Below are 117,224 nucleotides of genomic sequence, written 5' to 3'. Positions count from 1 at the left end.
AAAAAATTATTTGCTTTTGTATTTTTTTTTAGCTTTTTATTGCTTAAACTCTTTCTTTACTCTGTTTTTTAAATTTAAAATCAATAAATATGAAGATGCAAGGTATAACAGTTTTGGTTATACCTATCATTTCAGTGAATGTGATTGTAATGCTTTTTTAAATTTATTGTTGTGTTTTTGGCGGAGAAAATAACTTCGTTAAGTCATGAAAAATTCTTCGAATTAGTCATGAATTTGGAAATCTAAAATGTAGTAGATACCCTGTTTGTAATTTCCAACTTTTTCTTAACTTTGTTTTATAAGAGCTAATCAACTAAAAATTTACATTCTCGATAACAAGTGAGATCAGGTGTTGACAATGCTACTTGCATTCCATTTTTTCAAAATAATTTTAAAATAAATATTATTGTATAAGGTAAGTAAAAAATTTGTTACTTCCCACCCCATGAAGTAATATTTCAACATTAGAAAAAAATTTATAAATTGATGCTCACATAATAGCATACCTGCCTACTGTTACGCTTTTCAAAGAGGTATTTTTCTAGTAGTAGGGTAAAGCCAATGAAATTATGATTGTATGTTGGTGTTTTGTAAAGGATTAGCTAACAATTAAAAACATTATCAGACCTAGCAAGGCTATTTATGCATACGTTTAAATTATTCAAATGTAATAGTAGTGAAAATAATTTTAAACCATGTTTATTTTATGAAGAATAAAATGTGATTCTACAAAATTTGCCACCACATTAAGTGTAAAAATGAAATTTTCCGGGAAATTCGGAAGAGTTGGCAAGTATGTAATAGCCAGGGTTAAAAAACAAAAATATGTTATTATTAATCATGCGTTTAATTTTAAATCCCAGAATTGTTCCCAGTTTCCCAGAAATCCCAGTTTTATAGATTATTTTATTTTGAATATTGTTCCAAAACCGAAAGTCAATTACACTATTTTCAATACTGCTATTGAACATCAGTCTTTATAATAATAGCTAGAGCATTTTCATCTACATCGTTTGATAGGCTTAACAGATAGGATAAGGAGAAAATGTTAGTATACATAAGTTTTTATAATTCTTTAGAAGAAAATTTGTTTGAAATTAATGGAGTGTGGAAAACATCAAACATTTAGGAAGGAATCGTGGTTTTATTTAACAAATTCCAAGTTTATTTAATATATTCATGAACAAAACGTTTGCTTTTCATTATTTCGTTTTTTTATGTATTTTGTACTTGAAGGACTGGAAAAGGTCTTGCGATTTTTAAAGATATCACCCAACTTTATAGAAATGTTTGACTGTTTCGTTTTTAAATATCCTTGTAGGTCTACTTAACAACTGTCATTCCTTAAACACAGAAACAAGAAGTTATTCCAAACTACCTGTCAAATTGTGGAAAGTCCTTTAATTTTGAAAACGGGGTCGTGTTTTTGTGAAAATGTACAAAAACCTGTGGTCTAAATAGGCTTTTTGTAATAATGCTACTCATATTTTTTTAAATCTAAAATTACCGTAGAAAACATTCTTTTTGAGAGGGCCTTGTTTTTATGAAAATAGAGCCTCAATGGCTTCTCCTTTTGAGCCTCCCCTGGATTGCTCAGGGGATAGAGCGTTCGTCTCCCAATGAGGTATCCAAGTTTGAATCCCAGCTGTGTGCAGGAATTCTACTACACTGCTAGCACTGACCACAGTTATAATGTAAAATATACCCTGTGGTAGACGGATCATAGATTGAAATTCCCTTGGTGTAGGGTTAACCGTGGATGGTTTTCCTCTCCTTGCCTGGTTACTTCCATCAAAAAGTCCTCCAGGGAAACAAGTTTGGTCCAATGCTTGATCCAGGTGTTCCCTTGTCTTTCGGGGTAGGTTCAAAATTACAAGGCTATCAATTGATAGTCGTAAACTCAGAATTGGGTCGACTGTTCAACGCCATTTATAAAATTAAATATGTGAAAATAAGGGTCCCGCAGTGGACTGATCGTTAAGACACGGTTCCCAGCAGATCACCGAAGTCAAGCATCACTGGCTGCGGTCAGTGTGCGGGTGGGTGACCACTTGGATCAGCCTGCGTAGGGACCGAGGGTGTGCGGTATTGGTCCTCGTTAAACTGTTCTACCGTTAAGTGCTCGACTTCGCGTGCAGGTCGTCGGGCTACCGAAGCGGGGGTGCCATCCCCTCCGCAGAGGATCAGAATTGTGATGGCATGACTTCGGATCATCCTCAGGGATGTTTCCCAGACCGTCGCCAATAGCCCATTGTGCAGCTCTAGTGCGGCGTAAATGAACAACAACAAATAAGGATCAGTTTTAATTGGAAAAAAGACGAGAAAAAATTACTGTCTTTCAATAAGTTTTAGTTTTAAAAATATTTATTAAGGACATCATAGACACTCTTTTTTTTTTTTTTAATTTTACAAAGGAAAGATTATTATTTTGGGAAGAGTTCATTTTTAAAACATTATGACTGGTCCTTTAAATTAATCTATACATTTATATTATGCCGCTCATTGAAAAGAGAGTGCTACGCTACGTCGTAGTCCTGATGATAATTTGTGTCACCTAATGCCGTGTGAATTCCTGACAGCGGGAAACATAAGTAAGTAAAACTTAATTTTATCATTTAGTGTTTTTATATTATAACCGTCGTTGAGCAGCCTACCCAATTGAACCCAATCCAGAAGACAAGGTAACTTATGGATCAAGTCTTTGGAGAAATTTTCCTTCGTGGAGGACTTCTGTGGTGGAACTAACCCGCATTTGGGTTACAAGGAGAAAAAATCTAACACGCTTCGCCTCACGGCAAAGGAAAACCACGAAAACCTTCCACTGTTGATTTGACGGCGAAGGGACTGTAATCCGTGAGCAGTTCTCCACTGGGAATATTTAACGTCAGCACTGTGGTCGGTGCTAGCCGGATGCAGATTCGTATCGACCAGCCATCTCTGGATTCGAACCCGTTTCACCTCATTGGAAGGCGTACGCTCTACCCCCTGAGCCATCAGGACTCTATTTAATGTTTAAAAGAGATTGATCAGGACAGTTTTTCCTTTATTTTCATGTTTTTTTTTTCCTTGGAAGGTTTATTAAAAATACTAAAAGGCACTGCTCAAAATTGCTTCTCATTCATCATTGTTTTCTTTTTTCTTAAAATTCATTATTTTCCACAGAAATATGGGATATTTTGTTTTCCAAGTATACATAATTGTAAGTTTATGTAAGAACATTTTGTTCAAATGTTAATCATAACGAAATGAACGATTACATAGATTCGAAAAATAAGCATCTGAATTTGGAAGGAAAAAAAAAAAAAGTTTTACCTGAAGAATACACATTGTGTGACTCAATAATATGAAATAAGTGAGAAATAATTATACCCGTTGGCAAGACTTATAACAATTCAAATAGAGAACAGTTTTAAACACTTTTTATTAAGTTTTATGTTTTTTAAAATTTCAATATAAATGTTAAGATTTATATTTGGCAACATTTAGCGTGCCTGACTGCGGAACCGCTGGTCGCAGGTTCGAATCCTGCTCAGGGCATGAATGTTTCTTTCTCTCTCTCTGTGTTCTATGTCCTTTCTCCTTTTTGCGTGAATGTGACGCGCCCTATAAACGGGTTGTGATTGTATGACGTGGGCACAAGTGGCCACTGGGTAACAAGAAGAGAGTAGCAGTTCTGGCATTCCTGTGGCCAATCGAACAACCCCCAAGTGCCCGCCATTAAAAAATATATATATATATATTTGGCAACATAAATCTCCCTCTCTATCTATGTTTTCTTTTCTTTTTTTTTGCTACTTTTAATTGACATCTACTCTAGAATGAGCTACTAAAATAAAGATTTCGTGCAGGAAAAGTAAATTTTCTTTAACAATGGATTAATAGTCAGTATTTAAAACAAAAAGGCTGAAATAAAATCACGAAAAAGCACTTAGACTTGCAATCAGAATTTCGAAACAAAATTGGCTTTACGTGTACAAATAAATAAAATAGCTTTTTCAGCTAGTCAAATGTCCGTAGTTTGATTTCAGCTGGCTGCAAATCGACTTAGCATGTTATTTTTTGTATCAAATTTAACTGTTCTTGAGCTTACTGTCGAATCTTAATTTTTTTTTATTTCCTTGAACCCTCTTTTTTTTTTATTCGAGTTTCTAAGTCTTACACATTTTGTGCTGCAAAACAATATGTAACGTAAAGTAAAAAAAAAAATTTGATAAAAAAAACTCATAAAATTGCAATAACTTTCGAACGAATTTAAATTTTAAAAACTAAACTCTGTATTGAGATCATAAGCAAACATGGCCCCTTTCATCGAGTTTCAACTCGGAAGTTACATTGTTGCGGTCTGTAGAATCTGTTAGTTCTTTTTCCCTACAAGTTGATACAGTAATATTCAGATATACACCTGATACAGTAATATTCAGGGTTATTTCGAATTGAACGCGGATTCCTATTTGAAATAATATAAATCTCCAATTTATATTTTTCAGTAAGTTTTTTTTTAATCCCAAGTCTAATTTAATTCTGCGTAATTAAGTCTGCTGGTGCGCTATTTCTTTCTCCGCGATAGTTTTACGCATTCCAGTAGACGCGTCATAACTCTTTTGGGTTCCCCCAGTGATGTTTGGTATATTTGACTCACTAATATTGCACGTAAGCGAAATATCAACAAGTAATATATTTCTTTTGTTGTTGTTGGCCTATGCTATTAAAGCAGAGGGGTGCGATCTATGACCAAGAATTCGACTTCTGCCACACTCATACATCACGCCCGTTTATTGGGTGTACCCATTCATTCATCCACAGATCGTAATTTTGACCTGAATCAGAGAACGATCAATCTCCAATTCAATACCCCCAGAGGTATTGATTTGTTATGGGAACATGGAGGACTATGAGACTCGACAGATTTAACGTGCATCAGTCACCATTTACTACACGGTGAGTCTTCGGCCGGCGGGATTCGGACATGGGCCCAGCGCCCTACCGACCAGGCTATCCCGGCCCATATATTTCTTTTATATTTATTAAGAGAAAACCTTAAAAACTATTTTTTAGGGGATTTTTTTTTTAATATGTGGGCACCACTCATCCGAAATTCGGATAAAATAGAAATTTTTTACGTAAGGTTGTAAACCTGTCTATCCAGATAAACATTTTTCTTTTTTCATGTTCAGACTTTAAATAGGGGGGGGGGACGAACGTCAAAAAGGTATTGCAAATTCCTAGAGTTCTAGAAAAATTATATTTATAAATCAACAATATATACCGAAAAAATTTTAAAGTTGAGAAAAATCAGGTTTACTTCATAGATTGGAGTAAAAAATCCCATTTTTAATTATTTTTAACCTTTTATTTATTTTTTTATTATTGATTTTCTCTTTAGAGCTACCTAAGTTTTCAAATTTATTGGAAGAGAATTTCTTAGACTGTATGGGCTGCAAATCATCGGTTTCAAGTTTAAATGAAAACAATTAAAATGAGATCTTACCCAAAATGCAGAATTAAAATTATGATATAAATATTTGACCCTTTCGTTGCGAGAGCCATATTTGGCCGGTAATAACGGTTACGTACATACACGCATATACTATAGATATATAGGTGTGTGTGTGCGTGTAAAATATTGAAATGTTTAAAAAAAAAAAAAAAACATTTCAGAATGAAAATATTATTGATGTGGACTTGGAATCCAGTAAAATTGAACTTTTTCTTCAGAAAAATTAATGCCCAAGATTTCTTTCCATAAAAAGCTTTATGTTATTTAAATGGTATCTGAAAATTATTATATTCTTTTCTGTACGCTTCTCCCTTTTTTGAAGGAAATGGGGGTAATTTGAGAAGGATAAATGAATTGCATATAGAAAAGTAAGTGAGGCATTGTTTCCGATGCATTTTTTCACTCTGAATTTAAAACTGATCCCGAGACGATGGAATTTCTAGTGAGTACCTGTTCATGCATCTGACATTGGTATGTAAACAAGTGACCTATTTTTTCATACTAAATTGAGTGAGACTATACACAACACAAGAGAACAAAAAGTTCACAAATTGCACGGATTATTATGTATAAAAAGCATTTCTTTCGATATGTGCTTATGTTCACAATTTTATATTGCTATCCAGGAGCTATCTGAGCATCATGTAAGTGTTCTTTTGTTATGTAATTTTTCAAGCTGAATTGAAAGAAAGAATCGATATTGTTAAAGTCTTTAAGGGTTTTGTGTATAAAAAGTGACACATTTGTGCTTGCTTTTATTTACTCATTGTATATTGCGATAAAGAAATATGAGGTATTGTTTCCTGTATGTTTTCCCCCCACTTAATCGATTGAGACCACACACGATTCGAAAAAGCTGATACAGTCAAACCTGGTTAACGTCAAATCGAAGGGAGACAGAAAATTTGTTCACGTTAAAAGTAATTCACGTCATCAGTTCATAAATTTTTTGATGAAAATCGTACAATGCGCGCACATTTTCTATTATCTATATAGTTGTGTTAAATTTCTATTATATATATGTAAATTAATATAAAGTTCATTTCAATAAATGTTTTTTGTTTTGCGCTTTAAATTAATCGCTTCTGTACATCTCATAATAAATACAACCTATTTCTTTTTTCAAAAAAAAAAAAAAAAAAAAAAATTATGAAGGAAGAAAAAACAATTTGTTCTGAAGAATTTCAAAACAGTGTATTTACTTGCGGCTCTCTGTCTTTTTTCTTCTGTAGAAGCAAATAAAAAAATTAGTGAAAAGTAACGAAATGATAGAGGAAGGAAAAAAAAACAGATTTATTGCACAAATCAGAGAATTTTACTAACAAAATAGTCTGCAATAGCTCACTGATTTGGTTTCTTATTCGCACATTCATTCCAAAAGTATTCAAACTTGTCAGCTGTATCCAAAACTGATTTGAATTTTTATTTTGTATTTCAAAATAATGAACAGTTTTAATTGCTTCGTAAGCTTCCATTAATGGAAAGTAAACCAAAGTATTCGCTAGTAAAATTTAAGAAAAATTTTAGCTTCTCACGTGGTCACTTGTAGAAATTCAATATCGATTTCTTAGAACAAATTGTGAAGGTGTTGGAGAAATGACTACCCGTATTAAATTAAGCTTCAATATGGATGGTCATTTCTCAAATAAATATGCTTCGTTACATTCACACCCATGGGACATCCCATGACGTGAAAGGAAACTCTATTTGTATTTAGAGGACTTGTGTTGTTTCTTGTAATGCCTCACCCCCTCAACAGATTCAATAAATACAACTCCTTCATTTGACTGCTGTAATGTTGCAATTATCAACATTAAAACAAGGCATTCAAAAAACCTACTCTTATAGATATAGTATTGTGAATGATCAGTTTTCTTACCCGTCAGAGGGGAAATAAATTGTCCCAACGGTAATGAAATTCTAGCTTACCTTAAGAGATATTTCATGTTAGAAGTACATTAAAGTATTATGTCTAATGTCTGTATACAATTGACGGGGAATCGAATATTAGTTCACGTTAAAAGAAATTCATGTTAAGCGTGTTCACGTTATAACAAGGTTCAACTGTATTTCAAAAGTTAATTTTTTTCTTCTTTTAATAGAAAGCATTTGCTCATACTGTTGAAGCCAAATGTCCACAAATCATATCAAAATAATAATTATAATAATAAAAATCAAGATCACGTTTGTGTAGCATTCTTCATCAATGTCCTTTTTGTTTTTAAAAATGCGGTCGAGTGACTCCTTTTTCAGGGTATAAACCCAATTAAAAAGAACTGGTAATCAGAGTTTTTTTTTCCCTTCTGCTTCTCAAGAGCTGCTTGGGAGTTTTCTTTACTTGAAATACCTATTGCTCACAATTTCGGTTATTTGCAAAACTATTTTACAATAAAAATAAATAAATGAAAAAATGAGCAAGATATGCACAAAGGATAAGAAAGGATAAGATGGTAAGGATAAGAAAAAAAATTGGTTGAGAAACTGTTTAAAAAATACGTAGTACTAATTTGATCCCACTTTACAACCCCAAAAGGTTTCCAAAAAATTAATGTTTTAGTACAAAAGGATAAGAAGTATTAGCAAACATCAGGTCGACGGCTTATGGCGAAGGTGAAAAATTTTTAGAGTTATATAAAATCTTTAAAGAGCTTGATGACGTGAAATACGTAAAAATCTAGAAAAATAATAAAGGTTGGGCATCTGGTTACAATGCTGGAAGATCGAAACAACCTGAAACTATTTCTAGCCAAACCTATTGGAACTAAACTAAGAGGCAGATCTTGCTTCAGTGAGATGGATCGATTGTCTCGAAAAAGATATGAACATTTCGAAAACCAAAAATTGGTAGGAAGTTGTTTAACGGAAAGACGCCTACGCCTGGACTTGGAAAAGACTCTTCGAGAAGCTCAGGGCCCACCCAGGCCTGGCATTCCATAGAGAAAGATATAACATGACCATATAGCATGAAATTAGCGAAAAATAATTTTCGGGAGCTCTTTTGAATCAGGGCTCAGTGTTAACATTTGTGTAAATGTAGAAAGAATTTTAAAATTCTACCTCTTATTATTCTTAGCTTGATGTGTTTCAAACTGATCAATTAGCAATTAAATTCGAGAATTTTCATTTTACTAGGTTTGAATTCTGACAAAAGAAACAAATATCCATCCACAAATATCTTTAGATTTTCCCACTGTGCATAGCATGGTTGAAAGTAAAGTGGAAAGTTTTCACCTAAAAGAACCTAGAATATACTCGTTAGGAGAAATGAAATAATGGAATCTGTTATCTTGGTGAAAAACAGAAATTCTTCGTAAAAATTCTCCAACAGATTTTTTTAAAAAATAATTTGGAATGGTAAAGTGGTGAGTTTTGGAGCTCTCTTTTAGAAATTTTACTTCCAGCTTTTTAGTTTTCTAAGGACACTGTTCACCTTAGGATTGAGTTAAATGAAGAGCACTTGGAGAACACAGTTGATAGTTCTCAATGAAAAGTTTTAACAACTTCAAACCAGACACACATGCTTGATATAATTATTTATATTTTAATCTAAGAAAAGTACGTTAAATGGAGCATATTCTCGCCTAATACGGTTGCCATACCTCCGATTGCTCCTTAGGAAATATGAGAAATGATTGGTTGTGGTATTTTGTCGCACAGACAGCTTGACCACCCCGTTTTATTTAGAAAATTTAAATTTGACAAATGCTTTTTTCCTATAAATATTTTTCATTTTTTTTTCTAGGAAAGTTGGCACTACTTCCTCCAGCACGCGAAATGATTCCCTTCTGCGCATGATTGTATCATTTCCATTTTCTCCATTTTAGGGGTAGGTTGTTCAAAATTAATTAGCTGTTACAACGCATAACTAAATTCCTATTAATAATTTTGTGTATAAAAATTGAAATTTTGGAATTTATACTTCAAAAATTTAACCATTTCTATTTCGACTAATTTTTGATTTCTTTGTTTTTGTAATTTCAGGGATCTTACTGCGACAGAGCAGTTGACGCCATATCTGCTACTGTTATTTTATCGATAAATTTGCGTAGATTCACAGTTTTATATGACGTCTTCATTTTGTTTGATCGGTAAGTTATAATTATTTCGAACTGTTTTCTTTTTAAACTCAAATGGTCAATATATGACTGTAGCTTGTTATAGAGAAGCCTGAAGGGAAAAAATGCCCTAAATAGCCTTGATATTTTTCCCACCGTCCGTTTGATAAGTTCTCGTTCTAGCCTGATCGTGACACGTGGACATGAGCGATGAATTTTTATATCGTAGCAATTTTTTGAGTTTTAAAATTTTCCAATTTTATTTTTATAAATAGAAACTGTTTAAAAGAATCCTCCTCATTGGTATTTTAATCAATACACTTTGTTGACGTGACCTTTTTGTAAAGCATATGTTCTATTCTTATCTCCCTTTTTCAAGCATTTCCTCTTCAAGTACTCGGAAATGAGGAAATATATTCAATATGTAATAATTTTAAATATTGTTTGAACAATTTATTATCGTTTTTAATAATTAATTTAACTGGATTTCTTAGCTATTAAGTTAGTGTTAGATGCAAATATTTATTTTAAGAAACTAGGACATATTAAATGCCACCTATTTAAAGTTATAAATATAAATACAAATGAAATTAAACATTTACAATTTGATTGAATTAAAAATTTTAATAATAAAATGAGGGGTAATAAATATATAATTAATATTAAATAATAAAGTCAATTAAAGGAAAAACTTATAACTTGAGATTTTTAACCCAGATTAATTATCCTTCAAATTATTATTCTTAAATTAATTACTCTTAAATTTTATAATATAGTGGTCGTTAATTTTGTTGCTTAATTTAGGTCGCATTCAATCTTATCTGATGTATTAAAATAAGTTCATCTTATTGAGGATATTTACTATTGATTATATGTTTACATTTAGTCATATGTTTCAACTTCATATTGTTTGTGCATTTGCATTTTACTCTTGATTATATTGAAGATTGTTAATTAATAAAAAAAGAGATTTTTTAAGAATATTCTTTTAGCAGTTAATGATTTATTTTCTTTACTATTTGAATTTTGTAGACTATGTGTTATGTTTAATGAATAAATTTCTTATTCTTTTGTTTAAATTATTAGTGAAAATTACTTAATTAGATTATTCAAGTTTTTTTAAGAATTAAAGTTTCTGATAATCTTAACTGCAAGTAGAGTGTCTGTTTTGACTAAGAGCATCTTAAAATGTCTTATCTTGTAGGTTTCAGTTGTAATTTAGTGCCTTTAATAACTGATATTGGAAAAAAGTTTAGGACTCCAACGTATGCGTTTAACTTTTCCAACACTTTTATTTAAACAATCTTGTGTTTAACTTTGAAAATTTTGTAGGTTTCAGACAATTTATAAAGGCTCAAAGATTCATCTATAAATATTTATTTTAGTCTCTTTTTGAGGGAAATCACAGATAGTTATCTTAGTTTCTTCTTGAGGGAAATCACAGATAGTTATCTTAGTCTCTTTTTGAGGGAAATCACAGATAATTATTTATCTTAGTCTCTTTTAGAGATTTAAATCCAACCTAGTACTCATCAAAATCCAAGTCCTTCAAAGAAAATGGAGTTTTTAAATTTTTTGAACGTAAGAACTAGTCTGTATTAGTACAGATTTGTAGTAAATTTACAACATTATTAAAGCTAAATTTTTTTAGCCTAAAATTTTTTTTTTTCTGTCAGTCTTGGTCAAATTTGACAGGCTGCCATAATCACATCTTAATATTTTGTTTATTAAAATGAGAATTTGTTTACAAGATTCTTTAATATCTACATCTTAGCTCTCAAAATTTAAGTCATGATCTCTTAAAACAATCACAGATCAAACATTGTCTTAGAAACTTTTTATTAAATGATGCAATCTATCTTGGTATTAAAATTAGGTTTTAATAGGTTGGTAATAAATACTATTATTTTTACTAAATTAAAATTATGAAATGATAAAATTTATAATATTTGATCATGTTTTGAAATTTTTTTTTCTAATTCTGCAACTTGAGGTGGAATAAACCTATTTCTTCGTGGCTGGTTTTTTCCACAATTAACTGTTGCCTTCACATTTGAAATGCTGTACTTCAGTTTTTAGCTGTAATTAGTTTAATAGTTATGATATATAAGTTAGAAAAAGTCTTTAAGAATAGCTGGGCTGATTGTGCTCCGGAAGTTTCCGGAGATCGAAGGTCCAGACGTTTAAAAAAATCATTGATCACAGAAGTTTCCGGAAATCAAATTTTCAAAGGTCGAACTTTAAAAAGCAGTTTATTTTATTTGTTTGTAAGGGAGAGCCGGAGAGATACTTTAAACTTTCATGATTAACATTCATTTTTTATCAGTAAATAGTTATTATAATCATAAACTCGAGAAAGAGACATATTTGTAAATTTTAATTATTTCTCCTGGTCCTCATAGGTATGTGTAATTTTAAATATATTTTAAGTCAACTGAGAAATATTGAGAAAAAGGAAAAAAGATTTTTTCAATTTAAACTTTTTTTTTATTTTTTATTTTAACTCAAGAAATTTTCCGAAATTTTGACTAAGGCTCACAATCACCCCTGGAATAGGTCTATTTCATATCTCGTTTTATGCATAAAATATGCTTACACAATCAAATAAATAGGTAAATGAATAGTAATACCACACAACTGAATGTTGTAATGCAGTATGTTTTTATTAAAAATAAAATTATAAAGTTAAAAAGTTATAAATATATAGTATTGAAACCAGTCTACAAGCATTAAAAATCAAAGAGGTCTATTTTAGCCAATGAACTAGAAATAAAGGTGATAGGTTTAAGAAGGAAAAAAATGTACACTTGTTTTTCATATCAGTTGACAGGTGTGAATACAGTCAGTAGATATGGTTACTTGAAACTGTTGATCTTGTCAAATCTCAAGATTAAATACGAGTCGATCAATAAAGTTATTGCCACAAAAAGTCTTACTAGATTTTTTTTTAGGAAAAAATTCTTACTGGATTTTTTTTAGGAAAAAATTCTTATTAGATTTTTTTAGTAAAAAGTCTTACTAGATTTTTTTTTAGGAAAAAGTCTAGAATATGCATATTAATTAAGATCTATTAAATTTAAACTTTATGGAAATGTGTATATTTTTATTGAATACCATCCAGAATCCATCCAGAAATATCCATCCAGATATTTAAGTTATTTTAGTTATTTTTTTAACATTCTTATCTAATATTCAAATAAAATTAAACTGTTAATTATTTAAGCAGAAGTAATTAAACTGTTGGTTAATATTAAATTTTGTAACTTATAAATGATAATTAATTCATACAATCATTTTTAAGTTTCATAATAATTAAACTTGCTGTATTTCTTACTTTAAAAGTATTCTTAATGAAAAAAAAAAAATATAAGAAAATTTCATGATATAACTTAGTAGGCAAAATTTAATTTCTTGTAACTGAACATATATACTTAAAAAATATCTAAATGGTTAATATAAGTTTTAAGCAGACTAACTAGTATGTCATAAAGGATATTTCAAAAAATTTATATATTTCTTTTTTTTCTTCAGCTAAAAAGTGCTAATATATCTTAAACTTAAAATGTATAGCTTAAATAATTTGAAATAAGTTTTATGATATATAAACTTTCTGCAAATTAAAAATCTGAATTTTAAAGCTTTTTGTAAGCAATTAATTGATGATTTTCTTGTAATTAGTTTCAACCCTTTTGTCAAAACCTAATTTTGAGGGAATTCGCTCAAAAATTTATATTTTTTGAAAATGTAATAGTTTTTATGAAAATTATTATATGTAATAGTAATATATCTGCAGTATGTTGAGTGTTTATAGTTTGAATAAATAATGGTTTAAAAATTTTTCATTAGATTAAGATTTATATACATATTTTTTAATTTGCTAAATGTAAGTGCTTATATTATTTCAAATTTTGAATTTCTATTTCTGACTTACAAAATTATGAATGATGTATCAGAACTTTATGCATAGTCAAAATGTCGCTAGTAAAATCTCCGTTATTTTATTTCTCCAATGTTGACTGGTATGTATATCTAAAATCTAAGACTGTTTTTGCTTAATTATAATAAGTGATATAAATTTTTCTGTGGTGGATGGTAACAAATTTGACGTGGATTGTGTTAATTTATATTATGCACATCTGTTAATGATAACTAGGCTAAATTTGCCGCCTAGCCCTATTAAGGATTGAAAGTTATGAGGTAGATTTAACAATATAACTTTAGAACTTGTTGTTTTACCATTAAGCACAAAACATCATTTTTTAAATTGATGACTTAAGTACTCAAGTACTTAACTGCATATTTTTATTTTTACTTTTTCTATAATTTTCAGAACACTTAGGTCGTGGAAATCCAGCTCACTATCAAGAAGACATTCTTGTGTCATCTAGTTTGACGAATATAGGATTACAAAGGTTTATGCATTGCCGAAAGCAGTGGGACATCAATTGGCAAGCTGTAAGGTAATTAAATTTTTTTTTGATGGATTACTATATAAGCAAGAATTTTAAGTTTGGTAATTGCAATTGTAATTTCGTTTCCAAAAAATATGTATAGACATTCAATGAAGTAATTAGTTACCTACAACAATGGGTATTAAGTTTTTAAAACTTTTAGTTTATTTCTGAGATAATGTAGATTATTAAAAAAAAAATTAGAGCTGATGTGAATTATCAGACTCTTTACAAAATGCAATAAGATAAAGAAAAATCAAATCTTAGCCTTGGTCTTTTTTGATTTGGTGCCAAAATAATATATCCAAAAAAAGCTGAATTAAAAAATTAGATACCATACCCACAAGTCTTTAATAATTTCAATTGAAAGAATAAATATCTAGATGGTTATTGGATCCGGTTTAAATTAACTTAATATTTTATAAGTTTAAAGAGCTAAAAGTAGTTTGAAGTTTTTTATATTTAGATGCATTTGTAATTATTCAGATTTTGAAAAGTGTTGGCTTCAAATTTTAAGTTTGTATGTGTGGGTGTTTTTAAATAGTGGTGCTTGTGTATTAGAAATTGGTGTGTTTTTCTATTTGCCTCATTGTAGTTATTCCATTTAACCAGATTTTGAATTTTTTTGATTTTGAATTTTTTATTTGGCAAATAAAAAAATTGTTCTAATACAAAGGTACCCATCACGGATAAATATTTTATTTTAATGAATTTTATCCATTTTTGGCTCTTGTAGGGGAAATTTAATACTCCTGCCTAACAGTAAGTAAATTTATTAGTCTTCATAGATTTTAATTTTTTTGCCACATGAATTAATGTATCAATCATATTAATCCTTGTTGTATTTATTTTTCTTGTTTAACTTATTTCTTTTGTTTCAAGTCTTTCGAAAGTCTAATGAAGTGTTATAAATTTATAGGGGTCTGTCTAGGTTTTTCTGAGAGGTACCTATTTTGTGAAAATTTAGACATAATTTGTGAAAATTAAAACTTATATTAAAAAATCAACACAAAAATATGGATTTATCATTTCTTAATAGATACAAAAATAAAATTTTAAGAAAAAGTATTTTGTGAAACTACCGTTTTTCCTAAAGTTAAATTTGTAAAGGTATTGCTAAACGGCAGTAAATTTGTCCTGGACAGACCCCTGATTTAGTATGAAGTCTAAAGTTGTGTTTTAATTTATAGGCCAATTTCATTAAGTAATGAATGATGTAAATGCATAAATTTCAATTCAAAGAAAAAACTACTTTCGTTACTATTTTGTAACTCCCAAGGCGACAATTCTTTCTTCCGTACATATCGCTGGTTCAAAACTAAAACGACACATCTTGCAAACGTGTAATGCCTGCAGATGTGTCGTTTTAGTTTTAAAGCAGCGATATGATCTTAGCTACATTCGTTGAACATTGTCAGTACAGCGACAATTGTCATCATACTGACGTGAGCCCCATTAATAAACACTTACTCATTTATATAGCGTGGATACTATTTCTTCAAAACACTTAAAATTATACCAATCTTTAATCATTGCTTTAGCAGATGCACAGCAATAAAAATTTAACTCCAGTCATTAAATCCTTTCACATTCAACAAATTCACTTAACACAGCAAAGTCAACATTCTAGGGCTCTTTTCAGAACACAGTATGTCTCTAATTAAAAATTAGTCACACAGCAGACATACTAAGATTCTGTTCATCACATCTAAATAAATTTTAAAATTCTTAATTTATCGTGAAATTGCAGCCAGATTAAAAAACATCTAAGCAAATAGTTAACCTTAAAATATCTGAGTGGATTCCAGACTAGGTAATCACATTTAGAATTTGAAAGGTCTTTCCTTAGCTCCTCTCGCTCTATCGTAGCTTTATAATCCATAGACCATATTTTGATTGCGCAACAGGACACTGAAAAAATTAGACAATAAAACAATGGTCACTTTACTGCTAACTATAAAAATTAAGGTCAGTGACTCTGGCTGTAATACTCTTTGAGTTTACCTGACATGAATATTCCATTTTGTTTGTATTGTAAAGTAAAAAAGTGCCTTAATGGAAATAAGAATACAATAATTGAAAACTAAATTGTATTCCTAAATAAATCAGTGGTGAATGATTGTGATACATATGTTAGTCATTATATGAATTGTTATAATTTTTTTAAAATTATTTTGGTAAATATAATTATTTACAAAATTGTTAAATTTTTAAAAAGTGATTGCTGTAATTGTTTTTTGATACTCATAGACTTCAAATTTTTAGAAGTTGCACTTTCAATTATATCTGAAGTATCAGTTTTATGTAATATTACTCCTTAAATTGTTTTTATATTTTAAATTTAATGCTCATTGTTAATTTGCTTTTATTATTGAAGATCTTTAACCTCATTAAAATTCAAACTTTTTTGAGTTAAATATTATGTTAAAATAGATTGCTTTAAAACTTTTAACTATACTAACCCTTAATTTACCAAATTATTGAAATATAATAAAAAATGTGTAGAGCTTTATGTCCCGTTAAATGTCTTATACTTTGATTAATATTCAATATTTTCTAAATTTTCATAAAATGTTTAATTTAGGGATTAACCATATTATAAAATTTTAATTCAAGTTAAACATTTAATACTTTGATAATCAGTTGAAAATGTTAATAAATTAATGAAAAAAAATATCAAAGAATTGTTTGCAAAATTGAAATAAAAAGCTGAAAATTAAGGAGCCATAAAATTGTATTCTCGAGGAAATATCAACTAAATAGTTCCATGGGTAACATTCAACTTTAATAATGTTTTGATAACTAGTAATGATAAACTAAAAAATATTACAGGGGCCAACAAGTGGAATATTTTGTTTTGTTTCAGTGCTTTAAATATTAACTTTTTTTAAATTTTCTCTTGGAAGTGTATCTAGTGAAATAATAAAATAATTTTTGTTGTCCAGCATGTTAGAGAATGTTTTTCTGAATGTGTGGGTCATGTTTTAGGGTGCTTTGTAACCATCAAAAATTACGGCCATTCAGATCGTGACTTTCCATCTCCTCAGCCTCATCTCCCAGCAATCTGTTCTTGACAGCAAGCAGGGAATCTGGCAGGCCAGTTTCTTGCACTTCTTTCTCTACCCACATTCTAAAAAAGCTTTTTGATCCCTCCACTAATTAATTTCAGTTTTAATCATGAGTAACATCAACGTCAATCGTAGTCTTTCTGACCAATTTTACCGCTATAAGATGCCAAAGCTCCTTGCCAAGGTAATTATGTTTTTTCTCTCATTATTTATAATTTATTATTGCAACTTTTAAGTAATATGTAATTTATTATATACTTTTATATGAAAGACTGAAGAGGATGACGATGGTGATAAGCCAATTTTCTTAAGCGAAGTTCTTTAATCAAAATTGTTCTTTAGTTTTGTTTTCAAAATTTTATTATTTAAATTACTTGTTGGCAGCAGGATATACAGAAACATCTTATTTCCTGTTTGGAAAAAATCCTGTCCTGAACAATGTGGCTTGTCATATTGTCTTGTCATTGAAATTGATTGAAAATGTGGCTTGTCATATTGTCCCAAGACTTTCATGTGTGTACTCAAAAGCTGTTTATTGCAGAAGCATATTCACTTTACATGAGTTAAAACTTTCCTTTAAGTTAACTATATAAATATTCAATCAAAAATTCCTCATTTAAATAATTATTATTACCCGTAATTTTTTTCGAGCCATGAGTCAGTAAGAATCATGATTTTGTCAGAATCATTGCATAATACTCTAAATATGAAATAGTATTATATTAATACATGATAGTGTCAGCTCAGGAATTTAAATAAAATTAAATTTAGATAGTAGAATTTATATAATTTTATTGAATATATCCTAAATCAAATTTAATTCAAACAACAACTAAAATTATTTTTGAAAAAATTCATGATATTATCTTGCATTATCAGATCGGAAAAATTAAATATATTTTAAAACTGGCAATTAAACATCGGTTGAAACATTAGCCATGTAAAAATGCTTCCAGATTAAATAAACTCATACCTGCTGTTTTTTAACAAAAACTCCTGTATTTTACGACTATCTCCTGTTTACCCGTATCAGTGTTTTCACTACAGCGCGAGAAAGCGAGAATCTCGCATATTTTTTTCTGTTCTCGCATTTAAAAATGATTACCGCGAGAAATTCGCGCATTCTATAAATTAATTTCAAAATTCGCGAATTTCTCGCATTTTGGAAAAGGCTTCGAATTACGCCATTTAGAATAAAACCCGTTTCACTTTTTTTCCTTGATCTTTCATTATTTTCAACGTCTGCCTCGTTATCTAGCTTCCCTATTTACCAGTATTGTCCAGAACCTTTTCCAACAACAGAACACAACCCCTTTCAGAACACATTTCTCTGCAACCACTTGTTTACCGTAAGGTTTCTTCATGTATGACCTTCAAATTTTTAATGCACTAATGTAAGATGGAAAAATACCTTGTAAAGGCAAAATCTTCTATAATGATACAGCTAAAATATTCAATGCTTTAAAAAATAAAAGACGTTAAAAATGGGCCATAATTAAAAAAATGATTTTTTTTTCCAAGAGTTTTTGTGTTTTTTTCAGTTTTTAGAAATCTCACTTAACTTTTTGAAATCTCACCCTGTTTCTGAGAAAGGGTGAGAAATTCTCACCCATTTTTTTTCTATGATGAAAACACTGCCGTATGTTCTCAAATTTCTCCATTTAGGTAAATAATGAAAAAAAAATTTCGTTTTAAAATAATTGTAAGACTTCTATTTTAGTGATGAGTTTATAATCTTATCCTTTGCTTTAATATTTTTGTAGTTCTTGTTTTAGATTTTTATTTATTAATTTTGAATATTTGATATAGGTGGAAGGAAAGGGCAATGGCATTAAGACTGTAGTGGTAAATATGGTTGAAGTAGCTAAGGCCTTGAATAGACCTCCAACATGTAAGTTCTCATTTCTGTAGTTAATAAATTTAATTTCTTAGTATAAGTACTTGACTGACTTTATTAACTATTTAACTTTTTTCAACTCACTGTTAGCTCCATGCTTAATTAGGTATATATTTTTTTTTTTCTGAAAGTTTTCATTCTGTAACTCTTGAAACAGCAAAAGAAAAAAACCTAATTTGTTGCTTTCTAAAAATTTAGAATTCTAGATTGCTTAAGATTAATTTGTTACAAAATCAGTTTTGTTAAAAAAGCAAAACAATTATTTTGTTTTAATAATATTTTAACAAGATAAAATGCATTGTTATTTATGAGGTATTATTTGACATCAAATCGACACATGTGTAGAATTTTTGTTGACTGCTTAGCCTTTGGAACTTAGTGATTTTTTCCTGTATAAAAACACTTATTTTTATTTTATTTTAGACCCAACCAAATATTTTGGATGTGAACTTGGTGCTCAAACACAGTTTGACTTGAAAAATGAGCGTTATATTGTTAATGGTTCTCACGAAGCTGCAAAGCTACAGGATCTCTTGGATGGGTTTATCAAGAAATTTGTTTTGTGTCCTTCTTGCGATAATCCGGAAACTGTTTTGGTAAGTAACTTCGATAATTTTCTTATAAACTGCTGTCTTGTTATAAATTTTAATGAACTAAAAGAGCGATTATTTTGTTAGGTTGTGTAGCATTTTTAAAAAGTGCCTAAATGTGCTTATTTTTGATTTAAATTTTTTAAAAGCCCTTAAAGATGCTTTTTTTTATTCGGGATTTGTAGAAAGTGCCTAATTTTCTATCTTTTAAAAAGAGATTTTTTCTTTGCCGTATCAATTGTCTTTTCCGTATCAATTGTCTTTTCCGTATTACAAAAACTTTCCCAATTTTCTCTGCAATATTTATCAGAAACTAGTTATTTTATCATGATTATGTAAAGTTTTAGAAAATGTTTTTGAATTTTATTGATTTTAATTACAAATTAAGATTTTTTAACGATATAAAAATTTTTTATTACTGCAAAAATCCTTATTTTTTGGATAATGATTACGAATATTTTTTGTATGCTTAAAAAATAAATATACTTATTTTTTTAAAAATATCTGACTATGCACCCTGTTTTGTTTTTAAATAGTCTCTTAAGTTGGATATCACACACACACACATAAAGTTTTCTGTATGCAACCTTGGATATAATTGAGCACATGAAAAACATAAAATTAAATTTGAAACTTATATTTTGTATCTTTTTTTTTTTTTTTTGATCTGAACCTAAACTATTTGCTTTGTTTATGAATTAATAATATAAGATATTGCTAGTTTTTTTAAGTTTCATTTATTCATATATATTTAAGTTCATTCTTTTACCATCAATCTTATCTTGTGAATATGTAAATGCTTAAGATTTATGTTGTCTGTTTAATTAATGCCTCCTTTTTTTAAATGTAGAATGTCCTCCCGAAGAAAGGTGTGATAAACACAAAATGCATTGCTTGTGGTTATAGTGGACAACTTGACTCAACTCACAAGTTAACTACATTTATTCTTAAGAATCCACCTGGACAAGTGAGTACATTTTCTTATAATTTTATGTATCCTACACAAATTGTGTGCTTATATTATTTATTTTAATTTTTAAAATTCATTCCTGAAGACATTGAGATGATCCACGAAGACCCTGATCTGACTAATTTAACATTTTCTTTGTATGTGAGAAATTAATTTAATGGGATATTTAATCTTTAGATAGAAAGTTTTAATGTGTTTAATTATGGATTAAGTTTTTTAATTTTAATTATTAAGGATAGTAAATCTTGTTTTCTCTAGTTGTATTAAGATCTTTAATCTTGTGGACTTGCTTTATGTAAATCTATGAATTCTATCTGGAATTACTTGCATTATGTTTTTATTTATTTTTTTCCTCAGGAAAATTATCCCACTTTACCTAAAATATAAATCCAATTTTAAAGATAGTGGTTAAGCAGTTTTCAAATTAGTAGCAAATTGAAGCAAATTCATTGGGAATAAATCATAAAATAGTTGAAAACAAGAATTTTTTTTTTTCAGTGTGCATAGTTACATGCATTTTAAAATTTAATGGAATTTTATATTTTTCAAGAAAATATTCTTAACTTTAAATTAAGTGCCTAACAATCATTGATTGAATTAGTGGCTACAGGACCTTGCAAATGGCAAAATGTTCTCTTAATCATAACAGAAAAACACCAGCTACACTTCTAAGTTATGTGAAATAGCTAGAGGGGGAAAAGAGAAAATTCCAAGCAAAAATTTCATTTAATTGCATGAAATATCGCAGTCCCCTCTTAATTTAAAAGGTTTTACTTCAAATTTACTTCTTACATATTTTTAATATAGGAAGAAATATTTTTTACAATGTCAGTTTATAACTTGAAAACATTACTTTTATGGGTTTGGTTTAAAATTTAGAATTCTATTTTCTTGTTTAAAAATTGCAGTGATTGATTTGTATTTGCTTGAAAGGGTAAAAAACACTTAATAATTGGATCTCTGAAATTATTCTGACCCTGAAGTGCTCTTTTTTTTTTTTTCAAAAAAAAAAAAAAAAGGAAAAAAAATGTTACAACTATTGGATGTGTTTCAGGATCCAACTAAAACCACTGGTTCAACCAAGAAAGGCAAAAGAAAAAGTAAGGATGAGAAAACTCCCAAAAAGCAACAGAATGGTGATGATAGTGGTTCCCATAGTCCAAATCATGATTCAGACATGGAGAATGGATCACCAGAAAAGGTATACTACTTGGCACCTTTTGTTTTAAAATCAGTTATACTTGGTACAATGTTAAATCCGTTCCAGCATAGCTAGGTTTTTATAAGAAACTCTTTTATATTTTTGTATATAGCAATATTTTTGTGATTCAAAAAAATTTCTACTAAATTTCAGTTCGAATAATCCCCTCTAAAAAGTCCTTTTCGCTATATTTTGGCCCACTGGTCTTATCTGAAGAAAATTGACATAGCTTTTTTTCTTGTCAAAACAGAATCCGGAGAATTCGACTAGTAAGGAGAATCTGTAAGAGTAACAACAAAATTTTTATGCATAAGTTTTTTTAAAAAAATATTACGTCAGTCACTCACTATGCTTTAAAAACTATAGAGAAATGTATTATTTAGGAGTAATGGAAATGAAGGAAATAAAAATATGAGCACCGAAGCCGACGTCTTCAGGGGGTACCGGCCCCGGTAGCCAAAGAACAAAGCCATTTCTAATTGAGGGAGAAGCAAATGCCTAAATTAACTCCCACAGTACCCCGATGGTTTTGTATTGAAGTCCAGGAAAAAACAGGAAATACAAATAACAAATTTAGAAAAGAAACTCAAGCAAAATCATCAGAAAAATAAAAACTGTTTTTATTTTTTAATAATTCCGTACCTGGGCTTTTTTTTGCCATTAAAATAAACTTCAATATTCTAGAGGCGTAAAGTTCTTTTTTTTTCTTCTTCCATTTTATTTTCTGAAACCATTAAAATTTTAGTATTAATGGCTTTAATGAGTTTTTTGTACCTTATTTAGTAAAAAAATAATCTGGATCCGCTAACGTAGCGTTTTTCCAATATCTCTTGCTTTAAGACTAGTAGGGAATGAATAATTGAATTGGTTTTTCACTTAAAATATGTTTTAAGATAGTGGTTCAATGCTAATAAGGGGACATTTCAGTGACAGTTATTGGAAATTATGGAATAATTGGACATTGTAAATAAATATTGGAATAATTAGAAATCTTTCCTTTGAAGCTTTCATAATAGTTTGTATAATATGTGAGATTTTTATCTCAAAAATGTTTAAAGCCTATATTTCTAATTTACCAATATGATCGTGAATTCAGTAGTAGCAAATTGTTCTATTATATTAGCTAAACCTTTGTATACATATCTATGGTTTTGGTGGTGTTGTGAAAGTTAGGAATAGATTCTACTAAGGAAATTTGTTATGGAAATTGAATTCTGATTATCATGAAGATAATAAATAAAACTTTCATTTTATAGGATGACGATGATGATTGGTGTGACGGCACTGATGCTGAATCTGTAGCTAGGCGCATGGAGAGTTTAACAACCGGAGCTAAAACTCTAATGCTCAACGATGATTTAGAAAAATCCCCCCAAGAAAGACTAGATTTATTCTACGAATTTGTTAAGGTACAATTGATATACCATTTTATATATATTATAAAGTTAAAAATATAGAGATCCTTTTCGTTTTTATCCTTTTTGTTTTTATTGTGCTATATATGTACAGTACAGAACCCGTTATCCGGAAATCAGAAAACCGGAAAACCAAAAAACCGGAACGAAATTCGATACATTTTTGAGCCATTTTTTAAAAAAAAAATTTTTTTCCTCATAAGATTTTAGGATTTTTTTTTCTTTTTTGAAAGATGTTTACCTTACCATCATTTTGGAAATAATTATTAGTGTATTCCTTCATCGTTTATTCTTCTTTTTAAGATTATTTTCAAAAAAACATTTTTTTTGTTGGGTTTAACAATAAACAAACGGCTTTTTGTAGCGATTCAGAAAACCGGAAAAATCAGTTATCCGGAATAGCAATGGTCCCGATCGTTCCGGATAATCGGTTCCCTACTGTATATATATATGAAAGTACGCACGTCCCTATAAATCTGGGCTGTTTCATTCTCTGTATTTTAAACACTTCTTACTGTCTTTAAATAGTAATTGTGAAACATTTTTATAATTGCTGTTATTAAGCTTAGTAGTAATAACAGCATTCAATAACATATTCATTAAATTGTGGCCTTTTGAGAATTTATAAATTCTGTACATTTTAAAATTTCATGTTCAACTTGGAAAGAATCTTTAGTTAAGTGGTTTAAGAATTTAATTAAGTGTGGTGCTTTTAACTATTACATTGTGAAACCTCAGAAAATGAACTAAAAATGGTGCAGGTCCATTCATAACTTTTTAGGTAGAGATATGGTTTAGCACTAATGCCACTAATTTATGTGATGAAGCATTCTAATGAATTATGCAGCAACATTTCCCATATTTTTCTAAATCTCTGATATTCATCCTCAATAATGATTTTAATTCTTTAAGTAAAAAAATAAATAAAATCTTTTGAGAGGTTAAAATTTAATTTCCTTTGTGTTTTTTTTAGAAACATAAAGAAACTGGAACCATTGAAAACCTGCAAAAAGAATTGGTTGGTGAGGCTGAGAGACTTGATATTAAAGATAAGGCTGTGTTAGTCTTGTGTGAATTGTTGCTTGGGGAGCACATCATTCAAGAAGTTAAAACTCACAGACTTTTGTTTTTAAGAGTAAGTTTTTATTTTTAGTGTTATTTTGGTTGTTATTAAGAGTTAATTTGCTTGGGTGAGTGCTAAATGTTTTTTTCTTTCTTTAGTTTACCCATGGGAGTCAAAAAGCCCAAAAATATTTGATGGGTGGATTGGAACAAGTAATCAATTTGCATAAAGATAACTTAATTGTCAAGGTTCCACACATTTTGAAAGCATTTTATGATACTGACATTTTGGAGGAAGAAGTGTTAATAGATTGGTCGCAGAAGGTAAAAATTGTCTACTTTGTATTTCAGCTCTAAACACAGCATAGTATTCTTTTTGTTACCTAATTTAAGTGAAAAAATTTTGTTAATCGATACAAAAGTCTTACATTTCATTAGCAAGTAGTAAATATAATTATACAGATTCTTTTTTGGCCAATAAACTCTTCAGCATTTTGTATGGTAACATTTATCATAGGGCTCATGTTAACTAAAAGAAACTTTATTTGGATTATAGCATCAATTTTGAGCTTAAATAGACCAATTTAGTATTTTATTCAATTGTCATCTTCTTTAATATCTCCTTTTTATGTAACCAAAACCACTGGATTCCTCATATCAGAAAGGGCATAACTTTGAATTTATATAATAAATAGTTTATGTGGATAAAATTTTTTCTCTCAGCAACAATGTTAAGTGACTGTGTTAAAGTTATTTTTTATTCTTGTAGGTGTCCAAAAAATATGTAAATAAGGATGTAGCTCAAGAAATTCATGATAAGGCAAAACCTTTTATTAAATGGCTTCAAGAGGCTGAGGAAGAGGAGTCTGGAGACAGTGATGAGGATGATGATGAAGAAGCAGTTGAGGTACTTAATTTTCTTTTAAAATTTTGAAGTAGATAAACTTTAGATCTGTTTGTTTATACTTCTCTTAATGAACTTAGTTCTCTTCAGTAAAACAAAAGATTCTTGGAAATTATTAATGGAATGATTATACATGTTAAGATTAAGTCTTTCGTCTACACCAAGGTCAGGGGTCTGTCTAGGTTTTTCTGAGAGGTACCTATTTTGTAAAAATTTAGACATAATTTGTGAAAAATTAAAAAATATATATAAAAATCCAACACAAAAATATGGCAAGAATATAGATTTATCATTTCTTAAGGAATACAAAAAAATTTTAAGAAAAAGTATTTTGTGAAACTACCCTTTTTTCCTGAAGTTGAATTTGTGAAGGTACCGCTAAACGGTAGTAAATTCGGTCTGGACAGACCCCTGACCTTATAAATTGTCCTTACTTGGAAGAAGCCTTTTCTTTATAAGATAAAAAGCTGTAATTGTAACCACAAGTAGTTTTTTTGTATTTGCTAGGCTAATTTTAAAAAAATATATTGTAAAACAAAAAAGTAGAATGACTGAGCATTCTGGTGTCGAATATCTGGTTGAAGGAAATCTGTCATTCGAATGCGGTGACTTAAGTTTTTAAAATTATGCTGACAGTATTTTACAATTAAAAATTATTGTAAGCAATTAAAAAAATATTTATTTAAAATTAGACTGAATACTCCATAGCTTATAACTGTTTTCCCTGTCATTTTTTTTTTAAAAAATTTAGTTTTTAATTTTCTTAGTTCAATTATTTATAAAATAATTGGCATAAATTTTCAAAATTTTAAATTTCTTTGTCTTTTTATTTTTTAATGTTACTAATTAGAGATCATTAAGATGTAGTACAATTACTTTTCAAATTACAGTACAGATTATCCGTGCACGGATTATCTGTGCTCATTCCGGAGTCACATGAAAAATATAAAGAGAAACATTTTCAAGATTAAAAAGATCTTATTCATGAAGTTGTAACACTACCAAATTTTTGGAAGCAATATTTATTATTGGATTGAAGTATATGGAATATCAGCAGCTTGGTCTTTGGTAAAATCGTCTACTTTATCTCGATCTTGGAGAAAGATCATGTCGCTTGATGAACAATCTTCTTCAGATGTTCAAGAAAAATACGATTTCAGTATTCTCTAACAAGCAAAAGAAATCTGAGGTTTCAAAATTCTTGGCGAAGAAAATTTTGTAGATTTTTTTTCAAAGTGATGCATGTGAACTTGACTTCCAGTATTTGACAGATGAAGACATCATTATGTTGTTAAATAAAATAATGATGATAGTAACTGATGCAGAAGATATAGTAAATGAGGGAAATACAATTCCTCATTCTGCTGCTCTGTGGAAATTTTATTAGATTATATGGGAGGATTTGATTACGGTGACATTACTGCGGTTCGTAAAACATGTGTATCAATATATGACGAAGACGCATTACACATTTTTTTAAAAGGAAAATTCCTAGTTTGATGTTATACAGCATGCAAATGTCAGTAATTTTTATATTTTTTGTACTGATATTGATTTTTTCTTTAAAGGAGTTTTCGGACTATCCATGCTTTTTGATTGTCAGTGCGACCTGTACCGGTGATAAACCCGGATAATCGGGAGTGCACTGTATTCACGAAATATAAAGAACAACATTGTACTGATCTGATAATTTGTTATTTCTATAAATATTAATATAGGAATAAAAATATAAGTGATTAATAAATTTAATTATCAATTGTTATTGAAGTTTTTTGGGATTTGTACTTAAGAAAATTGTAAGTAAAAAAAAAAAAAAAACTATTTTCATTAGTACTATTTGTGATCTGGCAAGAGAATACAAACCATCTCTTTTTGAAAAATTTCCTTATATACTCATTTTCTGCTGTGTAATTTATTGACAATATTGGAATTGAGTTTTAATTAACCTGAAATGAATACCAAGGCAGAGGTTTTCTTAATTGGAATGATATATTTATATTCTTTTTCCAAACAGGTTGTTTATTCTGATCGTCACATCAGCACATCAATAAGTGTGGAAAAAGAGGCACCTAAACCTGTAAAGAAAGAAGTCTCTGCCGCTGATAATGAGGATGATGATTTGGATATAGATGCCATATAATCTTTTTTTTTTTTTTTTTTTTGCTAATTCTATGTCTAGCACATATACATTGATATTTGTGATATTCTTTTCTTTGTTTTAATTGTATCATACCTTGTTACCCAATGCATCCCGATGAGGAATATGCTTTTTCAGACTTTCTGCGTTTTAAAAATTGTTTTTGTCTAGCTTTTTTGGAACTACATATTTGTAATTTGATTTTCTTCCATGAGAAAATCTAGGGGTATCACAAAACATCTTTACCCCTTTTTGTTTTAGGATGAAATATTTAGTCATTTTTTTTTTCATTGTATTTTGTAATGGTGTAAAAAAGGAGCTTAAATAAATCAGCAACAAATGTATATTGACTTGTTAATTTTTCTTTTTACTGTACTCTATATGCATATCTTATAAAAACTAACTTTAATATTAATAAATTATAACTTGGTTTTGAAACTTGTAACACAAGATACTTATGAAAAGTATTTTTATTCTTTATATGATATAAATTGTGAAAACAATTCAGGGTTGATATATTACCTGCTGCAGGGACAAATTGTCTTATCAAAAGCGAAAAATAGTAACATTTATAAATAATATACTTCCCTAATTTTTACATAAGTGATTTCAGATCTTAATTTTTTTTCTTCAAAATTTTTAGTGATCTTCCGGTTAAAAAAAAAATTTAGATCGCAGCATTTTATAAGTATGATGTGAGAAGATGGTCATAAGACTTATAGGAAGAAAATTAGTTTCAAAACTTTAAATTCATTATATTTTAAGTTATATAATAACTTTAAATACTTCCTTGTTATTTAAAAACTGAAATATGCTAAGAGTTCTTTCCTGCTGTAGAATGAAGTCTGCATTCAAGTTATTAGGTTTTTGTAGAATTTAAAGATAATTGTCATTTATCCCTGTGTAAATTTCTGGTATGTTTGATTTATAAAGTAACCACTGACAAAGAAAAATGAAAATAAAGTGCAGAATTACGCATTTTTTGGGTGGGGTGACTATTTTTTGTGAGGCTTTGCAGATTAAGGATAGAGTGTGATTAGTATGACAACCACTGCTAACGTTGTATTAAATGTGACACAGATTATCTGGAATCTTAATTTTTTATCTTATGGAAATATTCTTAAATGGTTAACTTTTTATAAATTTTTTCTGACTGTCATTTTAAAAGAAAAATTTCTATAAAAACCTTTGTGCTGAGAAAAGGCAAAATTAATTGTATTTAACTTAATAGTTTCTGAAAGGGTAAATTTATAGAGTTATAATGCTTATCACACAACAACAAAAAGTCACAATCAACTGAGTTGGTAATCTTTCGATTTTTTAAATTTTTGTCCGCATTCAGTGTTCAGAATTGAATTGTAAAACATCAATAGAAAAATAGATAATAAAAGTGTGGATAGCATTCGAAATCTTGTATGCGCAGGAAAGGGTAATTTAATTGAGCCAGTGCAAGCAGTCATGTTCTGCAGAAAAAAGTGCTACCTCTACTTTCAGGGAGTTCTAGCAGCATATAATTTAACACGTTGACTGCCATGTTACCCATATTTGGGTGACAGCAAAGTTTCTGATCAGGCTGCGTCACCAATATTGGGGTGATGCTGATTTGACTACTTGTGAAGGATATCTGTATATATATAAAAAGATATTTCACAAGAAGCAACAAAACTATTGAATTGTTATGAAAGTAATACAAAAATGATTTATTAAGAAAATGATTGCGAGTCTCGTGAAAGCTTACTTGTTCACGGCTATTTGACTCTCATAGAAATAACTTTTTCTTTTCGAAATTTTAACTAATTAAAGAATTTAAATTATGCTCCTCTTTACTCTGCGAAGATTCAAACTGATCTTGTAAAGTGGCGAGATGAGAAACATGCGAAGCAACAAATTACAGGGATGAGATTCTTCCGCAGATTTCCGCTTTTTCTCAGATTTTTCCATTTTTCCCGCTAATTTCCGCCGAAATTTTTTTTTTTTTTTTTGCACAAGTTAAAATATTTTATGAGGAATTTAATTTTCCGCGGAGCGAAATTATTGAAGTCCTCATTCCTCTCTTAAGTTTCTCTAAAAATCATTTCCTTGGGATAAAACTGGTTGACCTTTATACAGGGATGAGATTTTTTTCGGTTTTTTCTCTCGAATTTCAGCCTTTTTAACAAAAACTCAGATTCTCTAAAAGTTTCGTTTTTTTTATTTATTTATTTATAAATATCCCGTTTTTTTAAAAAAAATTCAGTCGTTGAAGTCAAATTATTATATTTATTTACGATTTTCAAAGAAAGACAGAAAATTCAAACTACGTCCTAGCTGCTAATCCTTCCGCATGTTTACTTATATTAGCTATTTTCTCCGATTTCACGCATAGAAAATAAGATTTTCCGTATTTTTTATCCGTCGGCCGGATAGCTCGTATTTTCGTAATTTAGACGTCGCTGCTTCTTGTATTCTGGAGAGAAAGCAAACAAAAAAAGCGAAAAAAAAAATAGAGGTGGATTTGTGCTGAAAATATTTATTTGCTCATTCAATTAATCTTGTAAATTTTTATTTATTGTGTAAACAAAAAACAATTCAAACAATCCTTTTAGAAATCCCAAGTCCCGACTCTGCAAATATCTCGATTTTTATTCACGCGATTTTAATATCAATCATCGATTTTCGTATTTACCTGATATAAAAGTTGCGCATTGCAATTCTTATTTACGCTTTTTAAATACCGTACATTATGACTCGTATTTACGAGATTTAAAAAATCTAATATCGTGTTTTGTATTTTTACATTTTTAAAATCGCGATTTTATTATCAAACATCGATTTTCGTATTTACCTGATTTAAAAGTTGAACGTTGCAATTCTTATTCAGGCCATTTAAATATTGAACATTGCGATTCTTATTTACGAGATTTAAAAAACCTATTTCGCGATTTGTATTTACGAGCTTTTAAAACCCTTTTTAGCTACCCGAGCTTAAAATCTAATGCCGTGATTTGTTTTTGCGGTTGTAATATCGCGCGATTTTAAAATTATGCATCTTGATCAAAAAATTGCGCATCATGATTTGCATTTTTTAAATTCGATGTAGAGTTTTATATGCACGTGATTTAAAAGCCTCATATCGGGATTTATAATCCCATGGATTACAAGTTATATATATATATATATATATATATATATATAAATATTCTTGGATTTCCTCTTTTTTACTTTCTGACTACTCTCATCCCTGAAATTAACAGACATGATACCATGGAAACAAACTAAGCTAGATATTCTAGGACCGCCAGAGCAGAGACTCGCATTATTAAAATATCAGTGGGAGTACTTAGAATACGCTTCGTATAACGGTACTTGCGGCCTGAAGATTTCCCAATAATATTTATAGCATAAGTAAATAATTGATATATTAGCAATTTCGAGTTTTTATCTATTGCAATCTTCGTCAACGTAATAGACAATTCGATAGATACTAAAGCCAAGGCTGAAATGTGTGATAACGTCCAAATGCTCGCCATCAAACCCAAAACAACACCCATTTTGCAAATGGGTAATAAATTCCGATTGTATTTCGCACTAAGTGAAAAATTATCTTCCACTAAAAATAATTCCTTATTACCATAAAAGTTTTTGTTATAAATATGGTGAATACAAATAATTTGCTTATCCAAGATAAAGGTGAATAATGAAATGTTAATGTCATCTGAAAGGATACAAGGACGAATCGGTAGAAATCTGGAAGTATAAGTTTCTGTTGTCGTAGGCTATTGAGGCAAAGTTTTCGATTGTTCTCGGTTTCCAGTGGCGCCATCTATGGCCACGAATTCGACTTCTGCAACACCCATTTATAGGGCAAACCCATTCGTTCATCCACAGATCGTAATTTTGACCTGTACCAGAAAACGATCCATCTCCAATTCAGTACCCCCAGAGGTATAATTCGTTGTGGGAACATGGAGGACTTTGTGACCCGACAGACTTAACGTGCACGAGGAGTCTTCGGTCGTCTGGCTTCGAACTCCCGCTCTCACGGAGTTGAGTTCAACGCTCTGCCAACCAGACCCATAAAAGTTTCTATCCACAATAAATACCTACTTAAGCGCTATATTTTCCATTGCAATTATGAAAGAAGCGATATGTATATTAATGTGTATATTGAGTAATTCTTTATGTAAGTTACCACATTATCTTGCACGCTCATATATAAAAACTTGTGACTATTAATTCTCTTGACTCGTGTAGTTTCATTCGACTCGGCGTGAAAAATTATTTCCTCACTTGTCTAGAAAGCAATGCCAGATGCATAAATTGGTACAAGTACAAAATAGTACTTTTTTTGTGCATAAAACCCTTTTAACTTCCAAACTATTTGACCGATCGTCTCGTGATTTTTCAGCCATTGTTTATAATTAATTTTGGGTATCAATTTTTCCGTAGGAACTTTTTTTGTTGTTGTTGCTATAATTACCACACTATACGTAGCGTTTCCAGGATTTCCCAGCCAAGTGGTCGAAGTGCCTCGATTTTGCTGGGCATGATATTTAACTAATGCACCATCTGTTTTTTTTTTCTTAAATAATATGTGAACCATGTCCGAGCTGTGACAGTATTTGTGTCATCCATTTTCTGCATGACTTAAATATCTTAGTGGTTTTAAACCTATCTGAAGTTTTTTTTTTAATATAGTAGTGGTTTTCAATTCACCTTAGATATCATAATTCCATTAAAAGTTTACTTGCAGGCCACTTTAAAATCTAAACATCAGTAACATTTACAACTATAAAAACATTTTAGACTTTGGATTCATATCAAAATAAATTAAGCACGTCTAGGTTTTGAAATTTTACAATAAGCATGTTTTCAGTGTTTAAATCCTTTTTTCTTCCCACAAACTAAATATTCCAGCAAAATTTCATAACTTGAGAAATAAAAATTTTTGATATCATTTTTTAACAATGATATAAACCATTTTTTCATTTAAAAAAGTGCAACTTGAAACTTTTGCACAGACCACTAATGGTTCCTCTACCCTCGCCATCTTGAATTTAAGGTTTAATTTTTCCTTTTCTTGTGTTTGACGAACTTTCGATGATATAACATTATTCGACCACAAAATATCGTCTGAAAAAAAAAAAAAAAAGGAAAAATAAAGAGGTCGTTTAACCGCTTGAGTGCTGAAGAGTTTTCTTATATATATATGGTAATAGCGCGGAATAATATGCGTACAACACTACTAACCAACTACTAACAACCAACAACAGCGTCGCCGCACTCAAACGGTTAATTAGATGAGGAGAAATAGCGCCTAATAATTTTTAGAACCTCTAGGGAATTTTTCTCTCAACTAAAAGCAATAAAAATATACGATTTGTGGTTACTAGTGATCATTTAAAATTATGCATTTGTCAATTTTCAGGTTTTTTAAAATATGTATAGATGTTTATTACAGTTTACGCTAATGAAAACCGACTTAGGATGATCGATGCTTAAAAAATTATAACGTTAATTGCACAAAAAAAAATATTTATCAAAAATCTAAATAAATAAACGCAAAGGTATGCTGTTTTTAACTACTTTTCAAAAACTTCTGATTGCAGAACAGTATAGGTATAATTTTGCCAGAAAAAATTTAGAGAATCGAAATTACTGCACACTTTATGTATTTTCCCCTCTCGTCTCCACTCCTACGTCAGAGGAGTCTCGTAACCGAAATCAACTACCAAGAGGGTCGGGTGGGGGAGAAAAATTTAAATATTATTTTATCCCTCTTAATTAAATTTACTGTGCTCAACAGTATATTTCGATTCATGTAATATACAAGGCCGCCACCCAATCAGAATTTGAGATATAAAGAGAGCGGTATTTTAAATTCTCGTTTAATTTTCTCTGACAGCCGTGATGGTTCAGGGGCTCGAATTCCGTATCCGGCTAGCACCGACTAATGCTGACGTAAAATATCATCAGTGAAAGATGGATTATGGGTTAGAGCTCCCTTGCCATCAGGCTAACTGTGGGAGGTTTTCCTCTCCATGTAACGCAAATGCGAGTTAGTTCCATCAAAAAGTCCTCCACGAAGACAAGTTTCCCCAATAGTTGTATCCAGAAGTTTCCTTGTCTTCTGGATTGGGTTCAAAATTACAAGGCTACAGAGTTAAACATTAGTAGTCGCAAACCTCAAAAATTGGGTCGGCTATTCGACGACGGTTATACAATAAAATAAAAATTTTCTCTGACAAAATAGACAATACAATTCTGCATTCAGAAGTTTTTTAAAAGCATTTAAAATGTATGCAGTTATCTGTTTTCAGATTTTTAATAAATATCAATTTTTTTTGTGCTATTAGCTTTATAGGAATTTTTTTAGCATTATCTTAATCGGTTTCAATCAATTTAAACTATAATAAAATTAAATTTTGAAAAATCCAAAAGCTGACACATGTGAAGTTTTAAATTACTTTCTCAAAACCACAAATCGCATAATTTTATTGCTTTAAAATTTTGAGGAAAAATTCATAGAAGTATTATAGATTATCAGGCGCTATTTATCCTGATCTAATATTGCGAACTCTTTATTTTTCAACTCTTTAAAAGGTATTGTGCTGTTGAATAATACTAGATCATCTACGATTTGTGAAGTACAAATATCCAAATCAAAAATTTTACATAAAATCCAAGATGCCGAGGACTCTTAAGAACCACAGTATTAAAGGGTTTAATTTTTTTCTTCTTCAAATTTATCCACGTCATTTTATGTGAATAAGATTTATTTTAGATAAATACTTCTTTCTAAATACAATAACAAATTTATAAAAATAGGACATTTGTTGTTTAAACAATAGAAACATTTTTAGTTATATAAAAACTAAATAACAATGCATAACTAAAGATAAAAACTCTAAAAATATATATAAAAAAGATTTTTTGTTAATATACTATTTACTTTTCATATAAAACATGACTAAAAATATAACCAACTATAACTAAAAGTTATCAATAACAACCACCATAAAATAAATAAACTGAACATTATATTTTACTTTATAAATAAATGGTTTGAGAAAAATTAAAAAAAATCATGGAAGCACTAAACTAATAAAAAGCAATTTTATTATTAATATTGTAAATTCCAAATTTGGAACTAAAAGTTAACATTATACATTTAACTTCAAATATTGGTTTCGAAAGTCATAGAATTCTGATGTGGAAGCATCTGCTGCCATTAGATATACCTTTTTTATATTTTATTTTCATACTAATACCTAGGATTGTTGACTGACTGTAAGATATATTTAAAATTGCAACGTAAATAATAAGGTTTAATATTGCTTCTTTAAATCTTTTAATTGGTAATGTTTGCAACTTCTGTCAACAAAAATTACGAAATTTTCCTAAAATATGCAGAAGTCAAATTTGTTATATTAGCTTCATTGAATTGCATTTTTGACAAACTATTTATAGTGAAATCAAATGTTAACTAATTTATTCTAATTTTTTTTTCTTTTAAAGAAATACTTTGAGTTATGAATATTTTGTGATTATTGGAAATTGAGAAATGCTGAGAAGCAATCATTAAGAATTGTATTTGAAAGGTTTCTCAAAAGTGAAGAAAGAAGTTCATATCAATTAGAATTTTTAGCATGTTAGCAATCTTTTTTAATTAACGAAGATCTACATCAGTGGCTGATGTTGTTCTTTATGAATATTCATCATAAGTTCTAAATTGTAGCATTAAAAGATGAAATGTTTTTCTAAATATTTGACACGAATGTAGATAGTTTGTCAATCCGTGCTGAGTAGTTAAATCATCAATGGGATTGTACTTATTATGGCAATATTTTTACTCAGTTAAGTACTTTTTTTTAGCGTAGAACTTCCATTTAACACATGTATAAATATCAAATACAAAATATATATTATTCAAATATACACACAATAGTTAAGACACATTCCAGACATTTCTTAATAATTTCATATTTAGGGATGGAACAGCAGCATGACTCTTTCGGAGCAAACAAAACTGACTTTTGTGCACAAATTGTGTGCAAAATTGACCCAAATTTGTGCTTTTTGCACAATGAATATTGTTAGAGTTTTGTAGCAGGCTGGTGCAGAAATTTCATTTTGTGCAATTTGAGCAGCTGTTCCAATCATGTATATTTGAATAAATATGCATGTAAAAACAAAACAAGTTTCTTTACAGTAAATAAAAAGTTCGCAAAAAACAAATTACATATTTAGTAAAAAAATTTTTAATTTATAAAGGAAGACTAATTTAGGAGCAACAGTTTACACATGATTTTAAAACTTGTCTCTTAATTTTAAACATATAAACAAAAGTATGGAAATTTTTTTTTCTCTATGCAAAGAGAGAAACATTGGTTGACTAGCAATTTTTTGTACAATTTTACCCATTCAGCTCTACAACTAACGGAAGATTATTTTTTTTTATATTCACAAAGCTCACTATTAAATTTTAATAGTTTAATTTGTTCTGTTTCTTAAATAAGCTTATACATGAGTTTCTTTTAGCACTTAGATATCATATTTATGTATATAATTTGTTTTTGTAAAAACTACACAAGTTTCATAACTATAATACAAAAAATAAAAATTATTAGACAAGTTGTAAATATGAAAATTATCTTAACTAAGATCTTATAAAAAGTAAAAAATATAAATGCACTGCTTAAATGCAGTTAGTTAAACTGAAAAATAAATGAAAAACAGAGAAATTTTTCTTTTGAGTTTTGGTATTATTTTACATGCATAAGAAAGTGAAAATTTATTGCACACACAATGTATACTACTATTAAAATTATCTCTGCAATTAAATCTTTTTTATTATTATCTGCAATTAAATTTAGTCTAAACATTATAAATGTTATTAAATTTAGTGTAACATATTATTTACATTATTAGGCTTTAAAGAAAAATATGCAAGATATAAAATAGTTTTAGTTAAAGACCTTATAAGCAGAGTATGCTTTGAGAATCAGTAGAACCCGAAAAATCCGAATTCTGGAAATTCAAAATAATTAGAACTGATATTACTTCTCCAAAATTATAATTGAAAAGAATCTTTGTAAAAATATTCTTAAAAGCCTTTTTTTTAAAAAGAGAGTTTTTATTTCTTAAAAATTGAATAAAAGAATAGGAAGATAAAATATGAATTTTAATTAAGGTGAAAATCTGGAGAAATTTGTTGATAAAATAAATTTACATAATCTCTTTTGGTTCAAGTGAATATTTAAAAAAGTATATAAAGGGTACATTGAGCATGTAGTTAAAATGGGAAAGTAACACAATTCGGTGGGAAATAATGGTAAAGCAACAATTTAGTTCGAAAGAGATAAACTAATAACACATTAACCTTTCATCTTTAAAACAATTTAGCATCGGAAAAAATTCAAATTTTTATACCTTTATACTTAATTATTTTACAAGTCGAGTGAAACATTAATTACAATCAGAATTTTTGGATTAATCAAAACAAGCAATGAACATAACTGGTTCAGATTAGTGAAGTTTTACTGCATCTTTTTTTCATTTGAATGTAACTGCCTTGCCCTATTTAAACTAAACTAATGTTTGCTCTTACAGCCAGATTTCTCTACTGTAACTCAAAAATTCAAGTGATTTAGAAATGCCATTTAAAATGTCTCTCAACAAAAAACTGAATAGGGGAGGAACATGTTGAAAGAAATATTAAAATGATATTTAAATGCCCCTCTATGGCAAATTTTAAATGGAATTTATAGTGGAGGGACAACTGTTAAAAAGAGATCTTCCAATCAATTGACAGCATAGATAGTTGTAATTTACAAAATAATTGTATTAAAGGCAAATGAATTTTTTTTAATGCTTTAGTATACGATTTCTAAGGCAACTAAACAATAAAAGTAAAGTAAATTATAATAATGTATAAAATGTATAGTAAATAATCTCAAACATATAAAATACAATTTTTCACTACTTCGGTAACATTCTTTTATAATATCTACAGTATAAAAAATATAGTAACATTCTATAAGATTTCTTAGCTATTTATACTTTTTCACTTTTTTAAAAGGTATGCTATAATCATATTAATCTAAGATACAACAATTTCTTAAACATAATTTTTAAATTATAAAAAACATACTTCATACAAACATTGCATGATATTTATAAACACACAGAAAATGTTTATATTTTACAAGAATACGTTTTTATCCAGTAATATACATACTTCAAACTAGAGATCTTAGAATATAAAAAATATAAATCTCAGAGTATTACATATATATATCTATAAACAATTCTAAAAACAAAACATTTGCTATTGTTACTGAAACCGAATTGTAAATTAAATATGCAAGTTTTGATACATTAAAAAATAAAATGATAAAATTAAATAATTTGTTTTCCATCGTTTATGAAAACTATTTATTTTATGACTAAATCTTTAATCAATAAGATAGTAAAAATATTTCATTGAACATTTTTAAAATGAACATTTTATATTATTATATATAATAACAATAATTAAAGTCTAAATTGTCACAACCAAAATTTCTTTAAACAACTACTTAAAACAAATTTAAGAATGTTCATAAGAAAAGTAAGAAACAAATCTTGTTACATCTGCCCAAAGTAAGAATCATTGGTTAAAATTTGTACTGATTATAAAATTAAATATTCATAAAATTAAATATCCACCAATCCCATTTATTAAAACATACTATAAATAATATTGAATATTACTTAAATCTCATTTATTGTTAATTAGACATTTATTAAATAGTGTTAATTTTTTAAAATTATAATTTAGAAGAATACCTATTAACAGAATGAGAAACAAAGTGTTTTACACTTTCCTCAACTAACAATCATTAAAATCTAAGGTTGAAAAAGTAAAACCCATTTTTTTAAAAAATAATTATTTATTTTAATTTATTGATAAGAAGAATATTCATGGATGAAGAATATTCATTTATTGATAAGAAGAAGAAAAAAGATTTAATGATATGATTTCCATCAAATAAAAACAAAAAAGGAAGAAAATAAACATTGAGAATGGTTATCAGAAAAACATACTCCTTTATTCTTAAATTTGGCTATTTTAACTCGATGCAAAATAATAATAGAATTTTGTTATTTTTGTTAAAAATATTGTTTGGAAATTTCTTTCTTTACAAGTACTTCAATTAAATAATTACATAAAAATAACAGAAATATTAAATAAATAATGAATTATTAGGTTAAAATAGCAATTTTAACCTAATTACAGGTCTATTAATTGGCAATTTTAATTTAATTATAGGTTTCAAAAATCAAAATTGATGAAATAAATTCTTAATTGTTGGAACCGCAGTGACTTTTCCACAGAATCCTATGGTTCCATGGAACACTATTTGGGAACCTCTTCTGTAGATAAAGAGAATTCAAACTTTTAAAAAGTAGTTGGCAATTTTAATTTAAAAATTATTTTGAATTAAATAATAAATCATATAATTTTAGTGAAGATCCTTTGAGCATCATATTCACCAGTACTATGTAAATTTTAATACATAATTAGTAAATTTTACAAAATAATAATGATAATAAAATAACTACTCTAACTGGTTACTCTGGATAAAAATACTTTTAAATATCACGTATAAAATACTTTTTAACAAAAACTCTCAAAAGATTAGTATTCTCAGCAAATTTAAAATTACAAACTAAAAATATGTAACCTGTGTTAAAAAAAAAAAAAAACGGAATTTAATCCTATAGAGATATGTATATGTCAGTAAATAAGTTTAAAATAAATTAATGAAGAATTCTACATACATTTTAAATTATCATTTTCTATCCATAAGCATATTATAAAACTAGTTAATTGATTAACTAGCAATAAAGTAATAAAAACAAATACATAAATTATGTTATACATTTGCAATAGTACAATAATACACTAGTGTATCCTATAGAAAACATTTTCTCTACATCTATAGTTATGCATCTAGAAATACGGTTTGATTATCATTATTAGCCTTTATTTTTCCTTGTCTAGAATATAGTTTTACACAATATTCAAATCATGTATATTATTAAGCAAACTCAGGGGGCTTGTTCAGAGTCCAAATACATGTCTGGCCAATACCTGCCATAGCAACTACTCTGTAACCTCTAAGCTCCAGTTTGTCTAAAATAACTCTTGGTGGATCAGCGGATCGATATTCCTGGCTACAAGAGAAAAAAAAATAGTCACACATAATCTACATGTATGCACAAATAAAATAATAACTAAAAAAAGAATTTAAAATTTATATAAAAATAAAGACAAATTAACTACGAAAAGATATAACCTCTTTCTCAACACACTTATATCTGCAAAAATGAGTGCGTTCTTTTATTGTATTAATATTACCAAAGCAAAATATATCAATACAATAGATTTTTTTTATAACGGCAGGCACTGAACTTTTTGTTCTTCGCTTCTGACGATTCCAGAACTGTTTCTCAATTAATGCTAAACAGTGGGCACCTATGAACCTACTTTGCAGAGGCGAGCAACATTACCCACGCCACAAAATATGCCTGTTCATAGGGTAATACACATTCAAACAACAAAGAGAAACATCCATACCAAGAGCGGGATCCAAACTTGCAACTATCTGCTTCATAGTCAGGTACGTTGAACGCTCAGCCTCCTAGCTGATTCATTGCAATAATGCGAGGAACACAACAATAAGGGATTGATTCTACCCATTAACATAATTTAATCAAGAAAATAATAAATCAATATATACATTTGCATACATAAAGTGGAGGTCATACTTTAGCCAGGCTGACTTTCACAAAAAGAATTCAAAATACTTAATTTTTCCCCTTCATCATGTGTTTTGATACTATTAGGGAGTATATTAGAACATTTTCTCTAGATATTCCTAGAAAAGATACATGCAGAAAAGTGAATAATTCAAGATTTTCTGTGGATAGCATGATTCTCTGATATACCTCACTAATGAAATGTAATAAAATTTTTTTTGTGTGTTTGTTGTATCTTTGACCATGTACAATGCATCATATTTATATATAGAGAGTAACTACAGGTAAATAGTATTTTCTAAAACACATAACAATAGATTTTTTTAAACTCCAAAATAAGTATAATAAACATGACTAATTCTTTCAATGCTGTAATAATGTTTGAAATGTCACATACTTTTAGATATGATGAACACTGAAGTTAAACAGAATAAAAACAAGTTCAGGAAAAAAATGCATTAAAAAAATTAGATTTATTTTTTAGAAATAGGCTTAGTTACAAAAGATGATAAATGAATTAAAGCAACAAAATTAAATGGCTAGGATAATGTTTCATATTTGAAATAATTTTTGGTTTTAATTTCCTATTTTATGAAAATCATTTTTACTATAATTTATTGTTCTACTATATATAATAAGGAACATATTTTTTTTAAAAAAAACAAACAAAATAAAGCATATTTTGAATAAAATGCTATTTATGCAGGTAGAATTAAATAGAAATTTCAGCAAATAATTATTTTAAGCAGTCTTTGTTGTTAAGTCTTTGTTTGATATGAAATAACACAGGCCACACAGATTTGCTTAGGATGCTTAGGCAGGTTCATAATTAGATACTCCTAAAAAATGGAGTATTATTACAGGAGAAGAAAAAAAACCCTATTATGTATTACATTAGTAGAAAAAAAGCCTATTTAAAAAAACTAAAAGTATATATATTTATCAAAATTCATAATTTAAATTTATTTTGATATAAATATAGGTAAGATTTGTTCTATAGTAAAGAAAATTTAGATTTTAATGGCCAAACACCTCTTTATTAAATTTGTTTTAAAATCATATTTGATTCTACATAAAATATTTGCCAAAGCCGAACATTTACTTATTAAAAAAATAATTTTAAAATAAAAATATTCCAAATATATTTAAAGTTTTAGAATCCTTGGTTGTTAAATAAATAAAAACTGCTTTAGCTGAATGCTTGGGTCTGTTTCCCACTTGCAGTATTAGATATGGCATCAATTAAAGTTCTCAATTCGGCAGGGTAGAATCTCTTTATTCCATAATTTTTTAACAGTGAATAATTTATTTGAATGTTAAATAAGTTATTTTTAACTTTCCTAATCCTATATCATATATTTGATTAATGAACTTAAAATATCTTATCTTTTATAAATCAAATTTTCTATAACGTTGTATAGATTTGTTCCTCTTTTGCTGAAACATGTCTGAACCAAAGATAAATTGAAATGTGAGTAAAATCTGAACAAATTGCAGCTTACAAATTGTTTCCTAACTGCACAACCAATTCAGCACCTAAATATTTCATAAGCTCAGGATCTGCTTGCTCATCACCCACTATAGTTGGGCCACTTTCCTGTAAATAAAAAAATATAAAAATTTTGAAAGAAATTTAAAATAAATTATGTTCAAACAAGAATTAATTTAAAAGTTTAATGTGGTAGTTAAAAAAACGTAAATTTGTTAAAGGAATTGCAAAAGTATTTTGAATTTGAAATTTTTATTATACACAGATAAAAAAAAAAAAAGAATATGTTAAGGAAATTGAATATAGATTAATAAGTAAATAGAGTAAAAAATTAAATAGCTGTAGTGAGTTAAAACTGTTAATTAAGTCCAGCCAGGGGTGCAGAAAATTCCCAGAGCCTAAAATTACACCAGAGCACAAATTTTTTAGTTTGAAATTTCCTTCAAAAATATTTCTTTGTTTTTTGTTCAGACTTTTTTTAAATTAGTGCAAACATTTTCTCAGGGCTGTCTGAATTTCTTTCAAACCTTGCCAGTGGAATTAGACAGATATATTTTACAGTCCTTCGTGCCGCCAAACATCAATGTCTCAAATATGGGCAATGATAAAATATTTGAGACTTCAAAGCTTCAAGACATTTGAAAGTCTTAAAAATTTATTGCATTATGTCCACCGGCTTTTGAAATCAAATTTATAACCTCTTTATACATGATAACATTGAAATATTTTAGATTATCATGTTCACAACCATCAGATATCGGAATCAAAACTACAGCGTTACAGATGGAAATTTATTTAAATTTAAATAAGAGTGTTTAGTCAGAGTTACAGAAATGTTTAGCAGCAACTTGTTCCATCCATTTTCTAAAAAAATCAGTCATTCTAAGGTGTCATTTTTGTTTTTTTCCCTCCTTTACTTAAAACATGGTTCCTAAAACATCATTGAAGTTAGACATCACTGGCAGTGGTCAATGAAAGGGTAGGTGACCTTTTAATCAGAATGTGATGAGACCAAGAGTGTGTATCAGTCCTTGTTTAACTGTTCCATGATAAAATGCTAGACTTCAAACGCAGGTTGCCCGGGTGTGGTTACAAGTTATACCTTTCAAGCTGGTCCCTTTCTGTGATGTTTTCTTTTTTAGTTTCTCGTGGGCGGTTTTAAGTTTTTATTACGTACGTTTCATGTATTTATTTTACTTTCAATGTTTTCCTTTTTATTTATTTTTAAATTTGCAAGTTTAAAATTCATTGGGTGCCTTGGCGATTGTGAGACAGGACACGATAAAGAAATATTCTCCTTAAAATGCTACAAGTGAGCTAATGTAATCAAGAATACTGAAAATTTCCCGTATTAATAGTAAATACTATTTCCTTCAGTTGTAATAGTAATCAGCAAAAATAAATAACATGCCATAACCAATTCACAAAATAGAAAGAATTAATTAAAAAACAGTTTCCATACCACTCTTATTTGTGTAGATATCACAACGTAGGGCATTTTAAATAGTAAAAATTAGAATTCATTCAATATCATAAATCTATTTATTTTTCTTATCTTCTTGCGTATTGATAATATACTATTCAATTCTTTGTTCGTAAATTCGTCCTTGTTCTAGCTCAAAATAGCACAAGACAGCTCATAAATGTTAAACGAATTGCAAGGATTCAGTTTAAAAAATTTACACTGAATTTCATCCTAAAACAGTTTGTCACTAATACACCATGTTCGATTATGAACAGTTAAAAATATTATATGTAAGCTAAAATCTGCATTCAGTTATAGTTATTGGGCAGAATATTAACGGGCAGAAATTAAAAGCAGGAAATGTTCCTAATGCAATAAATTATAAAAAGGCGAAATAATTCTAGCCGTGTAAAATAAAATTTTTTTTTAGAATAAAAACATATTTGGTTTCTTTGTAAATTCGATTAAAACTTCGCATCTGTTTAAACATGGAGGAATTAATGAAACTGGATCTTTATGATTTATTGAATATAAGTTCAACTGCCGAAGAAAAAGAAGTAAGCATTTATTATAGTATATTTGCCACTAGGCTGTTTTTAATGAATATTATACGTATGATAATTTAAGCGATTATTTTCATACTTTTAAGAATGAATTGTTACTCTTTTATTGGTTTTAAAAGTGTGTATCAATAAAATAATTTTTTTTTGTGTACAGTGTAGAATACGGTCTCCTTTGAATTAGGCAGTCTAACCTGGAGCTTTAATTACATATAAAATCGTTCACTTTCTTTTTATTACAATTGCCATTTTGATGGGGATACTTGGTCATTTTAAAAATCTCACTTCTCAGTCATTTTCTTTTTTTTAGGGCAGAACAATCGCCAAATAAGAGGGGCTCGTTAATGTAAATTTTTACTATTTTCTTTTTCAGTTTACACTTAAATTTTATTGTGACAGGGTTGTGCCCGGGAAGATTTCCGTATCGTGATCTGTGGCAGAATGATCGCCAAGTGTTGGAAACTTACTTCCCAGTTGAAAACTTAGTGGCCTATGAGAAACTAAAAATAACATCACAGAAAGGGACCAACTCGAAAGGTATAACTCGTAGCACCTCCGGGTATACATCTACATGTTTTTTTTAAAAAATAAGTATTTGCAAGTGTAAAATCTATTTGGCATTGGTTGTAGTTGACGAGACAGATTGCGATATGGAAATATCCCCTAGTGCCCTTCATCTTAAATTTGGGAGTGTTTCCGTATCTTGATCTGTTGCGCCAACTACAATCTCCAAGGTGTCAAATGGATTTTAAACTTGCAAATTTAAGAAAAAACAAAAACATGTAGATGTTTTCTCGGGGATGGCTACTAGTTATACAATTCGAGTTGGTCCCCTTCTGTGATGTTTTTTTGGTTTCTCTCGGGCCGCTGCCCGGAAGTTGCAAAGACTTTGCGATTATTCTGCCCCAGATCACGATACGGAAATCTCCCCTTAAATTTAAGAAATGAAATTGTTAATAATAATAGAGGATTTATTATCAAAGATACATGATTTTTCGCTGACAATTTTAAATTTCAGTTTAAATTTAGTTTAATTTTGTTGGTGTGGAAATGGCACTTGTGTTGGCGTTATAAGAATCTGATCAATGCATAAAATTTCGCGTCAGTAAAAAAGAACCTTACTGACATTTCGAAGTGAATGGATATAATTATGTGTAGAAACAAATTTATCAATAATGAATAATTGAACTTTTCTAAATAATTAAGCAATATATGTTTTTTGTTTAAATTTGTATTTAATTTTACATCATAAAAATTAGTTAACTTGAAAAGATAAGATGTTTCTTTGTTTGAGATGCCTAGTTTTTTTCTAAAATAATTTTTTTTTTTCTAATTTAACTTTCAACTCTAAAAATAAGCTATTGATATCATTGTCTCTAGTGCAATCTGACTGCAACATTAGGTTATAGATCTCTTTCAGAGATCGTAAAAAAAAAAGAAGCTCATTAAGTAAGAGCCTCACATGAATATTATGAATGCATTTTAATCTACTTATTTGTTTTGTTAGCTTTCTGTTCTGCAGAGCTCATTCTAGGCAGAAAAAAAGGGCAAGGTGCAAAAGTTTAAAAAAAGGGCATTATTATTCTAAAAAGGCAATAATTTCTTTCGATGGGCTTTACACGTTCTATTAAAAAACATTGTCAATTAGTAAAAGAATTTTTTTTTTTACTTTACTAAAAGTAGCAAAGCAATCATATTAATTTATAATTTTGATTATAAATTAACATATAGGTATATTGAGTTAATGAGCTAATTAGCTTAGTAATTTATTTAAAATGCATGCATATATAAATAAAATAATAAATGTATGTTTTTAAATGTCTGTAGTTATGATTTGATAATTAAAATTATTAATAATAATTATGATATAATGATAGTGGAAGTAACTGCAAACTTTCAAAGACAAGTGCAACAAGGGGGTGTGATGGCTATTTTTCCTTTCCCATATAAATCTAGGTATTGACAGCAATGACAAACTAAATAAAAAGAGTTGAAAATAGCAAAAGTTTAAGAAATCCATTGTAGAGTTTAGGGGGAAAATAAAGAAGGGTTGAGGAAAGAAAGGGCAAAAAGGGTATGGAGTCTATTACATCAGGGCACTAATTTACTTCAGGGGCAATAGGGTGGATTCTTTTGACTAAAAGGGCAGCAGGGTGCTGCGCCCTGTTTACCCTGCCTAGAATGAGCTCTGTGTTCTGCAACAAAACTCTTTAGCACTGTTATCTTTCTGCAAGTTACTTTTAATATAACTAATATATGTGTTACTAATTTAAAGTAACAAAAGTGCTATGTTTACAAAAAAAAGAAAATATTTGTAGCTTTTTAATTGAGGAATGTAATATTTTTTTATTTCCGATTATGAGCGATATTTTGTAAATCATCATCCCTTAAAAAAAATTAAAAATCGTGAAATCCGCGTTAGTTACTTAATACTGAAAGAAGATCAACAAAGGAATCTTGCGAATCAGACTATTAAAAAAAGGGGTTACTCAAATGCGTGGCTCGTTTCCGCTGTTGTAGTAAATAATATTGTATTAAATGTATCAAATTTTAAAAGCTATGTGAAAACCAATAGCAATATAAAAAAGAAAATAAATTCTAAAATGCAGGGTGGAACTTCCCATATTGTCTAAAATATATCAGAATATTTAAATATCAGGTGAAAATCAATATAATAACTACCAAAAATGCAATGGAAACACTGCATGATTTATATCAGTGTATATTGAGCTTGTCAAAAATTGTTTATTTAAATGTCTAATTCAAATTTTATTTGTTAGAAATAATATCAGCTTAGAAATAATCGGGATTTTAACCCTGTGGTAATCGGTAGCACTAGCAATAACTGCCGAAAAGTCGAAAATAACTTTTAAATCTTGACATTAAAAATAATCTAAGTAAATAATCAAATAAGTGATTCGAAATTCACCTGTAATAAATTGTATAATAAAACATCAGGATTTTTTTGTAAATGTGTCATAGAGAACTGTCAAAAGAACAATTGAAACTCCGCATGGAATAACTCTTAAGAAAAAGAAGAAGAAAAAAAAAAATCTTTCGAAAATGTTTGCAGAAAAGGGAATTAAAATTTTTAACTTCCCCCTGTGGCAGAATTTTATCGGGCATTAATTTAGAAATACTTTAGTTCTCTGACCAACAATTAAAGGGATTATTTTAACATGATTCTCATTCTCATCTTTATTCACATTTTTTCCCACAAATTTGTTTTAATTAGTAATATTGTCCATAACTTAAGCAATTTCTAAGAATTTTTACTTCTATTTTAAGCAATTTCGAAGTATTTGTGTTTTAAATTTATTGTAATGAACTATAGTTTAACATTTTATGAATTCTTTCTTTCAGATATTTTTTTAATTATAAAAGTAAAGAGACTTATGTTAACTTATACATTTTATTTGATTTCAGATAAAAAGTGCTTATAGAAAAAAAGCATTAGCCTGTCACCCTGATAAAAATCCTGATAATCCTAAAGCAGGTATGTATTTTGTTACTACAGTGAATTTTTTGTATTGATTCAGCAGCACCGACTGTTACAATTTATCTGCTATCATTGTGATTTTATGGTCGAGATTACGGTCTTACGGTTGCATAATAAAAATCATGGTTCTATGGGCAGAAATCCAATTCGATTCTTCTGGTTTCGCTGATTTTCGCCATCTTGAATATTTGGAACTGACCGGAATCTGCTAAAATCGCATTTTTATTTACATGGTTTGAATACAAAGAATTGATTTTCGTGTTTACCTGATTTAAAAGTTACACATTGTGATTCGTATTCACATGATTAAAGAATTGTTCATCGCAATTTGTATTCACCTGGTTTAAAAATACGCTGTTGTGTTTTGTATTTATGCATTTTTAAAATCAATTTTGCTATTTGTATTCACGTGAATTTAAAATCCAATGTCGTAATTTGTATTCACATGTTTTCAAAGAGCAATATTGTGGTTTGTATTCACATGTTTTTAAAATCCAATATCACTATTCATATTCACAGGATCTCGAAAATCCAACATTGAGATTGTGAGAACTAAGTTTTTTCTTAAATTAATTACTATAAAGGTGTGATATTCTTCATTTGTAGGTAGAAATTTTATTCAAAAAAATTGTGTTAAATACGAAACATGATATGATTAAATATGAAATATGCATTATATGGTAAATAAAATAAAATCTTAATATCGATTTTTCTGCACTTAAAATTTTCAGGGTTTTCACTTTGACTCATTCACCAATTGTTGTCAAAAAGTAATTTTATTATTTATTTTTGTAGCTGAACTTTTTCAACAACTCTCTAAGGCATTACAAGTACTTACAGACAAGTCTGCAAGGGTAAGAATAATTTATTTTCCTGTTTATGTTTCATTTTATTCATTCATTCATTCAAGGAAATTTTCAATCCTTTTATTTATCCAAGGAATTTAATATTTGATAGCATAAATGCATCTAATGATGTTTGATAGTAGAACTAGACTAGCTAATTTATCCTAACAATGTTCGATTTTTTTTATTTTTATGATGAATTAGATTCTAAAATTCTTATGTTCTATACTAAAATACAGTCAACCAGTTATTTGACTTAAAAAAAGTTTGTTGAATTTATCTTTATCTGATCAATTCTTAAAAAAAATAATTTTAATCTAATGTAACATTAAGAAGTGTTTGATGTTTGTTGCCATATTAAATAAAGTATTAAAAGTGTATTTAAAAAAAAAAAATAGGTATGCTTCAAAGGAAAAAAAAAAGTCTTATTAAAAATATTCGTTTCAAATTAATATTACTGTTGTTTAGAATAATGGATATTGAGTATAGTAAAGTTCTATGAGCTCTCTGCTTTTGCTTATAGCTCTGTATTTCAATAGGTAAGGCTTAATTTAGCCTATCAAGATTTTTATGAGCTCTGAGGCTCTTCTTCAAATTCAACATCAGTCAATATCTATTTTTTCATAGGTAAGGCTTAAGCATAATGGATATTTTATGAAAAGAAACTTATTTTGTTATTCAAGATAGTGCCATACTTTATTCAACTTAATTTATGAAATTTGTATAATTTGATTTATGTTGGTTTTTAAATATATCATTTGTCATTGATTACATAGAATGCTGTGTCTAGCATGAAATGACACAAAAGTTCAAAAAGATAAAAAGTTTTATTTTTCAAAATTATTGTAAGATGTTACATTGACTTTAAGATAGTTATATAAAAGGGAAAGAAAGTGTAGCAATATTCATTATATATATATATATGCACATACATATATATTTAATATATTAAATTCTTTTATTCTAAATAGGCTGCTTATGATAAAGTCTTAAAGGCAAGAAAAGCAGCCCAGATTCGACACAGAGAACTTGACAGCAAGCGCAAAAAACTTAAAGAAGGTAATCTTTTTTTCTTCTTTGTGAAAGTTTTAATAATTTGCTCCATACCTATGAAAAATTATTTACTGTGTTTTGAAAATATGGCTTAACTAATTTTTATTTACATTCTTGATTTCATCAGTAGAAAACTTTTTCTTTCTTATGTTATAATTTATGTTTATTTTTGAATTTTTAGATTATGAACTTACTATGTATTTAAGTTCACTTGCTGGTCCAAGATGTTGTTTTATGTAGTAGGGCATTACTATGAAAGTTCTTTCGCGGTATGAAGTGCTCTATTTGAAGACGTGTTTGATTACAGATAAAAGTGATCTAATTGCACCCTCTTGATTGCAATTTTTTAGTTTTTTTTAACATTAAAAACTTTTACGTTTTTGTTAAAGTAACCATGTTAGAAACAAAAGTTTAATAATACTTTACAAATTTTTCTATGAAAAATAAAATTATGATAATAAAAATATGTCATCATATGCTGCTAATTTTGAAAAAGTAAAATACAATGAAGTTTATTACACATTAAATTAGGCTTGAAGTTTTAAACTTCTTATGCTAGTTTTGGTTTACAAGTGCTTTTGATAGAAGCATAGAGAAAATGCACCATTTGAAATTTTTTTCCTAATTTTAATATTCAATAAGGTCGAGAAAATTTTGTAAAACATAAGTTAAGAAATATGCATACGGAAGTTTTGAATTGGAAAAATTTGGAAAAGATATTGGCTATACAGTTAGCTTATAATATTGATCTAACTGATCTTTAACAATTGGTGAATTCTACATGATGTTGAATACTAAACTCACATCAAAACAAAATATTAAAAATTAAGATTACTCTTTGTTTCCAATGTTTTATTTTAGGATTTTTGCAATATTCCATCATTATACAACAGTTTTATTTTTACCTCTTTTAAGCTTTGTACTATAACACTTTTGCAGTCCTTATATTCTCAAAAAATTTAAGTGAAATTTTTCTTAGCTTGAAAATACCAACAATAACAGCGATTGTAAAAAATATATTAATAGTACAAAGTTCTCCCTAGGAATAAAAAGGGCAGGATGCTTAATTGCAGAAAAGGGCTCTTTGAGTTTTGAAAGGGCACTTACTTAAAATTTATAAAGATATGTAATATTATGTAATAACTGAATTTGATCTTCAATTTTTAAGTTAACTTTTTATAATGTTTTATGTGTATATGTTATGAAGTAATTATCACTCATTAACAAAAAAAGTTGAAGTTTTTGAAAATAATTTAAGTCGAGCTGGAAGACAATCTCTGTGTATAAATTTCCCTAAGAAAAGTAATCTAAAGAAAGAGATTAATTGATAAACAACTTCAAACCTTTTTTTTTTTTTTTTGCATTTTAAACTGAAAATTATGAGAAAATAAACATTTAAAAGGGTATTTCTAAATAGAAAGGTATTTATTAGAATAAATTAAATGGTAAAACTTAAAATCACTAAAAAATTCATTAATGTAACCTCCTCCCAAGTAAAAGATGTCAATATCTCTGCGACCAAAATCGAGACCAAGAGAGATATAAATATCTCTCTCATGCAAATTTTAGCTATAAAATCAGACAACATAAGAAAAATCTAACTAAAATGAAGGAATGAAATTAAAAATTGAAGTTAAATAATCATTTGAAACAAATCAGAAATGGACTTTTGTTTAACACAGGTTGTGAAGAAAACAATGTTTTCCTGAAAAAAATAAATAAAAAAGACTTAAAGTGATAGTGACTTTTTTTTATTACATAAAAGGCAAGTAGAACGCATTTACAGGGATCAAAGGGCAGGTGTTCTTTTAAAAATGCTTAGGGAGAACACTGATAATACCTATTGCCAACTTGTAGATAATTATTCTATTTTATAGTTTATAGCTATAACATTCATTTAAAGTTTTCAACATGTTTGTGAGACACATAAAATGATTGGTTGGAAAAATATAATTGAAATGGAGGATGTTCCGTGAAGAATTAGAAGCAAAAATTGAGTGTGGATTGAATACATTAAAACTATGAATATATTAAGTAGTATTTAATTGCTAAAAATTATTTGTCAGAATTCAACTTATTAATAAAGCTGTTTACATAAGGATTTGCTATGGTAGAGAAATGTCACGCTTCTTTGCACTAGTCTGTATAGTTTAATATGAGAAAGAACTTTGACCTTTATTTATGAGAAACAAATGACATAGAAATACATTTATTAATTGAAGTCTTGTGATTCAGAAGAAAATGTTTGAATGGTTGTAAAGTTAATGAAAGAAACATGCATAGTATGGTAGTTTACATAATAAAAGAAAAAGTTGATAGTGGTGATAACATGAATAATTCAAGTCTTCAGTATAGATATGCATTGTGTTTCAGTCTATTTTTATCCTAAAAACTCTGATAATTATATTTTATTCAACAATTCACTTGCATTATTGCCTGTCAGATACTGGTTCTTTTCTACTTCTTAGAATAGTCCATTTGTACAAAGCAGCTTCTAAATCTGAATTGTTAGCTGAGTTCCTGGATTTTTGAAGTTAATTTTATTGATTTGCATTTCTTTAAAAAGCTTTTCCACTTCTGTATTGTATTTTTTTAAATAGATGATATAACATGCTATTCCTTTTTGAAGAGTTGGAAGCCATGATAATCGATAAACTATTCAGTAATAATGAAAGGATTAATGGAATGACGAAAATTACAACTTTTATGTTTCATCAACAAATCCAGAAAAACTATTTTTTCCAACTTAATAAATTTTTGTTTTTGCCATAAAATGGTCAACTATCTACAAGTGTGTGATATAAATAGTTTTTTATTTTAAAAGTCTGAGTATAGCTGAATTATAACAGCACATTATTAAAATGGAGGGGAAAAAAACTATGTGTGAGAGCAAAGAAAATTAATTTAATTACTTATATTTAACTTAATTTCTTTAGTTTGTGATATTTCAGTGAATAAATAAAAAATATTTCCAAAATTACAGTTTTAGTGATTTATTAGATTTTGATAAGATTGTCGTAGGCAACTACTGTTGCTGAATACTCAGCTCATCCAATAACACATTTTTACACTGTCACATATTATTGGACTTAACAGATTCAGTTTGTATATTCAAATAATCTTCGAGCAATGTCCTGGAATATGGAGAAACAGATCAAAACAAAACTTCTCAAGACTCGATTAGACTACTTGGCAAAACTTTCACAGTTAACAAGTTTATACACTGTTTCAACAAGCACAACAGCTTTGCAGCCTATATATTTACAGAAATTGGTGAAATATCAGTGGAGATAAAAAAAAAGGAACAGTTTAATAAAGAATGAGAACAATGCACAAAGGGACAAGTCGAAATTAAATATGACTATGTAGTTAATATGAATATATATGTTTTTTTAGTTAATCGAAAAATAAAGAATTTTTGACGAAAAAATGCTTCAGTTATGTTTTTAATGATAAGATAATCAAATTGAAGTATTATGTATATTAAATTCAAATCTTTAGTAGTGGTAGCATGTGATAAAAGAAAAATAAAGAGCCTTATGCTATTTGAATTCAGAGAACCTGGTGAAATATATTATATGATATAATAATGAAGATATAGAGGAAAGACTTAGAAAAGGTAAAAAAGCAGAAACAAGTTAAAAAGAAAGAGGAACAAGTTAAAATTCATTATGAATGTATATTGAAATTTTTTTACTTAATTAATGAAAAATGAAAATCTTTTAAAAAGAAAATTGCTTAGGTAATTTTTTGTGTGATAAGATGTTCAAGTTGAAGTATAATATATATTTTATTAAATTCAGCTCTTTAGCACTCATAGCATGTGACTTAAAAAAAAAAGTGCAAGAAGCGAAATAAGAAAAATTCTATTGGAATTTTAAAAACTTGGTTACAAGTCTTAGGATATAAAGAAGATACTCTGCATTTTGCATTGACCCAATCACGAAAAAAGATCTATATAAAGCTTGTTTTTAACTGCTTGAATATCAAATGAAGAAGTGTAAAATAATTTACTTGAAATTTGGTGAATTCTTGCTAAAATGCATATAAAGACCATAAAATTAAAACAATTGAGTGGTAATTTTTGTTTTAACAATGTTCAATTTTTGGAACATTAGCACTTGGCAGGAGCGTTTTTAACTGACAGTGGTCATAATTGCTTCAGCAGCATTCCAGTACATATCTTCAATTGGAACAAGATGGTATCTACTAAGAAGTTCAAGAAATTGTCCAATATCATTTTGGAAAATATATTAGTAGTTTAAATATTTTTTTAAAAATGATAATATATTGATGAGATATTCTACATTTTCTCCAGGAATAGTTTTATGTCAAGAGAAGCTCAATATGCATTCATGATGTTTTTACAAAATTGTTTTAAACTATTTTAATTTTGTTGACTCATCAAATTTCACTTTTACAGTTGCACTTGACTCTAATATTTGATTTTCCACTTCATCTTCTCCAATACTTTTAAAAACAATTTTCTACTAGCATAGAATAACAGGGTCTAAGTCATTTTAATTTATGTTTTTCTAATTATTTGAATCTCCTATTTCATCAGGCTCTAGCTGGTATATATCTAGATCTTCCAAATCTGAATCAGAGGCCGGGATATTGTTGGTAGGGCAATGGGCCCATGCCCAAGAGGTCGTGTCTTTGATCATCGCCGGCTGGAGACTCCCTGTGTAGTAAACGATGACTGAGGCATGTTAAATCTGTCTAGTCACAAAGTCCCCCATGTTCCCATAACAAATCATACCTATGGGGGTGCTGATCTAGGAGTTTCCTTGTCTTCTGGGTTTGGATCAAAATTACAAGGCTACGGAGTTGAACATTATTAGTCGTAAGCCCAATATTGGGTCGTCTGTTCATCTCCGGTTATAAAAAAGGGAAGAATAAAAAAATCTGAATCAGAATATGATTTTAAGAAGGCCATTGTTTCTTGTTTTGCTATGCATCTCTTAGTCGTGATGCTAAGATCAAGCAAAATTTAAAAATGAGACAAATAAAAAAAAGGGTGCACACAATTATTTAACTCACTCGGTATCTAGGAATTTATCACAGAAGTAAAATTAAAATAAAGTTTAGGAATCAGAAAGGGTAAACTATGAATAGTAACAATTTATCCAAGACCATTATTGTGAAGACATTGAAAAATCCCTTGAATGTTTAATCTTAACTCTGATAGAGTTAAGATTCACTGTCAAAAGACACAAAAAAGTGTAACACCCTATATAGGACATCATTTTATTAGAAAGAATTTCCTTTTAATAGTTGGAATCTTAAGAAAAGAGAAAAACGCTAAGCATAAAAGAGTGCATTACTTTCTAAAGTATTTTGCCACTATCTTTCTTTCATCGTCCATCTGCAAATTCAAGTTAAGGGAACCTAAACACTTTCATCCCCTTTTTATTCAAACTTCATTATTTATTTTGAATAAGTGTCATAATACCAATTGAAGAAAATGCACATTACATAATTCAAAGTATAACTTGAAATCTTAGAGCTCTTAAAATGCTAATGTTTAAAAAATGGAACTTATGGTTTTTAACTAATATTTTGAATTTAATGCCTAACTGAGGGTTATAATATCATTTTAAAAGCTTGAAAGTATTTTAGTAGTCGTATTATAAAAATTGGATTTTTTTGTAAATTATATTACTAGTAGGCTAAAAATGTAAGAACTAAATCAAATTTTTAAGATTCATAAATAATCAAATAATTGTGGTAAAAGAACCAAACTAAATGCAAAAAATATTTCATAACGTAAATTTTAAATCTATGAAAAATAATATTCAGACTTTAATTGCTCATTAAATGTAAACTCTAAGTCTATGTTACATTTTTGGAGCATTGGCATGTAAAGGGTTAATATTTTGGCTTATCAGAACTTAGTGATGCATTTTCAATTTATTTATATTTTAACTCCAATCTCATTAATTTTTGTAGGGATAAAAATGTCTTTGTTCTTCGTTGAACTAAGACATTTTACAAATTTTGTCTTTCCAATCAAGCAATAATATATGAACGATTATAAATTTTATGAATGATTTACTAATGAAAGTTTCCAACTTCAATGGATAATATGAAATACAGTCGAACCCCGCTATAGTGAACCTGGGATATAGTGAACTTTTTTAGCGGTCCCGTCCGTATTCCTATTTAAATAATGTTATTTTTAACGCTTATAGTGAACAGCTTAGAACTTGGAAACTCGGTTATAGTGGACTTAAATTTCATTTCTTTAACTATCTTTTTCAGTCCTTCATCTTTAAACTTGTAGGTGTTGGGACTGAAAATGAATGCATTCCTATAAAATGTGTCATATTACTCTCCTTTATGCTTATCACTTTTAACTATACTGTAATAAATGTCAAACAGATCATTTATCTTATACTCCTCCCTCCCTGCCAAGCCTCGCTTTATCTCTTTTCCCCAAGCTTGCTCTACAACTAGTTAACTTGGCCACCTGCTGAATTTTTGGAATTTTCTTATCTGTTCAAACCATATTCTTTACAAATCACCCCTTAACAATCAAGAAGGGCAACAATTTAACTCATTCTACAGCTGCTCTCTTCATATTCTTACATTATCTATTTCAGACAAGATTTTTATTTCAAAAGCAGTGAAAATGGCAAATTCTCTAAAGAGAAAAGCGTTTTCGATAGAGGACAAAGTTAAAATTGTAAAGCGTATTGATGATGGAACCAATCAATTGACACTGTGTAAGGAATTTTCCTTGTCAAAATCTACAGTTTCAAACATTTGGAAAAATCGAAGTGCAATTCTTGCGGCATACGACAAAAACATGGTTTCATCGAAAAAACTGCGTGGAGCTGAAAGAGAAAACGTAGAAGATGCTTTGTTAAGATGATTCAAAATCTTGTTCAAAATGTAAAAATCTTGCATTCTTTGCACATTGTAGATAAGAAAATTGATGAACTCAATTTAAAATCAAATTGTGTTCGATCAAAAATCACAAATTTTTTCATAAAAGGGGAAAATAAAACTAATATTTAGCGACGTAATTACTTTTTCCATAATTTTTGCTTTATTATCTGTTAATTAGTTAATAATTTTTTAAATAACTTATGGAAAATTGCAAAGCCAATTTTCAATCATTCAACTGCCTTATGCAAAAAATATTCTTCAAAAAATTTGGATATAGTGAACTATCGGTTATAGTGGACACATTACTGAGTGCGCAGACGGTTCACTATAGCGGGGTTCGACTGTATATCCCAGAAGTAAATGCCAGAAAATTTTTTAATATCTACATGTAAGACATTTAGTCGTATTAAGTCTTTTTAAAAAATAGTTTTTACAATGTACAGTATAATCATACGATAAAGAACTTACAACAATGCAATTGGTTAAAAGGCATAAAGAAAGGTTTGTTTTGCAATTTTCTTTTTCCCTCCCACAAGAAAATGTATTTTTTACCTTGTTCTATTGCATGGTGCATAAAAAACACACTTTTGTAAATTTTATGCTTGAAAAATTAAAAAGTATATGCAAATGAAGATATATTTTGTGCTACCTACTGTTCAGCTTTGAAGAGAACTACTCCAGACTAAAAGTATGTGTTGTTTGTTGTTATGGTAACGAGAGAGCATATTTCTAACGGAGGTGCATTAAAGTGACAAAAGAGTGGACTGGCCGCAAAGCAAATATTCTCACATAGACTTATGCCATGATCATGACAAAACTATTCACCTCACACCCCTTTACGAAGTGACTTACTCTCGTAACCATAGTATTTCCCACCACACAAGACTGATATTTGGAAGAGTTCTCCTGAATGCAGTACGATATGAGTAAAGCAAAACAATGAGAATAAAGAATAAATGATGGAAATATATTTTCAGTTCTATAAACAACCTTTCACACACTTGAAACACTAATTTTCTGACACTAATGGAGGTTCTTGTTTATAAACCTAAAACTATAGCAAGTCCATTATTTTGCTATTATATCTGCTTTATTAACTATGTTTTGCTTTATTCAAATAAAGAATTTTTAAAAGAATTTTCTTAGATAAAAATTAATGTGCCCATGTCTGGTTAGGTAAGGGAGGGTTTGTTCTGGAAAAATGATGCTTTATTCATAATAGAGTAACAGGGATTTTTAATTTATTATTATATATATCTTAATTTGGAGGTATATTTTATTGTCCATAATGTGACATTTGACCCAGATGTGTAATAGCAGATCCTACGTGAGATAAGACACATGGTGATTGGCAATGATAATGCGTAAATGTGGAGGGAGAGCAAAATTATATTGACCTAAACTCTAAACTGCAATTTGATATTTTCTTCTCATCATCCACCTTTGATAAATAAAGTAAATAAAAAATAAAGCGTCTTTTTTGGTAAAAAGTTCATTTTTTTTAGAAATATTGTCAAAATTAAAAAAAAAATGGTTATTCGTTCTATTTCTTTTAGAAATTAAAGGAAATAACTTTGTTTTTCCGTGAATTTTTTTTTTTTTACCTGTATGAAAAAAATGCTATTCTTGAAACTTCTTGTGCTTTTCAGATCGCTCTGTTGTTTAGCTGGAAGTTAATTTAAAAGTATGCAACGTATGAATTGTTAAAGAAATAACTCATTGATTTCTTTTTGTAGAATAATAGAATAGAATTTGTAGAATCCCAATAATAAAGTATTATAATAGCTTTATTATTTGGTTCACTTAACAATTATGTAATTGCAATTACCTTTGTTATTAATATCTCACAGGGTTGGAGTTTTTGCCGGCAAAAAGGTTTTTTTGCCAGGACAGTGGCAAAAACTGGTAAAAACTGGCAAAAACCACATTATCTAAATTGCTGATTAAATATTATTACAAAATACTTGAAACAAATTTAAATTAATCATAAGGTATAATAATTTTGATACATTACATGAAAAAATTATTTTTAACATATTAATAATTAATATAAGGGTTATAATTTTTAAAAGATAGAAGGTTTTTGACCTCCTTTCATTTTAGAATCCTTAAGTAAATGTTTTTTTACAAATAAATAAATATTATTTGTATAATATTATTATTATTTATTATAAACAGTTATTATTTGTACAATAATTAACTACACATGTTGATAGATATTTTATGCTTTAAATTATAGTTATATTAATTTCAAATAAGTTCATTTCACTTGAAGAAAGAGAATAATCACAAATTTTCCAATCAACAATGTTTTAAATTAAAATGATATATTATTGCATTATGATTTAATTATGGAATAATAATTTTGCTAATTTTTTTGTAATTATTTATATTTATAGTATATATTTCAATTTTAGGAATAATTTTGTATCAAAAATGTGTTTTTGTCCTCTCATCTTGGAAAATATAGGTTTTTGACAGGACGGTTTTTACCGGTATTTACAATAGTTTTTTTCACCTGCGGCAAAAATTTGCCAACCCTGATATCTCATATTTATAATATATATTTATTAATATCTCATTATTGTGTGTTCAAACAGATTTAGAAGCCAGAGAAAAAGCTGCCCAAGAGTTTGATGAGCTTAAATCTGCAGAGAAACTTAAAAAAGAAGTAAGCATAAAGAACTAAACATACTAAACTAAGCACAGTTGCAATGTTTTTTTTTAAAATTAAAATATTTCAAAAAATTAAAAAAAGAAACTTTTTTATTAAAGTAGTTATAATTTTCTACTAATAATTAAAAAAATTATTAATTTTTTTAGAAATATTTTTGCGTATGTATGTAACTTCTTTCAAGATATTTGTATTATTTTCATTATTTTTTTCAGGAAATATTATCTAGTTCCAGAGAATTCTTTTAAAATTTACACTGTTATACTATGTACTTCATTTATACTGTTCATATACTCATTAAACTCTTATAGTTTATTTATTTATAGATGTGATTTAAATATATTAAATGTTTATAAATGATGTTATTAAATGATATATTTATTTTTAGATTGAAAGATTGCGAAAGGAGGGATCGAGCATAGTTGAAAAGGAGATGGAACTTCTTCGCCAACAAATTATAAATGAGAATTTGAGTATGTTATTTACAATGTTTTTCATGTCATATTTAGCATATTATTATAGAGCAATTATAATTATATATATATATATATATATATATATATATATATATATATATATATATATATATATATATATATATATATATATATATATATAAATAGACAGGTTTTTGTTTATAAATTTATAGGTATCGAATTGCCTTGACCTTTCATAACATAAACCATTTTTGCTATATACATTTTTTAAAAATCTAATGCAAAATTACATTCAGTATTAGAATAACAATAAGTTAAGCTCATTAAAAAAAATTGCCAAATTACTAAGCATTCATAGATTGATAATGTCTTTGGGCAGGAAAACAAAATAATAGGTATCAAATATAGGTATATATATAGGTATCAAATATATATATATATATATATATATATATATAGGTATCAAATTGCCTTGATCTTTCATAACATAAACCATTTTTGCTCTATACATTTTTAAAAAATCTAATGCAAAACTACATTCACTATTAGAATAACAATAAGTCAAGCTCATCAAAAAAATTGCCAAATTATTAAGCATTCATAGATTGATAATGTCTTTGGGCAGGAAAACAAAATAATAGGTATCAAAAATAGGTATATATATGTATATATATATAGGTATCAAATTGCCTTGATCTTTCATAACATAAACCATTTTTGCTCTATACATTTTTTAAAAATCTAATGCAAAACTACATTCAGTATTAAAATAACAATAAGTTAAGCTCATTAAAAAAATTGCCAAATTACTAAGCATTCATAGATCGTTAATGTCTTAGGGCAGGAAAACGAAATCCAAATTTTTATTTTATTCTTATAAACTGACTTAAAATTTCACCCTTGTATATGAAATACATTAACTGAAAACAATTTCAAAAATAAAAAGGTTTATTTAAGCGTTTATTGTTTTAAATTGTTAAATATGATTATAAATTTTAAAGGCTATGAATTTTGTCTGTCTAGGTGTTGACAAAGAACAGCCAACGAATGAAGACCAACAACCAAGATTAAAGGTTCAATTTATTTATTATCTTCAATAACATTGCAATATTTCATTTTACATAATTTCTTATATAAACATATTTTCAGAATTTTAATATTTTACATCTTATCTTTCGAGGTATCAACTGCAACTATTTAATTTATATATTTTCTAAATTGCCTATTTTGGAACTCTTATGCTGCATTGTATTTTATACATGCATCATAAATTTTTCATTAAAAAACTTATGTTAGATTTTCAATATCAGAAATTTTTTGTTCAAAGTTGCCTGTGCCATTTAGAAACAAATTTTCCTGATACAAACTTAAAAAATATATTAAAAGGAATGCTATATTTATTTTGTAGGTTTAAACAAATTTATTTCCCATTGTTTAAGTTTGTGTGTACTCATCTGGCAAACATGCCAACACTTAATAACATCCTCTTTTTCATCTCGAAGTATTTGGACAGTATATATGCATGAATATTTAATAAATGACTCTTTAGTTCAAGAAGGATTAAGGAATTTCGTTGAAGCATATAAAGTTATGAGATATATTTTAAAATTATCCTTGATGTGCTTGCCATAAGCATACTCTTTAAAGTTCATGTAGGAATACCAATATTTAATGGTGTCTTGTCCTGTAACTTTAGTGTTTTAGAAGTTTTTTTTTAATGTAATTAAACTTACATACATAGTTTGTTATGCAAATGAAAGGATTAAAATTTTGAATAAATGTAGTTGCAAACATATTAAAATTAGTGTCAGCATGTTCTTAATGAGCATATTTTTTATTTTTGTCATCAGGGGTCTGTTTAGAAGAAATTTGGGTCCGTTAACGGCCCTTCACAAAATATCTTTTCATAAAAACGGACCCTTCACAAATTTATCTCCATTACTGTTCTGTTAATTGAATAAACCCTTCCCAGGAAGGGGGGTGGAAAGAATGACAAATGTAAACGAACTAAATCTTGTCTTTGACAGACGCTTCTTCCTTTATTTGTCCGAAATGAATATTCTGCAGTATAGGCTAAATACCAAATATTTGTATGTTGCATCACTAATTTAGTAGCTGTAATTGCTGTTTATTTTTGAAAATTAAATTTTTTTAATTGTAATTTTACAGTGTTGAGCATAATCTTGTATGTCTTTACAATTTAAAAACTCCTTTAAAAAGTTTTTTTGCAATAACGAACCCTATTTGCACAAATTCACAAAAGCGGACCCTGGTTGAAAGAATGTGACTTAATGTTTATTTTATATTCACAAATTACAAGTAATTTTTTCACAATTTTACAAAAACGGACCTTTCACAAAATGTCTGGACAGACATGGTCATGGCATCTTGTCCTATATTGTTTTTTTTAAATTTTTTAAAATTTTTCAAAAATTTTAATTTGTCTCTAACTTTAACACAGTCCAGAGATTATTATTGTAAAAAGTTAGCTTAATTTAACATATATTGACCACAATTTGCAAATATAAAATATAATGAAAGTATGTACAAAATTTAATTTTTATTTTTAAATTCAATTTAATTATACATACTACTTTATTCTTGCCTGAAAGGAAAAAAAAGAAAAGAAAAAAAGAAATGACAATGCTAAACCCAATGAAGAAATCAGCAAAAAAGGATGAACTTGTAGTTGATAATATATGTTTAAATAATTTATTATTTTTATTTTAAAAAAATAAGTTAACAGAATGTAATTTATGCTTTTCTGATTTATACCAATTTAGTTTTTTTTTTGTTTTAAAGGAAAATCATTGCAATATCATCGCAGGTACTTTTCATAAAAATAGAACTATAACCAGAATAATGAACAAGTGGCTTTTTTTTGGTACCTAATTATAAAAAAAGCTGTTTTTTTATAAAATATAGATAAAATCTTTTCTTTTTTGTTTGATCTTTAATTTTTACATGTTTTTAATTTTTTCTGCTGGCAATCCCCCCCCCTGTTCATTTTTTAAAAAGTCTTAAGTATAAAATATTCTACAGATGTTGTGATAATAAACATCAACCTCTGCCCCGTTCTAGGGTTTTTGCTATCGGATATGTATATCTATATATAGTATATGCCTGCCTGTACTGAAGATTTTGCTAAAATGGTAAAAAAATGATGACATTTATATGATGTACACATTTTTACTACTTATTAGTTTCAAGGTCCACTTTTTTGTTTACATATAAATCCTATGAATTTTTTTATTTTGCAGTAATTACAAAATTTACATATTTTATGTGTGTTTTTTCTCAACACTAAATGTATTATTATATCTAAATATATACATTACTTTCCAAAAATAATTTAGGTGAAATGGAAAAGTGCTAAGTCTGAAATATCTAATGGAGGCTATAATAAAGAAGATCTTGAGAAAATATTTGAAAAAGTAAGTGCGGATAATTTCATTTAAATTTTTTGACAGAACTTTTTCTGTTTAAAATCTTGTCACTTTCTTCATTTTAATTTGTTTTGTATCTATTTTTATGTAGTATGGTCAAGTGAATGTTTACCCGTCAAAAAAGCGTTGCACTGCTATTTTAGAATTTTCAAGTCTTGAAGCAGCTGTAAGTATTACTTCAGTTTTGAACTCAGTGTGATATCTAAGACTTTTCAGTTTCATTTAGAAATATTATTTATATATTTGTTTGAAAAAGATTTGTGTGTTTATGTTTTAAAACTTCAATAGCAAAATAAACTTTAAGTTTTAAAGAAGTTTAGAATTGTTCATTTTTACTTTTTACCAAATTAATTAATTAGCTTTTAAAATAGATTATTTACTTCATGTAGAAATGCATAAAATATTTATGCATTATTTATTTACATTGTAATATGGTTCTAAAAATCAAAAATTCAGGTTTTAAAAATGAAAAATTGTTATCTTTCATCTTTAAACTTTGCTTGCATTCACAAGATTTGAAATCGCACATTGTGATTCGTATTCATTTGATTTAAAAATTACACATCAAGATTCATATTCAGAAATTTAAAAAAAAAAAAAACATGCGTTGATATTTTTTTTTTATAAAAACTTTAATATTCTACACGTGTATGCTTTCTATATACACTCTTTTTCCTGCTCAAATTCAGGTATGTTTTCAATTATTTCATAAGTGCTTTGCACATTGGTTCCGTCCCCAGGTTTAGTTCCTGACACTTTTGCATTAAAATTTAAACCTAATTATTTACTTTGTTATTATTACAACTTCATCACAAACTTGTTTTTTAAAATCCTATTCAATTTTTTATTTTGATCAGATTTGTTAATTGATTTTTGAAAAAAGAGATTATTTAGAATAGTGAGAAAAGTTAATTACTTATATTGAAGATTAAGATATATAATCAAGTTTGTTATTTCCTATCAGCTTTTTTTCTTTTCTTTTCTTTTTTCTCCTACTAAATGTGTGATTTATGTAAATTAAGAAACTTTTTTTCTCCAAAATCTACAATTGATTGAATGGGATATTGTTAATTTAGTTGATTGAAAATGGCAATATAAAATAATAAACTACATTTTTCAGTTATTCAGGAAAGAATTTTTGGTGAAGAACACAATTTACATGGTATTTTATTGTAATGTGCTGTTATCTAGTGAAAATTCATGAAACTTATAAAATGCTATCTTAACAATTTAAATTTTATTTCTTATTTTAAAATTTTTTTCTCTTTCAGAATTATTGAATCATAAGTTCAATTATTTAATTCCTTGAAATACAGCTATTAAATGAATAAATAATAGTTGCTATAATTATTGCACTGTTGCTTTACAATGTTAATATCATTTTTATCCATGCATGCTATTAACATATTGAAAGAATTTAATCATTCTAAATTTTTAAAAAAAAAAAAAAAAAAAAAAAAAAAAACTAAATTGAAATCTTTATAGATAAGGCTAAATACATTGAGCTTTTATCAAAGAGACTTACTATTATTATTAGTTTGTCGTTGTGTTTATCATTATGGTATTTGGAAATAAGTTCATATTTAATTTTGCAGAGCATATTTGTATGTAATTATTGCTAGTTTTGCAAAATTTTCTCAGTTAATTGAAATTTAGATACGTTAAATTTTAAGTGTGCATTACTAATTACTGATTAATTTGTATTACTGCACTTGCAATGTATATAATGAGTGGTAAATCATGTACCTCAATGATTTATTTATTTTTTGTAGGGAAAAAAATTTATCGTTAATTCTTCTATTCAAACTTTTTTATTAATTAAAAATGTGCTGGTTAGTTAATATTTTAGCTTAAAATAGTTAGTATAATAATATTAGGGGCCAAAAAATGTATTAAGCTTGAAATTAATTTTATAGAAATTTATGTTCATCTACCACAGCAAATTACTATTTTATAAAATATTATGGTTTTGTAAGATGGGAAATTAAATAAGGGGAAATAATAATAAGGGTAATTTTATTTCTATGATTAAAAAACATATTTTTTTATTGATATGTTTTTTTTTAAATATTTTATATAATAGTACCAGGAACAATAATGAATGAATGTTTTTTTAATAAATATTTTGAATGTTTAGCCCAATTACACCAGGAAAATAATATAAGTCGTGTTAAACTGGAATTTAATTTTTGAAAATCTATTTCTATTAGTACATTAAAGATTAATGACCAAATGCATTTGAATCGAAAAACAATTGAACATTTAAAATTTCTTTCACTGCCTTAGCATTCATATTTAGATTTCTAAGGTTATAATTTTCTTTTTAAGATCTGAAAAGCAATTTGAAACCAGAAAGTTCAGAGAACGGAAAGTATATAATGCACATATTTTAGAAGACCTGGTGTTACTTGTTAAGTAGGTTTTGGAAGTTTTTCTTAATTTGTTTTAAAACAGCTACCATGAAATCCCACAAAAGAAGAAAAATATATGGTGGTTGTAAGTTTTTATACTAATAGACTGCACTGTGTTATTTTTTAATGATTACGCGATTATATTTTATAAATAAATATAAATTATTATTCAAAATCAGGTCTAGTTTTACTTCGCTAGTAGTCTGAGGAATTTTTACCTTATCTTAAAGGATACATTTTGAATTGTGAGTGTGAGTTTTTTTGTTTTAAACTTCTCTTAAACAAATTTGAAATTGTTTTTTTTCATTAATATTTATTGATTTGTATTAATATTATGTTAGGGAATTTTTTAAAAAATTTTTTGGAAAAATTGCTTTCTACTCATTGGTACAGGTTTTTAAATTCAAGGTCTTCAAGTTAGGAAAAAATTGTTATGCAGAGCAACTAAATATATTATGAAACAGCAAAGATTTTTTTCTTTCTTTCTAGAAATAGAATTAAAATTTACTTCATGCAAAATAGTCTAAGATTATAAACTTGTTTGGATTGTATGACTCCAAATATACTAATTTTTTTTGTTTCTGCTCTTTAAAATTATTTCAATATTTAATATTGTGAAAGAAATAGTGTAGATTAAAAATCCATAAAGCTGTTAACGATTGTCCTTGATTCCGTTTAGTTACACTATTTGAAAATGTACTTTTACGCATTGGTGTGCTTTCATTGATGTGCAGTGTATTATTTGCTTTCAACTCTAATATTCTATTTGTTCTTAACCACCAAATTTAAAAGTTTATACTTGATTATCATTTTTAATTTTAGCAAAGAGCCTTTGAATTAGAGAAAGGAAATACGGATATTCCTCTTACTGTATCATGGCTTAGTGGTCAGCCCCAACTGCCAAATAATGCTCGGTTCCAAAGTCCATCTACTACCAGAGGTCCACCACCTGAGTTTGGAGAGAACAGTGTTAGCCCTTTGACTTCAAGAGATTATGAAAGTATAGTTTTAATGAAACTGAGACAAGCTGAAGAAAGAAAGCGTCTTATTCAACAAATGATGGAAGAAGATGATTAATAAATTTTAATTTGCATTTAGCTTAGGTTTAGTATTAAATTTTCCATTTTTACCATTTATACAAAAATGTTTCTTTCAAAATGAAGCTCTTAATATATTATAAAGGCAAATCTTATTGTTTAGTCTTCTTCAACAGATTAATAATAAATGCTAAACTGTCAGATTTCTATTTTATACTTTATTTAGAGTCAGTGTAAATACTTCAAGCTTGTTATATGTACAAAGATATTCACTTGTTTGCTATATTAAACTGTTTTTTTTCCTTGTTATTTGTTTTGTTTTCATTTGTGAAACTTTCTGTTCTCTATATAAACTTGTAATTATTTAATAAGGAGATCTTAAATCATAAAAAAATTGATTTCTTACAATTTTGTAAATAAATTTATTAATTTATATTTTCTTTTTTCTCTTTTATTTGAGAGTATTAAGTGGTTAAAATTGGATATTTTTACAAGTGTTGAGGAATTCTTAAACAAAACACTATTCAGTAGAAATGCTCAACCTTTTCAGAAGAGGGCTACAGAAAACTTTTTTTGGCTTTTACTAGCTGCAAAAATTTAGTTTTATGCCAATTTATAAGCAATTTATTTCTGAGTTTAATTAAAACAGCTACGATCTGTTCTTATTAAAATATAAGCATACGGTTTACAGTTGACCAGTTTTGCACACTGAAATTAAATGATTGTGCTAATGAAATTAAACTATTATAGTTTAAATTATTATTAAATTTAAATTATTGCAGTAAATTTAATTTTAATATTGTTTTTCTCTCTATAATGACTCAAATCTTGTAACTAAATCTTACACTACATTTCTTTTCAGCATATTTTGATTATAGATTTTTGTTGTTAAATTTGAAATTGTCCAAAGATGTAAAAACTCTAGACACTTCGAAGTAGGGTTTCTAAATTTGAAATTTCATTATTATAGATTGGATTTTTAAAAAAAAATATTCTTTGCTACTTTATACTAACTCTTTTTAAACTGGAAGGTAGGGAATGCTCATTGGCCATTCCACAGCAACAAGCATATGAAAGTATGAATATCTTAATTATATTTGTTCAATTTAAAGGATTTGGATGTCTTATCCTAAATAATGTTAAAATGGACAACTTAATTGTACCTTTTCTCAGAAAATAATGAATATTTTTAAAAAAAAAACTTATTTGCTCTTCTTGTTATAGTACACATTTTTTACATTTGTTTTTTTAATTAATTTAAGCTTTTAAAATATAGTTATTATTATTATTATTTTTTTGTCAAAATATCAACTTTAAAATAAAGATCAAGGACTAAATATAAAAAAGAAGAAGCTAAAACGTTTTTTTAAATCGATAATTTACATCAATTGCGATTTTAACACGAACCATTTGATATTCTTTAATTGTATCTTTACTCTTTTGAAATAAAAATGTAAACTATGTTTTTCATTTCTGGCTATTTTGTTACATTCTACCCCATCTCTAGAAACATAATTGGAAATAGTTTTTAAAAATTGACTAGTAATATTACTGCAAATTAAAATATCGATTTTTAATCAAGAAGTATTGGTTTTGATAAGTAACAGGTAAACATTTCCAGTAAAAAGAGAAATTAATATTTTTTAACTGCATATGTTCTTAATTTAACTGTTGAATTATGTTATTAATTCAAATTTAACTTAAAATGATAGGTAACACACATTTTCATTAAAAAGTATGAGGAGAAAACTAAATTTTTTTATTTCAATGTATGAATTATTGGATCTTAAACGTTTTTATTTTATAATATAGTAATTGTATTTTACTCTAAACCTTTTACTATGAAATTCGATTTCCCAAAATAAAAATGAGCAAAATTCTTCAATTCTGATAAGCAACATTTTTTTCCATGTAAGTCATATTTTTAAATTGTTTCTTAATATTTTTTCAAGTAGGCATTTTACTAGTTTCTTTATTAGATGAACATCTTATTTTAAGCCTTCATTAAATTTGTGGTGTTTTTCATCAAAAAAAGTTCTTAAAAAAAACTTTCCTCAACAATTTGAAATGTGGCTTATCACCATATTGTCACAAATCTTTCAATTAAAAGGTGAACTAATATAAGTTTATAAGTTCACTAGAAAAGTTTCTTAAAAAACAAAATCAGAACCTTCAAGAATAAGTAACCATAATATCCCCCTTAAATTAATAAATGTAAGTACTTAGTTTTTTTCCATTGGAGATGAATAAAACACTCCTAAAGACTAAAAATTTATTTGGAAAAACTTCTAGAAAATCCAGTTAGAATAATAGCTTAATACAGCAAAACAAAAGATTTAGTATCTCGGATGGGACAAAGATTTGACTCTAGCCAAAACACTGCTACAGTCACAATCAGACTATAGTTTGTCTAAAGTAAGAACTCCCCTACCCATTCGTCTGGACCCATGGCGGTGACTATGGTAACGAGGCAAAACTATTTCAGGAAGGGGTGTTGGGTCATTGTTTAGGACATGTTTTAGCTACGGTAGGCGAGAGGAAGGGAATCTTTTCCTTTTGTCTATTGTGTTAGCCCTCCCTGAAATGTGCTATTCTAGTTTCCATAGCATCAGACGCCCTGAGACTTTGTGGCGGTGGGAGTTCTTACCGTAGACAAACTATATTGCTCTGTGTGGCACACTCCTATTTATATTGGCTTGGTGTCGGAACTTTCGACATGATTCTAGACAATTCTCGTATAACTCCGTAAATATTAGTCCTTTCGCTTTGGAGCGCTAATTATCCAGAACTGCCCATTAGTCGCCAAAATTATCGAAAAGTAAGCAAAAATGTCGCCGAACCGAGTCTTCCGTAAGAAATACGTTAGACGTTATTTTTTTTCTTCTAAATTATGTTAGAATTACGCAATACTCCAGCAATTTTTCTAATTTGTTTAGGGTCCGTATCAGATATTTAGCCCCTGAACAAAAGAATAAACTCATTGTTGAAGCCGGTATGTTGCTACGCCCGTTGGCTTCTTGGCGTCATTGTTATCAGCCAAGAGCCAGTTGATGTGAAACAACAAAAGCGCATACACGCTCCGCAGCGCTACCAGCGCACCCGCAAAATAAATAGTTTACAGTCCACGTTTGATTTTTTATACACCCGCAAGCTATCGGCCAAACACTGGTCCGTCGAGCCGGAGGATAAAGATCCAGTATATCGCAAATTTACAATAAAAAACCCGCATTCATTATTGGACTGACCACGCATCGCATCAGAAATAACGCAGCATATCTCCAGCCATAGAATTAGTGAAAGGTAGGCAAATTTTCATCATTTATTTACCGCATAATTTCATTTAATAAATAATGGATAACATCGAGAAATGTAGAAAGAAACGCGCTACAATCAGAACTAGCGCTACAAAACTAATAACAAAAGCAGATACTATAATACAAAGTGACACTAAAGAAATAACAGAACTAAATGAAATATTTGAGCAATTAAGTCAAAAGGAGAGTATTTTGACATCATTAAATTCTGAAATTGAAAATTTAATTTCGGTTCCAGCAGAATTCGAAACTGAAATTAGCGCTAGCGAAGAATACAGCGAAAAAATCATTAGTGCTAAGTGCAAAATTAAAAATTGCTTAACGTATTTAGAATCAGTTAATCAAGTGAAATTAACTCCCGCAAGTTTTGTAAACAATAGTGTTAGCATAAAATTACCAGAAATTCCGCTTCCGAAATTTTCGGGTAAATGTGAAGAATGGAGTACTTTCAAATTGCAATTCAATAATGTTATTACATCCAATAATCAGTTGACAAATGCACAAAAACTACACTATTTAAATTCAGCTTTAATCGGAGAAGCTAAAAATCTTATTACATTAGATGATACATTCACTTCATTATATACAGCTTTAGAAGAAAGATACGAAAACAAAAGGTTAATAGTAGAATCTCACGTTAAATCAATATTAGATATTGAAAAATTAACGCATGAGTCGGCTAAAGACTTACGTAATTTAATTGATTGTGTAAAGAAAAATATAAGAGCATTAAAAATTTTGGAGTATAATCGCAATGATCTTTCTGATATTTTTGTTTTAAATATAGTACTTCAAAAATTGGATAGGGAAACTCGAAGGCAGTATGAATTAAATATTAGCTCAAACGATGTTCCTAAATTAGATGATTTATTTTCATTTTTGGAAAAACGAGCTCAAATATTAGAAAATGTTAGCAAAACCACTCCTTTAAGATTTAAGTTAAGTCAAGAGAGAAATCCAAAAACGAAAACATTTCTAATTAATAAAAGTGTAACTCAATCATGCATTTTGTGTAAAATGAATCATCCTATCTTTAAGTGCGATTCTTTTTTGAAATTGAATAGTCATCAGAGAAGTGAGCTGGTATCAAAACATAAATTGTGTTTAAATTGTCTAAGCAGTCAACACAAGTTATTGAATTGCAAATCGAAACATTTATGCTACATATGCCACTCAAAGCATAATACACTACTCCATAAAGAACGCGAAACTATAAACAACTCTGCGGTTTTGGCTTCTTCTCACGGTCATGACCTCAATCCCGAAGCAGCGGTATTTAATATTCATCAACAAAATAATGAAATTGTTTCTGCTTCTTTATCTTGCATTAATTCGAAAAATAAAACAGGGCTTCTTCCGACTGTTTTAATTTGGGTTTTAAATCCTTTAAATGGATCTTATATTCAATGTAGGGCGATATTAGATTCAGGCAGCATGTCGAATATTTGTACAGCTAATTTCGCTAATAAATTAGATGTACCTCAAGAAAAAATAAATTATCGGGTTTCGAGTTTGGGCGGAAACGAAACTACAATAAGATCAAAAATACAAGCTACAATTTGTAATGGTAATAGTTCTTTTTTGAAAACTCTTGATTTTTTAGTGGTATCCAAAATTACCGATTTTCTTCCTGTTACATCCTTCAAAGTAGATAAGTTAGAAATTCCGCAACAATTAGCAGATCCTAATTTCGCGGTAACTGGAAGAATAGATATGCTTTTAGGCGCGGAGGTATTTTTCGAAATTATCAAGGCTGGAGATATCCGCGTTGCAAACAGTGATTTGGTGTTTCGCAATACTGTTTTTGGATACATTGCAACTGGAGCAATAAATACCCGCACTCCAGAAATTCACTGCGGTTTCATAACCACTCAAACAGAAGTCGAAGACTGCTTAGAAAAATTCTGGAAAATAGAGGATATAGACTATAAAATAAAAATTCAGAGTGAAGAAGAAAAGTATTGTGAATCACATTTTCAGAATACTTATCGCAGAGATGAGCATGGACGATTCATCGTAGAGATGCCAGTTAAGGACGTTGAGCGTTTAGGAGAGTCCAAGGACTTAGCTGTGCGACGTCTGAATCAACTATGGAAAAGATTATCCAGAAATCAAGAATTGCAAGATTTATACAAATCATTTATGCAGGAGTACTTAGACATGAATCATATGGAAAAATATGATGATAATGAAAGCAATTCCGGTAATCAAATTACCTATTACCTCCCACATCACGGTGTTTATCGTCCAGAGAAGGCAACCACTAAGTTACGTGTTGTGTTCAACGCTTCATCAAGTACCTCAACGGGTGTGAGCTTGAATGATGTCATTTTGAAGGGGGACGTGGTCGAGGACATTTTCGAAATCATGACTCGATTTCGTAAACATAAATATGCTTTCACGGCAGACATCCAAAAGATGTTTCGACAAATCAAAATAGATCCATCGCAGCTTGATCTTCTAAGAATTGTGTGGAAAGATTCAGAGTACGCAAAACCGGTAACATTCAGACTCAAGACAGTCACTTACGGAACTGCTTGCGCTCCATTTCTCGCAATCAGAACTCTCAAGCAGTTGGCTAAGGATGAATTACAATTTCCACTGGCATCATTAGTTCTTTTGGAAGATATTTATATGGACGATATCGTTTCAGGTGCTCAAAGTTTAGAAGGTGCTCAGAAAGTGCAACAACAGCTGAACGATATTCTATCAACTTGTGGAATGTCTCTTCATAAGTGGAACTCTAATTCAAGGGAGTTAAGGAACAGTTTACCTGTAGGTGACCCAGCAGAGCATGATTTTGCATCAGAAGTTGATGCGAGTGTCAAAACTTTGGGTGTAAGGTGGAATTCAATTGAAGATCAATTTACGTTTAAAGTATCCATCCCAGAAATGACCACCAAATTCACTAAGCGTGAAGTGCTGAGTTTTATAGCAAGACTGTATGACCCATTAGGCCTTTTGCAACCTGTCATCACGAAAGCAAAGATATTTCTCCAAAAATTGTGGGTACATAAACTGTCGTGGGACGATCCCCTTCCACCACAAATCGCAGGTCAGTGGCTTAATTTTGCATCATCTATGCAGCATATAGAAACTATTCGCATTAATAGATACATTTTAACTGACTTTTTTACAAAAACTGTTTTAATGGGTTACGCTGATGCCTCGGAATTAGCGTATGGAGCTGTGGTTTACATGTACTGCCCAGGCCTAGCTGAATCTAGCACTTGCCGTCTTATTGCGAGCAAATCTCGTGTTGCACCCATAAAAGTCATTTCTATACCACGTTTAGAACTATCAGCTTGCTTACTTCTTTCTCAACTTATAAGAAAGGTTTATAATTCTCTTAAAATGGACATTGACGAAGTCATTTTGCATACAGACTCGACCATCGCACTTGCATGGATTAAAACGCCAGCCCACCAGCTTAAAACCTTTGTTGGAAACCGAGTCTCCAAGATCCAAACCTTGACTGAGAACTACCAGTGGAGACATATTTCTACTCATAACAATCCCGCAGATCTCATTTCCCGTGGCTTGGATCCTCAAGAACTTTCCTCATCAGACTTGTGGTGGTCGGGTCCGTCTTGGATGAAAAGTGGTGAAATATCGCATTTGGAGGAAATCCCTCTCTCAACAGACGCTCTCAAAGAAGAACGCAAAAAGACATCGTGCTTGATTGAAACAACTCCTATTGACTTTCCGATCATTTACAATGTTTCAGCATACGTTAAGTTAAAAAGAATTATAGCTTGGTGTCTCCGCTTCATAATGAACTGTAAATCTCCGAACAATCGCATAAATGGTTATTTGACTAGTAATGAGATAAAACTAGCTAGAAACGTTTTGGTCAAAATAGTACAAAAACAAGAATTTCCAAACGAATATCACCAGCTAAAAAATAGCAAACCAATTTCTTCGAGTAGTAAGATCCTCTCCTTGAATCCGTTTTTGGATGAAGAGGGCCTTATCCGTGTTGGCGGTAGGTTAGAAAATACACAATTATCGAATGAAAGAAAACATCCTATTCTCCTACCGAAAAAACATCACTTAACTAATCTAATTATAATTCATTATCATGAATCCTTCTTGCATGCTGGAGCACTTTTACTATTATCAGTTATTCGCAAAGAATTTTGGATAGTAAATGCTAGATCAGTTATAAAAAAAGCAAATCTGGAAATGCATAAAATGCTTTCGATTAAAAGAAAAAACCGCGACACAGATAATGGCTCAATTACCACCTTCAAGAGTAACGCCTTCTAGAGTATTTTCCAAGACTGGTCTGGATTATGCAGGTCCATTTTTTGTGAAACCGCGATCTGGACGTGGAGTTAGATCAGTTAAAATGTACATTTGTATATTTGTGTGTTTCGCGACAAAGGCGGTGCACATCGAAGTTGTTGGAAATTTAACCGCTGAATCATTTATTGCAGCTCTAAAAAGATTTGTTGCGCGAAGAGGAAAACCAAATGAATTATTTTCAGACTGTGGTTCAAATTTTGTTGCTGCAAATAAGGAAATTAATCGAGTAGTTAAATCTCTTCAAAAAGAAGAATCCATCCATCAGTATTTTGCCGATGAGCAAATTAAATGGCACTTTAACCCACCTTCAGCACCTCACTTTGGAGGAATTTGGGAAGCTGCTGTGAAATCCGCAAAATCGCATTTGAAAAGAACAATAGGTGATCATAAATTGACCCTTGAAGAGTTTTTAACTCTTACTGCACAAATTGAATCCTGCTTGAACTCTCGTCCTTTGTGTCCAGTATCGGACGATCCCGCTGAGCTTTCAGCACTTACCCCAGGACATTTCCTTGTGGGAACCGCTCTTTCCTCTATACCAGAAGAGAACCTTCTAAGCGAAAACATATCCCCATTAAAACGTTGGCAGTTGACTCAAAAACTTTTCCAGAATTTTTGGAAAAGATGGGTTAACGAGTATATTTCCAGCTTACAGCAGCGCCCCAAATGGTTGCGAGAACAGCCTAATTTGAAAATTAACGATTTAGTTCTCATTAAAGAGGACAATATTCCACCTTTGAAGTGGAAATTAGGGCGTATACAAGAAGTTTTTCCTAGTGCTGATGCTAAGGTAAGAGTGGTCAGTGTCAAAACTGAGACTGGAACTTATAAAAGACCCATTCACAAACTGTCAGTTTTACCTATTGACTGATTAACTTTCTTTATTTTATTTTAGACTTTTCTTTTGTTTTGTGTTAGTTATCCGGTTTATACCAAGGAATCTATACATCTGTTTATAATTATATATATTTAAATTTTATGTATGTTGCATTAGTTTTTATAATTATCTTTTTATTAGATGTATAGTTTAATTCTGTTTTTTGTCAATTTATGTGCAAATTTTGAAACTATGTTTCAAGGTGGCCCGGTATGTTGAAGCCGGTATGTTGCTACGCCCGTTGGCTTCTTGGCGTCATTGTTATCAGCCAAGAGCCAGTTGATGTGAAACAACAAAAGCGCATACACGCTCCGCAGCGCTACCAGCGCACCCGCAAAATAAATAGTTTACAGTCCACGTTTGATTTTTTATACACCCGCAAGCTATCGGCCAAACACTCATATTTATAAATTCGTAACAATATTAAAAATCTAACAAATAAAAGTGAGAATTTTTGCCTGCGTTATTCAAGGTACATACAATGAGAAGTAAAGCTTGTAGCGTTTTTAAAAAAATCTTTCACGACGCCACCTTCACTATTTTGGTTGTTAAATTTTACGTTACATTATGTTTAGCTGCGCAAAAACTCTAAAACTTAGAAACTTGAAATTACAAAGGTATGCAAATAATGTATAGAAAATGGGATAGAGTTTTTTTTTTTTTATAAAAACACTGGATAATTAGTTTAGTTACTATTTATTATTCATTTTGTTACGATTGACATTATAAAACAAAATGAGCTTTCATAAAATTTTACTAATTTCATATTTATTTATAAAGTAACCTACTTTTTTTTCCCCTTTGGAAAATAACGACTTTGGGAAAAATAATAAATGAGAAGCAATCGGGGATTGGTGAGCGGGAGCGAGCAGGGGCGGAGTCTCCTAGTTCTTTACAAAAACAATTTAGCATTAGACGTTTTCTTCCCTGATAGTTGCTAAATTTTCGTATTGGCTCTATTTTTTTCGTACGCATAGACAGACACACTGACGGAAAATTTTTTTTTAATGCGACAGTAATTAAAACAGTGTTGTATGTAGTATACTTTTCGATTGTCTAAAAATCGAATATTCAACCAGTTTTTATCACCTGGCATATGCTGCAATAAAATATAGTTCTTAAAACTAATTTGTCATTATTTTAAATTAACCCCCCTTTTTTTTCTTTTTTTTTTAGGGAAGGTTAACGGATTATTCAATTTCAGTTGTGGAAATTGGATACAGTAGATGCCGTCCATAAATTCTCCATCAGTTGTAAAAATTAACTAAGCTCCATTGCAAGCAAGTTAAGAAAAGATTATTGTAGTATAAAATTTAAGTAACCATCCGCGACTGCATGTAGTTCCGTTTTAGTTCGTTATCAAATTATGCAAATGTGCTTTTAAAACAACATAAAAGCTTTTAAAAATTAAACACGTCTGACAGAAATATATTTCGTGTTATCGTTTACGGTATATATCATAAGATTATTTAAAAAAAAAAAAGGTTTTAGTTTCCTAGTCTTCCTTGCGAGAGCATTGAATTTGATTGGACCACTAAAAAAATAAATAAAATTTCTTTTGTTTTGCTGTAGAAGAAAATCGTCTGCGAGGAGCAATATTAATTATTCTTTTATTAATTTCTTTAAAAACGAAAAGAAAAACATATATTTGTTACGATTTTTAAATATCTTTTTTATTGATTCGTTTTACTTCTTGATTGATTATTACTGTTAATCACTGTTATTTCTTCGTTATCGCTTAAAATTTTTGATTTGAATTTGTTATAAATCGCATTATTTGATTACTGTTCTCAAAATGTCTACTCCACCTAAGAATTTGTTCTCTGCTTCTCGTTCCGGGAAATCACTCCAGAGTTCAGCTCGGAAAAATGTCTTAAATGCTTATTCTTGTTTATGAGAAGAAAATAAACAAATGAGCGTTAATGAAACTGTTCCTAGAGTAATTCAACAGGGGTTTCCAGTTCTTTGTTTTTTGCTATGAATGTAGAAAATGAGAAAGGATGTCTACATACAGAGGGTAAAGAACATGCTGTCGGAATGTAATCGCCTTGCCAAGTATGATTTTTTTACATTCTTATTTCTTTTGTAGAAATGTAATTCCTACACTGGAAAAACTATAGCTGAAATGGATAACGAAAAGAACATTTTTGTAAGAAGAAAAAAAACATTCATAAATCGACGTTATCACGCATTATGAAAGATTTGGGATTTCAGTTCAAGAAGAGAAAAATTCAAACGGCTTTAATAGAACGGACTGACATTATTCTATGGGACGAAATTATTTGTGCCGTATTAGGGAGTTGAGAAAAATATCTATTTAGACGAAACGTGGATTATCACAGGGCATAGCACGAGTGGCAAGATTCAACAATCAAAAGTGCACACGAAGTTCCATCTTTTTTCGGGCTTTCTCGCAGTATCGTATGAAAAAAATAAAGGGCCTAATTATAAGCCACATTAGCTCAAGCCAAGGATTTGACCCAGGTGATGGAGAAGTTTTTGTCGGATAGAAAACTGGAGTCAAAACTTAAGCCAGATCATAGTTGTTGACTACAATTCATACCATTCAGTTAACAATAGAGAGACTGAAATTTAGTATATACCTATAAACAAAAAACAGTGCCAAAAAACAGTCAAAATGACTGGATTGTGAAAAAATAACTAATGTGTAAAGACATTTGTTTAAAATCAATTTTTAAAATTTTTTTATATTATTTACAGTTATATAACAAGTTATTAGTATATATTAACAATAAAAAAGATTATATGTTGTAGGAAAAGTCACAAAATTCTAAGATATTGTGTCATTACATACATCATTGTTTTTCGAATTGAAATTAAAAAGCAGTCAAAATGACTTCCTTGGGCTAGTGTTAAACTGGAGAAAATTTCTTCTCAGTCCTGGAACAAGCAAACTATTTAAGAATAACTTAGTAACAAAAATATTGATTGGACTGACGACATGCTTTAAATCGAACTTAAAGAATAAGTTAAAAAGATAATTATAAGAAATATAAAGTTGTTGAAATCGCAAATAAATAAATAACCATTGTAAATAAGCAACCTACGCCTGCTACCATACCACAGCGAACTCAACCCTATAAAAATGATAAGAAGCAGGTTAAAGGATACAATGTGAAGAAAAAGAAAACCCTCATTATTTTCAAACGTAAAACTATTAGCTCAAGAAGATTTAGATGGCATTGCGACCGAGAATTGGAAAAATGCCATCGATTATGTCATAAAAATACAAGAACAATTTTTTTTCAAATGGATGGACTTATCGAAAATGTGTGGTCTGGGGATAGTGATGATAGCAATAATTAATACTGCTAAATATTCAAAATTAACTGATTTAAATGATCTGGAATACTGTTTGGTAAGTTTAATTTTTGCTGTCAATTATTTAAAAAAATAATAATTATGCTTTGTATTATGGTATCAAACAGAGAGATAATGGTTTTTTCTTAACTTGCAACAGACTATAGATACATTCAAGGCAATCCATAAACTTTACCTTAGTTGTCTAAATTAGCAAGATATATTAGGGATCATCCATAAACTGTACCTCAGTTGCAATTTATGGATGATCTTTAGGAAGTTTCATTAGGGACCATCCATAAATTCTACCTCAGTTGTGGAAATTAGCTAGATTTGTTAGGGACCGTTCATAAATTCTACTTCAGTTATGAAAATAAGCTAGATATATTAGGGTTTGTCCATAAATTCTACCTTAGTTGTGGAAATTACCTGGATACATTAGGGATCGTCCATAAATTCTACCTCAATTGGAAAATTAGCTAGATGCATTAGGGACCATCCATAAATTCTACATCAGTTGTACAAATTAGCTAGATACATTAGGGATCGTCCATAAATTCTACCTCAATTGGGAAATTAGCTAGATGCATTAGGGACCATCCATAAATTCTACCTCAGTTGTATAAATTAGCTAGACACATTAGGGACCGTTCATAAATTCTACCTCAGTTGTGAAAATAAGCTGGATGCATTAGGGACCGTCCATAAATTCTACCTCAGTTATTAAAATTAGTTAGATACATAAAGGTCCTTTCCTTCTAGGGTCCGTCCGTGGAAATTAGCTAGTTATATTAGGGGCCATCCATTAATTCTACCTTAGTACTGGAAATTAGCTAGATACATTAGAAGCCGTTCATAAATGATGCCGGGGTTGAATGGTGTTTCTGAATTTGTAACAGTTGGAGACAAGTGAGAGGGAGGAGTAACAACAAGTGTAACATCCCTCATTTTGGTTAAAGTAATAAAACATAAAATTCCAAATTTCAGGACCGAGTTCATAAGACAATTTTTTAAAACTAGTGGGCTGCACCCCCTGCTCGCTAACCCCCGAAAATTGCGACGCAATCTTAAATGGTTTGCTTCGCAAACCAAGCTCGCTTCACTCGTTACTAACTTAGGTACATTGCAAATGCACAAAATTCTAAGAATTCAAAACAATTATTCAAATCCATATAAAAACTTTTTTTTAAAAAAAAATTTAATCTTTTTAGTAAATACTAAGTCATTAAAATAAATTTGAATTCAAATAAATGACATGTAATTCGTTAAACCTATTAGAAATGTGCTATAGTGTAATTCGTGATATAAATCAAAAATCGTCAAATAAATTCGTGATAAAAAGCGCTTTCGACAAAATACTAAAATAGAGATCTATCGACAAAGACTACTTACTTCTGCCTAGCTTAATAATATGAGATTGCCGCAGCTGATGCTCTCTGGTTATTTCCGTTTCCGTTTTTAAAAGCGCTATATGTTGAGCCATCTCAACTAGATTTGGCATGTGACATCTTTAGCGGCAATCATTGGTCGATTCGCCGTGTAAGAGAAATAGTAACGTAAACAAAAAGCAAACTTTGCCACCGGCGGAAAAGAAATACAGCCAAAATTTGGGAGCCACGTAAGAGATCACGTAATTATATATATTAGATATATACTTATTTTCAACAAGAAGATTTCAGCTATTACAATTCAGAGACAACACGGCATTCTTTTCTTCCTCCTGCTTCATTTTATTATTATTATTAATTTTTTTTTTGTGACAGACATACTTTGATTAGATTATTTTGAGAACGTTATGTCGTTTCATTTGGCGCAGTATAGCTGATTCTGGTTTTTGTGACATGAAACTGTACATTCAAATCCGAGAGAGAGAGAGAGAGAGAGATTTTTGTTTTGTGTACCTGGCAACTTTGCATACTTAGTTTGTTTATGTTCTACATAGCTTCGTACCGGTCTTTGTGTTAAGTTAGAAATATAAAATGGAAGAATTGAAATTTTTTTGAAGGAATCTTTGTGAAAGAATATAGTACGTGTCACTTATGTGATTTTATACTTGACAGAGCTGGCTTACTCGAAATAGAACGAAAAGAATAGTTGCTAACGTAAACAAATACCACATTTCAAGAACCAATCAGGATCGAGATATCTACACTACGTCACTTGCCGGTATCTCATTGTATTATCTACACACTTATAAGAAACCCTGATGAAATTATATTTATAAAATAAATATATTTTTTATAATGATAATTTTTTTCTTTTTCTTTTCAGAAATTAAAATTTACGTCTTTTAATATACACATTTTTTTTCACTTCTTCAATTTTGTAAAACTATAAATTAAGAGTGGTGATTATGGAACACCCTGTGCGCATATATTTTTAAAATATTCATTATAATTTCATTTAATTCTAAATCATTTATGTGCTTTTATAAATTTATTGCTCTATGTTTTGATCAAATTTCAAAGTAAAAGTGATATGTCGTTATTTGTGTCAGGTGTGAAATGGAATTGAATTTTCCAATTTTAGTTTGATTAAAAAGTGTGTGTAAGATTCTTTCGAAATCCGCCTCCAGACTCGAGAGAATTTTAGAAAATGAAAGCCACAACACCCCAAAACAGCGTTTTCTAAAAAATCCAGCAAACCATAAATCAGAAGGACAAATCAGGAAAAACTTGTTCTTTTGATGGAAAAAAAGGGAAATGAAAAAGCGAGCTCGCGCGCTCAATTTTATACCGTTGCCATCAGAATTCAATTTCAAATAATATATTCCTTTCGGAACCGAGGCTGAACATGGAATCTGAGATTGATATAAAAAAGCAAGATGCAATGCTAATACGTTTCAGTTAGAATTAAAGGGGGAAAAAAGAGAAAAAAAAAGTTACAAAGAAAATAACAGAAAACTTCGAGAACCAATTACAACAAAAAGATCGTAGTAGAATTCAGAGTCGACAAATAAAACAAAAAGAAAAAATAGAATAAAGAAATTTTCTTCCGACATGAAGTAGTCAGTTTAAGGCTGGAAAAAATGGGACACAAAAACGTACCGGAGGGCTTAAAAAAGACTCGATTGGCTGAATAGAATCAATCGTTAACTAAAACCATTCATTGTATTTTGCGATTCAAGATGGCCGACTTAAAATTTTTTTTTTCTTTTTCCGCTAAGCGGCAGACGATTTTGAAAAGTCTTTCTGATTGCGGCTTGCTGCATTTTCTTTCCAATATATCGGGAATAGGCTGAGTAGATACCCCAAAAGGGCTCTAAAGACTCTATTATGCGCTTACAAGCTTGAATTAACCTACTTCAAGAAAGAGATCAATATAAATCCAATAGAATTTTTCCATTGCTAAGTAAACTTATTCAGCTCTTCAGATTCATTTCATATAAATCGTTTGTGAAGCGTGAATTCTGAATTCAATTTTTGATTGTATTCTATGAAATTTGATTCAGAAGAATCTAATTTCATAAAATATTTTTTTAAACAATTGAATAACTACGTAGGATTTTTTCTTTTGACAATCATCGACAGTTTCTTTTAAAAAAGAAATTTTTTTTTTTTTACCTCTGTAGCATTTTATTTTTAAATGTACATTTTTACGAAAACCATAAATTTTCTAACATCACAACTTCTTTAATATTTTCATATTGTAAATTTCACCGTAAACAAATGCATGTTTATAAAAGAAACATGTGCGTTTTCTATGATTTTTTTCTAATAAAGCTACTTTAATGAAAGCTGTTACAAAATGAAATTCTGTTTACTTTTAAAAAATATTTATCTTGAGTTATAAAATGATGATTTAAAATTATTTAGTTTTTTCTGAAGTAGAGTACATATTTGTTTATAATTTACAGTTCAACGTCAAGTAGTCCATATATCATAATTAATTAATTCCAAGAATACTAATAAATCAGAGATGAATTGGATGCTCGTTTAAACTTACAAATTATTTAACTTGAGGAGTGAATCGATAACAATCATGGACGTTTTTGGCAGGAGGTGCGGTGAGTATGTGTGCTCCTTAATAATTAGAAATCTTTAAAAATCCCCCTGAATATTTCAGACAAATAAAGAAATTCTTTCTGAGTCCTCATAGATTTAAATTCATCAAAGTTAAAAGCGAGAAAAAGCTAAAACTCATTAATCTTTTTGCAAATATTTAGCAGCCATAAGAATTTTCTTCTTATGCATTAAATTTAGAAAACTATTATGACTACTTCCCTGTCAAAAATTAGGCCTTTGCGAGCCTCATGATTGCAGCCAATTTATTCAGAAGAAAATGTCCTTTTTAATAGAAATTTTGGAAATAAAGTGGATACTTGCTTACAGCTACAACTGATGCAGATAAGTTTCCAATGAATTATAATTTATTACTTGAATAAATAATAAATCATTGATTGGTGTTTTTTTAGCTTAAGCCATTACGCTTTACGTTATGTTCGTTTGGTTTTTGGCTTTTCCTTACCACACGAGGTTTTCCTAGTATGGATTTTCTTCTCTGCGATGAGGAAAAGCATCTGAATAAGGGCTAGGAAAATTGACCGCCAAGATACATTTTTTAAGACACTTGAGTGATTTTAATAATGCATTATAAGACCGCAATTGTTATATTTGTGACATTAATTAATCTTAAGATTTCATTTCTTTTTAATTATCAATAGTAGAACGTATTAAGTGTTCTGTCGAAGTGGTTGTTCTTTTTTATTTTCTAATTCAGCTCAAGCGAAGATTTTCGAATTGGCAAGAAGAAATTGTTTTATAAATCAATTTATTTGCATTCAACAAATATTTTAGTAAAATCAATTGCGGGAGTACTTTATTTCCCTTGGACACTTTCATAGTTTCAAATTTTGAATAACTTTTAACATTTTGTATTTCTAAATTTTACTTATTTTTTAACAATAAAATATAAAGACAGGATATTTTTTAAAAGTAACACTAACGAATTTCAGTTTTTTTTTGCATCTGGTCAGTAATTGTGTGTATTTAATTAATTAATTTTGGGTTGCTGGATTCCGTAAAATAATTGGATTTTCAAGACGAACTTATTTAATTTTCATCCGACAAATAAAGTGGTTAGTATTTTAATTCCCCCTTAAGCTTACCAAAGAGTCGGCTTATTTTGATATTCTTTTTTTATTACCTAATATAAAGTCGTGGAAAAATACAACTCTAGGAACTATCGTATTCTTAAAAAAAAAAAGGCAAGATAATATAAATTAAATAATATTAAATGTCATTTACAGCTCGATTTGTTATCACCAGTCAATTCTCTAGTATATCACAAGCCACTTAGGAAAACTATAATTCTTAATATCTTTTGAATCTAAATTCTTTGTTTATCTGGAAATATGGAATAATTTCATTTAGGAAATAGTTTTCATATCATAAATATCTGAAACTCGTAGATATTTCTGTTTGCACAAGTTTATCAAAATCTTTAGAACTGATTTTTAATTTTCAAGCATAAACTTAATCTAAAGAAATGATAGCAAACAAAACTATCGTAAAAGGGTCCTGGAGCTATCGCGTTCGTAAAAAAAGGGCAAAATATTGTAAATTAAATAATATTAAATGTCATTCACAGCTCATATTATTATCACAAGTCAATTCTCTAGAATGTTATGGGCTTTGAAAAAAAAACCATAATTCTTCATATATTTTGAATCTGCATTCTCTGTTTATCTGGAAATATGGAACAATTTCATTTAGGAAATAGTTTTCATATCAACCGTAGATATTTCTGCTTGTACAAGTTTACCAAAATCTTTAGAACTGTTCTCTCATTTTCAAACATAAACTTTCTCTAAAGAATAATAACAAACAAAACTATCGTGCTCGTAAAGACTATCGTCTCTTGGAGCTATCGCGTTCGTAAAAAAAAGGACAAAATATTGTAAATTAAATAATATTAAATGTCATTCATAGCTCATATTATTATCACAAGTCAATTCTTTATTATATCATGAGCGAATTTGGTAAACCATAATTCTTCATATATAATCAAACTGCATTCTCTGTTTATCTGAAAATGCTTAAAATTTTTTCTTCTTCTAAAAACTGCTTTCATGTCTAGATTACACCAGCTTATCAGAGCCTTTAGATCTGTTCTTTCATTTTCAAGCATAAGCTTAATCTAAACAATAATAACAAACAAAACTATCATAAAAACTATCGTGTCTTGGAGCTATCGCGTTCGTAAAAAAAAGGACAAAATATTGTAAATTAAATAATATTAAATGTCATTCATAGCTCATATTATTATCACAAGTCAATTCTTTATTATATCATGAGCGAATTTGGTAAACCATAATTCTTCATATATAATTAAACTGCATTCTCTGTTTATCTGAAAATGCTTAAAATTTTTTCTTCTAAAAACTGCTTTCATGTCTAGATTACACCAGCTTATCAGAGCCTTTAGATCTGTTCTTTCATTTTCAAGCATAAGCTTAATCTAAAGAATAATAACAAACAAAACTATCATAAAAACTATCGTGTCTTGGAGCTATCGCATTCGTAAAAAAAAGGACAAAATATTGTAAATTAAATAATATTAAATGTCATTCATAGCTCATATTATTATCACAAGTCAATTCTCTACTATATCATGGGCTACTTTGAAAAAAAAAAAAAAGAAAAAAACATAATTTTTCATGTATTTTGAATGTGCATTCTCTGTTTATCTGAAAATGCTTAACAATTTTTTTTAGAAAAATAGTTTTCATATCTACTGTAGATATTTCTGCTTACACAAGTTTATCAAAACCTTTAGAACTGTTCTTTCATTTTCAAGCATAAACTTACTCTAAAGAATAATAACAAACAATGCTTAAAAAAAAGTAGCTTTCTTCTTCTAAACTTTTACTCTTTAAATGATAAAAAAAAAAAGGTGTTTGTAGACGAATCTTTTCTTTATACTATTTTTCAAAGGTAAAAACCCTGAGATCAGCAGCGCCCGAAGCACCTAATATGCAGGTCGCGGGAACACACAACTTTTTGGAACTATCGCGTTCGTAAAAGAAAGGTAAGATTGCCTTGTGAAGTAGCGCGCCCTGGAGGCATGTTCTGTAGATAAGCAAGAACAGTTTTCGGACATGGTGGAAGAAAAAATCTTCACCATCATAAAAGAAAAGACAGGAAGCCCGGTTATGAATATCAGAACGGAACTTTTTTTTTTGGTCTATTTTTTTTCCCTTCTAAGAATGTTTGAGATGAAGAGATTATTGTCATCACTCCAGAAAAAGTTTTCCAGGATTTTTTTTTTTTTTAAGATTTAAAGCCTTAAGATACGTTTTTAGATGTTATTTTTTTCTTCTTTTATAGATTTGTAAGTAAAAATGAAAAATCAGATTCTTTTGATTTTTTGCTCTAATAAATTGCAGTGTATTAGTGTGCAATGATTTTTGAAATCGCTGAAAATAGATTAACGATAAATTTTTTTTTCTTCTGGAAAATATTTATTACTTTTTTTTTCGTAAGTAAAGCACTTTTTGCGTTTCAAATGCGCTTACAGTAATATTATAAATCTCTTGTTTTTAAGAGTGATATCTTTTATTTCTTTTTACATCTGTTGATTGAACATCTTATCATGTTAATGGTGTTGACGCAAAAACATTCATTTACTGAATCTTTCATTTAAGAACCGGAACTGAGGAATCAAGCCTTTTCTCCTTTATCCACAAATCGAGACGAATCATCATCTCCAAGAACTGAAAGCAACTGGCATCATAATAGTAGGTTGCTAACCCTACTAAAAGAGATGAATCAGTTTGCGAACAAGCCTATTTTTATTATAGAAATTCTGACTGAAACTTGTTTTAGCTGAATATTTATTTAATCCCCTAAGACTCAGCGTCCAATACAGTGAACGAAATTTGGGAAAATTTTATTACGTAAAAAATAATACTTTAAGATTTCTTTTTCTGATAGTATCTTCGGTCGACTAAACAGCTTATCCCTTTAATGGTGTTGGAGCAATCATCATCTATTGTTGGTGCATACGTTCATCTTTTGAACCTTAAATTTTTGAACCAGAACTGCTGAATCAAACTATCTCTTCACATTCGCAAATCGAGGCAAATCATCATCTTCAACAACTGAAAGCTAGTAGCGTCATAAAAGTAGGTTGCTAAGCCTACTTAAAGAGTGAATCAGTTTGTGAATAAGCCTACTTCTATTATATAAATTCTGAATGAAACTTGTTTCAGCTGAATATTTATTTAATTCCCTATGGAAACAATTTTATTACTAAAAAAAAAAAAAAAAAAAAAAGGAAACAAAAATCAAATACCTTAAGATTTTTTTTTGCTTGTATCATCTGTCGATTGAACAGCTTATCATGTTAATGGTGCTAAAGCAATAATGTTACGTTCATCTTCTGAAGTTTTCATTTTTTAACCGGAACTGCTGAATCAAACTGTCTCTCCACAATTCGAAAATCGAGACAAATCATCATGTCCAACAAGTGAAAGCAACGTCATATAAGCAGGTTGCTGAGCTTACTTAAAGAGTGAATCAGTTTGTGAATAAGCCTATTTGTATTATAAAATTTTTGAATGAAACTTGTTTCAGCTGAACATTTGTTCAATCTCCTGATTGAACAATTTTATTTCTAAAAAATAACACCTTAAGATTCTTCTTTTGCTCGTATCATCTGTCGATTGAACAGCTTATCACGTTAATGGTGTTAAAGCAATAATGTTACGTTCATCGGTTCATCTTCTAAACTTTTCATTTCTGAACCGGAACTGCTGAATCAAACTATCTTTCGACAGTCCGAAAATCGAGCCAAATCATCATCTTCATCAACTGAATGTTAGTAGCGTTATAAAAGTTGGTTGCTAAGCCTACTTAAGGAGTGACTCAGCTAGTGAATAAGCCTATTTCTATTTTAAAAATTATGAATGAAACTTGTTTTAGCTGAATATTTATTTAATCTCCTGATTGAACAATTTTATTTCTAAAAAATAACACCTTAAGATTCTTCTTTTGCTCATATCATCTGTCGATTGAACAGCTTATCACGTTAATGGTGTTAAAGCAATAATGTTATGTTCATCGGTTCATCTTCTGAAGTTTTCATTTCTGAACCGGAACTGCTGAATCAAACTATCTTTCGACAGTCCGAAAATCGAGCCAAATCATCATCTTCATCAACTGAATGCTAGTAGCGTTATAAAAGTTGGTTGCTAAGCCTACGTAAGGAGTGACTCAGCTTGTGAATAAGCCTATTTCTATTTTAAAAATTATGAATGAAACTTGTTTTAGCTGAATATTTATTTAATCTCCTGAGAGTACAATTTATTGCTAAAAAAATAATACATCAATATTCTCTTTTTGCTTGTATCATCTGTCGATTGAACAGCTTATCACGTTAATGGTGTTAAAGCAATAACGTTACTTTCATCTTCTGGACTTTTCATTCTTGGACCGGAACTGCTGAATCAAACTCTCTCTCCACAATTTGAAAATCGTGACAAATCATCATCTCCAACAACTGAAAGCTACTAGCGTCATAAAAGTAGGTTGCTAAGCCTACTTAAGGAGTGGATCAGTTTGCGAATAAGCCTATTTCTATTATAAAAATTTTGAACGAAACTTGTTTAACAGAACGTTTAATTAATCTCCTGAGAGAATAATTTTATTACTCAAAAAATAATACCTATATTATAAATCTATGGTCTTTGCTGGATATTTATTTAAGCCAGTGAAGCTCAGCGTTCAATACATTGAACAGCATTTTGTACAATTTCATGTCTTAAAAAATAATAATTAAAATTTTTTTCCCTGCTCGCATGCTAGCGACTGTTAATGTAAAAATATAATTGTAAAACTATACATAAAGAACATATTTATGCTGTTTGGTCGTAATTCTCAATTAGAATGAAAAAATATGAGAAAGATAAAAAATTCGATTAAATTGCATTTCTTATATAAAATGACTTCCGGGGTCTATTTGAGGGTAGATTCGCCAATTGTTCATTCGCCTCTCTCCCCTTGATTAAAGATTTATGTGTTTGAAATGAGTTAGGCGAATGGCATAAAGGACTCAGATTATCTTTTGGTGACTAATTAAATCCACTTCTGTTATATCTAGTAGATATTTGACAACTAGGCGAATGGACTAATTGGCGAATGGACTAAAACAGATAGAGTCTTCTGATGTTTAAATGAAGGTGAAATTCAAGCTTCACTTCCTCCTGTTACGAAAATGTATTTTCCCGATCCAAATTTGTTCTGCAATTCTCTGTTTAAAAATAACATCAAATATGAGCTAATTAGAGCTGTGATCGGTAGGTAAATAATTAGACTCCGAACTTTTCTGAAAGTTCGATTCCTACATCGATTTATATTCAAAAAATGTTTTACGAAATCCTTGGGATGTTTTAATATTATTAGAAGGTTAATGTTAACTATAAATTATACACTTTTATTTCTTATGAACAATTACGGTTAAGATCAATTATCTCAATTAAAATTACACACTTATAATATAATAGTTGAAGAAATAAATTTAAAGAAATTTATTTATATAAACTTGTAATTGTGCCAAATACTGTAATAATGAGAAAGAACTAGATATAAGCCTTACCTGCACACATCCACATATATAAGCATTAGAAGAAGATTCTTTAGTGAATAATCATGAACTAGGATACTATTGCAAATGATACATAAAATTCACTTGAACATATTTTTTATTAACTTTTCAACTTATCTAAACAAACTTAGTTTTAGAATTTATGATAGAAAAGATTATTTATTAATAATTCCTTTATTAATATCGATATTTCAAACTCTTCAAAATTTTTCTGAGTTCTTTTTTAATACTCCAATAAAACAAAGGGTCAAAAAAGTTCACATGTTGAAAATTAAGCTTGTGATAAGTTATAATTCATATAATTTTCATAATAATTTTTTCGAATAATATTGTTGTTCATTTAATTACAAATATTTTTATAAATATTTTCTTTCACATCAAAAACTTCTACTCGTTTCTTTTTTTTTTTTCAAATTTTTTTCTTCCTAATCTTGCAATATTTTCTTCAACTGCGACTCCCAAGTCTGAGACATTTACGATAATTTAGAACAATGATTTAAATTATGAAGTCAGGCACCAAAAATGTATTCTGTCATTAAATATACCTTTTTTTTTACCACAAATTTGGGTTTTTAATACCCTAACCAGGAGAACAGGTATAATCCAGGGCTAAAGAGAATAGAAGGGCTGGTTCACTCATTTGAAGTATCTCTCGCCGCGCCGATCCTCCGACGTCACTCTAGTGACGTCACTTTGGCGCAAAGCTCGTACTTTTACTTCAAGAACGGAGCGTTTGGCCTTACTAGCTCTAACTAATATTGGATCATTTCTTTTTGCGAGATACTCTAAGAAATTTTATATTTTGTATAATGACTTTCCTCAGTTTTTGCAGTGAATTTACAAGAATTTAAAACTATTATCGAAATGCCAGTTTGCACGATTGCAACTTGCAAAAATTCTGATACAAAAACGAAAGGAAAAAGTATAATTTTTCGCGTGTTCCCTAAAGTAAATGAACAACTATGTAAAGAATGGATTCCGAAATGACACAGTTAATATAAAACAGCAATACATTTATTCTGTCGTAAAGAACTTTTATAAAAATTCATTATCTAAATAGAAACCGCCTCGTTACTTCATAAAGAAAGGCAGGTGTAAAGAATTAAAAAATGGATAAAGTCAAAGAAAATTAAAATGTAAATAAAAAGTATAAATAAAATATATGGTATATAGTTGAAATTCTCCTAATTTCATAACATATTTTTTAATGTAGTTATTCTAAATATTTATGATTTTTTTTTAAAAATTATATTCTCTTCAATTTAAATATCTATAAATTATATCATCGTAAATTTAAATGTCTATAAACAATTGTAAAATTTCTACTGTCATTATGAACCTAAATTATTATTTTGTTTCAGTAATTAGCGTTTAAGGTTGATGTTTCCTAATGATTAAGTATGAACAAATTGCTATTAACGACATATTTTAAAATCAGGGATTCTAAATTTAGCTTAACTTATCGTTATAAAAGAATATGTAGATAAAAAAGTGTCGATATATGCCTTCATTTTTCTTAATAGTTAAAGTTAAAACTGAACTTTTTAAAATAAAGTATTTATCGTGTCGTTTTCACCAACTAGCAAAACATTTTTATAAGTTTAAAATGGTATTTTTTTTAATATAATAACCAAGAAAGTTTTTTTTGAGCTATGTTTATGAGCGGAAATAATGTGTTAATTACGTAAAGTTTAAAGGCTAATAACCAGAAAAAGTCTAACTTATTTTTACAAAGAGAAAGATGCAAAGTTATCGTATCTTTGCTTGCGATCTCCGAGATCTGTGGACACAGTGACGTCATGAGGAGGGAAATCGTAGCTTCAGCTCTAAGAGCGGAGTGAACTAGCCCTTCTATTCTGTTTAGCCCTGGGTATAATCTGGGTGACAAGGTTCCAGCATTAGTTGTTTCAAAAACTTCAGTATTATTCAAAAACAATCGACATGTTCCCAGTGCTCAAAAACAGGCGCCCATTTTCAAGACTTGCCAGACATGAATGAGAAGAAACAAAAGTAAGTTGAAGTATAAAACGTGAAATTGCCAATGGAAAAATAAAGGAGAGAAACAAAACTAGAAAAGCCGTAGTAGTCGAGAAAAAAAAAATGAAAAACAGAACAAGAAAAGCCACAGTGGCTGAGGAGGGCAAATCAGTGTAAAATGTATTTCCTTGTGCTATGGAGAGAGGATGACAAACTAATGTCGTTAACAAGGCAATCAGCATTCATTGGCTACTGTTATTTCCAATGAATGTTATTTCCAGTGAATGAAGTTTCCGATCAAATAATATCTTACCGTTTTACTTGGGATTATTAATTTAATGGGCCGACCAGCCTTACGGTGATCAGAGTGCTGACCTCAAGCAAGAAAGGTCCTGGGTTCGAGTCCCGGATTAGGTATGGATGTTCTTTCCTTCTCTTTTCTGTACTATCTGTCCTTCTTTGTGGGAGCAACCTTGGCTCACCTAATATGGTAACCGTGAGAGTTGGCAACAAATCTGCCCTTCTGATACCCGAAAGACAAAAGTTAATGTCCTGGTGGGCATTGGAAAAAAAATTTAATAGTTCCAGTGGTTTACGCAAAGAGATCCATTAAAATTTTGGATCCCAATACGTTATTTTTACGTTTTGAGTATTTTTCTATATCTCTTGTAGCTAATAAAATGTCTTTATGTCCTTTTCTAAAATTCTTTTCCCTCAAAAGATTTAACGCAAAATTCTATATCAAATGATTATTTATTGTAATTTATTCTAGTTAGGATCAAAACCTTTTTTAAAAATTTTTTTTGATATATTTTTTTAAAAATCTTTTTAGCTACATAGTTTTTGCTGATAAAATAATGTTGATGGTTTCTGAGAAACTAAAATTGAAAAAAGTCTTATACACTCTGTAACAAAAAAATCGACGCACCAAGAAGGAGTTGTCCGATTGAAACGAAAATTGGTGGATAGGAAGACAATGTAAAGAATAGTAAATGATTAAAATTTCAGAACAATTGAATAATTTATAGCAGAGCTACAGTAACAAGTTTAATAAGGTGTTGACCCACCTCTAGCCTGGATACAAGCTGCCATACAGCGTGGCATAGACCGATAAAGCTCCCGGATGGTCTCTTGCGGTATCTCCTGCCAAATTCGATCCAATTGTCGAACGAGGTCATCAACATTCCGTGCCAGATGCAATCGCCTTCCCATCATATCCCAGACATGCTCGATGGGAGAGAGATCTCGTGATCTGGCAGGCCAAGGAAGAGTTTGACAAGCTTGCAAACAGTTCATAGCAGCACGTGCCATACGTGGTCTGGCATTGTCCTGTTGAAAATCCAGCCCAGGGTGCTGCAAAAGGAACGGTAGCAAAACAGGTCTTAGGATGTCGTCGACGTACCACTGTGCAGTAAGTGTAGCTCTAATGACGACCAAAGGGGTCCGGCTGTCAAAGGAAATGGCACCCCAGACCATAATGCCTTGTTGAGGGCCGGTGTGGCGTGCAATAGTGAAGGCAGGATCCCCCTCTGCCCTGTGCGTCTCCAAACACGTCTTCGATGATTGCCAGGACACAGTTGGAAGCGGGATTCGTCACTAAAGACCGTCCCCAGTCGGCATCATTCCAGCCTGATCGAGCGTAAATTTTGCGCGTCTTAGTGCGTTCTTGGAGCGTCGATTTTTTTGTTACAGAGTGTATTTGAATTTATCGAGTAAACAGTTTTATCGTTATGAGTTTCTTTTTCGAACTTTTTATCTGCGTATCAACTATTGCATCATTTGTTGGAGCGTATCATTTGTATCCAGCTCATCAACCGTCTTTTGAAAGTCTTTTAGGTATTTTAACCAGCTCATTAACTGTCCATTGAAAATTCATAAACTTTAAGAGCAATTTTCAAGTTTTTACCAGCGTATCAACAAGTTCATAATTTTTTCTTCCGAATCAACTGTATCCAGCTCATCACATGTTCTCTGAAAGTCTTTTTTCGATTTTCACCAGTGTATCAACCAGAGCATCATTTGCTCAATGGTTTCAATTCTATCCAACTCATCAAATGCTCCATATATAAGAGCAGTTTTGTGTTCACTCTTTTTGGCAACCATCTCTTCCTCTAGAGTTTTACTCTGATGAGCTTTCTTGGAAGCTCTTATTGCAGTCACCATTTGTTCTGCGAGTACTTCACTCCAATCGCGCAACTCAAACTTGTCATTGATGGCCATATCAAACTCGTCAAGAGTTGCATCAACACCAGTCTTCTCAGACTGTTGATCCTTGTCCCATTCAAGGACATTTTCATGAGTCTTCTTAGACTCTCCAATTGGCATTTTAGCCATCCTTTGTTCTTTCAGAACCTCATTCCAACCTCTTATTTCGAAATAATTTTCATCCGAACTCTCACCCCTCTTAAACACCTTTGCGCTAAAAATAAATAATAAATCATCATCATCATCATTATATATATATATATATATATATATATATATATATATATATATATATATATATATATATATATATATATATATATATATATATATATATATATATATATATATATATATATATATATATATGTCACGACGAAAGACCGAAATCGGTGGTTGTTGACTTTCACCGGTGAATGTCGACAAACACCAAATACGTCGGTGAAAGATCGAATATTTCATTACAATCTTGTACGTTCGGACCCTCAACGGTGTATGTCGACAATCGCAGATATGCTTTGGTGAATGTCCGAAATAATTATTACATTCGATTTGATATGAATTTATTCGTGGATATAATTACATTTATTCGATATTTTAACCCTACACAGATGTTTTTTTAAAGTTAAGTGCCATTGCCCGGTATATATTTGCCCGATACTCCAAACACTGATGTTTCTTCTAATCTGTTGTCAGTAAGTATTAAAATATAGAATAAATATATCAAATAAATATAATAATATTAACGAATAAATTAATGTAAAATTGGATATAACAAATATTTCGGACATTCACCAAAGCGACTATGTGATTGTTGACATTCACCGGTGAGAGTCAGAGATAAAGGTATTTAGCAAATATTTCGGACATAAACCAAGCGACTACGTGAATATTGACATTCACCGGTGAATGTCGACATTCTCCAGATTTCAGTGTTTCACCGTAACATATATATATATGTCTAAGCATGGGAGGTTTTCGTGGTTTTCCCTCTGCACGGAACACAAATGTGGGTTAGTTCCATCAAAATTCCTCCACGAAGGCAAATTTTTCCCAATATTTGATCCAGGAGTTTCCTTGACTTCTGGGTTGGGTTCAAGGCTACACTGTTAGTCGTAAACCAGAAAAGTTGGGTCGGATGTTCAACGACGGTATGAATTTTGCTCAGTTAAACTCACCTTTGTGGACATTATTCGTAAAAGTTAATAAAAAATTATAAATTTCAGTAAATGTTACGATTGAAATAAGTGTTCTTATCAAAATGCACTAAGCTATTTTATTGGATAACTATTTACAGTTGAGTTTAAAATTGAAGTTTAAGCTAGCGTTGATTTTCTATTCGAGTTGAAAAATTGATTTCAATGAAAAAAAAATAGTTAAATTAATGCTACTATAAGATAATATTACTAATATCTGATACTTACAGCCTTTTTCGCAAAAATCTCAGCACTTTTGCCATTTTTCTAATTAAGTTTAAGCACCTGTAAAATAATCACCTACAGATAGCACATAAACTTTAGAAATGAGGATTTCACTGTAAAACAATGTATTATTACAGAATATAGCAATATATATTGTTACACTGCAACAGTTAAAAGTTTTCTTCGCTCATGTTTAACAATGTATGTCTAACTAAATATTGTTCTTTCAACAGAGGTCATTTTAAGGAAATGTGTTTTAATACAAATTGCATTGTTTAAACTTGAAATAACTTATAAGATAAAATCCATCTGGTGAAAAAACGAGATTTAGGGCAAAATTTTTGAAAATGAGTTAGTCATAAATTTAGACACCTTGTACTCTTAGCTTTCTAAACATACTTTGCTTTTGCTTGCACTCTAATTATTTACAAAGTTATAGCAGTTTTTGTGCAAGGTGATAACAGTGGATAGACAAGTGATTTTAAGTCTGTAAATGCGTTCAGCTCAAAATCAGATTTTTTCACATTTTACGGTACCTTAACCATGTAATCTATGTTGTTTTAAAATAATTGTCCTTTTCATGGTTGTTTATGATCATGGCACGCATGTTTTGAACTACGGACTAAGAGAAAAAAGAAAAATTTTACTTTTCAAGCATGTTTCTTCGTAAAAAAAAGCGCGGAAATTTTGGAAAATTTGCTTTTTTACTACATTGCTATTAAATACATTTTTAACAAATGATCCCTAATGCAGTAGTATATTCATTTACTTTTAAGAAAATAGTTCGACAGCCTGGTAAATAAAATCCTCCAATGATTTTTTAGTTTTAGGAGATCGAAATTTGTTTACAGTGTTTAGCGTAGTATATAGTCGACTGCCTGGTAAATAAAATCCTCAAATGATTTTTTAGTTTTAGGAGATCAAAATTTGTTTACAGTGTTTAGCGTACTATATAGTCGACAGCCTGGTAAATAAAATCCTCAAATGATTTTTTATTTTAGGAGATCAAAATTTGTTTACAGTGTTTAGCGTACTATACAGTCGACAGCCTGGTAAATAAAATCCTCAAATGATTTTTTAGTTTTAGGAGATCGAAATTTGTTTACAGTGTTTAGCGTACTATATAGTCGACAGCCTGGTAAATAAAATCCTCAAATGATTTTTTAGTTTTAGGAGATCGAAATTTGTTTACAGTGTTTAGCGTACTACATAGTCGACAGCCTGGTAAATAAAATCCTCAAATGATTTTTTAGTTTTAGGAGATCGAAATTTGTTTACAGTGTTTAGCGTACTACATAGTCGACAGCCTGGTAAATAAAATCCTCAGATGATTTTTTAGTTTTAGGAGATCGAAATTTGTTTACAGTGTTTAGCGTACTATATAGTCGACAACCTGGTAAATAAAATCCTCAAATGATTTTTTTAGTTTTAGGAGATCGAAATTTGTTTACAGTGTTTAGCGTATATGGAAACAATGCCTTGATTTTTTACCGAGAACTGGTCAGATAAAAATACAATAATGAAGATAATTTTTTTGTTGTTGCTAGCTAAACTGAGCTCAGTAGCGCGACAGCTCATAGAGGGCCAGGGCCTACTGAGCCCATCTCAGTTTTCTTGACCTTGGGTTCTAGGGTGCAGGAGCAGATGTTCCGGTTAGGTGGTCAGCCGAAAGCGGAACTTCCAGTGTTTAGTCCCCTAGCACGCTTGGTACTTATTTTATAGATCCACTGAAATGATGAAAGGTGATCCACTGAAATGATGACGAAACTAGTCGGATACCTTGATATCGAGTTTTCATACAATTCGTCAAAAAGGGGTGTTCGATATTCAAAATTTTTAAAAATTTTCGAGATTTTTATTAATCCGGTCTTCAGTGGGAGTCATAACATCAAATTTATCGAAAACGAGTTGTGTTTGTCCAGGGAATAAATGTTTTTGTTACTGAATTAAAAACTTAAATTATCATCTGGCCTTAATATTAATTATTCTTTGCATATCTGATTCGGTTCCTTAAATCAGTGGTTCCCGATTTTTTAAGGTTGCGGAACCCTAAAAGGTCGAGCTTCTTTTGGAGGAACCCCGACATTGAAAAAAAAAATTAGCAGCTGTTAATATGCTAAAAAAAGAGTAAAATAAATAATAATTATTTGGAAATATTTAATATGAAGAATGAAATTTTTTAATTGTTTTATCAAACAGTCTTAAAATTAGGTTTTAGTTAAATTCATAGGTCTACAGACGCTCTTTGTCTAGTAGTTTTCGACTTACACATAAGTCGAATTGAATAAAATAAGTTAAATTATGGTGTTTAAAGAAGAACTGTTTTATACTGTTAGAATGGTTATCTGAGAAAAATTATTGTTTATCCTTGAATTTGGTTATTTTATTTTGAGTTTTAAAATTCGATGATAAATACTTATGCATGAATAGGCTGAGAAACAATTATAAATATTTTTTTAGAGAGTTTTTTTAATATTTTTTTATTTAATCATTTTATAAAATGAGCTGAAATATTATATAAATAATAGATAATTGGTTGGCTTATTAGAAGTTTAAAAAAATATTACTGATTCATAAGAAGTCCTAACTCACGGAACCCTAGGATTACACGGAACATCTTTTGGGAACCCTCTGTCTTAGATCAAAAAGATAGCACTTTGTAAGTAAAAGTCCGATTATTAAGTCAGTGTGTGACGTTTATTAGTTTGCGCACAGTGCAACAATATTTTTAAGTTGTGTTATTTTGCTTTTAATAAAAAATGTTAACGGAGAGTAAATAAAAGAGCGACTATCTTAACTATTCACCAACATTTACTGTAGCTAATGGCACTAAAAAGTATAGTCTTATTTGCTTCGAAACTTTGTTCATGTTTTTATGGTAGTAAAAAAATTCTCGTTGATAAATTTTTAGCATGTTTTTTTTGTAACAAAATAATGTTCTTATCGCTTTTAGTATGTTAGCTTGAGTTTTATTGAAAATATTCAAACTCAATTTAAAACTAGTTTCACAAATTTTTGTTGCCATAGAATTCTTCATTTTTATTACCTAATATTTTTCAACCATTCACAGCAATAGATTAATGCATGTGCTCCTCTTTTTTTTCTCTTTTCTTTTTTTTTTCTTGGCTCGGAGCTGTTTTGTGCATACAAATAAAAAACATTAGGTTAGTTTGTTGGAAAACAGTCTTTTCAGAATATTAAAATCTATTAAAAGTATACAAAAAAAAAAGATATGTTTCTTTTTTTTCTCTTCTAAATAGAACATAAGTGCAGAATATTTGAAAACTATCAGCACAATCTGTTTCCTCTTTGCAAACTATTTCAAAAGCAAACGATTTCCACAGAAATTTATTTCAATGAGAAACAGGAATTTTGTAATTATTTTGACTTCTATTTTTTTTAAATATAGCGCTAAAAGTTTAGTGCTTAAGGCGATAATAGAAATGACTTCCGAATTGGAATACATTCTCAATAAAATATGAAAGGTTAACTTGTCGTTGTCACCTCAAACAAAATCCTTTTAGCAGGGAAATTATTATTTTTTTATTTCTATATTTTTGCTCACCATGATGTAATGAGTCTTTTCCTTTTAACAGGTTGAAAAGCCTTGTAAACATTATTTTAATATTTAGGGACGCCATTTTTTTCTCAATCCTTAGAACGTGCATGAAATTTCAAAGAAACTTCCACAAGCGTATAATAAATGGATCCGACTCCTTTTAAAGATAAATTTTATCGCTATTTATGCTTTCAGGCGTTTTAAAATTTCCCCTGAACTTTGTAAAAGATAGATATGGTTGTAAAAGAGCAATAACAAAAACGCTATTATGAAAAATAAGCAATCTTTTGAACAAGCTTACAACGCCATCTTTCGTCGTTAAACAGTAATTACGAAGAAGGCAATATGCGCGAAATGGCGGAGGGCGTTATTTTTATCCCTTGAATAAAAACCTAGAGACAAATTTTTATTCCCGGAAACTTTTCATCGCCAGTTTAAAGTTGTTTATCAAATCGTTTAAAATCCAAAAGGCGGAGGGGAAAAAAATGGAATGTTCTGAATAAATAGGGCGAGGAACTTCGTAATTAAAATTACGCTACTTTAGGCCTTTTAAAAGATAAGCTCACATCATTTTTATAAAGGCTCTGTAGGGAACTAGGAAAAGCCATGGAATTTTTGAGACACATTTTCGCGGTTGATCGCATAGCGGACGAGTTCTTTTTTCTTCGCTCACGAACGATAAATAGTTTTCAGTGAGAATTTTGAATCTTTACCGCAGACGATAAATAGTTTTGAGACTAGAATTTCGAATCTTCTTAAATGACACAGAAATTTGGGAATATCTCTTAGACATTATGTTTAATTAATTTTTGGAGGAAAAAAAATACCGTCGCTTTATTTTGAGTATCAATAGATAAAAAGTCAACAACTAAAATGGGTGTCATAAAATTCCAATTATCAGGCAAAAATTAATAATGTGGCGAACATGAAATGTGATAATGAAATTTGATGAGCTGGCTACAAAGTTCGATTTTTGTCTGGTAAATTAATTCAGTATTTAAAACCTTTCATTCTACGGTAAATTGCCAATGAATTGCAATGAAAATTTACACATTTAGTTTTTTACTCATATTTGAGAACTTTCCTTTCCTAATATGTAAAATTTAAACTCATATAATGTACAATAAGCAATATATATGTATATATATCACCCTGAATATTTTTTGTTCTTAATGTTAGGATTTTTACGTAATAAATGTCAACCTAAATGCTTCCTGGGGGTGGCCTCAAATATGCTAATTATTTAGTACTTCGGCTTTTGTTTTGTGGAAAATTTACTTAAAAAATGTCACTGCAACGTCATCTATCAGAATTCATGGCGAGGCGTATTATCGGGAGACTGGAATGCGAGCAAACGCGAAGAAGTGTAGCGGGTCAATAGTGTGTATTCCCTTGACCTAATAATTTAGTACTTCTGCTTTTGTTTTGTGGAAAATTTACTTAAAAAATGTCACTGCAACGTCATCTATCAGAATTCATGGCGAGGCGTATTATCGGGAGACTGGAATGCGAGCAAACGCGAAGAAGTGTAGCGGGTCAATAGTGTGTATTCCCTTGACCTAATAATTTAGTACTTCTGCTTTTGTTTTGTGGAAAATTTACTTAAAAAATGTCACTGCAACGTCATCTACCAGAATTCATGGCGAGGCGTATTATCGGGAGACTGGAATGCGAGCAAACGCGAAGAAGTGTAGCGGGTCAATAGTGTGTATTCCCTTGACCTAATTATTTAGTACTTCAGCTTTTGTTTTGTGGAAAATTTACTTAAAAAATGTCACTGCAACGTCATCTACCAGAATTTATGGCGAGGCGTATTATCGGGAGACTGGAATGCGAGCAAACGCGAAGAAGTGTAGCGGGTCAATAGTGTGTATTCCCTTGACCTAATTATTTAGTACTTCAGCTTTTGTTTTGTGGAAAATTTACTTAAAAAATGTCACGGCAACGTCATCTACCAGAATTCATGGCGAGGCGTATTATCGGGAGACTGGAATGCGAGCAAACGCGAAGAAGTGTAGCGGGTCAATAGTGTGTACTCCCTTGACCTAATTATTTAGTACTTCAGCTTTTGTTTTGTGGAAAATTTACTTAAAAAATGTCACTGCAACGTCATCTACCAGAATTCATGGCGAGGCGTATTATCGGGAGACTGGAATGTGAGCAAACGCGAAGAAGTGTAGCGGGTCAATAGTGTGTATTCCCTTGACAGCCAGGCACCGTGCTGCCTAAGGAAAGTGAACTGTTAAACATCGATATTGATGCAGTCCAGTGCTGTTTACGGATGAGTCCCGATTCAGTTTAAAGTGTAACACCAGATGTCTTTTGGTATGGTGAAAAAGGAGCACTCGAAATAACTCTATATTCGTTCAGGAAGGATCACATTACAGACGAGTGGGTTTGATTGTATGAGCTGGAAGTTGCATCGGTGGACGTTCTGATTTGCATTTCATTCGGAAAGGCAATTTGACAACTCAAAGGTATGCAGACAAGATCCCGAGACCCCATGTCGTCGCTGCAGCTATCGTGACTTTTGTTTTTGGTACAGATTAATGGCAAACCTCATACAGCTCGTATTGGGGTGAACTTTCTTGAAGTTGAACCAATGCAGCGTATAAAGTGGCCAGCACGCTCTCCTGATCTTAATCCGATTGAGTCTACTTAGGACGCACTCGGACGACGCGTTGATGCAAGATCAAGGCCTCTTGTTACTGCCCAAGACTTGGAGGTCGCACTTCGTCAAGAGTGGAACGGTGTTCCTCTAAGTCTCATCGATAACCTCATGTGATCTATGCAAAATAGGTGTGCGGCAATCTTTGCAGTTTAGGGGGGGGTACCACACACCATAATAAACATCATGTATCATTTCTATACAATCAGTTTCTTGTTATTTACATGTTATCAAATTGTTGCCTTGAAACAACATTTTATGTTCTTTATTCCATTCCAAATATTTAAAGTTCCCATCCAATTTTTTTTGCTTCTTTTCTGTTACGTTTTGTTAAACCGGTATTTTTCACTTTATGCCCTTTTATCACGCTATCACGCAACGTTTTCTTATCTTTTTTGCTTGCTCCCCTAATTTTTTTGAGCAGAGCATTTCTACCCGTGGTACTGAGAGAGCATCACGTAATTCTGAACCTGATTAGATGATGGATGTCAACTCATAAGTTAGTAGTTTTTCTTTTAACTTCAATTCTACACCAACGAGAAGATATTTAGACTCAGCATATTAAATATTATTTTGCTGAATACAACATATCCAGTCACTTGCAGTTCCAGCAGATCACCGAAGTCAAGCAACACTGGCTGAGTTCAATGTGCGGATGGGTGACCACTTGGATCAGTCTGCCGACCGAGGGATCGAGGGTGTGCGGTATCGGTCCTCGTTAAACTGTTCTACCGCAAAGTGCATGACTTCGCGTGCAGGTCGTCGGGCTACCGAAGCGAGGGTGCCATTCCCTTTGCCGAGGATTAAAATTGCGATGGCATATCTTCGGATCAGCCTCAGGGATGTTTTCCAGGCAGTCGCCAATAGCCCATTGTAAAGCTCCAGTGCGACGTAAAGTGAACTACATCTACAACAACAACATCACTCACTCACGTCCGTTACTGGAAGCGGTTAGGGACGCAACTCACTTAAATCACATAATTTTTTTTAAATGCAAAATCAATTTAAAAAAAGTGGTCGTTGAAACACGAAAAAACATCCACTTCGTTGGAAAACATGAATCTGAAACTTAAAATGCAAACCACCATCGGCCGTTCACTTTATTTTTCGGTATAACAGAGACCGACGAAAAAAATTAACGAGTTGACGAAAAAAAAAATAAGATCATCATTTTTAAATTGTATTAGTGACGCTTTTTTGTATTTTATTTTATAGCTTCAAAACAAATCGATATTTAACTTGCTTGATTTGTAAAATGAAAATTGTATGAATTGAAACGAAATTTCGCATGCGCCATTGCAATGACATAAGTTAGTGATTAAAAAAAAATCAAAGCAAAATGATCACTTATTGCTGAAAAAAATGCAAAATAATGGTGGTTTTAATACCTTTTCGGGCCATCTTTAACTCAAATGCGATACAGTTGAGCATTCAGACGCATAAAATCCTTTTGATGTCCTGCGGCATCTCCTTCAAAAGCTGCTGTAAAAATACCGCTAAATCGACTAACCTCGGAGGCTGACCCAGCTTGCCGTCTCAAGTAGACTCCAGATAGGTCTCGTTCGGTGACAAATCTGGATATCGAGCAGACCAGGGAAGAGTGGCAATGGGCCGTAGGAATTACTGAGACAACCCTGTGTGAGGTCGAGCATAGCTTGTTGAAAATTGACCCCTGGGAGCCCTGCCATAGTGGCAACGCATGTGGCTCAAGAATCGCACAGACGTACCGCTGGGCTGTCATGACAGCGTAGATCAGAGGTCGCCAAAGTGGTCTATATAGACTCCCAGGGGTCTATTTAACGAAAGCGGGGGTCGATCTGAGACAGGGGGGTGAATGGGGGTCGATCCGAATCGGAAGGGTCGATTGTGGGTTTAAAAAAAAACAGTTCTCAATACGCAAATCACATAAACCTAATTAAGTATGTAAAATTTGTGAAATTTTTTATGATTGACTCAATATCAGTTTCTTTATAAAACATAAATTAATAAACGTATATTTATTGGGGTGAAACAAGTATTTACGTTCCACCGCGCAGTGGCACGAACTGAGCGCAGTTTATAAGTCATATGCATATGTGCGCTTGTCCAAATGTCACGTGTGGCGAGCATTGACGTTACAAATGCAAATATCATACGCAGTTTCAACTATCTTTGCAAACTGTGTTGAATATTTGCAGTGTCATTATTAAAACTTTTATAGTTTTGGATGATTAGTTATTGTTTCGATAAAACCATTCGTTTGGTTTAGTTATCAATTTTAATTATCAATGCACAAAAAAGAAGGTAAGCTTTAATAATATGGATTAGTACAGCCCGCGACAAAACTATAGCACACTTTGTATTTTTTTACGAAAATTACAAAATTGACCAATTTTTGTAAATTTCAATATTAATATATTTTTCATAAAACTATTGTTACACAATGTACTATTACTTTAATAAATGTTTAAAATCATAAAATAAATATACAAACACAGTATCTAATAGAGTTTTATTTTAATTAACAGAAAAATACGTTTGTAGGGGTCGATGGAGATTTCGAAAAATTATACAGGGGTCGATGATCAAAAAAGTTTGGCAACCCCTGGCGTAGATCAATATCAGGTAGGTAGGTATTTTATTTACGTGGCACTCGAGTTGCACAATGGGCTATTGTCGACGGTTAGGGAAACATCCCTGAGGATGATCCGAGAATATGCCATAAATATTTTGATCCCCTGCTTTCCCCTTTTTACACCGATGACCTGCTAGCCAAGTCGAGCACTTTACGGCAGAATAGTTTAACGAGGACCTATACCGCAGATCCTCGGTCCCTATTCAGATTGATCAAAGTGGTCACCCACACGCTTACTGACCGCAGCCAGTGATGTTTGATTTCAGTGTTCTGCTGGGAAGAGTGTCTTTACGATCAGTCAACTACCGCACGAATCAATATCAGTAATGATCGTGCGTCGCACGACCATCACACCAATTGTAGAAGCTGTATACTGCTGTGCAGCATAGGCGGAATTGACACCCACCTGCCGTTGCCTTCTTTTGGAGTGCTGACGCTCTCGACATGATAGGACTGCAACCAAATCGTATTCAGTGATCAATCCAGATTTAATTTTAGCAGTGCTAACCACCGCGAATGAGTGTGGAGACCCCATGGCGAATGTATCAATCTTGCCTAAGCTGTATTACTTCACTATTATTCGAACTATTAGTAATTCTCCGGACTATAATTGACTAGGATTGGTAATCCCCAACTTTAACCGGACCGGTTAAACCAAAGTAAATCTAAACCTAAAAACTTAAAACCTAATTTTTTTTCTTGGTTGGTCAGTAGCATGCATAAGAAGTGTTAAATTAAGAATATATTTACTTAACTTTTTAAAAGTATAGGTTCTTTCTCAATTTTTAATTAAACAATTTAACTAAGAAATTACCCAGAAAGAAAGCCTACCACCTACAATTGCTTTTGACATCATGAGCCAGTTTTGATGCTCTACTCATACCATCACTCATACCATACTCATACCATCATAGCATGCATAAGAAGTGTTAAATTAAGAATATATTTACTTAACTTTTTAAAAGTATAGGCTCTTAAGGATTCTCAATTTTTAATTAAACAATTTAGCTAAGAAATTACTCAGAAAGAAAGTCTACCACCTACAATTGCTTTTGACATCATGAGACAGTTTTGATGCTCTACTACAACGTGAGTGTAAATAGCAGACATTTTGAATTTACGTTTACTTTTACCTAAAAAAATAAAAATAAAACGGTAACTTTAATGATAATGCCAGTCGAAACTGCAGGACTTAATGTTTTCTTATAACCACCTCTTCAAACATGGAACAAATTTTATTTAATGCATAGCGACTTTTTTTTAAGCTAACCTCAATCATGCATTTACTGTATACGTTAAGTAAATGTCAAAATGTATATCTCCAATTTAAAAATTGTATTCCTCAAAATATTTTTTACAATTTATTTTAAATACCCACATACTATTACGTAAACTAGTTCAGACTGATAAATGAATGCAAATTCAAAAGCTTCTTTCATTAAGATAAAATCACTTTAAAATTCTTTTCACTTAACGTATTCAAAAAAAGAAAAAAAAGAAATTTAAATAATGGAACAACTTTTATCATTTGTAAAGTTCACCAATGTATTTAATTAACATTACTTAACTCTATTACATAGACGCGTAAAAGTGAAAAAAAAAGTATCTGAAAGAGTAAATATCGAATGATTTTTTTTAAAGTCCTATCTCATTTATTTATTAAAAGAAGAAGCAAAACAACTCAACTCCTTTAATTCAAAAAGCCAAGCGATATTATAGCGAACACAAAGGGAACAAAGGAAGCTCAGTTCAGAAACAAATGGAAACGACTGAAACTCTTCTAATAAAAGAGAAGACCCTTTTAACGTTAAATGCAAGGGCGAAAGTCAAACACCGTTATAATAACAGAGTATAGAGGAAATTCTCGACTCTTTTAAACTCGCATTTTTAACGCTCGAACTGCCGTCCCCCCAAATTACCCAGTGACTCGACGTCGACTGAACGTAATTTCTTATTGCTTTTAGTGGACCTGCTGTCAAGTTATTCTTACCTTTTTTTTATATTTTATTTACTTTTTACCCGTCAACTAAAAAGGAATTCTTGCGTCAAAAAGTTTTTTCATTTTATTTTATCGTTTGGCAAAAGATAACTTCATCATATTGTTAAACTTGTCAATATATTCGTTGGACGTACGTCTAAAGAAGAAAATACTAATTTTCAGTTCGATAAATTTACATTTATTCTTCTTACTGAATACTTTTTCTGCATTATTTAATTTGTTCGATCGTTGATTCAATTAGCGATGAGCAAAAGGCGAGGGAAAGAATAAGAGAAGAAAGTGTTAGAGAGATATTATCAAGAATAATGTTATTTGGACTGGGAATTTATTGATTTTTTTTTAGGGCACATGTTTTCTTATTCTTTTCTTTTGTTAAAATCGATTGCGAAAAGTAAAATTATGTTTTGTCATTAATTTTTTCTAAACATTTTCAAAAAAATTATATTAAAAATGTGAATAAATGGAACGAAATGTCAATTGTTTAGAAAAAATGTCAATTGTCTAGAAAACTCATTATTACCAATAATGAGCGTCTAGTTTTCTTTAAAGCTTTTATTACCATTCTGACATAGACTTTTGGTGAGTTGAGTTGTTTAGTTTCAAAACGTGACACGTTGACAAATATATGTTACCAGTTGTAAAGCAGCAGTTCTCTTTGGTGGTACGTGAATCATGTGGTACAGTAAATTTTTTTGGTGATACATTTAAAAAATGTCTTGATTAGGATTTTTCTTTTAAAAATATCTAAATTCATTAAAAAAAAAAGCTTTAATGCAAGCTGATCGATTATTCGCTCTTTCATCGATTCAGCCAGATATTGTTGGTTAAATAGTGCCTTAAATAAGAATCTAGCGAGCATTTTAATTAAATTAATGGAAAAAGAAAATATTTTTCATTGTCCTGATGATGAACTCTCAGATGCAGATTTAGTAATGACACTCCTTAATATACACGACTATTATATAAATATTTAATACAAAAATTATAAATACTTTTGTATTAATAAAAGCATTAAAAATCTTTTCATAAAGTGTCTTTGGTAAAGAATGGGTGTAGAGATATTCTATTTTGGGACTTCAAGGCTGAATGAATTATAATTAGATTTATATTTCAAAGGAGGAGTTATTTTTAAAATCTTTCACTCTTTCACTTCCATATTAGGAAGAATTAAATGATTATCGATGATGCGTAGAGTTACAAAGTATGTACGATTTGAGCCTTTTTACCTCATTTTCTGTTAGTATATAATGCAGGAGCAATGGTTTTTGCGTGTCTCTTTCAACATGATGTGATCCTGATAAAATCTGTTGGAATTGTCCAAGAGTGCTGTCCGCACCCTCCAGTGTAGAGAAATGGATGTGAGCTACTACCACTAACAGCCTACCTTTAAATAAAACTATTGAAGACTTATTTTGGCTCACGATTGAATTATTTGAGCTAAATAAAACCAATGATAACAGGGATGTAACCCTGTCATTATATCTATCTATCTATCTATCTATCTATCTCTCTCTATATATATCTATATATATATATATATATAATATGCGGTGTATCCACACCGATATTTTTTGTTTGGACGTCCCTTTAAGTATTTATTTTTCACTTTACCTCCATTTAGGTATTCGTTTTCAACTTTATATCCATTACGGTACTCATTCACAGTTATATATCCATTTAGGTACTCATTTTCTACTATATATCCGGATATTAGTAATTGCTATTGATTACTTGTCATATTTTGAACGTTCACATCAACCACATTACTAGGGTTGTTTACACACGTGGAGCCCATGTGAAATTGATTCAAAAGTCCTTTCTTTGAGCAATATTTACATTGATTCAATGGGTTCTCCTGTGTAGTATGATGTATTTTGGGTTTTGTCACATTCGGGGTTACATTTTTATTTTTAGGACAAGCCGGGGCTTTATGTCCTGGTGCATTACACTTAAAGCACTTAATGTCATATTTCGGGTTTTCTAACTTCCTAACATATGGTCCCTTATTAGCTTGAAATTTATTTTTATCTAAGTCACTTTTAATTTTTTCATAAAGTTTAAGTTTTTGTTTAAATTCAAAAAGATTACTGGCTCCATAAAGAACTGTTTTATTATTTGTTTGGTCTGGTATTCATACGAATTTAACTGAGTTTCACTTCTAATTAAAGTTAATGCATTTTGTTTCATACATCTTTTTGCAAATAAAAATTTTTGCATATCAGACAATTTAAATAAATTAGCATGAGTTTCAAAATTTTCAAACCAAGAATTTATGTTATCAAAGCGGTTTCCATTAAACATAGGGGTAACTGCTTCAATATCTGAAAAACTAACTATTAATTTTGTTTCATTTTCCCTATTTATATTATTACTAGAACTTTGACTATAGGATACCATATCTTCATCAACACTACTTTTTGTACATATAGAATTTAAATCAACTTGAGTAAATTTATTTACATAAGTTTTAGTTGGTAAATGTGGTTCAAGATCAGTTTGAGTTTGTTTACTTTTAAATTGAGTAGCTTCCTCCTCATCTTCGGAGAGATTTTCATTTACGATCGAATTTTTTAAGTGATTAAAATCACATAAACAATTTAAAATATGCTTGGCAATTTCCTCCTTATTTCCTTCACTGGAAATATTTAGAATGTCTGAAATTTTGATTAAATCCGAAAAATTAAAAGTATCACAAATTTCTTTCAGTTTGTTTGCAAATTCATTAGTGTTAGTTTCAAAAGAAAATTCTGAAAAATTAAGAATTTTGTTACGGTTTAATCTAGACAAATCATTTGGAAATAAAAGTTTAAATAATAACTTAATTTTGTTTGCCTTTGTTACTTTAATTGACGTTTGAACCACATCTATTTCTTTTAAAAACATTTTAAAAGCAGTATAAATGTATCATAAAAATAAAACTATATATCATAAAAATAAAAAAAAACAATATAAACACAAGAATGCACTTCATATTATTATGAAGGAGAAAAAAAAAATGCAGATATGCACGGGATTTATCTTTGTAATAAAAAAAAAATAAGCACTTTTATCACACTTCGAAGGAGGAAAAAAAAAAAAATCTTTTTCCTATAAAGGAATTTTCCATAGGAGCAAAAGCTCCTCTAATTTTTCGAATACAAAACGCGCACATAATTGGTTTTCTTCTTCTATGTTTTGATTTCACAATTTTTTTTTATCACTCGGTGCCGACTCACTACACATTTTTTTTTTCTTTTTTCACAACATCATGATTAGGACTTTTCTGAAACACTAATCCAGATAAATTGCACACTTCCATTGTTTCTTGGGCACTAACAGGCATTGTAGACACAAACGTTTTCATGGCTGTGACACTAAATCCTTAAGCACTTTCAGCATTCTCGTAGCGGCGCATGTACCGGAACTGGTACCGTAAAATCACCGATGAAGCAATTTTTCTCCCGGGTGGTAGAACGACGTTAGGCGATTTCTTCCGGGTGGGAAGTCTTTTCATTTTTTCCCCACAATCGAAAGCTTTTTAATCTCAGGAGTTCAATGAAGTTTTTTCTCTTCAAAACAAAGGGGTGAAAAAGGGAGTTCCAAGGCGACGAAGTAGCAGTCAGTTTAGGCATAGTTCGCAATATTAGTATAGCACAAAAATTTTCTTTTAAGGGGTTTCCTGCACAAAGCAACAGTCCTGCAGTCTTATAATATGCGGTGTATCCACACCGATATTTTTTAGTAAATTAGTAGTGAGTGCATCATGATGAACGAGTCCAGTTTCGGTATAATATTTTATTTTACTAAGCGATGGTGAAATAGCAGTTTAACCCCTCTCCAAAGCGGGAGAGGGGGAACACATATCCCGTCTAAGCTGACGGATTTTATTTTAGCATGATAAACAACAAAAAGCCACGCAGAAACTTGTGCTCTGCGTTTTATAGGATGATTAAACAGTGTAAAAAGGTTCCAGTCATATGCCTTTTCTGTATTCTTACGCCTCATCAAATTTATTTATTACTCAAAGCAAATCGTTTAATCTTTCCTTATATGGAAGTGAAAGATCTTAAAATAACTTCTCTTTTGAAGTATAAATCTAATTATTATTCATTGGCATGTTTTTAGCCTTGAAGTCCCAAAATAGAATTTCTACCCTTATCCTTTATTAAAGATATTTTATGAAAAGGGATGAGGTTTTAATGCTTTTATTAATACAAAAGTATTTAATTTTTGTATTACACACATATATATATATATATATATATATATATATATATATATATATATATATATATATATATATATATATATATATATATATATATATATATATATATATATATATATATATATATATATATATATATATATATATATATATATATAAAGTTCAAAAAATGGAGAAAACATGGAAAAAATATCAGATTAATGAAAAAAGGAAAAAAGAAAATTATTAAACAAAAATCAGAAAAATCCGGAAAAAAAGATACAATCTCCTCATCAGCTCCCACGATTATATCTGTAAAAATAAGTGCTTTCGAATATTGTATCAATATAGCCAAAGCAAAATGTATCAATACAATAATGTGAGGAAACACAACGATTTAACCAATTGTTTACAGGTTTGTACTGTGATTAATGATTCATTTGTGACTATAAACTTCCTGTAGTTCCTAATATTTGGAAAAAACAAACAATAAAAGAACAACCAAACTACAAATAATTTATTTATCACATTCAAATTTTTTTGGTTCAAGTGGTACGTAATAATGTTTAGATGGTTTGCGTAGAGGAAGAAAGTGATTAACCCTATATTATACTCTTTTTTTCCCGTGTATTTTTTAAAAATGAGTCGTTAATGTAATAAGCTTGAATTTTAACAGTAAATTTGAATTCAGAAATTTGCAATACAAATTTAAAAACGATAATCCCTCATCAGAATAGTTATCATTTATCACTGAAAACTTCTTTTTAATTCCCAATATTTAAAAAAAAAAAAAAAAAAAAAAAAAAAAAAAAAAAAAAACTGAAGTGATACGTGATAAGGTTCAGATTGTACACGGGGAGAAAAAAAAGCGATTACTTATTATATAATACTTTTTTTTCGTGTATTTTTAACAATAGGTGATAATATCATTAACTGGATTTTAACAACAGTTTGAATTCAGAACACTACGGTATGAATTTAAGAAAAATGATACTCTACCATCAGAATAAATGACGGCCATCAATTTTATGTCTATGAAATTCTTGTAGTTCACAATATTTAAAAGAACTTCGAACTTATTTATCAGATTTAATTTTTTTTAGCTCAAGTGGTACGCGATAACGTACAGATGGTAAGCGATGAGAAAAAAGTTAAACTTAACCCTTATATTTGTAGCATTAGGTGACAATATCATTAGTTGGATTTTAACAGCAGTTTGAATTCAGAACATTACAATATGAATTTTGAAAACGATACTCTGTCATCAGAATAAATAACCTCCAGTTGCAGCAATATTTGTGGAACACATCTGATGATGCCATATGGAAACGGATTTCTAGTCAATGAAATGCAAATCATTCGATCGAATTTCCTATTTAGTACAATATTAGTGATATGGAAATAACATTGTTATCCACGTTCCCTATTGATTTAGGGCAAGTATTTGTACAGTCACCTGTGTACAATTGATTTGGTATCTTTAAGTCGATAGATTCTATATGTATACATAATCTCGTATATGATTTTACTGGCTTAACAGGATTGTTAAATATTTAACTGTTAAAGTCAATAGACTGCCCTATTTGAGGCCTGCTTGGCAATTTATTCTATAGGTATTAAAGTGCCGGTTTAAATAGACAATTAGTGAGGCTAGATGCAAGCAGCTGTTAGTAAATGACCAAGATGACGCTTAGAATTTCTAAGAATTCTAATTTAATGATTATTGATTCGAGTAATTTTACTATAAATTTAAGGCTCATTTTGATTAAAAATGATTAAAAATACTTACAATTTCTAATAATCCTTAATTTCATAGTTAATGATTTGAATCGTTAATGACTAAATTAAGGACATATTTTGAACCAGATGATGCTTAGAATCCATAATAACCTTTTGTTTAAAGATTAACGATTTGAGAGTCATTAATTTGATGGTTAACGATTTAAATCGTTATCGATGAAATTGTTTTTTTAGTTTTTGTTCGTATAGATTCCAGTTGATCAAAGAACCTTATCTGTAATCCTTTAATGACATCACTTTTTGTTTGCTTATATACCTGCATATTTGCGAACGAATTTTGTTATAAACTTGAAACAATACTATTTGACTATGTTAGGGAATGATGAAGTGAATTTTTCTATTGCTCTTTTCCATCATATTTTAGGCTTGTTTTTAAAATCTGTAGATTCTGCAGCGACAATTTGCAGATGCTCTTATAATCTGTTGCCGTGTTGGAGGATTTCTGCTACAATGATCACAAATTCCAACAAATTCTTATCATATCATTAATTTACTGAAAATTCATACTGATTAATGATTTTATATTTGAACCGCTTTTTTAGCAATTTTTTTCTATGAAAGTAGCCCTTATGAATGAAAGAAATATTTGCCACGAAATTCGAAGCAGAGCATAAAATAAATTTCAACAAATTAGTTTAAGCTTCCCAATCTACTGAAACATTATCTTCATGATTAACGAAAAATATGCTTATGATGAATTAAAAAAAAATATATCGAAATAATTTGTAAAGAAATTAAAGAAAAAAAAATTTGAATTTTGAGAAAAAATATAGTAAATTTAAATTTCCTGATGTATAAAACTTTTTGTATAGAACAGCAAGTGAAACGCTAGTTTTACACTAAAATTGGTTATCCATTTCTTAATAAGTTAGTGAATTTTATTTTAATAGCCGATTATTAGTTTATGCCGAGTTCAATACTTATTGGATATTCAAAACAAAATAAAATAAAATTATTATATTTTGAAATGTACTTGATATTTAAAAGGTATTTTCTTTCTGTAAGTTTTTACACGTCCTCCAGGAAGTTCCAACGCCCCCTAGAAGTCTTCAACACTCACTGGGGGGTGGGACGATAGCCTGATGAACAATTATTTACCTATATTTAAACAATATTATTAATTCTCCCAAGTTCAAAGTTGCCACTTATCTCCTAAATTGAATAAAATGGGAATAAATTGTCTTATCTGTCATTTTTAGATGTCTACAAATGGAAGTTCGTGATTGCGTTTAGGGGGTTCTATATAATTATTTTTATTAGCTATTTCGCACATACTAAACGTGAAGAATAATGCGAAAAATAAATATATGTTTTTATTATATACGTTTTCTACACATTTATTTCTAAGGAAATATGCCTGTTTTGTGAATATCAAAGTTTTATTTTTCTTCAAATCGCACATGTCTAAACAATTCTGGGGCTACCATTGGGGAAAATCCTGGAATTTTGTGTGCCATATAAATCTTCTGTTATCAAATCATTTCTTCTGCAAAATAAACTGTTTACTCTCCCTTATGAAGAATGATGCGATATCTTATTAGTAAAGCCCGGAATTTCAGGCAATAAGAAATGCAAAAATAGGCAGGCAAAAAGGCATTTAAAAAGCTTGAAATAGGCACTTAAAAAAGGCACTTAAAATTGGAGCAAAATGGTAGTTGGTAATGCCTAAAAGCCCGTATAGGTATCCAAGGTATAAAAAAAGTTGCCAGAAGTATCCGGTATACCTACATATTCATTTTACTCGACTGTCGTAGCAATAGTACAAAAGTGGACATAATTGCAAAAAAAAAAAAAAACCTCAACTGCGTAAGTGTGAAATATAAATTGAAAACTCATACTTACAATAATATTGCATGCAGATTTATTCTAATGATTGATTGTTGTTGCACATCACAACTAGATGCTTTTTCAAATTTTCAAAAGAGAAATTTTGTCTCCCGTCAATCAATATAGTTTTAAACAAAGAGAATGATCTTTCTACTTCGACAGAGGTTATGGGCGCATACCAAAAACAACTTGCCATGGTAGGAGATATGGTAAGTTCAACTGCAGTATCACCAGAAAGTACTTTTTCAATGTCCTTGATGCATTCAAAGTCTGTATTTACAGAGAGGACGTTTTCACATTTCTTCCTTATTTTGTCACCAGCTGATCCAGGCACAGACATTAGTTATTCAATAGTATTGTCGAAAATCTTTAGTGACTCGGACAAAGACATATTTCTTTTTTCCATGCGTTCAATAGCTCCAGGGAGCTTCCCAAAATAAATAAAAGTCAGTTCATTTTTTATTTTAGAACTGCTAAGCAGACTTTTACTTTTTCTTATGGATATTGCCTCTTCATTCGGAAAGCTGGTAAGGACTCGAGCAACTTCCTCAAAATTTGTGCAGTACTATGAGACTGCTGAAATCCATGTTCCCCATCTCGTAAGGATCGGTTTAGGAGGCAATTGAATGTCTGGTGCAATTTCTTTGAACACTTGAACTCTTGAAGGGGCTTTCACAAATATTTTTTTCACACTAAAAACAAGCGAGTCTACCTCAGGATAGAGATCTCTTACTTCCTCTGCTATCCTGTGCAATGCATGAGCAAGGCACGTTAGATGGATCATATTAAGAAATAAAACTTTTAAGGCATTTCCAGCTTTTTTCATGTAGGTGGCTGCATCTGTAAGAAATAATAGCACTCTTTCATGCTCAGTACCATTTGGCCAAAGTAAAGCAAGTGCATTAGTGAACAATTGTGCAATTGTAGTACTGTTAGTCTTTTGCAACTGTTCAGATGTCAGCAAAAAGATTTCATGTTTTTCAAATGGGTCCATAACACCAACAATAACATTCGCAACATATCGTCCAGTTACATCTGTCGTTTCATCTATAGATAGCCATATGTTTTTCGTTCCGATTTCATTTTGAATAGTTTTAAGAACTTCGGTGTAACAGTCATCTAAATAAGTTTTCCTTAAAGTTGATTCAGAGGGCACACTTTGATTCATATATTTTTGCAAAAAAGCTCGTATGCTTTTAATTTTCCAGTTTCCACAGCAGAATGCCGGCATCTACAAATGATCTGCATAAATCCAATGCAAATTTCCGATTGCGAAGATAATTGAAAGATGAATATGATGAATAGCCATTCATGATGAACAGCTCAGATGAATAGCCATTGTACTGTAGGAGGGGTGACCACTGCCTCAGAGGGAGGGAGTTGTCCAAAAGTCCTAATCTCTATAAATGCATTACAATACGTCGGATGACAGTCAACCATTTCTGTACTTCAAAATTTCCTCATTTTGCGTTTATGCTCGGTCAAAAGCACAAAAAGCTTTGCAGAAAAATTTAAAATTAGACAGAAATAGGCATTTATGAACAAAAGGAAAGAAAAAGGCATTTTCAGAAGAAAACGTTTAAAAAAAGGCAGAAAAGGGCATTTATGGCATTTTGCCTGAACTTCCGGGCTCTACTTATTAGTTGGCAAAGTGGCGGTCTTGGCGCCTCTTTGTTTGGCGTAAATGTTAAAGCGTTGTCAAACTTGCAAAACTTAAAAAAAATGAATGTTGAAAATTTCGATAAGCATCAGGCAATTTCTGAAGGTTCGTTGACATTACACGATTACGTTTTTATTTACAATTTTGATTTCAACTGGAGTCGAGCCAAATTGGGAAATTTTATTAAATTATTCTATCAATGAAATAGAATTACACGCGCTTTATTTAAGGAAATATTATATACGATATAAATAAATAACTGCATTTGATGCTTTCAACACAAATGACCAGAGATTTTAATTTCACTGATAACTTAGTTTACAAGAATGTCAAATTTGTGTTTTCACTGTAAAACATAATTTTTAAAAAATTAATCCCAATTAATTATTAATTTTAATTAGTTAAATAAATAAAATAAGTCATTAGTTAATTTTCATTAACATTAATTAATAATTTACTAAAAATTAATTAATGATTATTTTTCAATTAAAATTAATTGTTGATTATTTTAAATTAAAATTAATCAATAATTAACTAAAAATTTATTAATGTTTATTTTTTAATTAAAATTAATTATTGATTATTTTAATTAAAATTAATTAATAACTAATTAATTAATTTTGAAATCAATTTTTTTATAATACAGAAAAGGTATAGTTATAAAAATGAAAATTTATTATCTGATTTAAGATATATTACCGGCAAAAGACATGGTCACAACACTGGAAATATTTAATAATTTTTGAAAATTATCAGAATAGCGCCCTTTTCTGTTAATTATGTTCGGTTCCATTCTTTTTTATGGTTACTAAGGATAGTAACAGGAAATCCTTTGTTCGCATATTGTGGAGAAGTTTGTCTAGTTTTTTTAATGTTTTCTGATACAATTAATTATATCAAGGGAAAAATGTATAGATTCCATGTAATTTTTTTTCACAGACACTCAAAAAAAAAAAAAAAACGGTTGTCATATTTTTCGAAAATAACCTTAAGTGTTGAGAATTTTTTCTAGAGACCGTTCAAATATTAGGTAAGCATATTTTTGGGAATTTCGGTCTCCCCCCCTATTGTTATCAAAAATAAGCAAAACACGAACCCACTCTCATTGTTACGTAAGCAAATTGTACCTTTCCCTTGGTTTTTGCTTTAATTTTGATCTTTATTTCTGTTTTGTCGTTTTAGAATTAATTTCAAACAAAAAGATACAACATTATATTGAACGAAGCTTACATTTTAATTCCTTTTATGAAATTTTGAGAAGAATATTCTTTAGAAAGTTTTTGTGTTCAAAACTGTTGACCTCTAAAACTCTTCGAAGAAATTTAATTTTAATAATTTTTATTTAATAATTTACTAAAGTTAATTATTTATTCATTAATTTTTATTCCTCTGGAAAGTTTTTTGTTAAATATTTTTATTTTGCTTTTTAAGAAAATTTTTTAAGTAAGGGATATTTTATAACTTGCTTAAACATTGTCTATACCCTTATTTCTTAAGAAAAAAAGGGGGGACGGGGTTTGTGATTTGTTCGTCATTAAGATATATTTGAACAGTCTCTCTCCCTAGCACATTTATTAAAAACATCTAATTTAGTTTAAAAGATGCAAGATTGAGAGAATATGTTGAGTTAACATCGCTTTTTTAAAAAAATATTTTTTAGTCAAGTGAAAAATGCTATGTCTCTTAATAGGGCTATATTACGAAAACGATTTTTCGCATATGTTTCACTAGTTAGCTGTATTTTGTTTATGGAAACTCTGGCAGACGATTTTCGATATTTTAAAATAATTTTTGGATCCACAGGTTTCAAACCATTTTCATAAAAGAATGTGCGGCGCATTTTCTTAAAAATACCAATAAACGTTGAGAAATATATCTAGAATAGTTTCAAAAATATCGAATTCAGTTCAAAATATGCAAGATCGGGAAAACAGATGGCGCTAATATCGTTTCTTATACAATGTTTTTTTTGAGTAAAATGAAAAATACTATGTAGTCATCTTTTTTAGTTAATCACGAAATTGTTTTTTTTCTTCTCTCCTTTAAGCTTGATAAGTCTACTTCATCTTGTTTTTGAAGTCTATTACGAACAATTTTTGATTTATTTAAAAAATTTTTTTGATCAATAGGATTTATTTGAAACCGGTTTCCCATGAAAACATGATTTTTAAAATACTGACGGAGTCAAATATTTATAGAACACTTTTTAAAAATTAAATTTAACACAAAACATATAAGATCGTTAAATCGTAATTAGATAGATTGCATGCATAGTTAGAAAAATTAACGGATTGACTTAAATTCAATTGTGAATTACAAATCATGTAGTTAATTTCTCTTTAGTTTATTTCCACATAGTTTAAATTTTAGCTTAAATTGAAAGTTTCGATTTTGTAATTACAAAGACACTCTGCACCAGGAAGGTCGTATGTCTGCTTGAATTCTTTTCCACATAGCCAACCTATTGACTACATGTTATTGCCTGGCTTGACAGTTTTCAGCCGGTGGTACGCGTACCACGTACACGTAAACGCAAGTAGAAAGCTTGCATGACGTGTGTGAATGTAATAAAATATTTTGATACAAATTTTTTTTCCAGTTCTGATTACTCATATATGAACTATTGTTATTAGAGACATTTTTTTTCTGGATATTGATCTCTTTCATTGCAATTCTCTTTCCTGTTCTCGTATTTGTACATGGAGTAAATTAAAAAAAAAGTGCATGCAAGTTGTTCCCTAATAGCCCTTTAGGGGGCCATCTTTTTCTAGTAATGTTATCTTAAATTTTTTTTGTGATTGAAATTGATTTATAAACAGAAATTCATTTATCTTATTACCTAAAATTAATTATATTTTTTTAGTGAGTTTTCAAATTTTTACCTACTGTAAGAATTAACCAGAAACTCTAACTTCCCAGCTTATAAATAAACAAATTTATAAACTCCTGTTAATAACTACAAATAATCTTGGGGAGAAATGATCAAATGAACGAACACATAACGCGCAGGAAGAAATTGCTCTCTAGTGCTCGCATCTCT

General features: G+C 29.7%; 4 protein-coding genes and 1 long non-coding RNA gene across 6 annotated transcripts; 4 read left to right on the top strand and 1 right to left on the bottom strand.

The window, feature by feature from the left end:
- The first annotated feature begins 9,213 nt into the window (after positions 1 to 9,213).
- Positions 9,214 to 17,184, top strand: LOC147812016 (uncharacterized). Of its 2 annotated transcripts, none has more exons than XR_015433195.1 (5): positions 9,214 to 9,323; positions 9,479 to 9,585; positions 13,883 to 14,012; positions 14,740 to 14,765; positions 16,992 to 17,184. It is a non-coding gene; the product is annotated as an uncharacterized LOC147812016 (long non-coding RNA). The 2 variants fall into 2 exon arrangements; XR_015433196.1 differs by lacking the exon at positions 9,214 to 9,323 and adding an exon at positions 9,327 to 9,386.
- eIF5 (eukaryotic translation initiation factor 5) lies at positions 17,116 to 27,591 on the top strand. Its single transcript, XM_016072864.4, has 10 exons — positions 17,116 to 17,255; positions 18,881 to 18,962; positions 19,392 to 19,564; positions 20,409 to 20,525; positions 21,583 to 21,729; positions 22,986 to 23,138; positions 24,118 to 24,279; positions 24,366 to 24,530; positions 24,976 to 25,113; positions 27,125 to 27,591. Exons 1-10 carry the CDS (start codon positions 17,181 to 17,183, stop codon positions 27,248 to 27,250), a joined length of 1,338 nt encoding a protein of 445 aa, XP_015928350.1. The 5' UTR covers positions 17,116 to 17,180; the 3' UTR covers positions 27,251 to 27,591.
- A 9,199-nt stretch (positions 27,592 to 36,790) lies between these two features.
- Positions 36,791 to 43,153, bottom strand: LOC107455335 (GTP cyclohydrolase 1 feedback regulatory protein). Its single transcript, XM_016072859.5, has 3 exons — positions 42,985 to 43,153; positions 41,536 to 41,630; positions 36,791 to 39,448 (listed from the first exon to the last, which is right to left on the bottom strand). The coding sequence occupies exons 1-3, from the start codon at positions 43,018 to 43,020 to the stop codon at positions 39,313 to 39,315; spliced, it is 267 nt and encodes an 88-aa protein (XP_015928345.1). The 5' UTR covers positions 43,021 to 43,153; the 3' UTR covers positions 36,791 to 39,312.
- An 80-nt stretch (positions 43,154 to 43,233) lies between these two features.
- LOC107455332 (dnaJ homolog subfamily C member 17) lies at positions 43,234 to 66,152 on the top strand. Its single transcript, XM_087161596.1, has 10 exons — positions 43,234 to 43,544; positions 46,974 to 47,043; positions 47,842 to 47,900; positions 48,863 to 48,950; positions 58,439 to 58,509; positions 58,901 to 58,985; positions 59,973 to 60,022; positions 62,306 to 62,383; positions 62,487 to 62,561; positions 65,629 to 66,152. The coding sequence occupies exons 1-10, from the start codon at positions 43,476 to 43,478 to the stop codon at positions 65,881 to 65,883; spliced, it is 900 nt and encodes a 299-aa protein (XP_087017722.1). The 5' UTR covers positions 43,234 to 43,475; the 3' UTR covers positions 65,884 to 66,152.
- Positions 66,153 to 69,193: 3,041 nt separating this feature from the next.
- LOC147812015 (uncharacterized) lies at positions 69,194 to 74,336 on the top strand. Its single transcript, XM_087162292.1, has 3 exons — positions 69,194 to 69,848; positions 70,761 to 73,303; positions 73,386 to 74,336. The coding sequence occupies exons 1-3, from the start codon at positions 69,194 to 69,196 to the stop codon at positions 74,334 to 74,336; spliced, it is 4,149 nt and encodes a 1,382-aa protein (XP_087018418.1).
- Positions 74,337 to 117,224: the final 42,888 nt, after the last annotated feature.

Source organism: Parasteatoda tepidariorum, chromosome 4 (genome assembly GCF_982258835.1).
Source record: "Parasteatoda tepidariorum strain Cologne lab strain chromosome 4, Ptep-v5.0, whole genome shotgun sequence".
NCBI classification, from domain to species: domain Eukaryota; kingdom Metazoa; phylum Arthropoda; class Arachnida; order Araneae; family Theridiidae; genus Parasteatoda; species Parasteatoda tepidariorum.
This window is presented reverse-complemented; position numbering and strand designations above follow the sequence as displayed.

Excerpts from the sequence above, each read along its gene's own strand:
- eIF5 (XM_016072864.4), top strand. The coding sequence starts at position 17,181 with ATGAGTAACATCAACGTCAATCGTAGTCTTTCTGACCAATTTTACCGC. Across the intron at positions 18,963-19,391 it reads CTTGAATAGACCTCCAACAT|ACCCAACCAAATATTTTGGA; the intron begins GTAAGTTCTCAT and ends ATTTTATTTTAG. Across the intron at positions 24,280-24,365 it reads ACAGACTTTTGTTTTTAAGA|TTTACCCATGGGAGTCAAAA; the intron begins GTAAGTTTTTAT and ends TTCTTTCTTTAG.
- LOC107455335 (XM_016072859.5), bottom strand. The coding sequence starts at position 43,020 with ATGCCCTACGTTGTGATATCTACACAAATAAGAGTG. Across the intron at positions 41,631-42,984 it reads TATCTACACAAATAAGAGTG|GAAAGTGGCCCAACTATAGT; the intron begins GTATGGAAACTG and ends TTTTATTTACAG. Across the intron at positions 39,449-41,535 it reads GTGCAGTTAGGAAACAATTT|CCAGGAATATCGATCCGCTG; the intron begins GTAAGCTGCAAT and ends TTTCTCTTGTAG.
- LOC107455332 (XM_087161596.1), top strand. The coding sequence starts at position 43,476 with ATGGAGGAATTAATGAAACTGGATCTTTATGATTTATTGAATATAAGT. Across the intron at positions 43,545-46,973 it reads CAACTGCCGAAGAAAAAGAA|ATAAAAAGTGCTTATAGAAA; the intron begins GTAAGCATTTAT and ends ATTTGATTTCAG. Across the intron at positions 62,384-62,486 it reads TTGAGAAAATATTTGAAAAA|TATGGTCAAGTGAATGTTTA; the intron begins GTAAGTGCGGAT and ends ATTTTTATGTAG.
- LOC147812015 (XM_087162292.1), top strand. The coding sequence starts at position 69,194 with ATGGATAACATCGAGAAATGTAGAAAGAAACGCGCTACAATCAGAACT. Across the intron at positions 69,849-70,760 it reads TGAGTCGGCTAAAGACTTAC|TGGTATCCAAAATTACCGAT; the intron begins GTAATTTAATTG and ends TTGATTTTTTAG. Across the intron at positions 73,304-73,385 it reads TTCGCAAAGAATTTTGGATA|ATAATGGCTCAATTACCACC; the intron begins GTAAATGCTAGA and ends ACCGCGACACAG.